At 42.5% G+C, this 144,179-nt stretch overlaps 1 protein-coding gene and 1 long non-coding RNA gene across 3 annotated transcripts; one reads left to right on the top strand and one right to left on the bottom strand.

Moving 5' to 3' along the window:
- Nucleotides 1-56,004: 56,004 nt before the first annotated feature.
- MTAP (methylthioadenosine phosphorylase) lies at nt 56,005-141,110 on the bottom strand. Of its 2 annotated transcripts, none has more exons than XM_070052967.1 (8): nt 140,684-141,110; nt 92,911-92,997; nt 91,649-91,707; nt 88,165-88,332; nt 67,952-68,054; nt 62,720-62,959; nt 60,271-60,393; nt 56,005-56,917 (listed from the first exon to the last, which is right to left on the bottom strand). In XM_070052967.1, exons 1-8 carry the CDS (start codon nt 140,819-140,821, stop codon nt 56,879-56,881), a joined length of 957 nt encoding a protein of 318 aa, XP_069909068.1. In that variant the 5' UTR covers nt 140,822-141,110; the 3' UTR covers nt 56,005-56,878. The 2 variants fall into 2 exon arrangements, with proteins under 2 accessions (XP_069909068.1, XP_002708011.1); XM_002707965.5 differs by lacking the exon at nt 140,684-141,110 and adding an exon at nt 108,648-109,399.
- LOC127490943 (uncharacterized) lies at nt 62,955-121,755 on the top strand. Its single transcript, XR_007919306.2, has 3 exons — nt 62,955-63,307; nt 115,174-115,260; nt 120,323-121,755. It is a non-coding gene; the product is annotated as an uncharacterized lncRNA (long non-coding RNA).
- Nucleotides 141,111-144,179: the final 3,069 nt, after the last annotated feature.

Below are 144,179 nucleotides of genomic sequence, written 5' to 3'. Positions count from 1 at the left end.
ATCAATCGAGTACATTTTGAGAAGTTGCAGGAGGATATGTTTGAGGGACTTATTATCATTGTTTTAAAAGGCTTGTTCCCTCTTATGTTAAAAAACAAAAGTACACAATCCCTTTATACAAAGTAGAATCCTCTTGCCACCACTGCATCTCTAGTTACACGACTCTCCATTTATTTAAAAATATTTATTTATTTGAAAGGCAGAGTTACAGAGAGGTAGAGGCAGAGAGAGAGAAAGAGAGAGAGAGAGGTCTTCCATTTTCTGGTCCACTCCCCAAGTGGCTGCAATGGCTGGAGCTTGGCTGATCCGAAGCCAGGAGTCTGGAGCTTCTTCTGGGTCTCCCAAAAGGGTGCAGGACTTGGGCCATTTTCTCCTGCTTTCCCAGGCAATAGCAGAGAGCTGGATTGGAAGTGGAGCAGCCGGGACTTGAACTGGCACCCATATGGGATGCCGGCACTGCAGGTGGTGGCTTTACCTGCTACACCACAGCGTTGACCCCATTACATGATTTTTTATAAAGGAGGTCCTTCTTCCTGGTTATGCTTCTAAAGTTTGCTTCTCAATGGTCTTCATTCTGGCTTCTTCTCTCATCACAGCTAAATGGCCAATAAACCTCTTATTGTCAAACCCAGAGAAATTTTTATGACATTTTTCTGTCTTTCTGTGTGTGTATGCGTGTGTTTTTTTTACACGGTTAAGCACTGCCACTTTGAAAGCTTTTCTTTGCTTGCCTTCCGTGACACCATTGTTTCCTGATTCTCCAGTGGATGGATTTCTCTGTTTCTTTGGCAGACCCTTCTAATTTTCTCTCCATCTGTGTGTTAAATGTGGAATTCTGTAGGGTGACTTCTTTGGACCCCTTCACTTTTTTCAGTTAATAAACTTAGCTTTAGGGAAGTATTTTTAAATGTTTTCATCTGCGTGAAAGGCAGAGAGCTTCTTAACCTTCTGTGTCACATGTCTGCCCCTGGAATATTTTTTTTTTTTTGACAGGCAGAGTGGACAGTGAGAGAGAGAAAGAGACAGAGAGAAAGGTCTTCCTTTGCCGTTGGTTCACCCTCCAATGGCTGCCCCGGCTGGCACACCGCACTGATCCGAAGGCAGGAGCCAGGTGCTTCTCCTGGTCTCCCATGGGGTGCAGGGCCCAAGCACCTGGGCCATCCTCCACTGCACTCCCTGGCCACAGCAGAGAGCTGGCCTGGAAGAGGGGCAACCGGGACAGAATCCGGCGCCCCGACCGGGACTAGAATCCGGTGTGCCGGCGCCGCAAGGTGGAGGATTAGCCTATTGAGCCACGGCGTCGGCTCAGAATATTTTTTTTTTTTTTTTTGAAATTGATCAGGAAAAGTTTAAATTGACATAGTTATACAGATTTATGGGGTATAGTGTGATAATTAGATATATGCATACAATGTATAATGATCAAATCAAGGTAATTAGCATTTCAATCTCCTCAAACATTTATCATTTCTTTGTTTTGGAAGCCTTCAAACTCCTCTCTTGTTTTTTATAAAAGTAGATATCGTGCATTGTTGTAAACCACAGTCATTCTACTGTGTTTTATAAACTAGAATATATTCCCCTACTTTATTTAGGAGAGAGCAGTAACACTGAGAAGAGAGTACAGGGAGTTCCCACATACACCTTGTCCTTACACATGTGCAACCTACCCCACTGCCAACAACCTGCACAACACAATAGTAGTAAGGTACTTTTGTTCCTATTGATGAACCTACATTGACACATCATTATTACTCAAAATCAGTAGTATATTTTAGGGCTCATATTTGGTGTTATACATGCAGTTTATTTTGACAAACTTATAATGACATGTATTCACCATTATAGTACTACACAGAACAGCTTTATTGCCCTAAAAATCCTCTGTGCTCTCTTTACTCATCCCTCCCCCCAGCACCTGGAAAATATCTTCATAGTTTTTCCTTTTACAGAGCTGGCAGCATACAGTTTGCAACCTTTTAAAAATATTTGTTTATTTATTCTCATCTACTTGAAAAGCCAAGAGAGAGGGGAAGAGAGAGAGAGGAAGTTTTTCCATTGGCTGGTTCTTCCCTGAATGCCTGCAACAGCCCAGACTGGGCCAGCCAAAGCTAAGAGCCAGGAACTCCATCCAGATCTCCCCACATGAGTAGCAGTGGCCTAAGAACTTGAGCCATTATCTGCTGCCTCCCAGAGTGCACTAGCAGAGAGCTGGATAGGAAGCAGAGGACCTAGCTCTTTGATATGTGATGTTGGTGTTCCAAGCTGTAGCTTTACCCATGGTGCTACGCTACCCAATACAATTTGTGGCTTTTGTTTTTTAAAGATTTATTTCTTTATTAAAAAGGCAGAGTTACAGAGAGAGAAAGAGAGAGAGAGAGACAGAGACAGAGAGCGAGAGCAATCTTTCATCAGCTGGTTCACTCCCCCAATGACTGCAGTATCTAGGGTTGGGACAAAAGGAAGCCAAGAGTAAGGAGTTTCTTCCAGGTCTCCCACATGGGTGCAGGGGCCCAAGGACTTGGGCCATCTTATGCCGTTTTCTCAGGCTCATTAGCAGGGAGCTGGATTGGAAGCAGAGCAGCCAGACTGGAACCCGCACCCATATGGGACGCTGACATTGCAGGCCATGACTTTTACCCACTATACCACTATTTTATTTTATTTTATTATATTTTACCACAATTTATTATATTTTACCACTATACCACTATATACTATATAACTGGCCCCAGTTTCTGTGCTTTTTGAGGCTGATTTCTTTCACTTACTAATATTTATTTAAGGTTCCTCCATATCTTTTCTTTTCTTTTTTTTTTTTAAGATTTTATTTATTTTATTTGAGAGTTAGAGCTACAGACAGTGAGAGGGAGAGACAGAGAGGAAGGTCTTCCTTCCGCAGGTTCACTCCCAGATGGCCGCAACTGCTGGAGCTGCGCGGATCTGAAGCCAGGAGCCTGGCACTTTTTCCTAGTCTCCCATATGGGTGCAGGGGCCCAAGGACTTGGGCCATCCTCCACTGCTTTCCCAGGCCACAGGAGAAAGATGGGCTGGAAGTGGAGCAGCCGAGACTAGAACCGGCGCCCATATGTGATGCCAGCACCGCAGGCAGGGGATTAACCCACTACGCCACAGCGCTGGCCCCTCCTCCATATTTTTTCATAAGTTCACAATTCATTCCTTTTTAGCACTTAATATCTTGTTGTCTGAATGTACCATACTTTATTCACCTACTAGATAAAATCTTGGTTACTTCCAAGTTTTGATAATTATTAATAAAGCTGCTAAAAATGTCCATGTGCAGGTTTTTGTGTGTTCAGTTGAATAAATACTAAAGAATATGGTTTCTTGATTGTATGATAACAGTATGTTTACTTTTGTAAGAAACTGCCACACTGTCCAGCCTTTTGCATTCGAGCAATGAGTAAGGGTTCCTGGCGCTCCACATCCTAACTATCATTTGTATTGTAATAGTTCGGGATTTTTCCTAATCTACTTGGTATATAAAGTTGTCCCATTGTTTTAATTTGCAGTTCCCTAACTACATAGGATATTGAATGTCTTTTTCACATACTTCCTTGTCACGTGTTAACGTTCTTTGTGAGGTGTCTGTTTAAGTCTTTTGACGTGTCTTCTGTACAGCGGTAGTTTTTCATTTTAATGCAGCCCAGTTATTTCTTTCATGGATTATGCTTTTGGCGTTTTATCTAAAAAGTCATTTTATTTTATTATTTTTTAAAGATTTATTTATTTATTTGAAAGGCAGAGTTACAGAGAGGCAGAGGCAGAGAGAGAGAGAAATGTCTTCCATCTGCTAGTTCACTCCCCAGGTGGCTGCAATGGCTAGAGCGGTGCTGATCTGAAGCCAGGAGCTTCTTCCAAGTCTCCCACATGGGTATGGGGGCCCAGGGATCTGGGCCATCTTCTACTGGTTCCTCAGGCCATAGCAGAAATCTGGATAGGAAGTGGGGCAGCTGGGACTTGAACTGGTGCCCATATGGGATGCTGGCGCTGCAGGCAGCGGCTTTACCCACTATGCCACAGTGCCAGCCCCCTAAAGAGTCATTTTAGATATAACTATGCTTCTTATATGTTACCTTTCAGAAGTTTTACAATTTTGTGTTTTACATTTGGGTTCATTTGTATGAAAGTTATAAGGTCAGTGTCTATGTTGTTTCTCACACATAGATGTCTAGTTGTTCCACTAGTTTTTCTTAAGAAAATTATCTTTACTCCATTTTATTGCCTTCACCTTTTCGATCAAAGATCATATTTGGTGACTGTAGTTGTTTTTTCTTGGCTCCCTGTTATAGTCCATTGATTGACTTGTCTATTCTTTTTTCAGTACCACACTATCTTGATCAATGTGGCTTGTAATAATTCTTGGAGTTGCGTATTGTCAGTCCTCTGCCTTTGTTCTTTTCAGACTGGGTATTCAGGGTCTTTTGCCCTCCTGTACAAGCTTTAGAATCAGTTTGCACTATTAAGAAAATCTCACTGAGATTTTGGTTGGGATTGCACTGAATCTGTAGACCAACTTATGGAGAACTGACACTTTGACGGTATTGAGTATCCTTTCTATGCATATGTAAAATCTCTCCATCATATTAGTTCTTTGAAAGCTTTCATCAGAGTTTAGCATTTCCCTTTATATATTGTATATATATTCTGTTAGACTTATGCCTTAGCATTTTATTTTTGAGAAGTCCTAGTGTAAATGGTAGTATATTTTAATTTTGGGTTTCACTTTTTAATTGCTGGTATACAAAAAAGTGATTTTTAAAAATAATAATCTTGTATCCTACAACCTTGCTGTGTCATGTATTAGCTCTAAGAATTGGTTTTGTGACCCTTTTTTCTAAATAGATGATCCTGTTATTTGTGAACACCTTCTTATCTATTGCATTATTTAGGACTTTCAGTATGATGTTGCAAAGGACATGTGAGAGGTGACATCCCTGCCTTGATTCTGAGACCCCTTCAGCTTTCACTGTAAATTTTCTCTTGAATGTTGTGTACTCTTGGATTAATTTATTAATCATACAATAAGCAGACAAATAATAAATACATATTTTCATTTATTCTCTAGGCTGATTCCCCAATTTAAGTGTAAGTATGTATAAATATATGTGAATCTCTAGTTCAGGACTGAATTATAGTGGATCATGGGACCAGCATTGTAGAATTGCAAGTTAAACTGCCATTTGCAATGCCAGCACCCCATATTAGAGTGCCAGTTTGAGTCCTGGCTACTTCACTTCACATCCTGCTCCCTGCTAATGCAACTAGAACAGCAGAAAAACATGGCTCCAATGCTTGGACCACTGCCACCCATTAGGAGACTTGGGCGGAGTTCTGGGCTCCTGGCCCAGCCCTGACTTGTCCTTTGGGGTAGTGAAACAGCAAATGAAAGATATCTTTCTTCCTTTCTCCCCCTTAATATGCTCTGCCTTTCAACAAATAAATGTTTTAAAAAATAAATTATTCTGGGTCACGTCTGTTCACAAGTTACCTAAGACAGCCTTTGTTTCTCATTCCCAGAATAATTCCAAATAATAACATTTCTAGAACCAAGCATGGTACAAAAATCATTGGGATCATTTTTCTGTCAGTTTTTTGCCAAGAGTCATTTGGAACCAAAAATAATCTGCACCAACATTCATCTTGCAAGAATAATTTCTGGTAACAAATAACATTATGACAGCATTATGCACATCATTTCTCACTTCAGTTATTCCAATTCTGAATTCAACTCAACCATCTCTATTATGCAACATAATAAATTACCACAAATAGAGTAGCTTAAACAACCATCTACATTTATTATCTCAGTTTCTGTGAGTCAGGAGTCCTGATGCAGCTTTGCTGTGTCATTTGCTCAGTTTCACAGACTAAAATTGAGGTTTTGGCTGGACTATGTTTTCAACCCAATGAAATTATTAGATCAAAGGGTATATGCATTTAAATTTTGATAAGCACTGTCAGTTGTCTTCCAGAAAATTACTCCTTTTAACTCCTATTACATTCTCCCAACAGTGGATATCATCAATCCTGTAAATATGCTAACTTTTGCATTCAGAGAAAAGTGTTTACTTTCTTTTGGCATATACCTATACTGACAGCCTGGCAGTTAAAATAGACCAAGGTTCTGGCTTTTTGGCAGGGAGGCACAGTCTTTCATGAACATCCTAAGGAAGTTCATCCTTTATCTCACATCCATGTGCTGACTTCCTGCTTCTGTGAGCTTTGCCAAGGGAACTTGGCACAGACTTGGTGGAGTGCTGGAAGAATTTGGCATAATTTGACTAATTCTTGCAAGAGTCAAAAAAGGTTGACCAGGTAATTAAACCTGAAGTCAGGAGGGAGGTGAGGGGGAGAGACATATCAGAAGGTGAAAGAGGAATATAAATGTGGTAATGAGAAAATATGAGAGAAAACTTTCTTTCAGTAACTTTGTTCAGAATTGATACAGAGAAATGTGGTTATATTATCAGTTTACCTTCTACTTTTCCAAGCAAAGTAGACACAGTTCACAAGCAGTACAGACTGAGTTGGTAATCATGTTAAGTATCAATACAAGTTCCTGGGTTCTGGAAGACATCATCATTTTAAAAAGCACAGCAAATATAGAAACAGTATTTAGCATCTCAAATGAGTCACAGTTGAGAGTGAAAACAGATTTTGTTTGGGGAAAGAACCTGGACATTGACACAGTGCAGTTTTCTACTCCAAGTTCAGTGAACAGAAGTGGATTTATGATATCACTTACAACCTGAAGCTTTAGACCCTCCACTTGCTCAAAGCTCCTGATAGCTATCATCTGTCTATGTATGCTGAGAGGAAATACATAATATCAGCGAACAGGCCATTTATTATTCACCCAGCATTACAGTGCTCGATCCCCTCCCCCAGTTTCCCATGTGATGATGCAATGAAGACCAGATGGCTACTTGTGTTTGCAGACCGTTGCACCACAGGAGAGGAACATTGCAGTCATGAGATTCATGGCTTATATTGAGCTGTTGGCACATCTGTGCTTTGCCTCTTCTAGACCTTTTCTCTAGAATGTAAACAAATCTTCATGGGTGAGAAGAGGAGATGGGAAGATTTCTAGGTTCACCATTCTGAATATAAACAAGTGGTTACAGGGGCCTCTAAATGTTTCTGGAGTGATACACAATATTTAGTTTCCAAGGTATCTTTATTAGTCAATAATCTTTTGAAAATTTTTTATTATTTATTTTATTTTTTAAAGATTTATTTTATGATTTGCTTGAAAGAGAGAGAGAGAGAGAGAGAGAGAGAGAGTGAGAGAGTTTCTATTTGCTGGTTCATTCTCCAAATGACAGCAACAGCTGGAGATGGGCCAATCTAAAGCCAGGAGCCAGGCTCCTCTTCCAGGTCTCCCGCATGGGTTCAGGGGCCTAAACACTTGGGTCATCTTCTGCTGCTTTCCCAGGCATATTAGTAGGGAGCTGGATTGGAAGTGGACCAGCTGGGACTTAAGCTAGCGCCCATATGGGATGCCAGTGCTGCAGATGGTAGCTTAACCTGCTATGCCACTGCACTGACTCCACTCAATAATCTTTTTTTTTTTTAAAGATTTATTTATTTTATTTGAAAGTCAGAGTTACACAGAGAGAGGAGAGGCAGAGAGAGAGAGAGAGAACGAAAAGGGGGGGGGGGGTCTTCCATCCGATGGTTCACTTCCCAGATGGCCGCAATGGCTGGAGCTGCATCAATCTGAAGCCAGGAGCCAGGAGCTTCTTCCCGGTCTCCCACATGGGTGCAGGGACCCAAGGACTTGGGCCATCTTCTACTGCTTTCCCAGGCCATAGCAAATGGCTGTACAGGAAGCGGAGCAGCAAGGTCTAGAACCGGTGCCCATATGAGATGCTGGTGCTTCAGACCAGGGCTTTAACCCACTGTGCCACAGCGCCAGCCCCTACTCAATAATCTTTTAATTAAGCTTGACAGTGCTCTTGGCTTGGAAACCCTGGACCATGTTGAAAAGTAGATATCTATAGAGAATTGTTTCCCAACAGCCCCTTTCAAACCTTAAAGGTCTGTGGATAATGGGTTGTCATGATCTTATTTTTTTTTTTTTACACAATTTAGAAGAATCATATTTTTATATTGTTTCTTTAAATAAAGTCCTTCAAAGTAAGTTTCAGGTCCCTTGAGACTTGGATTTGCGCATGCTTACAAGTGGTTCTCTAGTTATTGTAGAAAGAAAAAACATGGCAGTACAAAAGCACCACATGAAGTCAAGAACACTGTCTGTTTTTTTGCTCTAAAGGCATTTTAGCTCCCCCTCCTGCTTTATCTTGCAGCTCTCTCAAGTGGTGGCTTCCCTCCCTCCCCCATATTCCCGCAGCTCTCCCTAGACGTGGGTTAGTGGCTTGTTGCACCTCATTGCTATGTTCATGGTATTCTCTGTCCTTTCTAAAATCCACTAGTTGCCCTCATCTGTAATTTACCCTCATTTCTCAGTGATTTCAGTTCCTGAGCTCAGTCTGAACATACTCCTGTCCAATCCCTCAATGTACAAGTGAACATGCTCCAACTTCTCACTTCTTTGATTAACTTGTCTTCTACTCTACCTCAGCCACCAGGTTATTCTCTAGATCTTGTCACCATCATGAAATGCAGTTGCAAATGCTCCATAATCTTAACTTCATTCATTATACTATCTGACCTAAACACCTTCTGTTGGCTCACTCCCTGCATGTCCTCTAATCCATGATTCTACCACCTTGTCACTGTCATTCACCCACTTGATGTGATCACTCTCCTCCTTACCAAACTTAAATGCTTAAAGGTCACATAGACAATCATTTTAAACACTCTTTTGCATGCACTTTGAGTCTCATAATCTTTTATACTTGGCAAATCCACAATCCTCCTGGTTAAATCCAAGTCTCTTGCTAATCCACACCTGAACCCAAGCAGCTGAATATGCTTTGCAAGAATTTTCTCTGTATCCCACTTCAATTCCAAGTTACCATGTTTGCTTCTTTTACAAGAAACAAAACTCCCAACAGCCTAAAGAAGGAAACCTCAATTTTTATGAATGAATGAAATTAAATGTTGTCTCAGAGTTGCTTTAAAATAATAAAATAGGATAAGTACAGAATGAGTGGGCTTGGGCTGGTGTTGTGATGCAGTGGGTTAAGCCACTGTTGGTGACAGCATACTGTATTGAAGTGCAGGTTCAAATCCCTGCAGATGTCCTTCTGATCCAGCTTCCTACTAATACTCTTAGGAAGGCAGTGGAAGGTCTAAGTGCTAAGGCCTCTGCCATCCATATGGAAGACTCAGAGTTCTTGGCCCTTGGGTTTGTCTTGGCACAGTGCTAATTGTTGCAGCTGTTTGGGGCGTGAGCCACTGGGCAGAGGATCTCTTTCTCTCTCTGTTTCCCTCTCTCTCTTGTGCTCACTCTTGCTCTCTCTCTTTCTCTCTGTCTCTCTCTGTTTTCCTCCATCTCTGACACTTCTCTTTCAAATAAATAAATCTATTAAAAAGAATGAGTGGAAAAATAGATTAATAAGATTCACTGTTGATAGAAAATGATTTAATCTTGGAGATGAGTACATATGGTTTCATTTTGATTAACATGTCCATCTTTGTATACTTGAAATCTTTCCTAATAAAAATGCTTATTTTTAAAAAATTTGCTATATCTTTCTCCAATTCCTCTTCTCCTTTTAGCTCTAAACCCATTCTGCTTAGACTTTTGCCTTTAGAACTCTGCTGGAACTGCTGTTTACCATAGTCACAATGATCTCATTGCAAAATTCAATCATCAATTCTTAGTCTTTAACTTTTCTGTTCAGCAGTGTTTCTTTTTATTTTTTTAAAGTTGGCACAATTTTACTCCTTTCTTTTGTGTACTACAACCACTGTCACTGAAATCCTTTTGCATATTGTAAAAAAGTCTAAATTTTGATTACTTTTTAATTTATTTGCATGTATCTTGTAAATACAACATTTAGAACAGAGTAATTCTTCCCACTGTACCCACCCTCCCACACACTCTCCCACCCCTTTTTCTCTTCCCACTCCTGTTTAGTCCAAGAAAGAAAAACAAAAAGAAAGAAGAAAAAAGAGATGAAAAAAAAGTAAGATGAAAAGCTAAGAAAATTGTTCTTCAACAGTCCAGACAAGGGCTGTTCAAAGTTATTGCTTCTTGAAGGTGATTTTGCTTTTTTCCCCCTTCCTCCTTTCCTTTCCTTCCTCCCCCTTCTTCCCTTTTAGAAACTTAATTATCTTTAAAGAAGAACTCAAGAATGATACATCTTTTGTGAGCTGTTAGACGAAACTATAACTTATGAGACATAATAATATCTTCCACTTAATATACTAAAAGGAAGTGATTCCTGAGAACAGGTTTTAGTAATGAGCTTTATGATTCAACTCTTTGGGGACAGAGGTCCTTCATGGGAAGCTAGTGCACAGTAACTCTTGTTGTTGATTTAGCAATTAACACTCTTATGTATGATGTCAGTGATCACCCAAGGCTCTTGACATGAGCTGCCTTGGCTATGGAAGCCTTTTGGATTCAATAGCTTTACAAGGCCATAAGGAAATTGGAAGTTTTCTCCTCCCTTCAGAGAAAAGTACATCCTCCTTTGGTGCCGCTTCTTTCCCCTGGGGTCTCACCTTGAGAGGTACTTTATGTAGAACATTTTTTTTTTTTTTTTTTTTGCCAGATTGTCTTGGTTTTCCATGCCTGAAATGCTCTCATGGGCTTTTCAGCCAGATCAGAATGCCTTAAGGGCGATTCTGAGGTTGGAGTGGTACTTAAAGCGATTGTCATTCTATGAATCTTCAGCAGTGTTTCTAAGATCTTCATTCCTATGTCACACCTTGGTGATCACTCTTTCCTTTTCTTCAAGTAGATTCTAAGGCAGTCACTGCAATCTCTTGGTCTTCCTTTTCCCCTCATCAGTCACTGACTCCTTCCTAGTCATGTTTGCTGGTTTTTCTTCTACTTGATTTAGTAATTTTTGCTGATCGGGGTAAGCCATGCTCTTTTCTCTACAGTGCTTTCTCTCGTGACCTTTTTCAGTCTTATGCCATATTATGGCTGGAAATAACTTTTGTATGTGACTACTTACAAATTTATATCTCTAGGCCAGACCTCTGTCCAGAATTCAAGACTTTCATATCCAACTGCTTACTTGACACCTCCACGTGGACATTAAGCAGGCACGTAAAGCTTAACATAACTTGATTCCGGGTCTTTTCCCTGAAATCTGCTGTACCCAAACCTTTCCTCATTCAGTTGATGACAGCTTCATCTTTCTACTAGTTTAAATTGAAAGTCTTATGTCATTCTTGATTCTCCCCCCTTTCCTTCATTCCTTAAACAGACAATCTCTTAGTAAATTCTATAGTTCTACTTTCAAAATATTTCCATATTCTGTGACCTCTTCTCATCACTGTAATTTCTATCAACCAACTCTGGGCTAACTATCATTCAGGCCAACCTGAATGACTGCAGTAGCTTCTCTATTTGTTTCCTGGGGTTGCCATAACAAAGTTCTATGAACTGGGTGGCTTGAAACTACATATTTTTTCTCTCTCACATTTCTGAAGTCTACAAGTCCAGAAGTAAGGTATTGGCAAGGCCATGCTATCTCTAAAGTATTTAGAAAAGATATAGATTCTCCTTTACTACACTCGTGTTTCTAGCTTTCAGCACTACTGGAGATTTCTTGACTTATAGATGTATCATTCTAATCTCTGTATCTGTTTTCACATGGCCTTTTATTCCATCTGTGTACAAATTTGTCACTTCTTATAATGAAACCAATCATTGGATCAGGGTACACCTTAATCCAGTATGATCTTACCTTAATTTTATTATATCTTTAAAGACTGTTTCCGAATAAGGTCACGTTCATGGGTTCTAAGTAGACATGAAGTTTGGAGGGATGATATTCTACCAAGTACAAATTTCTAACTAGGTTCTCTGCCTCCTGAATTGCCTTATTACATTATATTCTCAACACATAGCTTGTGTGATCTTCTTAAACGTAAGATTATTTCAGTCCTCCAAATCTCCATTTTAAACAGAATAAAATATAAAAATTTAAATGTGAGTTATCATATGAATCACTAACTCCATTCCCAAGAGAATTAAAAAAAATATATCCATCTAAAAACTCAAGAATATTCAAGAGAATTAAAAAGTACATCCATATAAAAACTTATACATGAATTTCCCTGACAGCATTATTTATAATAGCCAAAGAGTAGAGGCAATTTAAATTACAAAGTGTGGTATAGTCATAACATGGAATAACATTCAGCCCATTAAAGAAATGAAATGTTGCTATAAGAACATCAAGAGCTTTAGGGTACAACTTTGTCATATATATGACAAAGGAGCAATGTCTAAAATAGGCAAAGAAGTCTCAAAACTCACCAATAAGCAAAACAGAAGCTCAGTCACAACATGAACAAAAAATATAGACATTTCACCAGAGAAGATATACAAATGATTAGCTATCTCATGAAAAAGGTGTTCAACATCACTAACTATTAGGGATATAAAGCAATTTCACAAATTCAATGATGATGAGATATTACTACCCATCTGTCAGAATGGATAAAATTTTTTAAAAATGACAATACCAAAATCTGGTAAGTATGTGGAGAAACTATACTACTTATATATTGCTGGTGGGAGTATAAATGGTACAACTACTCTGGAAAACAGTTGGACAGTTTCTTAAAAATGAAACATGCAGCTACTATATGACCCAGTATTTACACTATTGATCATTTTTTTCTCATACAAGTGAATATTTGTATCACATAAAAAGGTGCACATAAACATTTTTAGCAGCTTTAAACAATCAGAAACCACTCAGATGTCCTCTAACAGGTGAACGGTTATAAAACCACAGTGTACCCAGATATCCTCTAACAGGTGAATGGTTATAAAACTACAGTGGATCCTTATGCAATATTACTCATCAATAAAAAGGAACAAAAGTATTGATGCAGGCAACAACCTGGAGGAATCTCCAGGGAATTATATGTTGAGTGAAAAAGTCAGTCCCCAAATATTAGATACTGTATGAATCCATTCCCAAAACATTATTGAAATGATGAAATTGAAGAAATGGGGAACCAAATAGTGGTTACCAGGATTAAGGAAGGGGTAGGAGCAGGAGACAAATGAGTATGACTATTAAAGACAAGGGGGATCCTTGAGAATGAAATGTTCTACACCTTCATTGTATTGCTGTTTATTACCTGGCTTGGGTACCGTGCAGTCATTTTTCAAGATGTCAGTATTGGGGAAAATAAGATAAAAAGTACCCAGGATTATTCTGTATTATTTCTTAGAGTTGCATGCAGGGGCCTGCACTGTGGCATAGTGGGTGGAGCCGCTGCCTGAAGTACTGGCATCCCATATAGGCACCGATTCAAGTCCCTGCTGCTCTGCTTCCAAGCCAGCTCTCTGCTAGTGTGCCTGGGAAAGCAGCAGAGGATGGCCCAACTCCTGTAGCCCCTGCACATACATGGGAGACCTGGAAGAAGCTCCTGGCTCTTGGTTTTGAATGGGCTCAGCTCCAGCTGTTGCAACCATTTTAGGGCTGAACCAGAGGATGCTAGATCTCTCTCTCTGTCTCTGCCCTGCCTCTCTGCAACTCTGCCTTTCAAATAAATAAGTAAATCTTTAAAAAAAAGAATTGCATGCAAATGTTTAAAAATGAATAATTGGAAACATATTAAGATAAACAACCTCTTAAAAGGCTAATGTCTATGTTTTCCTTGTGGTGAGAACAAACAAAACACATTTTTTTCTCATGCATATCTATAGTTTTCAATTTTTCAGTAACAAATGGGAATTACTCTTTTAAATTTTCATTGTATTTGAAGGAGAAAAGAGAGAGAGAGAGAGAGGGAGAGAGAAATGAGAGATCTTCCATATGCTGGTCCAGTCCTCAAATGCCCATTCAGGGCTGGATCAGGTTGAAGCAAGGAGCCTGGAATGCCATCTGGGTCTCCCATGTGGGTGAAAGAGCTCAAGTACTTGAGCCTCATTCACTGTTTCCCAGGATGCACATTATCCAGAAACTGGATAGGAAGCAGAGTAGTCAGAACTCAAACCAGGCATTCTGATATGGGATGCAGGTGTCTCAAATGGTGACTTAACTGCTGTACCAAACACTTGCTCTAGGAATTATATATGTATACACACACACACACACACATATGAAAGAATAGCCTTGAAATCTAAGCAAACCTTGTGAAATAATTGATGACTTTATTGTCTTTACAGGTTAGTGCATTGGAACCTAGTATAAAACACTGCTCACTTCCATTGTGTCTCCGTTGTCTGAATAGCCAAAATCTAGATTAATTGACTCCAAAATCTGACATAGCCATCACAGGTTGTTTCTTCAATAAGCATTTCAACTCCATACCCAACCACATTCCTTCTGAGAATTACATACCCTCCGTTAGTGGAAAATACCTCTTATTTATCATTAGTGTAAACTGCTGGGCTCATCTTTCAGTTTGACACTATTCTGCTGATTCACTGAATTACTGCCAAACATTCTTGAACAGGAAAAGAGATAATGCAACTTTTTCCCCCTCAAACTAAGTTTATTTTTAAAGTCAGGGGGCATAGTTCACTATATATTCTGGTAATTCTTTCCACTAATTTATGACCTTATTCCTGCTAATGACATAATGGCTATTTTACTAATGAGTGTTCCTTCACAGGTAGCCTTTAATCCTTTTATCTTTAGTTTCTTTTAGGAATTGTGCTCCATCTTTGGAATTCTGCTATTTCGTTGTCATATGTCTAGATGTGAATTTAAGTTTAGAAGTTATTTTTCATTCTAAGTATTTAAGTTTTTCTCTAATTTATGTAAATATTTCAGCCATTATACCTCCCTCAAACAGGTAATCCTCATCCTCTGTGTTCTTTGCATTTGGCACACATCTTTTAGATTTTATAACAGTCCTTCAGGTCTCTTAATACCTCTTACATATTCTTTCTCCTCTCTCTTCCCCCATTTTTAAAGAATTTAAGAATTTATTAATTTATTTATTTGAAAGGCAGGAGAGAGAGAGAGAATATGAATCATTCATTCTCTGCTTCATGCCTCAAACAACCAGGGCTGGGTCAGGCTAAAGCTGGAAGCCAGGGGCTTTATCTGGGTGCCCATGTGTGTGCCAGGGACCCAAATAGGGCCATCCACCACTGTTTTCCCACTTACAGAGAGAGAGAGAGAAAGAGAAAGAGAGAAATAATCCATTCTCTGCTTCACGCCTCAAACAGCCAGGGCTGGGTCAGGCTGAAGCTGGAAGCCAGGGGCTTTATCTGGGTGCTCATGTATGTGCTAGGGGCCCAAGTAGGGCCATCTCCCACTGCTTTCCCAGGCCATTAACAGGGAGCTGGATCATAAGTAGGGCAGCCAGGACACAAACCTGTGTCCATATGAGATGCCAACATCAAAGGCAGCAGCTTACCCACTCGACCACAATGTTGCCCCCCCCTTCTAATACTTATCCTAATCCTCCCTTTTCCTCTTTCCCTCCTTCTTTCCTTCCTTGCTCCCTTCCTCTCCTCCTCTTCCTCCTCCTCCTCTTCCTTTTCTCACTCTGTCTTGCAGATCTAGATAATTTCTTCAATTCTATTATCCAGTTAACTGAGCCTTTCTTTAGTTGTGTTCAATCTTGTGTTTAAACCTGTCCATGATGAGTTTTACTTTCAATGACTATATTTTTCTACTTTTTAATCCAAAGTAAATTGAAACATACTTTCATACTTTTCTGTAAAATAATCACATCTCTATTTCCTTCTTTGGCAGCATACACTTAACAATTTGAACTGATTTCCCTGTTTCTTCCTTTGCTGACATTTGCTTATAAAAGACTGTTACCTTTTGAATTTTGTGTTTTAGAAGATGAGTCCATTTTATGTGGGGTTTTACACATAAATATCCTGTGTAGCCTGGTTTTGAGACGAGTCCCTCAGGAACATTTTGCTTATGTGTTTCTGCCAGTCTTCGCAAGAATATTACCGATTTGTTGCCAGTTATTAAGTTAATTTCATGACTTAGAGGTACTTGCATCCTTTAACTAGAATAAATAGCAAAACCACTTACAGGCAGACTTTTTATTTCTCCACACCCAGAGCCACTTATGGCAATGTGAGTGTTGACATCTCACTTGCAATGTTTCTAGGATCTCCTGGCAATCAATTTATATCTTTTCAAGGGACCTGCTTCTGGATGGAGATTTAAATCCTGGTTCCTTGCTTTCTTACTTTCAAGTTCTTGTCTCCATCCATGAGCACTACTGTAACCCAAATCTTGATTCCTGATATTTCCCCCTTCTTAACCTCTTACTGCTTTGTTTTTTAGTTTCCTCTTGTTTTGGTGCCCTTCGAAATTCCTTAACTTTATTGAAATTTTACCTGTGCACTTAGAGAATATTTGCTACATTTTGTCCACCATTTCTTTCTGTACCAAAATTATATTTTCTCACCTTCTAGATTCCTGAAAAAGGGAGTTATTTGGGAGTTTTTGTTTTAATTTGGTGTGGTGGGTTCATCACCAATCTCGAATTGTTTTTTCAAGTTTTGTTAGCTTTCATTCATTGCTTCATATTTAAAATGCAGCCTATTATCTAAGGAATACTGGATAGGTGAAAATATTGTGATACTAGCTTTAAGCAATCTTACATTTTCCATCATAAGATGACAATCTCTAAACCAATAATGTTTGACCTTAATGATGTTCTAAGTGGGTCTAACAATTATATACTGAAAATATGGCTTTAAAAAATACTTCATAACAAACAGCAAGCACAACTAAAACAATCTCATGAATTAGATTACTCTTTTTATGCCTTAAATTTTTTTTTCTGGCTCATCTGGTTAATATGTGTTTTTCTTTTTAGTGAGCCAGGATAGTATGTTCATGCTTTTCAGTTACCAAGGCCAGCCTGCATTGGTGGCAGAAAGTGACTCACATGCAGTGTCCGGGTTCCAGGAGCAAAAGCAGCAGATAGGCAGTTGTTGGGAAGTCCCAAGTCCCCCAGGGCAGGCAGCAGCATTATGACCAGCTGGAAAGAATGTTCTTCTCCTGGTCTCTCTGCTCAGTCTTTTACATCTCTACTTCATTCAGAGGCATTTTCTCCTAATCCCACACGTTGTGTTCTCAGTAAAGGACATTTCAGATATTAGTTAAGAGTTGGGCCTGGAGATTTTTGTTGATAGTCTTGGCTCACATGCCTCAGGCTAACTTATCCATAAAAGCCAGGGATCATCATTCTGCAGCAAGCCAAGGCATGCCTGACCCATGCTCATTGGCAGCTGTACTCCAATTATACTACATATGTATCCACCCCCTAAAATAGCCTGCATCTGGAGTCATCAAACAAACCAGACTCTACCCAGTGCCACAGAGGTATTAGGCAATTGTCAAATCCTCCTTCCTCATTTGTAATAGTGCCCTTGGAGAGAAGATGAGAGTCCCCTTTTAGAGATATTTGTGTATCTAGTTGGGTTAGTCTTCTCCACAATAGCTTTTTTTTTTTTTTAGATTTATTTATTTATTTCAAAGGCAGAGTTAGAGGGAGAAAGAGAGAAGAGAGAGGAAAGAGAGAGAGAGAGAGAGAGACAGAGAGAGAGAGACAGAGAGAGAGAGGGAGGGAGAGAAAATCTTCCATCCACTAGTTCACTTCCCAAGTGGCTGCCAAGTGCTGGAGCTGTACCACTCTGAAGCCGGGAGTGAAGAGCTTCTTTGGGTTCTCCCATGTGGGTGCAGGGGACCAAGTACTTGGGCCATCTTCTGCTGCTTTCCCAGGTGCATTAGCAGGGTGCTGAATCAGAAATGGACTGTATGGGATGCTGTGGAAGAGGGGCTTTACCCACTATGCTACAGCACTGGCCCCACATAATAGCTTTTTGTAATTTTTTCAAGTCACCCTTTCAATTCATCTACATATCTTCTTCTGTTTGAAAATTTATGTATTTGTGCCCCTACCCTAGTCATTTTTTTATTTGAATGGTAAAATCAGGTTTATTAAGAGATCTTAAAGGCAATAAAAAGGATTTACTATTTTATCCATTCCTTCAGGCACCTTGGTTTCTCTGAATATTCTTGTGTCAAATTAAATCAATGCAAGAAAGTTACATGTTTGGATATGTTAAGATCCTGTACTAGAAGTAGTAAATAAGTACAGAACTATAAACACATTATTGAACTGAGAATAGTTAGATCAGAAAGTCAATATGGGCACGAATAGCAATTTGCAGTCTTAGTTTTTGCACCTCCCAGGACTGACTTCATGGATCATACAGCAAACTTGGAAGTGCATGGTGTATGGTTATTGGTATATGTTTTGGCTACCCAGCAGTATAACCATTTTTTTATGTTTGGGGAATTCCTAATCTTATAAATGTTCGGTTTGTATGGTAGGTTGGATGATACACTACAGCAGCTAAAAACGACAGATACTTACTTCCTCTTCCTCTTTTGCTGATAGGGCACAGACATGTGGCCTTGGCTGTACCAGTTAGAAACTGCCAGATAGGATTTGACTTTAAGCTGTATGAAATGAGAGTTTGAGAGCACACTAGCTCTGCAGGCAAGAATAGCAGTTTCTGTGGCACTGGAGGGAGGAGTTTCAACTACAGACCAATTCCAAAACATGCTTCAGTGCATTTTTCCTGGTGGCTTAGCTATGAGTCTGCTTTTCTATCCTACGAGGTAGATTCTGTGAACTATTCAAATATCTATTTAGCTAATTTTTAAATTTGGAGGGTGAACCAATGGCAAAGGAAGGCCTTTCTCTCTGTCTCCCTCTCTCACTGTCCACTCTGCCTGTCAAAATAAATAAATAAATAAATAAAATTAACTTGATAGAGATAGCCTCTGTTTTTGCATGCAAAAATTCATAGCTATTTTTTACACACTTTACCAATGGATTTAATGTGGATTACCCTATTGCCTGATTTCTAATAATGATTTCTAAAATATTTGTCAATTTTTTTTTCCAATTCTCTTGGAAGATAGAAAGCTCAGAATCAAATGTGGACTTTGTGCATAGCAGAGAGTAACTTCTAAAATTAGCGAAATCAGTTTACTTACCTCCGGGTATTTTTTCCTTGTTTTTAACTTATTTGATTTGTATGATGATGTCATCGGTTGTAGGCAGCCTATAAGAAAACTCCACAGGTCTTTTCAGATACCTGTGGGCTCCTCATATTCTCATTCTTTTCTGTGGCAAGCCCCTGGGACTCAGTCTTCTTCGCTTGCCCTAGTAATTACCATCAGCTTTATTTTTTTCCTCCACACATGTGACAAACTAGGGTGATGGATCCACCCCAGCTCTTCATTTTCTTTTTCTTGACTCCTAATAAAAGCTCATTTAAGGGTTTTATAATTAACAACAATTAGGAAAATGTTAGCAAAACACAAATAGCCAAGATTCTAAACTGTGTAATATCTTGGGCCTGATACCAATTTTTTTTCTGTGTCCCTTTTGATTTTCAAGCTTCAGTAAACTCCTTCCTATTCTTTTAGGCTTAAAATTGTCTTAGTTAGGAAATAGTACAGTTTTTAAAGAAGATCAGTTTAGCATATATTAAGTAAAGCTTTCAACAGTTTGCACCCACACAGAAACACAAAGTGTAAAATACTGTTTGAGTACTAGTTATAGCATTAAATCACAGTGTACAGCACATTAAGGTCAGAGATCCTACATGAGGAGTAAGTGCACAGTGACTCCTGTTGTTGACTTAACAAATTGACACTCTTGTTTATGGCATCAGTAATCACCCTAGGCTCTTGTCATGAGTTGCCAAGGCTATGGAAGCCTTTTGAGTTCACCGACTCTGATCTTATTTAGACAAGGTCATAGTCAAAGTGGAAATTCTCTCCTCCCTTCAGAGAAAGGTACCTCCTTCTTTGATGACCTGTTCTTTCCACTGGAATCTCACTCGCAAAGATCTTTCATAGAAATGCAATTTTTAAAAGTATGTTTCTAAATGTTCTTGATTGCATATAGGAATACAAGGGTACTTTTAAAATATTAATCTTGCATTCCATCAAACTTGTTGAACTTTCATAATAGCTCTAACAATTAGTTTTTAGAAATAGTTTAAGATTTTCTATTTTTATAGTTATTTTGTCTGTTAACAATGGCTTTGCTTCTTGTTTTGAATCCTTACAGTGTTGACTGGTTTATTGATTGTATTTGTTAAGCTCTCGAGGATAATGTTGCATAAAAGGGCTGTCATCAGCCATCATTATTTCATTCCTGACTTTCAGTTGTCTTCTGATGTGTATGATAGCGATGGTGTTTACTATTAATGCAAAACAACTTTTTTCAAACTAAGGAGTTTTCACTCATTTTTATTTATTATTAGTTTTTAAATTTTTGTTTCCACAAAAAAGGGAGAACATGCAGTATTTATCTGTGTCTGGCTTACAAATCACTGAACATGATATTCTTCCAGTGCCACCCTTTGGATGCAAATGGTAGAATTTCATTCTTTTTTTAATAGCTAAATAATATTCCAGCATGGCAAGTGCCACGGCTCACATAGGCTAATCCTCTTCCTGCGGCGCCGGCACACCAGGTTCTAGTCCTGGTCAGGGCGCCGGATTCTGTCCTGGTTGCTCCTCTTCCAGGCCAGCTCTCTGCTGTGGCCCGGTAAGGCAGTGGAGGATGGCCCAAGTGCTTGGGCCCTGCACCCACATGGGAGACCAGGAGAAGCACCTGGCTCCTGGTTTCAGATCAGCGCGGTGCGCCAGCCACAGTGGCCGTTGTGGGGTGAACCAATGGAAAAGGAAGACCTTTCTCTCTGTCTGTCTCTCTCACTGTCCACTCTGCCTGTCAAAAAAAAATAATAGTAATATTCCAGCATGTGTGTGTGTATGTGTGTTTGTGTATTACATTTTCTGTATACATTCATCTGATTATGGACACATTAGTTGATTCCATATTTTGGCTATTGTGAACTGTCACTCCCCGTCTTCGTGGGGGAACGACACAGGACCCTGCGCTGTTCTTTTGTCTGCTCGGCCCTCCCCGGGTTTGCTGCTGGTTCTTCCCGGGTTGGCTACCGTCCTTCCACCTCCGTGGAAGGGCGGTTCCCCCTGCCACATTCCCCACTTCCGCGGGGGAGCGGCACACCGCCGGCCGGCTCTCTCGGGGGCTGCACAGGTGTTCCTTCAGATAGATGTTCCCCCTTAGATGTACCTGGTGCATGTTGTCTCTCTCCTCCCTTATAGTCCTTTTCCACCAATCCCAACTTGGCTGCCCACACGCCGAGTATGCTGCTCTCCTCCAATCAGGAGCAGGATCAGCTCCTGGAGGTCATCACTCAAGTTGGCAAGAGGCAGCTGTGTAGAAGCTGTTTTCTCCTCTCCCAGCGCCATATTGTGGGAGAGCAGATGCATAGAATAAGTCTTAATTCCAGCAACTCAGTCCAGTCCGGGTTGCTCCCCACAGATCCCCCTTTCTTTTTATTTTTTTGGCATTGATACGCGCCTGTCTTCGGTGTCCCGCGGCACACACTCTGCTCTGCTTGCTAGAGTTGCCCACAGGTGCTTACAAGTCCTATCAATCAGGCAAACCGAATCCGAGTCCTCTCTTTGCCATGTTGTGAGGAGGTTTTTAGGCGTTGATGCGTGCCTGTGTTCGGTGCCCTGCAGCGCATGCTCTGCTCGAACTGCCTGCAGGTGCTTACAAGCTCTATCAGGCAAACCGAATCCAAGCCCTCTCATTGCCGTCTTGTGGGGAGACTTATTGGTGTTGGTTCGTGCCTATCTTCGGTGACCTGCAGCTCATACTCTGGTCGAGCCGCCTGCTGGTGCTTACCACCTTACTAATCAGGCAGACCGAATCCAAGCCTTCTCATTGCAGTATTGTGGGGAGACTTATTGATGTTAATTCGTGCCTGTCTTCGGTGACCTGCGGCGCATAAGCTGCTAGCCGCCCGCAGGTGCTCACCACCTCCCTAATCAGGCAGACCGAATCCAAGCTCTCTCATTGCCATGTTGTGGGGAGGCCTTATTTTTCTCTATTTCCCTATCTCCGGGCATTCCTATTTCTCCTATTTTACTTCTATCTACCAGCATTCCTATTTCTCTCATTTTACTTCTAAACTTCTGTTTCTCTTATCCCTGCGGCTTCCCGGCGCCCGCCCCGAGGCTGCTTCTCGGTGGCTTCCCGGCTCTGAGCCGCTTCAGCCCGCGCTTCTCCCATCTGCGCGGCTTCCCGGCTTTGTGTGGCTTGGCTTCGCGCGCTCCGCGGTCTCCACGCCCTTCGCGTCTGCACCACGGCCTCGCGCCGGCCCCGCGTTCCCTATCTATTCACGCCCCGTGCTCTCTCTGCACGCGGCGGCTTCCGCGAGTCACACAGCGTAGCTTATGTCTCTGCCACTAGCATTCAATCCAAGTTCCCCGGACTAACCTGGCGAATTCCAACCTGGCGGCCCACGTCTCTGCCTCTGGTTCCAGATCTTCGCCTCTTGCTCCCCGGGGTGACTTGAAGAATTCCAAGCTGGCTTACGTCTCCGCCTCGGCCTGCACTCGCGGCTTCATCCTCCCTAACATATTTTTCTACCCGGTATGTTTCCCTAAGTTTTCTTCCAACAATATTCCTCCCTCATTTCTCCTGGCCTCTCCCCACAGTCCGTATCCAAGTCTAAGTTTCTTATAGGTTTCACTTTCACTTTCAACCTGCAGTCCGTATCTGAGTCTAAGTTTCTTCTTGCTTTCACTTTAAATCCTAACTTCTTTCCCACAGTCCGTATCCGAGTCTATGCCTAGGCTTTCAATAGCTTCTTCCGGCACCTTTTCCGTCCGGCTTTCCCCTAGGCTCTTCTAGTCTCTCTCTACGGTATTTTCCCATTTCTTCCCGTTTCTTCCCTCCTAGGTTTCCTATCCGAGTCACGGCACCATTATGTCGCTCCCCGTCTTCGTGGGGGAACGACACAGGACCCTGCGCTGTTCTTTTGTCTGCTCGGCCCTCCCCGGGTTTGCTGCTGGTTCTTCCCGGGTTGGCTACCGTCCTTCCACCTCCGTGGAAGGGCGGTTCCCCCTGCCACATTCCCCACTTCCGCGGGGGAGCGGCACACCGCCGGCCGGCTCTCTCGGGGGCTGCACAGGTGTTCCTTCAGATAGATGTTCCCCCTTAGATGTACCTGGTGCATGTTGTCTCTCTCCTCCTTTATAGTCCTCTTCCACCAATCCCAACTCGGCTGCCCACACGCCGAGTATGCTGCTCTCCTCCAATCAGGAGCAGGATCAGCTCCTGGAGGTCATCACTCAAGTTGGCAAGAGGCAGCTGTGTAGAAGCTGTTTTCTCCTCTCCCAGCGCCATATTGTGGGAGAGCAGATGCATAGAATAAGTCTTAATTCCAGTAACCCAGTCCAGTCCGGGTTGCTCCCCACATGAACAGTGCTGCTCTAAGCTTGATGGTGCAGCTATGTCTTTAATACATTGTGTTTATGTCTTTGGGGTTTATGTTTAGCAGTGGGATTGCTAGATCATACAGCAAGCCTATATCTAGCTTTTAAAGAAACATATTGTTTTCCACAGTGACTGCACTAATTTACATTCCCACTAACATTGGTGTCACCCCTTTGTCTACGTCTTCACCAGCATCTGTTACTCTGTCTTTAGGATAATGGCCATTCTGACACGGGTAAAGTGATGTATCATTGTGGTTTTGATTCACATTTACTTGATGGCTAGTGATGTTGAGCATTTTTCCATATATTTGTTAACAGTTTGTATTACAATTTGTATTTTTTCTTTTGTGAATTGTCTGTTGAAGTTCTTTGCCCATTTTTTAACTGATTGATTTTTTTGTTGTTGAGTTTTTTGAGTTGCTGATATATTCTGGATATTAATACTTCATCATATAGGTAGCTTGAAAATATTTTTTGCCTATTCTATCAGCTGTCTCTTCACTTTATTGATTCTTTCCTTTGCTGTGCAAAAACTTCTGAATTTGATACAATCCCATTTGCCTAGTTTTGCTTCTGTTGCCTATGTTGTGGGGGTCCTATTTAAAAAGTCATAACCTATACCAATGTCTTGAAGTGATTCCTCCACATTTCTTCCAGCAGTTTCATTGTCTTGGGTCTTAAATTTCATTAAGTCTTTGATCTATCTTGTGTTGATTTTTGTATATGGTGAGAGGTAGGGATTTACTTTTTTTCTTCTATATAATGCATCCAGTTTTGCCAGCACCATTTATTAAAGATTATTCTTTCTCCAATGTATATTTTGGGCACTTTTGTCAAAAATCAGTTGACTTTATGTACGTGGGTTGATTTCTGGGCTCTGTTCTATTCCATTGATCTGTGTGTTTTTTTTTTATAACATTACTATGCTGTTTTAATTACTGTAGCTTTGTAGTACACTTTGATGTCAGGTATTGTGATGCCTCTAACTTGATTTCTTTTGCTCAGAATTGCTTTGGCTATTATGGCTCTTTTGTGATTTCTTGTGTACGTTAGGATTACTTTTTCTAATTCTGTAAAGAATTTAACTGGTGTTTTCATAGTGATTGTAGCAATATCTGTAGGTAGTTCAGACATTTTAATTTAATTAATTCTTCAATCCATGAACAATGAATATCTTTGCATTTTCTTGTGTGTTCTTGATGATTTCTTTCATCAATGTTTTACAATTTTAATTGTAGAGATCTTTCATTTCTTTGGTTAAGTTTATTTCTAAATATTTGACTCTTTTAAAAATGATTTATTTATATTTATTTATTTGAAAAGTAGAATTACAGAGAAAAAGGGAGAGACAGAGAGGGAGAGAGATTTTTCATTCACTGCTTCACTTTCCAAATGTCTGCAATGGCCAGGTTGAAACCAGGAGCCAGCTTTATCCATGTCTCCCATGTGGTGCAGAGGCTCAACTACTTGTGCCATCTTCCACTGATTTTCCAGGCACATTAGCAGGGCATTGGATTGTAAGTGAAGCATCTGGGACAAGAACTAATGGCTTAACCTACTATATCTCAATGCAAGTCCTAAATATGTGATTTTTTTTTTTTGGCTTTTGAGATTGGGATTTCTGTTTTGATTTCTCTTTTTGCAAGTTCATCATTAGCATATATAAAAGCTACTTTTTTAATGTTGACATTGCAACCTTCAACTTTAATGAATTGGTTTAGCGAGTTCTTACAGCTCTTTTTCCACGTACAATATCATATTATGTGCAAACATGAATATTTTGGCTTCTTCCTTTCTAGTTGTGATGCCTGATATTTCTTTCTCCTCCCTAATTGCTCTTGTTAATACTTACAATACAATATTGAATAAGAGTAATGAAAGTGGACATCTTTGCCTTGTTCCAGATCTGAGGGGAAAGTGCTTTCAGCTTTTCCCTGTGCAATGTGATATTGGCGGTTGATATGTCACCTATAGCCTTTATAGCTTTGAGATATGTTCCTTCTGTATCTAGTTTGTGGATGGTTTTTATCATGAAGTGGTGTTGAATCTTATCAAATGCTTTCTCTGCATCTACTGAGATGACTATATGGGTTTTGTTCATCATTCTGTTGATTTAATTTATGGCATTTATTGATTTGGAGATGTTGAATCATGCTTGCATCTCTGGGATAAATCCCACTTGGTTGAGATGTATGATCTTTTTGATACGGCATCAGATTCAGTTTCCTAGTATTTTATGGAGAGTATGTGCGCCGGTGTTTGTCAGGATCATCTGTAGTTTTCATGTTGTATTTTGTTCTGTTTTAGAATCAGGGTGATACTGGCCTCATAAAACATGTTTAGCAGAATTCAATCTTGTTCAATATTTTGGAAAAGTTTGAATAATATTGGAGTTAGTTCCTCTTTAAATGTTTTGTAGAATTCAGTTGTAAAGCCATCAGGTCCTGGATTTTTCCTTAATGGGAGACTTTTAATGACTGCTTCAATCTAGTTTCTTATTGTGAGTCTATTTAGATTTTCTGTATCTTCTTGATTTAATCTTTGTAAATTATATGTATCCAGGAATTTATCCATTTCTGCAAGGTTTCCCGATTTGATAGCATATAGTTATTCATAGTAGTTTTTTTTATTTTTGTATTTTTATCTTTGTATTTCAGTGTTGTCAGTTGTTATCTCAGAAGTTTTCCTTTTGTTACTATCTTATCAATAGTTTTTTTGTTTAATTTCCTCAAATATATCAATATTTTTCATATTTTTTGAGATTGCCATATGAACTTTCCACTTGATCCATTAAAGAAATCTCTTTCAATTTAATCCAGGATTGAGCTATTTTTGCATTCCTGTGGTAATGTCTGCTTGCAAAATTCACCTTCCCATAATATCCATGATTACTTTCTTTTTCCCCCAAGGCTATATCAGATGATTGGTTCTCAATGTATGATCCCTGGACAATAAGCATCAGAATCACCAGGAAATTTGTTAGAGGTGCAAATTATTGGGTCCCACCACAGACCTATTGAATTAGAAACTTTTAGAGAGGTGCTTAGGACCTCCAGTTGAGACTGATGTGTGCTCAACCTTGAGAACCATGTACAGGGTAACAATGATATAGAGAACTTTTTCTTGTATATTCTTTGGAATGAATTCATAAAATTGAGAATATGTCTTCCGTGAATGTATGGTACAGTTTGTTTATAAGCTTCCTGCCTGAATCATGGCAGAGTTTGTTTTGTTTTTGTCTTTTTTTTTTTGAAAGATTTGTTTATTTGTTTGAAAGTCAGAGCCACAGAAAGGTCTTCTGTCTGCTGGTTCACTCTCCAGATGGCCAAAGCAGCTGCAGCTAGGCCAGGCTGAAGTCAGGAGGAGTGAAGAACTTCTTCCTGGTCTCTCATGAAGGTGCCAGGGTCCCAAGAACTTGGGCCATCCTCCACTGCCTTTCCCAGGCCACCAGCAGGGAACTGGATCTGAAGTGGAGCAGCCAGGACTCGGACTGGTGCCCATATGGGATGCCATCTTCGCAGGCAGTGGTGTTATCCATTACATCACAATGCCAGCTCCTGTTTTTATCTTTTTAAAAGGTGTGAAATAAATAAACCGAAGAGAACATAAAATTTATATGTAAAGTATGAATTATAAATATTTATTTATTTATTTATTTTTAAAGATGTATTTTATTTATTTGAAGGGCAAAGTTGCAAAGAGAAGGAGAGACAGAGAGAGAGAGAGTGATCCTCCATCTGTTGGCTCACTCTTCAGACAAAATGACCAGGGCAGTGCCAGCTGAAGCCAAGAGGCTGCGACTCTATCTGGATCTCCCACGTGGGTACAGGTGCTCAAGAACTTGGGACATCCTTTGCTGCCTTCCCAAGAGCAACAGTAAGGAGCTGGATCTTAAACAGAGTAGCCAGGAATTCCACTGGTGCCCATTTGAGATGCCGGTATTGCAGGCTGCAGCTCAACCCACTGTGCCACAATAACAGCACCAGGAATAAATGTTTATAAAAGCAAACATCAGTCCAACCATCACTAGATTGAGAGAGAGAGAGAGGGAGGGAGGGAGGGGGAGAGAGAGAGAGAGAGAGAGAGAGAGAGAGAGAGAGAAAATAACTCTGGTACCCTTAAAAGTTCATAATGAATTTATTTTCTATCATAACCTCCTCTCTCCTAAATGTTGATGTAACCCTGAATTTTACATGGTAGTGGTCTTCTTGCTTCTTTATAGTTTCACTGTTTGTAGGTGCATCCCTGAATAATATATTTTAGTTTTGCCTGTTTGGGGACTTGATATAAAGAGATTCATAGAATGTTTGGGACTGTATGCTTGTGTTTCTTCAAGATTCATAACCCCAATGGGATGGTATTAGGAGGCTGGGATTTTGGGTGTGATTAGGTTTAGATAACATCACGAAGGTGGAGACCTGAGGAGGCAATTCTTGTCCCTATAAGAAGAGAAAGAGAGTAGAGGTCACTGTCTTGGGCATGTGAGGATACAATGAGAAGTCTATAAACCAATCAGCAGACACCAGCTCTGCAGCGGCCTTATCTTGGACTGCCCAGCATCCAGCATTGTGAGAAAGAAATGTTTACTGTTCAAGCCATCTATTCAATAATATTCTTGTGGTAGCCAGAAGTGACTAAGATATGCAATATGTGCCGTAGTCTCTTAGCATTGTTTGTAAGGTCCAGTGATATTACTGCATGTAGCTCTATTCTGTTCATTTTAATAGATGTTATTATTCTGTTATACAAATATAACCACAGTTTTTTACCCATTCTGAGCATTGTGTTGTGCCCCATTTGAAGTAATTGTAAACAAGGTTTCCATGCATATTCTTATGTATGTATCTGGTGTACTCATAGAGTAAGTATGCCAGTTATCAATTTATTGCTTCTTAGGTTTGAGTGCACCCTTCAACATAGGGTCTACAATGAACTATGAAATTCTTTTTTTAGAAAGCTTTTATTTAATAAATATAAATTTCATAGGTATAGCTGTAGGAATATAGTGGTTCTTCCTCCCATACCCACCCTCCCAACCCCACCCCCGTCCCACCTCCTACTTCCTCTCCCATCCCATTCTTCATTAAGATTCATTTTTAATTATCTTTATATACAGAAGACCAACTCTATACTAAGTAAAGATTTCAACAATTTGCACTCACACAGACACAAGAAGTATAAAGTACTATTTGAAGATAAGTTTTACTGTTAGTTCTCCTAGTACAACTCATTAAGGACAGAGATCCTACATGGGGACCAAGTGTACAGTGACTCCTGTTGTTGATTTAACAATTGACACTCTTACTTATGACATCAGTGATCATCTGAGGCTCTTGTCATGAGCTGCCATGGCTATGGAAGCCTTTTGAATCCACAAACTCCGTCATTATTTAGACAGGGCCATGAGCAAAGTGGATGTTCTCTCCACCCTTCAGAGAAAGGTACCTCCTTCTTTGATGGCCCCTTCTTTCCACTGGTGTCTCACTCACAGAGATCCTTCATGTAGGTCATTTTTTTGCCACGGTGTCATGGCTTTCCATGCCTGAAATGCTCTCATGGGCTTTTCAGCCAGATCCAAATGCCTTAAGGGCTGATTCTGAGGCCAAAGTGTTGTTTAGGGCATTTGTCATTCTATGAGTTTGCTGTGTAGCCTGCTTCCCATGTTGGATCATTCTCTTGTTTTTAATTCTATCTGTTGTTATTAGCAGACACTTGATCTTATTTATGTGATTCCCTTTGACACTTATTCCTATATATATGATCAGTTACACACTTAAAATGATCACTTTAACTAGTAAAATGGCATTAGAACCACCCAGCTTAATGGGATTTGGAGTCCTATGGCAAGTTTTTAGCTTATCCTTAGGGGTAAGTCTGTGGGAACATGTACCAAACTGTACACCTCCTCCCTCTCTTATTCCCACTTTTATTTTTTACTGGGATCAATTTCCAATTGGATTTAAATACCTACTAATAATTCTGTGTTAAGTAAAGAACTCAACCAATGGTATTAAGTAGAAAAAGAAAATAAAAAAATAGAATAATAAGTTGTTCCTTGACAGTCAGGAGAAGGACTGATTATGGTCATTGCTTCTCATAGTGTCAGTTTAACTTCTACAAGTTTCCTTTTAGGTGCTCGGTTGTCACGGATCAGGAAGAACATATGATATTTGTCCCTTTGGGACTGGATTATTTCACTAAGTATAATCTACCAGATTCCTCCATTTTGTTGCAAATGACTGGATTTCATTTTTTTTACTGCTGTATAGTATTCCATAGGGTACATAGCCCATAATTTCTTTATCCAGTCTTCTGTTGATGGGCATTTAGGTTGATTCCATGTCTTAGCTATTGTGAATTGAGCTGCAATAAACATGGAGGTGCAGACAGCTCTTTTATATGTGATTTAATTTCCCTTGGGTAAATTCCGAGGAATGGGATGGCAGGATCATATGGTAGGACTATATTCAAATTTCTTAGGCCGGCGCCGCGGCTCAACAGGCTAATCCTCCACCTTGGGGCGCCGGCACATGGGTTCGAGTCCCGGTCAGAGCGCCGGATTCTGTCCCGGTTGTTCCTTTTCCAGGCCAGCTCTCTGCTATGGCCCAGGAGTGCAGTGGAAGATGGCCCAAGTGCTTGGGCCCTGCACCCCATGGGAGACCAGGAGAAGCACCTGGCTCCTGGCTTCGTATCAGCGTGGTGCGCCGGCCGCAGGGCGCCGGCCGTGGCAGCCATTGGAGGGTGAACCAACGGCAAAAAGGAAGACCATTCTCTCTGTCTCTCTCTCTCACTGTCCACTCTGCCTGTCAAAAAAAAAAAAAAAAAAAAAAAAAAAGAATAATTAAAAAAAAAATTCTTAGGAATCACCAAACTGTCTTCCATAGTGACTTCACCAGTTTGCATTCCCATCAACAGTGGATTAGGGTATCTTTTTTCCCATGTCCTCACCAGCATTTGTTGTTTGTTGATTTCTGTATGAAAGCCATTCTAACTGGGGTGAGGTGAAACCTCATTGTGGTTTTGATTTGCATTTCCCTAAGGCTAGTGATCCTGAACATCTTTTCATGTGTCTGTTGGCCATTGGATTTCTTCTTTTGAAAAATGTCTGTTAAGTCCTTGGCCCTGGTACATAGGCTCTCAGCTGCTGGAGTCTCGAGCTGTGGGTGCCCACGTCCTCCACGTAGGTCCACCATGTCCCTCTAATTTCCTTTGAGTTTCCTCTGCAGTTTTCTCCCTAACTCTTCCTTGAGACTACACTTTCTCCACTTTTTTTAAACTCTCTTCTTCTGGGCTACAGCAGTAAGCTCCCTCTCTACTCTGCCACCTTGGAACCCACCCACCCTAAAGAAATTCTTTGAAATGATTCACCTTTAAAGTGATCACTATGTTAACTTTTCTCCAGTACAGGATGTTAGAGGGGCAGGATGAAACTTCCTACAGTTTCTTCAGAGGTGTGGCTATAAGAACACCCAAGTAGGGCCTTCTCCAGCCTGGATTACTCTGCAATATCACAGACTCAGCTTGGTGATAATCTTTCCACAACTCTCTGGAGCACAGAAACCAAAGCTCCTGTTTGGCCTACACAGAGCCACCCGTGTGGGTGGCTCCTTCTGCAGGTCTCAGTGTGTGGGTGTGCTCTGGTTTTCTGCCCTGCCTCCAGATTGGCCTTGTACATCCACACCACTGATTGCTGTTGGCTGTTTCCCCGCCTACACTCTGGAGAGTATTCTATTGTTTGCCTAGCAACTCCAGATCATCTCTGGCCTGGCTAAGTCAGCAAATTTTTCTTCTTTCCAGTGACTAAACCAACATTTTCTCTAATGAGGTCTAATCTCTTTCAAGTTTGTCTTTAGTTGGATATTCTTTTCTTATATTTTATACTTACTCTTGTATCATAGATAGGAGGTTTCTATTTCCTGGTTGGGTCTAGACTGCTACGGTAAACATGTCTTCAACTCAGCTGGGTAATGCCATGTTCTAACATTTTGTGCTCTCACTGGCACTGTATGAGAATTCCTAAGGCTCTACATGGTTGTTAAAGCTTGGAGTTGTCAGCTTTTTAATTTTTTGATCCTCTGATGGGATGTAGAGGCATCTCATGGTGGTTTTTGAAATTTTCATTTTATTCATATAGAAACTGCCCCTTTCAGATTTCCTTTTTCATTGAAATGACTAAGATGTTTGCTCCTTTTTTATTTGGTTGCCTGATTTTATGTCATTGATTTGTAAAGTTTCTTTGTATATTCTGAATACTAGTCCAGCCTCAGTTATAAGTGTTGCATGTAACTTTTGCTGTCCTATGACTTTTTTTTTTTTACCATATTTTCCTTGTCTTCTATTTTGCTAATTTTAATGATATAATGAAAAACTATAATTACATGTGCTTATGGGGTAGAAAGTGGTGTTATTTTTAAATACAACATGGAAAGGTTATACCCTTCATTAATTTAATTAATTTTAAAATCAATTCTTGAGATACTAGTTTCATTTTTTCTAACAAACACGTTTTAAAATTAAATGCTATAAATGTACCTCTAAATATACTTGCTTGCATCTCACAAATAGTAATCACATTTTCCAATTTCATATTATTTTTCACACATTTTCAAAGAAGTATATTTTAAAATTTCGCTTTGGCCAGCGCCGCGGCTCTCTGCCTGTGGCACTGGCACCCCAGGTTCTAGTCCCGGTTGGGGCACCAGATTCTGTCCCGTTTGCTCCCTTTCCAGTCCAGCTCTCTGCTGTGGCCTGGGAAGGCAGTGGAGGATGGCCCAGGTCTTCGGGCCCTGCACCTGCATGGGAGACCAGGAGGAGGTGCCTGGCTCCTGGCTTCAGATCACTAAGGCACAGCGCACTGGCTGCAGCACACTGGCCTTAGCGGCCATTTTGGGGGGGGGGTGAACCAACAGAAAAAGGAAGACCTTTCTCTCTGTCTCTCTATCTTTCTCTCACTGTCTAATTCTGCCTGTCAAAAAAAAAAAATTTCACTGTAAGATTTTTTTTTGTGATTTTTAAGGTTAAATTTTACTTTTCATTATGGTTAAAGGATAAAGTCTCTGATACTTTAACATTTGTTGTGGGGTAGGCATTTGACATAGCAGTTACAATGTTTGCGATGTCTACATTCATATTGGAAAGCGTGCGTTAAAGTTTTGGCTTCACTTCTGATTCCAGTTTTCTTCTCTGATATGCACACTGAAATGTAGTAGGTGATGGAACAAGTAATTCACTCCTTGCCTCCCATGTTGGCAAACCTGGATTGAGTTTTACCCTCTTGAGTTTGACCTGGCCCAGCCCTGACTGTTGAGGGCATTTTAAGAAGTAACATAAGCAAACACGATCACTTTTTGTAAATGTACCATGCATTTTTGAAAAGGATGTATATTTTCTAGGTGCTTCATAAAGAATGTGTTTATTTAATCAAATTTGATAATTTTGTTGTTCAAATCTATATCTAAATGTGTTTGCCATATTAGTTACTAGAAAATTGAAAAGCTTATTCTGATTGTGGTACTGAATCTGTAGACCAATTTGAGGAGTATTGCCATCTTCACAAGATCAAGTCTTTCGATCCACAATCATGAGATGGTTTCCCACTTACTTAGATCTCCTGTAACCCCTTTCAACAATTTACTGTAGTTTTGGCTTTACAGATTTTTAAAAGTTGTTACAAAAAGCATATGATATAAAAGTTATTATCTTAACCATTTTGAGTATGCAGTTTAGGGGTGTTAAGTATATTCACATTGTTGTGCTACAGGTTTACAGAGCATCATACAGAATTAAACCTTCATGCTCATTACCATTTCCTCTGCCCCAACCCCGGCAACCAATATTATACTATCTGTTTACATGCGTTTTATTTCTTTAGATATTTTGCATAGGTGTAATCATATAGTATTTTTCTTTTTGTGCCTTTCTTCACTTGGTACATTGTCTTTAAATTTCACGCATGTTGTAGCATGTGAAAGTCTTTCCTTTTTAAGGTTAAATAATATTTCATTGTATGTGTGTCCTACATTTGTGGTACAGTGGGTTAAACTGCCACCTGCAATGCCAGCATCCCATATGAGCATCAGGTCAAGTCCTGGACACTCTGCTTTCTGATCTACCTCCATGCTAACATGCCTGGAAAAGCAGCTGAAGCTGACCCAAGTGCTTGGGACCCTGCCATGCACATGAAAGATCCAGAAGAAGTTTCAGGCTCCTGGCTTTGGCCTGACCCAGTGCCAGCCCCAGCCATTGCAATTATTTGAGGAGTGAACCAGCAGGTGGAAGACCTCTCTCTCTGTGTATATGTATGTATGTGTGTGTGTCTTCTCTCTGAAAATCTGCCTTTCAAATAAATAAATAAATCTTTAACAGAATTTTGGATTGTTCATTGCAAATGTATACAAATATCATTGATTTTTATATTGTTATTGTATCCTACAACCTTGTTGAACTTGTTTTATTTGTTCTTACTGATATTTTGTGGATTCTATAGGGTTTCCTGTATATACGGTTATGTTGTTTGGCAATAGAAATAGTTTTGTTTATTTTTTTCCTGACCTAATTGCCATATCTGAAACATTCAATGTAATGTTGAGGAAAAGTGGTAAGAGTGGATATCTTTGCTTTTTCTGTGATTGTAGAGGGAAAGCACCCAGTCTTTCACTATTAAATATGATGCTAGCCATGGGTTTCTAACAGTTACCATTTATCAGATTGAGGAATTTCCCTGTTTCTAGTTTGTTGAGTTGCTTTACCATGAAAGTGCTTGGTTTTATCAAATGCTTTTTCTTTGTCTGCTGACAAATTCACATAATTTTTGGGTCTCTTTTTATTCTGCTTATTGTTTTTGTTGTTGGTATTTTTATTTTTTCTGATACTTTATTTTTTCATGTTAATGTCAAATTAATACAAAGAGAACAGATTCAATGTCATTCATAGATGCAATTAATATTCCCTTCCATCCTTTCTCCCCCTCCCACTTCCTCCCTCCATCCCTCCCTCCTTTCCTTCCTTCCTTTTTTAATTTTTGAGATAACATGTTTATAATTAATATTACAGCCAAGTGCTTAATGTTCCATAAGTGCTTTATGTTCCATAAAGAGACCAAGAAATAACAAGAAGACCCTAGATCAGCAGTAATAGAGGCAAGGGCTATACACAATAATCAAATGGAAAGATGACCACTTCACCCTTATACAGTAAATTTTAGAGTAATAAGATAATTAAAACTATAGTAATGTAACATTCTTAACCATTAGTTTGACAAGATATAAAACATAGTAGGCTAATCTTCCACCTTGTGGCGCCGGCACACGGGTTCTAGTCCCGGTCGGGGCATCGGATTCTGTCCCGGTTGCCCCTCTTCCAGGCCAGCTCTCTGCTGTGGCCAGGGAGTGCAGTGGAGGATGGCCCAAGTCCTTGGGCCCTGCACCCCATGGGAGACCAGGAGAAGCACCTGGCTCCTGCCATCGGATCAGCGTGGTGCGCGGGTTGCAGCGCGCCAGCCATTGGAGGGTGAACCAACGGCAAAGGAAGACCTTTCTCTCTGTCTCTCTCTCACACTGTCCACTCTGCCTGTCAAAAAAAAAATATATATATATACATATTTGCAGCAATACTGATACAGTCCTATCTTTTTTTTTGTTGTTTCCTGATTTTTTTTTTTAGGGAGAACATACAGTACTTGTCATTTTATGTCCAGCTTATTTCACTCAATATGATGTCTTCTAGTTGCATCCATTTTGCTGCAAATGGTAGATTCACTTTTTTATAGCTGAATAGTATTTCATTGTATACATATACCACATTTCCTTTATCCATTCATCCAACGATGGACACCTTGATTGATTCAGTATTTCAGCTGTTGTGAAGAGTGCTGCTGTAAACATAGTGGTGCAGGTATCTTTGCTAAAACATTTTCATGTCTTGTGGTTATATACCCAGTAGTGGGATTGCTGGATCTTATGGCAAGTCTATTTCCAGTTTTTTAGAAGATATATTTATTTATTTGAAAGGCAGAGTTACACAGAGAGGGATAGAGAGAGAGAGAGAGAGATCTTCCATCCACTGGTTCACTCCACAAATGGCCACAACACTGGAGCTGTGCCAGGCTGAAACCAGGAGCCAGAAATTCTTCTGGGTCTCCCATGTGGGTGGCAGGGGTCCAAGTACTTGGACCATCTTCACTGTTTTCCCAGGTGCATTAGCAGGGAGCTGTATTGGAAATTGAGCAGTTGGGACCTGAATTGGCACACACATGGAATGCCAACATTGCAGGCAATGGCTTAACCCAGTATGATACAATGCAGACCCCTATTTTTAGTTTTTTTTGTTTGTTTGTTTGTTTGTTTTTGGACAGGCAGAGTTAGACAGAGAGAGACAGAGAGAAAGGTATTCCTTTTCCGTTGGTTCACCCCCCAAATGGCTGCTACGGCCGGCGCACTGTGGCCGGTGTGCTGTGCCAATCCAAGGCCAGGAGCCAGGTGCCTCCTCCTGGTCTCCCATGCGGGTGCTGGGCCCAAGGACCTGGGCTGTTCTCCACCGCACTCCCAGGCCACAGCAGAGAGCTGGACTGGGACAGAATACGGTGCCCCATCCGGGACTAGAACCCGGAGTGCCGGCGCCGCAGGCAGAGGATTAGCCAAGTGAGCCGTGGCGCCGGCCTATTTTTAGTTTTTTAAGAAATCTCCATACTGTCTTCCATAGTGGCTGCACTAATTTATGTTCCCATGAATAGTGTGTAAGAGTTTCCCTTTCTCCACATCCTTGCCAGCATTGTTAGCTTTCTGACTTTCGGATAATAGCCATTTTAACAGGGGTGAGGTGATACCTCATTGTGGTTTTGATTTCTATTTCCCTGATAGCTAGTGATATTCAGCATTTTTTTTTTAGTATATTTGTTGACCATTTGTGTTTTCTTCTTTTGAGAACACTCTGTTGAGGACATTTGCTCATTTTTTTTAAACTGGAATTTTTGTTGTTGAGTTTTTTGAGTTGCTGATATATTCTGGTTATTATCCTTTGTTGGATAGATATTTGCAAATATTTTTCCCGTTTGGTTGGATGTCATCATTCTATCAGTCATTTACTTTGTTATGCAGAAGCTTCTGACTTTGATATAATTTCATTTATTTAGTTTTGCTTTTACTGCCTGTGCTTTGGGGGTTTTATCCAAGAAGTCATCCCCTATACCAACGTCTTGGAGTGTTTCCCCTGCTTTATCTTCCAGCAATTTGATAGTCTCAGGCCTTAAATTTGGGTGTTTGACCAATCCTGAGTTGATTTTTGTATATGATTAGAGAGGTAGGGAATCTGTTTTCATTCTTCTACATATATACATCCAGTTTTGCCAGCACCATTTATTGAAGAGATTATCCTCACTCCAGTGTACAGTCTGGGCACTTTTGTAAAAAATTAGCTGGTATGTGTATGTGGATTAATTTCTGGGCTCTGTATTCTGTTCCATTGATCCATGTATAGGTTTCTATGTCAATATCATGCTTTTTTTTTTCTTTCTTGACAGGCAGAGTGGACAGTGAGAGAGAGACAGAGAGAAAGGTCTTCCTTTTGCCGTTGGTTCACCCTCCAATGACCGCCGCGGCCGGCGTGCTGCGGCCAGCGCACCACGCTGATCCGATGGCAGGAGCCAGGTGCTTCTCCTGGTCTCCCATGGGGTGCAGGGCCCAAGGACTTGGGCCATCCTCCACTGCACTCCCTGGCCACAGCAGAGAGCTGGCCTGGAAGAGGGGCAACCGGGACAGAATCTGATGCCCCGACCAGGACTAGAACCCTGTGTGCGTTGCCGCAAGGTGGAGGATTAGCCTAGTGAGCCCGGCGCCAGCCTATCATGCTGTTTTAATTAGTGCAACTTTGTAGTGTGCTTTGAAGTCAGGTATTGTGATTCCTCCAGCTTGATTTTTTCCCCCTCAGCTATTCATGGTCTTTTGTGATTCTGTGTGAATTCATGGTCTTTTGTGATTCTGTATGAATTTTAGGATTGTTTTTCCTAAGTCTATAATGAACATCATTGATATTTTGATAGGAATTGCATTGAATTTGAGATTTGCTCTAAGTAGTATAGACCTTTTTTAAAATTTTTACAATGATATACTCTGTTTATTTTATAATCATAAACTTAAACCTACACTAAGTAAAATTCAATAAAGAGTAAGAAGAAAAAACTCACTGTTCCTCAACAGTAGAGGCAAGGGCTGCAAATTTTGATCAGATCTCCAATTGTCAATTTTACTCATATATATTAGATTTTTTTGTACTCTAGTATAGACGTTTTAATGATGTTGATGCTTTGCATCCATAAGCAAAGAATGTCTTTCCATTTTATTTGTGTCCTTGATTGCTTTCATCAATGTTTTATAATTTTCATTGTAGAGATCTTTCACTTCTTTATTTAAACTTATTTCTAAGTGTTTGGTTATATTTGTGGCTATTGTAAATGGGATTTCTTATTTTCATCATTAGTATACTAAAAGCTACTTTTTAATGTTTATTTTGTAAACAGCAACTTTACTCAGTTGGTTTACCAGTTATAACAGCTTTTTGCAGTGAATTTAGGTTTTTCCAAGTACAACATCATGTCTTCTGCAAACGTAGCTATTTTGACTTACTTTTTTTTTTTTCCAATTTTGGTGCTCTTTATTTTTTTCTCTTCCCTAATTGCTGTTGCTAATACTTCCAATAGCATATGGAATAAGAATGATTAAAGTAGATATCCTTGTCTTGCTTCAGATCTGAGGTGAAACAGTTTCAGCTTTTCCCCATTCAGTATGATATTGGCTTTTGGTTTGTCATATATTGCCTTTCAATTTTGATGAATGTTCCTTCTAACTCTAATTTATGGAGAGTTTTTTTTTATCATAAAGTGGGTTGAATCTTATCAAAATCCTTCCTTTGCATCTCTTGAGATGACCATATGTTTTTGTTCTTCATTCTGTTGATGTTACCTATGACATTTATTAATTTGTGAATGTTGAACCACCCTTGTATCCCTGGGGTAAATCCCACTTATCATGATGTATGATCTTTTTGATATGGTTTTGTTATCAGTTTGCTAGTATTTTATTGGTAATCCTTGTATGCATGTATGTTCATCAAAGGTATAGGTCCATAGTTTTGTGTGTGTGTGTGTGTGTGTGTGTGTTGTGTCTTTATTTGTTTAAGCATCAGAGTGATACTGATCTCATAAAGAGTTTTGTTGTAGAGTTCTATTCTATTCAATATTTTGGAATACTTTGGGAAATATTGGAGTTAGTTACGTTTTAATTGTTTTATAGAATTCTGTAGTAAAATCATCAGGACTTTTCCTTGATGAAATATTTTTATTACTGCTTCAATCCCATTGTTGTTTTGGGTCTATTTAGATTGCATATATCCTCTTGATTTATTCTTGATAGATTGTATTTATCCAGTAATTCATCCTTCTCTTCAAGGTTTTTCCAGCCTATTAGTTTATTGTTTCTCATATTAGTTTCTTTTTTTTTTTTTTTTGACAGGCAGAGTGGACAGTGAGAGAGAGAGACAGAGAGAAAGGTCTTCCTTTGCTGTTGGTTCACCCTCCAATGGCCACCGCGGCTGGCGCGCTGTGGCCGGCGCACTGCGCTGATCCGGTGGCAGGAGCCAGGAGCCAGGTGCTTTTCCTGGTCTCCCATGGGGTGCAGGGTCCAAGGACTTGGGCCATCCTCCACTGCACTCCCTGGCCACAGCAGAGAGCTGGCCTGGAAGAGGGGCAACCGGGACAGAATCCGGCGCCCCAACCGGGACTAGAACCCGGTGTGCCGGCGCCGCTAGGCGGAGGATTAGCCTAGTGAGCCGCGGCGCCGGCCTCTCATATTAGTTTCTTATGATACTTTGTATTTCAGTGGTGTTTGTTGTTATGTGTCTTTTTTCATCTCTATTTTTATTATTTGAGTTTTTTCTTTTTAGTCTGGCTAAAGGTTTCTCTGTTTTGTTTATCATCTCCAAAAAAAAAAAAAAACCCACCAACTTTTTGTTTTGTTTATCTCTTGTACTGTTTTCTTAGTTTCAATTTCATTTATTTCAACTCTGATCTTCAATTCTTCTTTCCTCCTGCTGATTTGGAGTTTGATTTGTTCTTGTTTTTCTGTCTTTGAGATGTGCCATTAGATCATTTATTTGAAACATTTCCCCTTTTTAATGTGAGTACTTAATACTATAAATTCCTCTCAATACTGCTTTTGCCATATTCCACAGGTTTTCATTTTCAATTTATTTCAAGAAAGTTGTTGATTTCCTTTTTAATTTCATTGGAAATTAAAAATTTCAAGGAAATTCATTAATTTTCTTTTTAACCCATTGATCATTCAGTATCATGTTGTTTAATTGCATGTATTTATGAGTGTCCTTTAGTTCTTATTGTTGACTTGTAGTTTATTCTTTTGTGGTCTGATACATGGTAGGATTTCAATCTTTTTAAATGTACTAAGACTTGATTTGTGGCCTACTATGTGGTCTATCCTAGAAAATGTTCCATGTGCTGATGAGAAGAATATGTGTTCCATAGCCTTTAGGTGAAATATCCTGTAAATGACTATTAGTTCCATTTGGGCAATAGTATGCTTCAACTCTGATGTATCTTTATTGATTTTCTGTCAGATTTGACCATTGATGAGATGGGTGTATTGAAGTCACCTACTATTATTATATTAGAGTCTATCTCTCCCTTTAGATTTAATAATATTTATTGTATGTATCAGGGAATTCCTGTGTCAGGTACATATATATTTATGATTGTTACATCTTCTTGATGAATTGAATCTTTTATTAAAATATAATGTACTTTTCCTCTTTTTACAGTTTTTGAGTTAAAGTCTGTTTTACTTCCTGTTTTATCTACTTCTTATTGTTTTTGGTTTCCCTTTGCTTGGTATATCTTTTTCCAGCCCTTCACTTTCAGTCTATCTTCATGAAGTGAGTTTCTTGTAGGCAGCACATAGTGGGGTGTTGGTTTTGTATCCATTCAGCCAACCCAAGTATTTTGGCTGCAGAATTTAATCCATTTACATTCAAGGTTAGTATTGACAGGTAAGAACTAATGCCTAATACTTGTCATTTTGTTGATTGGTTACAGATTTATACCTTCTCTGTTAGTGAATTTGGTGGTGTCTTGTGGTCTTGTGTTATTATGATGTTTACTTCTTTTCTTATTAAATATTTATTTTATTTATTTGAAAGACAGAGTTACAGAGAGAGAGGTCTTCCATCCGCTGGTTCACTCCCCAGATGGCTGCAACAGCCGGAGCTGAGTTGATCCAAAGCCAGGAGTCAGGAGCTTCTGTAGGAGTCCAAGGACTTTTGGCCATCTTGTACTGCCTTCCCAGGCCATAGCAGAGAGCTAGATTGAAGAGCAGCTAGGACTAGAACCAGCACCCATATGGGATGCCAGTGCTTCAGGCCAGGGCTTTAACTCACTGCGCCACAGTGCCAACCCTGATGTTTACTTCTAATGCAGGACTCCTTTCAGAATTTCTCGTAAGGCTGGTCTGATGGTGGTGAATTCTCTCAAATTTTGCTAATATGGAAAATACCCTACTTTGCCTTCACTTCTAAAGGATAGCTTCCCTGAATATAATATTCTTCATTGGAAATTCTTTTGTTTTAAGACCTTGAAAATACACCCCATTCTCTTCTGTCCTGTAGGGTGTCTGCTAAGAAGTCTGATGTTAGTCTAATTGGTTTTCCTTTATATGTAGCGGTGCTTTTCTCTTACTGTCTTTAGGATTTCTTCTTGTCCTTAACTTTTGACAATTTGACTACAATATGCCTTGGAGAAGATCTTTTTTGGTTGAGTCTTTTTGGTGTCCTTTGAGCTTCCTATATATGGATGTCTGTGTTTGTTTCAAGACCTGGTAAATTTTCAACTATGATTTCATTTAGCAGATTCTCAATGCCTTTTTTTTTCTTCTCTTCTCCTTCAGGAATAACTATAATACAAATATTTGATCATTTAATGATATCCCAAATTTCACATATATTTTCTTCATTATTTTTAATTCTTTTCTCTTTGTTTTTGTCTGATCAGGTTACTTTTTTAAAGATTTATTTACTTATATGGAAGTCAGAGTTGCACAGAGAGAGGAGAGGCAGAGAGTAAGAGAGGTCTTCCAATTACTGGTTTACTCCTCAGTTGGCTTCAGTAGCTGGAGCTGTGCTAATTCGAATCCAGGAGCCAGGAGCTTCTTCCCAGTCTCCCATGTGGGTGCAGGGGCCTAAGGACTTGATCCGTCTTCTACTGCTTTCCCAGGCCTCAGCAGGGAGCTGGATCAGAAGTGGAGCAGCTGGGATTCGAACCAGTGTCCATATGGGATGCCAGCATTACCTGTGGTGGCTTTAACCACAACACCACAGTGCTGGCCGCAGATCAGGTTATTTTTTTAAAAACCTGTCCTCAAGGTCAGAAATTCTTTACTCCACTTGGTGTTTTCTGCTGTTAAGACTCTCAATAGAAATTTTATTTCATTGATTGCAGGTTTCTTCTCCAAAATTTCTATTTGGTTCTTCTTAATGATTTCTATCTCCTTAGTAATATTTTCATTCATGTGATTCATTTATTTCCTCATTTCTTTAATCTGTTTTTATATATTCTCTTCCATCACAATGAGTTTCTCTACAAGCATTATTTTGAATTCCATTTCTGGCATTTCTTAAATTTCTTTCAAAAAAGATCTAATTCTGGAGAGTTATTCTGTTCTTTTGGAATTGTCATGCTATGTTGCTTCTTCATGTCTCCTTTGTCCCCATGTTGATGCCTTCACATGTGGTATAATATTCCCATCTTCTTTATGGAGTAGGTTTTATTGGGAAAGAGTTTATGGTTTAGTTGGGATGCAAGGTATTGCTTGGCTTGTTGCTTTGGTTTGATTCTAGGTGAGTCCAGAGTGTAGTCTCTGAGTGATTTGTTTTGTTTTAGTCAGTTTCAGCTGTGTCTATAAGTGACACAGTGGCCTAGTCTGCTGCAGTTCATGGGGTTAGAAGTGTGACTTTGAGATGAGTGGGTTTCCTAGGGTGTGTATCTTCAGTCCACAGAGAGTTTGATATCAGTCACACTGGGGATTGTAATAGTCTTGGTTTGGAGGGAGACAAAAGGGGCTGTCCCCTTGTCCAGCTGGCAAGCCTGTGTGATGCTGGGGCTTGTCTCACTAGTTACTGTGACTCTGGGACTGATATGGCTGGGTACTTACTCAGACCTTGCTAGGAGGGTGCAGCTGGTTCTGCAGCTTATAACATGAACAGCCCTAGTCCTAGGACTAGAAAATGTGAATTGAAACCTGCTCCAGTCTTGCAGGATGACAACAAGGTATACAAAAGATTTTGCTCTGGCAGGTATGAGTCCAGAGAGGTGGAATGTAGCTAGGATCCTCTCTAGGTCAGTTGGGATTCCAGTGGGATTGAGAAACTTAGAACTGATTGTTATAGTCCTAGTGTTGCATGGTACAGTGGGGTCATTTTCCAGATCTTCCACTGTGGGAGCAGGTTTTTTTATGGGCTGTGGCTAGTGCTAGTCACCAGAAGCTAAGGAGAGGCCTCCACCTCTACCCCCATACACATAGAGTGAGCATAGAACTGGGGCTAGTGCCTCGAAACTCCCAGAGTTGCAGGATGCAGGGATCTGTCCTCTGACTCACAATTGCCCTGACTCAGATTGCCTCTGGTAGCAGAGGTGCAGAGATGGATTGGTGACTTTTCACAGGAGAGCCAGCACTCTGTGGGGCTAGAGAAGGGGAGGAAGGCAATGTGCTTGCCTTCTCGGAGCTCAGCAATTGTGCAGATTCCAGCGAGCTCCCCAGGCTGAAGTTACAGTCAGTGGGGGACTGTGGGTTCTCCCTCAGGGCAGCTTCTTCCTACATTGACTTGGTGATATGGCGACTTCCAGCCAGCAGCTGGTGGTGCCACACAGCCACATCCACCATGTCTCTGTCTTCTTTCTTAACAGTCCCAGTGGTGTTTTTATTCTTTTGGATGAGTCTGCACTGAAAATTTCTGTCAGGCAGACCCTTGGAAATGTAGGGTCTTTCTTTGTTTTCTTTTTTAATCCTAGCACAGCTCCAGTCACTGTGACTTCACCTTATTCAGCCATTTTGGATCTGTACTGATATTTGTTACAAAAATTCATTGAAAAAATTTAAATCAACTGTACACCCCTGGAATTTTTAATCATGTGTATAATTTTCTTTATATGTTGTTGGATTCAGTTTGCTAGTTATTTTGGATTAGGGATTATGCATCCATATTTGTAAGAAGACTGGTCTGTACTTTTCTTTCCTTGTGATGCCTTTGTATGGTCCTGTTACCTGGCTAGTATTGGCCTTATGGCATGAGGCAGGATGTGTTCTTTTTTGGAAGAATTTGAGAAAAATTGGTATTAATTTGTTAATTTATTCTTTTTTTTATGGTGAAAAAAACATATATTTAGAATTAGCCAGCTGGACTCCGTTCAGATGATCCCAATTTTTGTTGGCAATGTCCAGAGCATCATAGTCAGGAGCCAGCCGCACACACGCCTTCCCTCTCTGTCAGGGCTGATCAGGGTGTTGACTTTGGCCACATCAATGTCATAGAGCTTGTTTGATCTGGTGCTTGTTGGCCTTGACATCCACAGTGAACACCAGTGTGTTGTTGTCTTCTATCTTCTTCATGGCCGACTCCGTGGTCAGGGGGAACTTGATGATGGCATAGTGGTCAAGCTTGTTTCTGCTGGGGGTGCTCTTCCGAGGGTATTTGGGCTGCCGTAGGAGGCGTAGTGTCTTGGGCCGCCTGAAGGTGGGGGACGTGCGGATCTTCTTCTTCTTGTGGCTGTGGACGCCTTTCAGCACTGCCTTCTTGGCCTTCAAGGACTTCGCTTTGGCTTCGACTTTAGGAGGGGCAGGAGCTTCCTTCTTTGCTTTCGGCACCATCTTGGTGAAAAGTGTTAATTTATTCTTAAATGCTTGTAGAATTCAGTAGTGAAACCCCCTGGGATTGAGCTTTTCTTCATGGGTTAGTGTTTTGTCATAGGTCTATTGTTATAATCTCTCCTTAAGTCAGTTTTAGTGGTTGTGTGTTTTTTGGAATTTTTCCATGTCATCTAGGCTATCTAATTTGCTGCCATACAGTTGGTGTTGTTTTTTTTTTTTTTTTTTTTTAGTATTCTTTTATAGTTCTCTTTATTTCTGTAAGATTGGTAGTAGTGTCCTGTTTTGTATCTAATTTTAGTAATTTGAGTCCTTTTTGTCTTGGAAAATCTAGCTACAATTTGTCACTTTTGTTGCTCTTTCCAGAGAACCAGCATACTCTTGTATTCTAAAGACTTTAAGTGGCTGTTTAGAAATATTTTCACTAGTTTTGCTGGAGAGCAAATCTGCAGAATTCTTCATACTGCCATTTTGGAAGGCAGAATCATATCCATTTATTTCCTCTTCTTGAGATGTGTCCTCTTTAATATTTATGTTGGAACTTTTGTCACACTTCATGGTTTGAATTCCTAGTCATATTTTCCATCTTTTTATTTTAAATTTATTTTTAAGATTGATTTTATTATTTATTTAAAAGGCAAAATGAGAGAGAGAGAGAGAGAGAGAGAGCAAGCGCATATCTATCTACTGGTTCACTCCCCAAATGGCAGCAACAACCATAGCTGGATCATGTTAAAGCCAGGAGCCTAGAACTCCATTTGGGTCTTCCATGTAGGTGAAAGGGACCCAAGCATTTGGGCCGTCAACTTCTGCTTTCTCAGAAGCATTAGCATGGATGTGAATGAGAAGTGGAGCAGCTGGTACTCCCACCGGTGCTCATATGGGATGCCCATATTGCAGGTGGTGGCTTAATATACTGGGCCAAAATGTCGGTCCCCTACATCATTTCTTTAGTTCATTATCTAGCTCACCAATTTTCTCTTCAGCTCTAATGTTCAGATTAACTTTCTTTTGAATTTCTCATTTTATTAGATTATACCTTAAAGTTTACTCAATCGTATTTATTTCTTTTAAAGTCTGGCTATTATTTAACTTATAGCTGTGTTTTCTTCCTATGGCTTTATTCCTAATCACATATCATATACATATTTCTTATAAATTCTAAGGAATTTCAATTATTTGTTTACTAAGCTTATTTGCCAGGAATGTCTGTTAAGTTTAATGGAATTCTCTTTGTATGTTGCTACTAATCCTAATTAAAACATAGAGGCTGCCATGTCACTTTTCATGTTTAAACAGAGGTAACTTTGCCTAAGGGTATGGGGTGTTTTGCAATTAACAGTTCGTGGATGATAATACCAAAGAGAGGTATGTTATTTGCCTCTTCAGGGAAGATACATCACATCCTCTGAAGTAGCCTTGAAAAAATGAATTTCCCGGACGGCGCCGTGGCTCAATAGGCTAATCCTCTGCCTTGTGGCGCCGGCACACTGGGTTCTAGTCCCAGTGGGGCGTCGGATTCTGTCCCAGTTGCCCCTCTTCCAGGCCAGCTCTCTGCTATGGCCCGGGGAAGGCAGTGGAGGATGGCCCAAGTGCTTGGGCCCTGCACCCCATGGGAGACCAGGAGAAGCACCTGGCTCCTGGCTTTGGATCAGCGCGATGCACTGGCCGCAGCGCGCCGGCTGCAGCGGCCATTGGAGGGTGAACCAACGGCAAAAGGAAGACCTTTCTCTCTGTCTCTCTCTCACTGTCCACTCTGCCTATCAAAAATAAAAAAAAAAAAAAGAATTTCCCTACATTCAGTTTATTAACTTAGAAGAAATACAGAGAAGTATCTTAAAGTATACTTGGAAATGCAGTGGAAAGAATCTGGGCTGTATGAAACTCTCCAGAACAACTGGATTTCTTAAATAAACTTCATGGAAAGAGATGATAGAGATGGCAGAGGTAGGGGTAGGGGTAGGGATAGGGGTAGAGGTAGAGGTAGAGGTAGAGGTAGAGGTAGAGGTAGAGGTAGGTAGAAGTATCCGTAGAGATGGAGAGAATCAGGGAGTGGGGAGGGAAGGCAGGAGACAGGAACACTAGATTAGAGGGAACAGGAGGGGCAGTGTATTGGTGCAGTGATTTAGCTGTTGCTTGTGATGACAGCATTCCATAAGAGTGCTGGCTTGAGTCCCAGCTGCTCTGCTTCCAATCCAGCTTCCTCTTAATGTGCCTGGGAAAAGTATCTCAGTCCTTGTGGGAGATAGAAATGGAATCACTGGCTTTGGCCTGGGCAAGCCCTGGCTGTTGCTGGCATTTGGGGAGTAAACTAGCTAATGTAAAACTGTCTTTCTCTGTCACTTTGCCTTACAAATAAGTAAATCTTTAAAAAAAGAAAGAAAGAAAGAAACAAAGAAAGCAAGCAAGCAAGCAAGCAAGAAAGAAAGAAACGGGGCTGGCGCTGTGGCGTAGCAGGTAAAGCCAACACCTGCAATACTGGCATCCCATATGGGCGCTGGTTCGAGTGCTGGCTGCTCCACTTCTGATCCAGCTCTCTGCTATGGCCTGGGAAAACAGTTGAAAATGGTCCAAGTCCTTAGGCCCCTGCACCCACGTGGGAGACCCGGAAAAAGCTCCTGGCTCCTGGCTTCTGATAGGTGCAGCTCCAACCATTGTGGTTATCTGGGGAGTGAACCAGTGGATGGAAGACCTCTCTCACATACATACTCTCTCTCTTCCTGCCTCTCTGTAACTCTGCCTTTCAAATAAATAAATCTTTAAAATAAATAAACATGAAATACATGTTGGTTCAAATAAAAATGCATAAAAATGGCATTTGTGAAACATTTGAACTTTGGATATTCACTAAAATATTTGCTGACATTAATAAGGCATGAAATTTTGATCCTTATAGGGCGGGAATTTGTAAACTAAAGTGAGGCCAAAAAGACAGAAGCTAATATACACGTCATCACATTCCGATGCATAGACGTTTTAAGACTGAATCATCCGGCCGGCGCCGCGGCTCACTAGGCTAATCCTCCACCTAGCGGCGCCGGCACACCGGGTTCTAGTCCCGGTCGGGGCACCGGATTCTGTCCCGGTTGCCCCTCTTCCAGGCCAGCCCTCTGCTGTGGTCAGGGAGTGCAGTGGAGGATGGCCCAGGTGCTTGGGCCCTGCACCCCATGGGAGACCAGGAAAAGCACCTGGCTCCTGGCTCCTGCCATCGGATCAGCGCGGTGCGCCGGCCGCAGCGCGCCGACCGCGGCGGCCATTGGAGGGTGAACCAACGGCAAAGGAAGACCTTTCTCTCTGTCTCCCTCTCTCTCACTGTCCACTCTGCCTGTCAAAAAAAAAAAAAAAAAAAAAAAAAAAAGACTGAATCATCCGTAAAATTGAGGGCATAGTTTGAAAACACCAACAATTTCCTGTTAATCTTCCCTAATAAAATAATCAATTGTTTTTATTTTTTATCTCCCCCATACAAATGCTGCGCAGCAAAGTACTTATGAAATCAGGCATGTGTCCCTTCTCCAGTTACATGCGGATTTCTGAAATGCTTAAACATTTTGATGTTTGTACTTAAAAAATCATTTCCTTAAGGTGTTGTATGAGTAGTTTTCAATTTCCATGGCTGTTCAGTTTACACTGATTGGAGTAAAATGAACAACTCTTCATTGGCTGCTCAGTCCCTTTTGGGCTGTTACAGCATCTCAGCTTGGGTTACTTAAAAACAAATGAAATTTGTACTCATGGTTCTGGAGGCTGGAAAGTCCAAGATCCAGGCACCAGCAGGTTCGGTGTCTGGTGAGAACACACTCCCTGCTTCCCAGGTGGCATCTTCTATTTGTGCTTGTAAATAGTGGAAGGGAAAAGCAATTTCTGTGGGCCTCTTTTATGAGTGCTAACCTCATTCACGAAGCAGGCACCCTCGAAACTAAATACCTCCCACAGGCCACACCTCTTGATACTATTGCTTGGGGATTAGATTTCTATAAATGAATTTTGGGAAGATACACTCAGGCCATAGCAGCTGCTCATTAGATGCAGGGCATGTGTCAGGATCTTGGGAGTGGCTTCTTAATCCCTCTGCAATTTACAGAAATCTACAGTCTCTTTGAGAGGACAAATTACATGACAAAATGAACAGAAAGTTGTAAACAACTGTCACTAAAATACATTTTATGGGATTTTTTTTGGGGGGGGCAACTCAAATTCAATACCCAGAATCCCTGTTTCCTCCCACCTTAGGTACTTTTTCAAATGTATCACACCCTGACTAATCTCCACCTCTGCTCAGGTAACAAGGGGGCACGGAGAGGGAAAACAGGGAAGAACAGGAAGAGGGCTCTAGTAACATTAAGGTACCAGCACAGTATTTGTAAACATATTTTTTTGTTGGAAAACCTGGACTCTTGGTTTCTGCCAAGACACCACCACCTTTATCATGAATTGAATTACAGAGATCTGGACTCCAGCCTCACATCCACTCATGTGGGTATTATTAGAACTATGGTTGGGGCGGCATTGTGTTACAGTGGGTAAAGCTGCTGCCTGAGACACCACATCCCATATGGGCACCAGTTTGCATCATGGCTGCTGCACTGCTGATCTAGCTCCCTGCTAATGGCCTGGGAAAAGCAGTGGAAGATGGCCCAAGTATGCTACCCATGCGGGAGACCCTGATGAAGCTTCTGGCTCCTGGTTTCAGCCTAGCCCAAGTCCAGCCATTACAGCCATCTAGGGAGTGAATCAGTGGATGAAAGATCTTTCTCTCCTCTCCTCTCTCCTTGTAACTCTGACCTTCAAGTAAATAAACTGAAAAAAGAAAGAAAGAAAGAAAGAGAGAGAGAGAGAGAGAGAGAGAGAGAGAGAGAAAGGAAGGAAGGAAGGAAGGAAGGAAGGAAGGAAGGAAGGAAGGAAGGAAGGAAGGAAAACGAACGAAGTATGGTCATAAATGCAAGGAGGCAAAGCTCTTCTCTATTTGTAATACCTTTTCCCACTCAATTTTTCCTCCAACCCGGAGGGAGAAAAAAATTGTTAATTTTGCTGTAAACTACATAGATCTTGGAAACAGTTTTATAATTAAGCTATTTACCACTTTGACTATTCAAGGATGCTCTTTACAAAAGGGGAAAATATACCATACTCTTAATTATCCAGGATGTAGTGCATCAGTGATAAGTAAGGTTGTATATAACAATTTTTTGAGGTTTATATTTATTTTGAAAGGAAGAGTTAGAGAGGCAGAGGGAAGCAGGAATCAAACTGTTGCCTATATGGGATGATGGTGTGGGTTTACTCTACACCACAATGCCAACCCTTTTGATTTACTTTTAAGATGTTGCTCCTAGGAAATTAAAAATTATGTATTGGCCCAGAGGCATGGGGATGAAAAGAGAGGCTGGAGTAAGCCAAAGCATGAATGACTTTCCAAGCTTTGTGTATTGGAAAGCTGCCCATCCAAAATAGTACTGGCCAGAAGCCTGAGTATTCAGCTGGATTCTGGTCATTTGAGACATGCATCAGGGAAAACAATTCCTGCACTCATACCATTTACCTTTTAGCATGGGAGGCAAGACAACAAACAATAAGCACAAATACTAGAGTAGGTTGAGAGGTATTAACAGCTGTGAGGATTTAAAAAAATATTGAGCCAGGTAAGAATTATGTGGAGCCTTAGGCGTGGCACAGGGTATTCCCACCATTAACATAAGATGGTTAGGATTGACTCATAAAGGTGATTTTCAAGCAAAGATTTGAAGGAGGTGATGGAATGAGGTGGGGGTACTTAGGGAAAGAAAACCAAGTATAAATCAAATATTGTAGTGTTAAAGGAGGAGAGGGATTGACATGTTCTAGGGAAAACAAGGTCATTGGGGCTGGAGCAGTTGAGGGAGAAGGTGATGAGAGAAGTCAGAGGAATGTAGGGCAAGTGCAGAACACATAGGGATTCATAGGCTATTTGAGCAGAGGATTGACTTAAGTTTCAAAAGAACCATTCTGGCTCCTGAGTTGCTGTAAGGAGCGAGTAAGGGCAGGAAGACCTGTTAGAAGATTCACATGGCCGGTGCCGTGGCTCAATGGGCTAATCCTCCACCTGCGGCACCGGCACTCCGGGTTCTAGTCCCAGTCGGGGCGCCGGAGTCTGTCCTGGTTGCTCCTCTTCCAGTCCAGCTCTGCTGTGGCCCGGGAGTGCAGTGGAGGATGGCCCAAGTCTGTGGGCCCTGCACCCGCATGGGAGACCAGGAGAAGCATCTGGCTCCTGGCTTTGGATCAGTGCAGTGTGCTGGCCGCAGAGCGCCGGCCACAGTGGCCATTGTGGGGGCGAACCAACGGAAAAGGAAGACCTTTCTCTCTCTCTCACTGTCCACTCTGCCTGTCAAAATAATAATAATAATAATAATAAGATCCACATGAGAGATGCAGGTGGCTGACTATGGTGGAGGCAGTCAGCTAAGCTGACAAATAGTTTCTTGGTATGCTCTGACGGTAGAATGAATAAATTTCCTGGTTTCAATGTGAATTTTGAAGAGTCAAGGATGACGTCAAGTTTTGGTCTGAGGAACTGTAAGAATGCGACTGCCAGCAATTGATATGGCCATGTGGGGATAGCAGGTGTAGGGAAGAAGTGATCACCAAGAAGTGAGTTACACTGGAGATGTCCAACTATCAAGCTTCTGGGCAATGTTCAAGAAATAGGAAGGGGGCCAGTGCTGTGGTGTAGAGGGTAAAGCTACTGCCTGCAGTGCTGGCATCCCACATGGGCGCCGGTTCAAGTCCTGGCTGCTCCACTTCTGATCCAACTCAATGCTATGGCCTGGGAAAGCAGTATTAGATGGCCCAAGTCCTTGTGCCCCTGCAGCCACGTGGGAGACCCGGAAGAAGCTCTTGGCTCCTGATTGGCTCAGCTCTAGCCGTTGTAGCCATTTGGGGAGTGAACCAGCAGATGGAAGACCGCTCTCTCTCTTTCTCTGCCTCTCTGTAACTCTGCCTTTCAAATAAATAAATCTTTAAAAAAGAAGAAAAAAAAAAAAGAAAGAAAGAAAGAAAGAAGGCCAGGAACCAGCCAAAGGAAGAACCTTTGAGCCAGAAGGAAAATCAACAGTGTGGAGTCAAGCGAACAAAGTTCCTCCAGAAGGAGAGAAGGATCCAGTATGTCAAATGCTGCTGATTGCAAAAGAAGGTTCAAGTCTAGCAACTGACTACTGCAGTAGTACAGAGGTAGTGCTGGAGTTTCGGTGTTAACACCTGAATAGTGTCGCTCCCCCTCTTCGTGGAGGAGCAACACAGGACCCTGCGCTGTTCTTTCGTCTGCTCGGCCCTCCCCGGGTTTGCTGCTGGTTCTTCCCGGGTTGGCTACTATCCCTTCCACCTCTGTGGAAGGGCAGTTCCCCCTGCCACATTCCCCACTTCCGCAGGGGAGCAGCACACCGCCAGCCGGCTCTCTGGGGGGCTGCACAGGTGTTCCTTCAGCTAGATGTTCCCCTTAGATGTTCCCGGTGCATGCCGTCTCTCTCCTCCTTTATAGTCCTCCTCCGCCAATCCCAACTCGGCTGCCCACACGCCGAGTACGCTGCTCTCCTCCAATCAGGAGCAAGTCCTACAGTTTATTGGTTGAACTGGAGGCAGCTGTGTGGAAGCTGTTTACTTCTCTCCCAGCGCCATATTGTGGGAGAGCAGATGCATAGAATAAGTCTTAATTCCAGTAACTCAGTCCAGTCCGGGCTGCTCCCCACAGATCCCCCTTTCTTTTTATTTTTTGGCGTTGATACGCGCCTGTCTTCGGTGTCCCGCGGCACACACTCTGCTCTACTTGCTAGAGTTGCCACAGGTTTTTACAAGTCCTATCAATCAGGCAAACCGAATCCGGGTCCTCTCTTCGCCATGTTGTGAGGAGGTTTTTAGGCGCTGATGCGTGCCTGTGTTCGGTGACCTGCGGCTCACACTCTGGTCGAGCCGCTTGCTGGCGCTTACCGCCTTAATCAGGCAGACCGAATCCAAGCCTTCTAATTGCCATGTTGAGGGGAGGCCTTTCTATTTCTCTATTTCTCTATCTCCGGGCATTCCTACTTCTCCCATTTTACTTCCATCTTCCAGCATTCCTATTTCTCTCATCTTACTTCTAAACTTCTGTTTCTCTTATCCCCGCAGCTTCCCGCTGCCCGCCCCGAGGCTACTTCTCGGCGGCTTCCCGGCTGAGCCGCTTCAGCCCGCGCCTCTCTCATCTGCGCAGCTCGGCTTTGCGCGGCTTGGCTTCGCGCGCTCCGCGGTCTCCACGCCCTTCGCGTCTGCACCACGGCCTCGCGCCAGCCCCGCGTTCCCTATGTACTTGAGCCCCGCACACTCTTGTCTGCGCGCGGCAGCCTCCGCGAGTCACACAGCGTAGCTTACGTGTCCGCCACTAGCATTCAATCTAAGTTCCCCGGACTAGCCTGGCGAATTCAACCCAGCTCACGTTTCCGCCCCACGATCTGGCTTCCCGTCCTTTGCTCCCCGGGCTAATCAGACGGACCCCAATCTGGCTTACGTTTCAGCTTCTGGTTTCAACTTTTCGCCCCCTATTCCCGGGCTAACTTGAGAACCCCAAAGTGGCTTTCGTGTCCGCCTTGGCCTGCCCCCCGCGGCTTCAATTTCCCTAACATTTTTCTCTACCCGGTATGTTTCCCTAAGTTTTCTTCCAACAATATTCCTCCCTCATTTCTCCTGGCCTCTCCCCACAGTCCGCGTCCGAGTCTGTTTGTTCTAGCTTTCACTTTCGCTTTTGACCTTAGAGATTTCTCCCAGCTTCCCCCCGTAGTCCGTATCTGAGTCTATGCCTAGGCTTTCAATAGCTTCTTCCGGCACCTTTTTCGTCCGGCTTTTCCCTAGGCTGTTTGCTAGTCTCTCTCTCCGATATTTTCCCAGTTCTTCCCGTTTCTTCCCTCCTAAGTTTGCTATCCGACCTAGGTTTCCTAATCCGAGTCATTTCTTCCCTCCTAAGTTTCCTATCCGAGTCACGGCCCCATTATGTCGCTCCCCCTCTTCGTGGAGGAGCAACACAGGACCCTGCGCTGTTCTTTCGTCTGCTCGGCCCTCCCCGGGTTTGCTGCTGGTTCTTCCCGGGTTGGCTACTATCCCTTCCACCTCCGTGGAAGGTCGGTTCCCCCTGCCACATTCCCCACTTCCGCAGGGGAGCGGCACACCGCCAGCCGGCTCTCTGGGGGGCTGCACAGGTGTTCCTTCAGCTAGATGTTCCCCTTAGATGTTCCCTGGTGCATGCCGTCTCTCTCCTCCTTTATAGTCCTCCTCCGCCAATCCCAACTCGGCTGCCCACACGCCGAGTACGCTGCTCTCCTCCAATCAGTAGCAAGTCCTACAGTTTATTGGTTGAACTGGAGGCAGCTGTGTGGAAGCTGTTTACTTCTCTCCCAGCGCCATATTGTGGGAGAGCAGATGCATAGAATAAGTCTTAATTCCAGTAACTCAGTCCAGTCCGGGCTGCTCCCCACAGAATAGGAGTGGGCTGAAGAAAGAATGGGGAAAAGGAGTTGGAGACAGGGAAAACAGATAACTTCCCAAAGGGTTTAATTTCAGTGACTGGTAAATGAGACATCACACAGGATTTGGAGCAAGAATTTTAATGGGAAAAATAGAATATATTTGTGTGCTGAGAGAAATGATCCAGTAACTAGAGTAAAACTGATCATGAAAGGGCCACTAATCATTAGGCAACACTGGGCTACAGCTTTCCCATTAAGCCCATCAGCCATTGAGGAAACTTTTTTTCCAACTTTTATTTAATAAATATAAATTTCCAAAGTACAACTTTTGGATTATAGTGGCTTTTCCCCTCCATAAGCTCCCTCCCACCCACCACCATCCCATCTCCCACTCCCTCTCCCATCCCATTCTTCATCAAGATTCATTTTCAATTATCTTTATATACAGAAGATCAACTTAGTATATATTAAGTAAAGATTGCAACAGTTTGCACCCACACAGATACACAAAGTATAAAGTACTGTTTGAAGTAGTAGTTTTATCATTGATTCCTTTAACACTGACCTTGGTATTCACTTACTTCTGAAGAAAAAAATCTGTGTGGGGTCAGTGTTGTAGCCACTTGTGATGCAGGCATCACATACTGGAGTGCCAATTTGAGTCTCAGCTGATCCACTTCTGATCCCGTTTCCTGCTAATGCACCTCAGAAGGGTCCTGCCCTGGTTATTGTAGCCATTTGGGAAGGGAACTAGCAGATGAAGATCTCTCCTGTCACGTCACTACAACTTTCAAATAAAAAGAAACTGTACAGTGTAAGAGCAGTGAGAAAGAAGTGCTCCTGGGAGTGTTGAACAATGTCCTCAAGCATGATATATGAGAGAAATTATATTGGCTTTGTACATGGAATGAATGGGGTCAAAGAAAACAGGAAGTTGCTACAAAGAGCTACTGGATCTGGGGCTGGCTCTGTGGTGTAAGGCTAAGCTTCCGCCTGTGGTGTTGGCATCCCATATGTGCACAGGTTTGTGTCCTGGCTGTTCCACTATCAATTCAGCCCTGGGAACGTAGTAGAAGATGGCCCAAGTGCTTGGGCCCCTGCACCTCTGTGGGAGACCCGGAAGAAGCTCCAGGTTCCTGGCTTCAGATTGGCCTAGCCCCAGCCGTTGCAGCCATTTGGAGAATGAACCAGCAGATGGAAGACCTTCTTCTCTGTTACTTCCTCTGTCTGTGACTCTACCTCTCAAATAAATAATTTTTTTTTTTTAAAAAAGCTATGGGATCAAGAAAAGTGCATTCGCAAGTTGGAGAGAACTGTTTCCTGAAGGCAGCAATAAAAATGTCCACATGTTTTTGCCCTGACATTCTCTGACACCTACTAAGAATGAGGGAAAGTAAGGTATGTCTACATTATAGTGTAGTGAGAATAATCATGGGTGAGTTAGAGAACTGTTGGTTTTAGATCCATTAACTTCTCCATGGATCCCTAATGTGTAACAAGAGTTGAAACTACAGGATCAGGGATTCCAAGAGTCACAGTCACATGTAACTCAAATGGCTCAATATTAATGATGGAGATTAACTGATTTTATTGTTTATAATCAGTAGCTTAGTACCCCAAAGTGAATGTCACAAATACCTTGACTTCACAGAGTCTTTAAAACAAAGATCCTCTAACCTGATCCTAAAGTAGGTTGTAACAGACCATAGCAAAAAGAATTCTGAGGTGAAAGATTTCATGATAGGAAACTTACAAAAAAACAAGAAGCATTCCTATACAATTAACAATGAAAAAAATAAGAGGCAAGCTTCCACTTTTTTATTAAGAAACAAAAATTGCCAACTCATGTAAAATAATGCATCAACACATAAAAAGGAGTAGAAACAGAATCAAATAATTTAAAAAATATCTGATACACTAGGTGTATATTTAATCTTTTAAATACTTTTACCTTATAGACCTCAGTAGTAAACACACAGCTTTCTCAGGAAGCTGTTGCAAGCCCCAGTATTGTTCTTACTGTAGAGTCATCAGTGATCCTCTTTTTTGAAAAGAATAGATGTAACTTCCTGAAACAACGCTCCTCTTAATGTTACCATCTTAAATTTCACTTTATTATCATCAACAATGTTTTTAAGAATTGGACTAAGTGCATTTTTATTTTTTACAACTTTATTATTTGATTATACTCATTGTAGGAAACCGTGAGGATACAGAAAGATTCAAAGAAAATAAAAATTACCCAGTATCTCCTCCCCCAAATACAATAAAAGATTTTGTATACTTCTAGTCTTTCTGTACATTAACATGGCATTTTAAAACAAGTACTGTAAAATGCTTACATAGTTTTTCACTTTATATTATAGAATGGTCATTTCTTTTAGATATCAAATATTATGTGAAAACATGATTTTCAGTTGACTGCTTCACAGTTAAACCACAACTTATCTCCAACTGCTGGATATTCATATTGTTTTGAAAATCTGCTATCACTAATCCTATTAAAATTCTTTTTTATATATGTATATGATAATTTCTCAAAGAGAAATTCCTAAGAGAATGCACAAAATAAAATGCTTATATATTTTTGAGCCTGTTGATACATTTTACCAAACTGCCCTCCAAAGATTGCACCAATTTACAGTCACATCAATAAGTAGCCAGAGTCCCATTTCTTCTTCACCGTCTTTGGCAACATAGGAAACCAGTTATTACTTCCCGGCCTTTACTGCGGCAAATTTAATAGGCGGAGGGAAGAATAATATCTTGTTTAATTCTAAAATGTACGATTTTTACCCACATGTGGACGGGGCACTTGCTTTTGCTCCCATGTTTTGCAGTAGTCCAGGTCTTCTAGGAGGAGTCTTGAGCATCTGCAGTGTACTCTTTCCTACACGTGTTTTTCTCTCCCAGGCAAGTGCATGAAAGCTGCATGTCTTTCTCAGGAATTTTTTTTTCCCAAGTGAAGCAGCAATTTCCACGACGACAGGAACTAGAAAGTCACCTTTTTTCTAGGCAGCGTGCTATTTTAATGTCTTGGTAATAAAACAGAAAACTGGGCCATATTCTGAAAAGAAAAAAGGAGGTACAGATGACAAGTACTGTAGGCTAATTACCTGGAGATCCTGTTTAAGACCAGATTAAAAACAAAAACAAAACAGAATTTTGTTTTATGGATTCACTGGACACACACCTACTTTCTTTTTTTTTTTATTTAAAGATTTTAGTTATTTATTTGAGAGGCAGAGTTACAGACAGAGGTCTTCCATCTGCTGGCTCACTACTCAAATGGCTGCAATGGTCGAAGCTGAGCCAATCTGAAGCCTGGAGCCTGGTGCTTCTTCCAGGTCTCCCATGCAGGTACAAGAGCCCAGGCACTTGGGCCATCTTCTACTGCTTTTCCAGGCCACAGCAAAGAGCTGGATTGGAAAAAGAGCAGCTGGGACACAAACTGGCACCCAAATGGAATGCCAGTACTGCAGGTGGAGGTTAGCTTACTATGCCACAGCATTGGCCCTTGGCTACACACTTTCAAGAAATCCTCCAGATAGTTCTCAAATTCACCAACATTCATAAATCACTGTGTGGATGTAGGGCTTTAGGTACAACTCTTCACTCTTGGTTCCTCACTGCCCTCTCCTGTGAAATGAAGAATGCTGATCACGGGGCTGGCATTCTGGTGTAGTGGATAAAGCCGTCGCCTGTGACAGCATCCCATACAGGCACCAGCCCAGTTCCTGTCCTGACTGCTCCACTTCTAACCCAGCTCCTGCTAATTGCCTGTGAAAAGCAGCAGAAGATGGCCCAAGTGTTTGGGCCTCTGTCATCTACATGGGAGACCTATGTGAAGCTCCTGGCTTCAGCCTGGCACAACCCGGGCTGTTGCAGCTATCTGGGGAGACATAGGAAGATTTCTGTTTCTCCCTCTCTCTCTGTAACTCTGCCTTTCAAATAATGATTCTTTTTTTTTTTTTTTTTAAATAAAAGGAGTGCTGATCTGCTGATCACAGAGACTTGTTCTGAGAATCACTACTTTCACCCATAAGCAACACTTTATATGCTGACCCCCAGCCTGGATTATTGTTTATACAACCTCCATCTCTTATCCTTCTTGCATTATAGAAAACACTGGAATTTTAAAATGTCTGCAGCTCCAAACAAAATAGGATCTTCTTCATCACAAGCAGTCTTTATGTACCTTTATAAAACCACAGCTTGACACACACTAGGCGCTCACTAAATGTTTCTGCACTAATTAATTAGTGCATGAGTGAATGCCATACACTTCCGTATTTAGAAGACGGAAAATGCTTAGTGCAGAGTAAGAGGTTCTCAGGACAGTGATCCCTAATGCTATACAACAGTGAACACAATTCTCAAGTGTGTCAAGTGCAGCAATTCTTCATTTTCTCCCTTAGATCTTCTATCCCCCTTTGAAAATCCTATACATATTAACCTCTTTAAAACTCCAAACATGCAAAGCCACACACTTTCATACACAATTTCAGAGACTTCAGGAAAGAAAAGGAGAACACTGGAGTCTACCATCCATGCTATTTTACTTAAAATGAAGCCATCTATGCTTTTATTTGAAATGAAGCTGAAATTGCTTGAGAGATTCACGTTCAAGAGACTACGGTCAGTTGGGAGACATAAAACAACAACAACAAAAAACCTCTATCACTTCTTGGAGGTAACACTAGCTCAGCAGCAGCAAAAGTGAGTCACATTTCCTGCAAACCCACATGTGACTTAATGCTAAAGCCGTGCTGCTTACTGCTTTGTACTCATTATCAGCAGCTCAAAGTAACTGCTTTTACAATGGAACAAAACAGCCACCTGTTTCTAATTTAAACTGATATTCCCTAATTCTCAGAGTTCATTTCTCTTTTCTTCCTAGTTATATTACTATTAAACAGGGCTTCCTGTACTTTGTCACTCCTAAAGGCTGAGACATCCTAGTTGGAGTTGTGTGCTAGAATCTGCTTATACCAGCTTGCAAGAGCCATTTGTAAGTCACTTCCCGACTTACAAGTGGCTTCCTGCTGGTGGCGTTTATGCCATGTTAATCAGCAAACATTAAGTCATGACTCTGCCACACTAGTGGTATCAATCACTTATCATCACTTGTCCTCATCACACTAAAATTCCAGCGCTCCTAGGTGGTAATTCAGGTAGGGAATGCTTTAAATCAATCTAAGTCCTAATTCAACTACTGCCATGAGACTTAAGTGTACAGGTTGTATTCTGGACACATCAAGATACGCTCCTGGGGCATGGCAAGTAAAGCCACTGCCTGCAGTGCCGGCATCCTATATGGGCGCCGGTTTGAGTCCTAGTGCTCCACTTCCGATCCAGCTCTCTGCTATGACCTGGGAAAGCAGTAGAAGATGGCCCAAGTCCTTGGGCCCCTGAACCCACGTGGGTGACCTGGAAGAAGTCCTGGCTTCGGATCGGCGCAGCTCCAGCCGTTTCGGCCAATTGGGGAGTGAACCAGCAGATGGAAAACCTCTCTTTGCCTCTCCCTCTCTCTCTGTTTAACTTATTTTCAAATAAATAAATGAATCTTTTTTCAAAAAAGATATGTTCCTCTCTGGATACTAGGAGAATGTAAAATCTGTTCAATTTGAGGTAACTCTTTATCTAATGTGGTTAATCAAGGTGTCACAAAATGTAAAGCCCCCCCCCGAAAAAAAAAAAACAAAAACATGCCTCTCTCTGAGCTCAGCAGCCAATTTCAGTTACCCTAGCCTAGGTTATTGTCCACACAACCTCACCCATTATGCTTATCTTACTGCAGAGCAAGACTATGTGAAGAACCTGGTTCACTGGATAATAAAAGTCTCCCCACTGCAACTTCTACTGCTCTTGCATTACCAGCTGCAAAATATGATGACTCAATTTCACAAGTAGGATAGTGAATGGTAGGCCAGCGCCGCGGCTCAGTAGGCTAATCCTCCACCTTGCAGCACCAGCACACCGGGTTCTAGTCCCGGTCAGGGTACCGGATTCTGTCCCGGTTGCCCCTCTTCCAGGCCAGCTCTCTGCTGTGGCCAGGGAGTGCAGTGGAGGATGGCCCAGGTGCTTGGGCCCTGCACCTCATGGGAGACCAGGAAAAGCACCTGGCTCCTGGCTCCTGCCATCGGATCAGCGCGGTGCGCCGGCCACAGCGGCCATTGGAGGGTGAACCAACGGCAAAGGAAGACCTTTCTCTCTCTCTCTCACTGTCCACTCTGCCTGTCAAAAAAAAAAAAAAAAAAAAAAAACTACAAAGAAGGATAGTGAATGGCATGGAAACTTGCTGAAAGCATCCAGGCTAGCATAAAATACCTAAGCAGATGGGCCAAGGCTGCAATGCAAGTAAGAGAGACAACTGAGGGGGTAGGGAAGTGTTTGCTTGAGAGGACTGGGGGCACTCACCTTCAGGTTATGGAGGGTTTCGGACCATTCTGTGGACCCTATCTGAGGTATGGTGGTGAGGAGCAAACTTTTGGCTTTATTGGCATTTTCTTTCAGGGTCTTTAAGACTCGGTCCACTGAAACCTAGAGAAATAACAGTACAGGATGTTATTGCAATTTACAGTTTTGCTGCTTTTCAGATAATTTTTCTGAGTTCCAACCTAGCCATGGTCTGAATATTTGTGTCTTCCTTTCATCCCAATTCAGATCAGTGTTTAACACCAATCCCCAAGGGGAGGGTACATGGAGAAGGAACATTTTGGAGGTGATCAGATCTTGAAGACAGAGCACCTCATCATGAATGGGATTAGGGCCCTCAGAAGAGGGGTTCTAGAGAGAACCCCACCCCTTCCCTGTCTGAGGCTCCAGTGAGAAGACAGCTTTGAGAAAGTGGGCCCTCACTTGACAGTCAATGGACAAGCACCTTGATCTTGGACTTCCCAGCCAACCTCCAGAACTATGCAGTCAACTTGTATTGCCTCAAAGCTACCACATCTGTGGATATTCTGTTAATGCAGATTCAGAGATAATTAAACTTTTTTTCCTACTCCCCTAGGAAGTCCAAATCCGTCCCACAAACACTGAGATGTATCTGGGAAAAACAATGAGCGCCACAGGAGAGGGAAGTTCTCCACTGCTGTGGGAACACAACGCTGTGAGCAGCTGACTCTCAGCCAGGGCCATGTAAAGGCAGGTTGAACGCTGAGTCACTCAGTGCAGAGGGATGAGACAGCCGAGACAGTTACCTTACATTTATTTACTCATTTCCTTACAGTTTTCCTGGGATGATAAATCTATGTAGACTCTGACCTTTTCTCCCCGACCTCTCTTTTCCTTGTCCCTACTGTTGATCTCAAACCACAATATCTTTCTCTGTGTTCAAGGTCCACTTCAAATCACACAAGATATATCTTCTTTGCAAACTCTTCCCTAATACTGCTCTCCTCCAACTCCATCGTAGCACCCTGGGATGACCACCCTCACAGGAGCCAGCACTGTGAGTGTCCTAATCCCATCATTTGGTTAAATTCTCCCAGTAATCTTGCAAGGTCAGAATCACAATTAAACAACCCAAGCCCCTCCTCTAATCCATGGTTTCATCTTACAGAAGAGTCAACAGGCCTACAATCACAAGTAAATGGAGCAACTCAAATGTGAAGGTGGGTTTAGGCGATTCTAAAACCCTGCCACGCCAGGCTGCATGTCTGGTTTAAAGCACAAAGACACACGTAGTTGACTGAGATGCTGCCCTCTTTATCTGTGCCTTCCTTATGACATTTAACATTACTTGTCTTTATGTCTTAACATAGCTGCTCTGCTTAATAAACTAGCTCTGATTGCTTTCCAAATCTCATTTGGACCAGGAAAATGAGCAGTTCTGCAGAGCAGGAGACATGTTTCTAGACTGAGCAGAAAGCCACCAGCAGGAAGCAAACAACTTTCAGGGAGTGGCGGGGCTGGAGTTTCCCATTAATTGGAAGCAGACTGTCAACATCATGAGGCTGAGCTGCTCTTCAGGTTCGAGAAGCTGCTGAGCCAGGTATTATGTTGTGACAAAGGCGGGATTTGCAAATCTCAGAGAAAAGGTGTCTTACTATCCAGCAACAGTTTATTAAAACTGAGAAGTTAGGATAAGATCTCATGGAAAAAAAAAAGAACTGTATTCGTTCATGACCCAAATCACGATACACATGGACAGACAGCAAGAATATCTAACAAGTTTTACATGAAATTGGATGGTGAAACAAACAATTCTCAGGCATGGTAGTAAGGGCTTCTTTGGCGATGCTGCCTACCCTAAATTCTTCCTTGCTTTAAAATTCTGTAACTGGGGTTCTGTCCCTTTCACTATTTTAAAATCAGATGAATGGCACAACAGATGATCTGGTTTCTTCAAGTAGAACATAAGGAATGAAAGGGGAGAGAGGGGAATGTCAGACTGCTTAATCTTTACCTCCTCAAACAGAATGTAGGCCCCATAAGGCCTTGTCTGTCTGTTAACATTCCTATGTCAAGCACAGTATCCCAAGATGGTTAAATGAATGGATATAAATAGTCTTTACTTACCAGGAAGAGAGCTTTTTGCCTTGAAAACAAAATATAATAAATAGTACCATAGCACAAGGCAGTTACAATTAAAATATATATGAAATAAGGCCCAGGTCTCAATAGGAATCCCAACATCTACATGTCTACAGTTGATCCTTAGATGATAGTACTTTTTTCTTTCCTATGAAGATCTCTGTTCTTACATTCCAAAGGGAACTATGGAAAATATCTGATAAACCTAACTTTAAAACCTTATAGAAAGGTACTTTCTGAAACTAACAGAACAGTGAAGACATTCTCTTAATGGTTCATGGCACCCAGAAACCCCCACTCTACATGCTGAAAACAGAATTCCACCTACTGCTTCCTCGTGCTCCTTCCAGCAATCATAATCTGTTGCCATGGCAATACTTGCATAGCAAATTCCAGCCTCTTTGGCAAGAACCACCTCTGGAACAGTGGTCATATTGATAACATCCGCTCCCCAGGTGCGGAACATGAAGCTTTCTGCCCGGGAGCTAAATCGCGGTCCTTCAATTGTGACCATTGTCCCCTTTGAGTGGCACCGGAGTCCTAGCTTCTTAGCAGTCTCTATGAGGACCTGGAAAAGAAAGAACCATAAACTCAAAACACAAACATATGTACAACTTAATATTTTATTCATTCCTGATGTGGAACAATTCTTGAGAGTTTTCATTATTAAGTGACTTGTCCCTCAGTGAGGACCTACAGAAGAGCATTTCCTAGCCCCTTACCCATTTGTGATTCTGCTCTCCCAGCCCTTGCACCTTTACCTCACAGCTACAAGAGCAAACGCGGAGCTTTCCCCACGCACCAGGCATCGGACTCTCATTTACTTCTTGCCCACTGCAGGAGACTAAGCTCATGTGCCTCCCATCACTCAGATCATCAGAGGTGTGCTGAGTTCTGTTACCAAGGTCCTGTGAAGGTAATGAGTACTGGTTTTTTTCATCTCTAAAATCTAAAAGCTTGTTTTGTTTAGAAAGTGATTTCTCCTCTGTCTGTTGCTTTTTCACGGACATGTGATGAAAACGATTGGGGCTGTGCTGATTTTCTCTGTCCAGTAATAAACATCTAGGAAATCCTTTAGTGGAAAGCCCATGTCTTTTAGAAACATTATTTAAAAGTCTGATCAGTTTACCCAGTGTTTTAATTAATACTACACATCTAATCTCCAAGTTATTACCTTTCTTTTTTCTAAGCCTACGCTTCAATATCCCTTTTAATTAAAAATAGTATTTTCAACTTAACTGTTAACTTATTGAGGTACTGTTGCAAAGTCTGTTTCCTCTGTATGCCTTATTTTCTCATTTTTAAAAAAGATTTGTTTATTTTATTTGAAAGGCAGAGTTACACAGAGAGGCAGAGAAAAAGAGAGAGAGAGACCTCTCATGTGCTGGTTTACTCCCTAAATGGCCTCAATAGCCAGTGCTGGCCAGGCCTTAAACAGGAGCCTGGACCTCCATCTGGATGTCCAACATGAGTGGCAGGGACTCAGTTACATAGGCCACCTTCTGCTGCTTTCCCAGGTGCATTAGCAGGAAGCTGGAGTGGAAGTGGATACCCCATCTTGCCAGTCCCAAGTTTTCTTATCTTTAAAATGGTAATAACAACACTGGATAACACAGATATTTGTGAGGATTAAATAAGCCAAGTATATTCAAGCACAGAATTATATCAGGGACTATAAGCACTATATAAATGCTAAATTGGTCTTCCAAAGATTATTAATACTGGTGGCTTTTACATATATCTGCAGAGTAATTGGCAAAGGTTCCTGGGATACTATATTTAAAATGAGTGGCTCAAATCAAGAAAAGGCCCCAATCTAGGCCAAGTTTTATCTGCACATGTATTAACCACATAAATAAGCAAATTAAAATATTTCCTTAAAAATAGTTATACTATGCCAAGGCAAATGGGAAGAACTTTTTTAAAGGTTTATTTATTTTATTTGAAAGGCAGAGTTCCAGAGAGGCAGAGAGAGAGAAAGAGATGTTCTTCATCTGTTGGTTCACTACTGAAAAGGCCACAATGGCTGGAGCTGGGCCAATCCGAAGCCAGGAGCCAGGAGTCTCCTCTGGGTCCCCCAGTTGAGTGCAGGGGCCTGCTTTCCCAGGCACATCAGCAGGGAGCTGGCTTGGAACTGGAGCAGCCAGGGCTCGAACTGGTGCCCACATGGGATGCAAAGTTAGAACCATGACAAGCTATGGATAATGAACAGTTGATGCATGTCATTTTTACCTTATAAGTGATAGCAATAAGATCAAACTTAATCAACACTGTTTCCTAAAGAGTACAGGTTTATACAGTCCAAATCTCCATTTCTCTGTCCTCTCACCCCTGCTGCTCCCCACAGTTAAGACATAATCAGCCTAGTCATGCTGCTTCATTAAATGTCTTCCGAGTTACTGAATAACCAGGCTGCCTGCCTTGGCTGCAGTTCAGTGGTGCTTCTAGAGATGTGTGAAGGAAGATCAGCACTGGGTGCCAGCAGGGGTGACAATGTGAAGTCCTCCCCTGGGAGGTCAGTGCTGTGATGCTGAGGAGGACTGAGGGTGTGTGTGACTGCTAGTAACAGGCCTTGGGGGCCTTCCCACCTGAACCAGCACTTAGCACTCCCATGAGAACGGATAACACCACCTTAAGGTGGCTGAAAATACAAACTGCAGGGTCAAGCACCAGCTTAGAGGCTAAGATGATTTCATTTCCTTATCTTGAGTAATCACAATGGAACTACTGAACCGACCACAATTTTCACAAAGGGAGTAGCAACATTAGATCACCAGGTTAAATATATGCAATGTGTCAGGACTTTCATGAGTTTAACATTACCTCTTAAAATGACTAGATGTGACACCATTTTTATGTCACACCACTGTTAAAACAACTAATATCCATACATGACACAGAACCAAAATAGTGCAAAGGGGTATTATTCTGGAGAAGAATTTCTGCCCCCTTTGTTGCTAAGAACTCATTTTGGGGCCAGCACTGTAGCACTGCAGGTTAAGCCAGACTACAATGCCAGCATCCCATATGGGCACCAGTTTGGGTCCCAGATGCTCCACTTTCAATCCAGCGCCCTGCAAATGTGCCTGGGAAAGTAGCAGAAGATGGCCCAAATCCCTGGGCCCCTGCACCCACACGAGGGACCTGGAAGAAGTTCCTGGCATTGGCCTGGGAAAGCCCTGGCAGTTGCAGCCATCTGGGGGGTGCATCAGCAGATGGAAAAATCTCTGTCTCACCTTCTCTCTCTCTGTAACTCTACCTTTCAAATAAATAAGTCTTAAAAAAAAAAGATACAGCACTTACCTTACTGCTCAGTTATTTGTTGGGGGAAAAAAAAAAAAAAAGCTCAGTTCATCTCCCTCAGGGAAATCACTACTACCAGTTTTTTGGTTACTTTCTAGGATACTCTATTTGCATATAAACATTTACATACTCTTCACTTTATATCCAGGCAGACTTTAACCCAAGTGGTAGGATATGGTACAACTGCTGGGTGTTGCTCGCCCCCTGACAAGCTTTCCTCATCAGCACATTTGAAAGACCATGTGGATGCTGAAAGTGCAAGAACAAAGTAATATTCTGAAGGCTTATTGTGTCCATTTGCTTCCAACTTCCTTTCCCAGCATTTTCTATCTTGATGTGGGGTTGTTTGGCTAATGCTAATTTGGTTTCAAGGAAGACTAAATTATATTATTGGAAACACCCCAGGGCCACACTACCATGTGTTCTGTATAGATACTGCACTTCCTCACTCACCTCTGCTTCTAGTCCCCTAAGTCTCTGTACTCCACCCAGCACCAGATCTCAATTACATGCTGATGTGTATATTCTCTCCTTAGTCTATTTCTTTCCAAGCTGACCCCATTTTAGAACAGAGAAGAATTTTATCCACATTTCATTTTGCCCTGGATAGCATGTTTATCACCTGGACAGATATGTGTTTCAGAGGCAAAACTTAGTATCCTGATACATTCTATCCATAAGTATATGGGAATATTCACTATATATATTCACATACAAACTTAACTTGCTATCGTTTTGAGGAGTGAAATGTGTACTCTCACGAAATCAGAATCAATGTGCAGTGGTGAAGAGAGCCTGAAATGGCTCTCTACAAACTGCAGTTCTGGAGTCTAGATTTTTGTCTGAGATGACTATGAGGTTAAAGTGTTAGCTTGAGGACACTGATTTCCCCTGATTACATAGGACTATATGTAAAGGTTAAAAGAAATCATCTACTTTCTACATGTAGATGTTAAAATTATCTGAATGACCAACAAGTTTAGGTATTTATGCGTATTCTGACATCTCAAACCTGTTATTATGAGGAAAACTCCACAGCATGTATGGACCAACCAATGGACCTTTGATTTCCAGTGGCCATTTTTACTCCTTGGGAGCTAAGATTGGGACTTAATACCTCTTAGCCCCGTCAGACCTTGTGGGCCCGCTCCCCATAATTCTGAGATTTAACCATAATATAGGAGAAGAGGCTGGACAGTAATGGCCAAACTCAGCTCAAAGGCAAAAGAAGCCAATCTGAACATTTTGAGGTTGTCAAATAATAATTTAATTCATTAAAGCAGTGACCAGTCATTGGATGTTCCATATCAGACATGGTTCAAACCACTTTAAGTATTAACTCTTTTATCCCTCATACAGTGTCGCTCCCCCTCTTCGTGGAGGAACGACACAGGACCCCGCGCTGTTCTTTTGTCTGCTCGGCCCTTCCCGGGTTTGCTGCTGGTTCTTCCCGGGTTGGCTACTGTCCCTTCCACCTCCGTGGAAGGGCGGTTCCCCCTGCCACATTCCCCACTTCCGCAGGGGAGCGGCACACCGCCGGCCGGCTCTCTCGGGGGCTGCACAGGTGTTCCCTTAGGTGTTCCCTTAGATGTTCCCCTTAGATGTTCCCGGTGCATGCCGTCTCTCTCCTCCTTTATAGTCCTCCTCTGCCAATCCCAACTCGGCTGCCCACACGCCGAGTACGCTGCTCTCCTCCAATCAGGAGCAAGTCCTACAGTTTATTGGCTGAACTGGAGGCAGCTGTGTAGAAGCTGTTTTCTTCTCTCCCAGCGCCATATTGTGGGAGAGCAGATGCATAGAATAAGTCTTAATTCCAGTAACTTAGTCTAGTCCGAGTTGCTCCCCACAATACAGTTCTTTAAGGTACACATTATCATCATCTTCTTTATTCAAAAGGCATCACTGAAGTACAGAGATGTTAAACAATTTGTCCAATAATATACAGCCATGAAGCTACAGAGCAGGGATCTGATCCTAAGTAATCTAGCTCCCTCCAGCTTGTAGACTGGACTAATACTCCATTATACACTGAATTATAAGCATCCTGACAGCAAAATTAAAGCAGGTTGCAACTTTGAAGCTTCTGCTTAGATGAATGAGAGTGGCAAAAGCATGACTAGCAAGGGGAAATGATTCTTCAGAAAACCGTGAACTTGGGGTGATGAGGGACAACTAGCTCAGCCAACGAATCTAACCTTCAAACTGCCACAAACCCCTTGTGATTTTTTCTAGCACACCTTCCAGAAAGACTACAAACCTCTCTTGTTTTGGGGCAAAATGGCTCAGCCATTGGAATATGGCATACTCCTCTGGCACAGGAATGACTTCCATCATAGAAGGTCTGAGGCCTTGTCATGGTCCTGCAAAATAAAGTGAAAAGGTTGTTTGCTTTTAAAAATATATTTATTTTCACTTTATATGAAAGGCAGACACACACACACACAGAGGGAAAGAGATCTTCCATCTGCTGGTTTACTTGCCAACAGTCAGGGCCAGGCCAGGCAGAAGTCAGAAGCCGACTTCTCAATCTGGTCTACCACACGCGTGGCAGGAACACAAGTGCTTGAGCCATCTCCTGGGGTGCACATTATCAGGAAGCTGATAGAAAGTGGAGCAGCTCCAACTCAAACCAGGTATTCCAATCTAGGATGTGGGCATCTTAACTGCTGTGCCAAACATCTGCCCCAAGGTCATCTTCTTGTTTGCTTCTTTAGGCCACCTTTCTGTTCTCTGAGGACTGGGGAACCAACTTATCTAGAGCAACAACTCCAGGACAGCTGAAGGCAACTGTTTATAAAAAGCAGTTTCAGGATGGCATTAGGCTTTTCTGGCTTTGGGCTGGTGGCATCATGCTACTCAACAGGATTAAAGTGTCTGTGGTCTGGCAGCTGTGGCAGGTTAACCAGTTGGGATTGTAGTAGAACTCAACTGTGGGCTCAGGGAGGCCAGGTAAAACACTTAAGTCAATGTGGAAATTTTTCTGTAGATCCAGAAGATCATAGCAGGGTACTGTAAAAAGCTCACGGAATAACCAAATTAAAGAATAAATTTATGTAGTGCAAAAAACTCTGAAATCCATGCATAGTTTTTTCATTATATGCATTTTCTGTGAATACATATATACAATTTTAAAAAATTTTTACCAAGTTACACCAAGTAAACATATTGAATTCCATCTTCCTCAGACTTTTTTTTTTTTTTTGGACAGGCAGAGTTAGACAGTGAGAGAGACAGAGAAAAAGGTCTTCCTTCTGTTGGTTTACCCCCAAAATGGTCGCTACAGCCACCGTACTGCGCCAATCTGAAGCCAGGAGCCAGGTGCCTCCTCCTGGTCTCCCATGTGGGTGCAGTGCCCAAACACTTGGGCTATCCTCCACTGCCTTCCCGGGCTACAGCAGAGAGTTGGACTGGAAGAGGAGCAACCGGGACAGAATCCAGCGCCTCAACTGGGACTAGAACTCGGGGTGCCGGCGCCGCAGGGGGAGGATTAGCCTAGTGAGCCGCGGCGCCGGCCTCAGACTTTTTGAAGAATCCTTGTATAGTGAACTTCCTCTGCCCATCACCTTGATTCAACAATTTCCACAATTTTGCCAGACTTGTCACTGGTTAGCTTTTCTATGGTTACAGATCCCAAGCTTTGACTTGGAATTTGTAAATTCCCCTGATGCCTAAAATGATATATTTATAAAACAGCTGCTTTATTAGTTTCAGGGTCCAAATAAGGATGCTTGCATTTGACTGCCATGTTTCTAAATTAAGAATAACTCCTGCCTTCAGCCTCATACCCTGTACTACTGAAGAAAGCACCCATCTGTTTTGGGAATCTGTCTCTGCCACCTTGTCTTACTTGCTCCTTTTTGGGCTGTGATTAGCTCTAAAGTATCTTAGTTCAAGTTTTTGGTAAAACATTTTTTACAGTACACACACGCACTCACACACACACAAAGCTAAAAAGATCAATCCAGTGCCAAGTCACCCAGGAATTTTCTTGCTGGAAGTTTTTAGAACAAATCACTTCCATGTGCATAACAGAGTTCTATACGTGAATTCATGAATTCATGAGTGACCCAGGAAACCCCTTGGGGATGTAGGTGCAACTCCACTGAGGGCTCAGGAGGCTGGGTGAAACACGTCAGAAGTCAACAGGGAAATGTTTCAGCAGCACTTTTTCTACAGAATGGAGAAGGGGAAGGAACAGGGAAAAACCAGTGGGGGAAAGGAAATAACCTGATTTTCTCTTCCAGAGGTGGGAGAGTGGGGACAGCACTGGGAAAATTTTACTGGTCCCACTTACACAGCTGCATGCCTACCACCAAAACCAGCCTGCTACTTCTACTCCATCACATACTAAACAGTGACACCAGCTGGCACAGAAGCCAGTAGCTCAGAAATGAGGCCTCAGCACTCAAGGAAGGAAAACCCTGGCCACATTCTTCCAAAAGGCTGTTAACCCCAAAGCAGTTCCAGCTGGGTTGAAAAACAGGTCAAATGACTGTTAGGGTTGGTATAAACAGAGGCTTTTCTCTTTTTGAAAGACTGACCAATAAAATGGTGCCACGTGCTTAACCCCAGCGCTGACTTGGTTTCAGCTTTCCATGACTCAAGTATTAGCAACAGCCCGGTTACAATTGTGATTACAAAAGTAAGGCCACAAAAAAATCTCCAGCGGTTATACCACAACAAAAATCCAGGCAGTAACACCTCCAATTATCTGTCTTTGTCCCTCTCTCCTCCATCTCCATCCCTTTGCCTTGGTACTCCTTCCTTTGTTTTTGAATTTTTTTTACTTTAAAACATAGAAAACATTATATTAAGCTTTATGTTACATTATATACACAAGGTATTTATTGACTAAAATTTTTGAAATTTATTCAAGATGCACAGAGAAAGGGACAGTATATTGTGGGGAGCAGGGTCCGTCTCCCGCAACATGTCGGGGCGCCCGGGAGACAGGTACTGAGACTGTGGACTGAAACTAACTCTATGCATCTGATCTCCCACAACATGGCGCTGAGAGAGAGTAAACAAATCTTACAAAGCTGCTTCATTAATTAGCTGATTCCTGACCCAACCCCTATTTGGAGGAAAGTGTCGTGCTCAGCACACGGGCAGCAGAGCGTGGATTGGTGGGAGAGGACTATAAAAGGGGGAGAGAGCCGGTTGGAGAGCTCCCCGGTGCCGCTCCTCCGCGGAGGCGGGGGAGCGGCAGCAAATCCAGGAAGGACTGGGGAAAGAAAACAGCGTCCGGTGTCGTTCCTCCGCGAGTGGGGGAGCGACAGTATGTGAGCACTCACATCCACTAGTTCATGTCCAAAATGTTCACAACAGCCTCCTCCTGGCTCCAAAGCCAGGAACCAGGACTTAATCCAGGTCTCCTAAATGGGTGGCAGGGACCCAGCTACTAAGCCATCAATGCTGCCTCCCGGGGTCTAAGCGGGCAAGGAACGGGAATCAGGAGCTGGAGCCAGGAATCAAATCCAGGTACCTTAACCACTAGGCCAAATGCCCATTGCTGACTACAGGCATACTTCCCCCTCTTAAGTGGAACGTCTTAAAACAAAGCTCCCTAATCTCTGGCTCTATGACTTATAGCAAATTGCATATCTTTCTGATTCTCCATTTTCTAATCATCAAATACAGTGTTTGCCTGACCATGTATGAAGATACAGAAGAGGATTAAAGATACAGAAGAGGATTAAGTCACCCAGGTATTCTAGATAACCTACAGCAGCTCAGAAGTGGGGTCTAGACTAAGACAGAACTGGTAATAGGCACCAGGCTAGGACCTCAGAGCATTCAACCTTGTATGAGGGAAGTGAAGAGGGTGGCCCTAGGAAGGCAGTGACAGCTTCAAAATCCTCAAAATACTGGGCCAGCGTATCCTGTGAAGATACCAGAAAGGTGCAGGTATGAAGTGCCTCTCTGGGCTGGCACTGTGGCACAATGCGTTAAGCTGCTACTTGTGAAGCTGTATCTTGTGTCAGAATGTTAAAGTCCCAGATACTCTGCTTCTGATCCAGCTCTCTGCTAATGTGCCTGGGAAAGCAGCAGAACATGGTCCAAGTACTTGGACCCCTGCAGCCACGTGGGAAACCAGAATGGAGTTCCTGCCTCCTGGCTTTGACCTGGTCCAGCCAAAACCATCATGGCTATTTGGGGAGTGAACCAATGGATGGAAGATCTCTTTGTCTCTGCCTCTGTCATTCTGCCTTTCAAATAAATTAAAATAAATCTTAAAAAAATAATGAAATAAAATAAATGCTTCTTCAAGGCCTGCCTACCTGCCAGGATACTTCAAAAGGTTCATGAAAGATATATATTTATTTCAAAAAAATTATGCGTGGATTTCATGAGCATAGTCTTCATGATTGGGATTGCTGCCCCAAGAGGTCCACATGTTAACCTCTAGAACCTGCAAATATGTTGCCTTACTTGTCTACCATAAAATAGAAAGATTATTCTGGATTAACTGGGTAGGAGAAATGCCATCTGAAGAGTCCTTTCATGTGGTGGAGGAAGGTAGAAGTGTCAGTGTCACAGTGATGAAATGTAATTCAGACTCATTCCACTATTGCTGGCTCTGAAGGTTGATGAGGGCCAGGAGCCAAGAATGTTGGTGGCCAAGGGCAAAGTCGAAGCCTGCGAATGGAATGCAGCTGCTCAGACTCTTTTTTTAAACCCCACTGAGACCCATGTTAGACTCCTAATCTACACAACTGTAAGATAATAAATTTGTGTTAAGTATTGCATCAGCAATACACATAACACACATGCTTTGGTGGTTTGAGATGTGGCTAACTCGGCTATGGTTTCTACAGTAATAAAGAACTTATGCTGAAGGTCCATCCCTTACTTTTGGGGGGGGGACACTTTTTTATTTCAAAGAGATCCTTATGGTCAAAATTCAGTATCAAAACAGTTATACTACGACAGTACACTGTAAGTGAATACATTGCAGGATGTACACTTCACAGATCTCATGGAGACCTCACCAAAAGTGGGGAGTGGGTAGGCGAAGAAACTTGGAAAGACCAGCGCACCACCAGCCCAGACTGCACAGAGCTCTCACAGCCAGATGAGCCTGCCTCCTAGTTTTGCTTCAATCAGTAAACCCTCCTCGCTGGGCAAGGACACCAATTTTACCTCCCTTTAGCTTTGGATCTTACTGGGACACAGAGACTTCAGGGGACTGACTGATCTGGCTGGTTTTACACTCACCAGCTGTGGGCCTCTGGGAAAGTCCCTCTGCCCTCTCTGCCGCTCCCTATCAGCTTCCTCATATTTGAAATGGGAATAATACAGTGCATGTGGGGACTGAAATGAGAGAATGAAGCACATGCTTGGCCAGAGTATTATGCAAGCTGTTGCTGTGCCTCACACGATGCACCCTGATGGGCCTCAAGTCAAGGGCCCCTGAAAAGTGGCCAAGGTTGCCAAGCAGGGAATATGCTGAGAATAGTGCATAAAAGAACAAGAGACTCCCAGGGAGGAGTGAAGGAGACAAAGGTATGTTGTGCAACGGCAAGATGTGTAACAGAAAAAGAAAAGCCCAGAGGAAGTCTGCCTGGTTGGTTGTTTCTTGAAACCAGACTCTTGAATCGGCTTGAAGACAGCCATTTATTAATATTTTTCCCTTTCAAACAAACTGAGGGAAAACACCTGTCCTCCAGAGGAAACAACACAGCCACACACCTCTGCAGTGGTTTCAAAACATGGTCCATGGCCACAACAAGCCCCAACTTGCAGGAATGCTAAATCAACTGCTTTACTGGCAGCGCTTAAATGGCCAAAACAAAGGAGAGTGGTTTTGGGGGAAGTGATTCTACCAATGCCATTTACAAGATTCTCAGTCTAGCAAGGATGTACATGAATGGAGATGAGAGAGAGGGGAAATTCTGACATGCACAGCAATGGAGAAGGAGTGGGGATGAATCTGTCCATCAACCAGAAGGAAGGAAGAAGCTGAAAATCTTGACGCACTTCATTCCTACCCTCCCACTGCTCTGGTCTCACAAATGTCCGTCACTGCTATGGCAGCATATGAAAGGGGGAAATACCAGTGGATGCTTAAATCCCAGTAAGGTGAGACTGCTCGATAAACACGATTACACAGCTTCCCCATTCTCTTTTCTATTGATTTTCATGAAGTCTTGTTAAACAGCAGTGCAAGAACAACAACAAAAAATCCTAGCTATGATACAGGTGTTGATGAGAATCCCTTTGGGCTTCAATTTTCTCTTCTGTGAAAGGAGATAAAAAGGCATGTAGAGGATGCTTCCTATTGCTGGCATAATTAGCAATGTCAAAAGCAAAGTAAGGGCTATAAAAAGTAGTTTTACTAAGCATCTTCATAAGTATTGTGGGCATGTCTCCAGATCAACGGATCTAGCTTCATCAAATCGATTCACAATTTCATGACATTTCACAGGATGGCTGTTCAAATGACTGCCTTAGGCTGCTCATGTGGGAAACAATATGCACACATCTTAGTAGACACATCTCCAAAAATGCACCATTTGTTGCTTTTATTTTTGGGTTTGCAAAATGCAACAGGCTGGTTGGAGAGGCATGCATATTTATGCTTGAATAATGCATCAGACTGACTTAGAAAAGGGTCCTGGGGCCGGCGCTGTGCCATACGTAGCAGGTAAAGCCACCGCCTGCAGTGCCAGCATCCCATATGGACACTGGTTCAAGTCCCAGTTGCTCTATTTCCGATCCAGTTCTCTGCTACGGCCTGGGAAAGCAGTAGAAGATGGCCCAAGTCCTTGGGCCCCTGTACCCGCGTGGGAGACCCAGAAGAAGCTCCTGGCTCCTGGCTTCAGATCAGCCCAGCTCTAGCTGCTTTGGCCATTTGGGGAGTGAAACAGTGGATTGAATACTTCACTCTCTTCTCTGCCTCTACCTCTCTGTCACTCTGCCTTTCAAATAAAATAAATCTTAAAAAAGAGTCCAAACATCTCCTCTAACAGTGGTTATATGAGTTGTTACCAGGGCCTAAAAACATTTCAGGAGGTTTCAGAACATAGTTCATGTCCACAACAAGCCCCAACAGCCAGGAACGTGAGTCAATTAATTCACTGGCAGAATGGAACGGCCACACACAAAGGAGGATGGTTTTGGGGAAGTGATTCTACTAGCGTCATTTGAAAGACATTCAGGGTGTCCAGCAATAAAGTACATGGGCAGAAATGAGACAGAGGAAATTTTAACATGGAAAGAAAAGGAGCAGCAAGTAGGACAAGTCTGTCCCATTAATCAGAAGGAGCTAAGAGCTCAATATTTTTACTTTGGAATTGTCTAGAGATGATGTGATTTTACTTTCAAAAGACCACAATGGCCAGATAGTAAACATTAATATTTTATTGGAAAGGGAGAAATGAACAATCAACTGGGGTTAAGTACAAAAGCCCTAGAAGAAATTACCACTAAGGTGACAAGACATTTTAAAACATATGTTAAACACCTTTAACATCAGAGATGAAAGAAGCTAGGAAAAACTCACATCCAACTACAGGAAGAGTTGAGTCTTCTATATAGCAACTTGTTAGGGCATCACTTCTTCCTGGGCAAGGCTGGATATGAACTGGTGCTGATGGCTGCTCAGTCTCAACTCTGAGGATCAAGTCAGATTCTAGGGCAAGCCCCTCAAAGGGTAGCAGGTGCTTGGTTTCCAGCACTTTTGTGACGGTCTCTTGCTTTATATTTTCACCAGGAGGAGCATGGAAACCAGCTCTGAGGTCAAGTTGGAGAGAAGGATGAATGGGATGGGAAGAACTGATACCAATAAGAATAGTGCAGACCGTAGAGACAGGGTGGGTTCATAACCTGCACATGTGACAAAATGGCACAGTTTAGACTGACTAGATGACAGATCTGTGCAATAACCACTGAGTGGAAGGCCATGCCACAGTGTTACCAACTTACCAAGGACAGAGGTGGCATTCACAGAAGTGGGAGTGGGAGGCACTGACAATCATGGGAGATACTTCAAAATTTTTTTATAGAAGGATTTTAATAAATATAAATTTCATAGGTACAACTTTTGGATTATAGCAGTTTCAAATTTTGTCATTCAAGATTTAGTCATCTCTGAGACCTCACCCTGTATCTGACAGCCAGTACTATCAGAGGGAGAATAGGAGCTGGAGTGATATAGATGAAGGTAGTTGAGGTAGCTGGCTTGGGAAACTAACCTGAGTTCAGTTCCCACAGGTCCCACTGACAGGCATTTCTGGGCTGAACTGTCCTCACCTATAGACTGCAGAGATGATCACTGTATACAGCCAATGGGACTGTGGGCAGCACTTAGTAGGAACTCAAACACTGGTAGCTTGGCATTTTTTATAACAGGATGCATAATAAGGAGGTAATAACACAGCTAGGCTATGGAGTAGAACGTGAGAATGAACCTCGTACAGGCAGGTGGGTGGCCCCACTTCCAGGACAGCTGTAGCAGGAAGCTGACAAAGAAGAAAGGGATGCAAGTAACTAGAGGGAGGGAGACTGAGAGTGTATGCCTGATGGCTTGGCTTTCCTCTATCAGGTTGGAGGTGACGTTCTCAGTTAAAAGGGAGGGAGATGGTCAGGAAGCTTTGAGAATGTGAGGGTCACTGACAGCTGCTGACAGGATGGCAGGAAGAGTAAAGCCCAGGCCCTCTGTGGAATTCTCCACCAGGAGCCATTTCTGGTCATCAGAACTGCTCCCTGTCCTGTCCCCCCTCAACAGGTAGTTAGTGCAGTAGTTAAGTTGCTGCTTGGGATGCCTGCATCTCATCTCAGGGTAGCTGGGTTCCAGTCTCAGATCTGTTTCAATGCCAGCTTCTTGCGCATGTGCACCGTGGGAGGCAGTGGATGGTGCTCAAGTACTTGGGTTCTTGCCATTCACATGAGAGACCTGGACTGAGTTCTGGGCTCCTGGTTTCAGCCTGGCTCAGCCCTGACTGTTGAGAGCATTTAAGGAGTGAATCAAAGATAAAAGATCTGTCTCTCTCTTTTCCTTTGTTGTTCAAGTAAATAAAAAGCAAAGAACCCACTCCCTGGCGGAAGAGATGGAGAGACTGGGGAGGGACTCGATATCAGAGCACACTCCCGCCATGGGGCCAGTGCTTTACAGGATGACGTCATGGGGGAAGCCCAAGACAGGGCTGTCTCTTTGGGAGGGGGAAATAAACGGACATAACTGATCCCTCAGCACTGTGTTTACAGCGGGACTTTCCTGATGAGTAAGACTGCATCACAAAAATGCACCAAGACCTCTCCCAATTCTTCTAGCAAGAAAATAGTTACAGAAAAATAATCTGAAGAGGGAGGACACCAGAATCCTCAGGAGTCAATCCAACTCCCTCATTTAGCAAATGAGGACACCAAGGGACAAAGGAATTTGGGGGCAGAGCCAGGCAAGAATTCTGGATGTCCTCACTTCCAGGCTGGGGCTTCCTGCACTGCATTCTTTAAGCAGAACCTAACCAGTGGCCGCCCGCGCAAAGAGGCCAACGTGCTAATAACCGCATTTTACAGAAACCGCCTGCGCTAGGATTCGTACCCTGATCGCAACAATCTTCATTCTTTGGTTGTATTTTTCCCATTGGAGAAAAAAAAAAAAAGGTCCTACCTGCAAAATATTCCTCATAAAGCCCACTTTTTAAAATAGAAAGCTTTTATTTAATAAATATAAATTCCATAAGTACGACTTTTGGATTATAGCTGTTCTTCCCCCCCATACCTGTCCTCCCACCCCCACTCCGCCCACCACCTCCTACTCACTCTCCCATCCCATTCTTCATTAAGATTCATTTTTAATTATCTTTATATACAAAAGATCAACTCTATACTAAGTAAAGATTTCAACAGTTTACACCCACAAAAATACACAAAGTATAAAGTACTGTTTGAAGACTAGTTTTACTATTAATTCTGATAGTACAACACATTAAGGACAGAGGTCCTACAAGGGGAGCAAGTGCACAGTGATTCCTGTTGTTGATTTAACAATTGACACTCTTATTTATGTCAGTGATCACCCGTGGATAAAGCCACTATTTAAAAGAAATTTCATCTGGGGCTGGCATTGTGGCATAGCAGGTAAAGCTGCCGCCTGCAGCACCAGCATCCTATATGGGTACCTGTTTGAATCCCAGCTGCTCCCGTTTCTATCCAGCTCCAGCTAATGGCCAGGGAAAAGCAGTGGAAGATGGCCCAGGTACTTGAGCCCCTGCCACCCATGTGGGAGACCTGGAGGAAGCTCCTGGTCCCTGGCTTCAGATAGGCCCAATGTTGGCTGTTGAGGCCATCTGAGAAGTGAACCAGTGGATGGAAGATCTCTCTACTTCTGTCACTCCTTCTGTGTAACTTGGACTTTCAAATAAATAAATAAATAATAATTTTTTTTAAAGAAATCTCATCTTTTTCCTTACTGGTATGTTCAGTTTCACCTTGAGATACTTCTGAGAGTGACACAAGCATTGTAGTAGATACTAACGGTTTATTTATTTATTTATTTATTTGAAAGGCAAAATTATACAGAGAGGGAAATATCTTCTCTCAGCTGGTCCACTCCCCAAACCTGCAACAGCTGGTACTGGGCTAGGCCAAAGCCAGGATCCTGAAACTCCATCTGGGTCTCCAACATGGGTGGTGGGGACTCAAGACTGCCTTCCTAGGTGCAAAGTGGAGCAGCCAGGACTCAAACCGGCACGTTGATATGAAATGCTGTGTCACAAGTGGTGAGTTAGCCCACTGCACCAAGACATCTGCCCCAGGTCTTTCTTGTTTTAGACTTAATATAACATCATGTGGGCATCTTTCAAACCGTTTACAGATATAGGCATTCCTGTTTATACTTGTATCATAACTATGGTGAACTGAATCCCTATAATAATGAGGACAGATGGCAAAGAGGAATTCTTCTATAAAAACTGCTGTTATTGCCTACCTATGTGCCCTGCACAGCATGGAGAGTTAGTACTTTGGGGTGAAAGAAAGGCCACATCATCAGTTCTCCCATCCAAATAAGTGTGTAGAAATATCTGGTAAAAACCAGGTTAGGAAATAGAGGGCCCATGTACACAAGGAAAACAGGAAGAGACAACAAAATGCTTCATGCTGTGAAGAAAACAAGTAGTGGGGGAAATGGTCTTGCTTTCCTCCAGTGGCAAAAATTCTTATTAGAAATCATCCCTAAGCATCACTTTCTAATGTATCATTCACGTCAAACTTTAAAAGGTAGGTGAGTGTGGGGATTAGAAAGGGGTCAGGCCTTGAGCTGCAAGGCTGACAGGAAAAACCAGAACAAAGGCCAGGCAAATACACAGCCATCCTTCTGAATTCATCTAAGTTTTACCTTAGGATTTGGTTAGGATTCCTCACGGCTCTTGCTAAGCCACAGACAGGAGAAAGTATGACAAATACTGAGCTGCTTAAAATACCCATTACAGATCCTGCTAGGCCTAAAGGACATTGCAGCTTGAGAGCCTTTTGTAGAAATGAGGGTCACCATTGAGAGAGGAGGTAAGCATAGAACCAATCAACAAGTAATTTGAAAGGTGGTTCCCCTAGCTGCTCCCTGGACACTAGCAAATAGACACAGAAGGCCCAGAGATGTCAGGGTGAAAACACACTGTTACAGTTTGGGTACCTGTCTCCCTTATGTTCACCGTGCTATGAGAGTATTCAGAGGTGAGGCCTTCGGAAAGTGATTAGATTGGGTTAGGTTGTTAGGGAGGAGCCCCCGGGATTGAATCCTGGTGGTTTTGGGACAGATGGATCACAGGCATGCATGCTCCCTGGTGCCTGCTCTGTGATGTTCTGTTACACAGAGGCACTGTCAGCAAGGCCATCACCAGATGGGGCCCAAGACCTTGCCCCTCCAAGAACGGTGAGCCAAAATGAACCTCCTGTCTTTACAAAGTCAGTCAGCCTTAGATATGTGAATACAGTAATAAAAAGCTGACTAATACAGACATGTGAAGCTTAATGGAAAAACTATTTAAAAACCTTACCTGGAACCATGAGAGTAGCTGAGCTTTCAGAATGCTGTCCCTGTTACACAGGGCAAAGCCAGATTCTGAGAAAGGCCATCTACTTTGACTTCTTTATGAGTCCATTTCTTCTCCCCTCACTTACAAAACATCTCAGTTTAATTCACTAAAGGGAACATAGTAAGCCAGGTGTGCCCTGTGCATACAAGGGTGGAGACCACAGAAAAGAAACCCCAAAATTATGAATCTTGTATAAATAGCATGGGAACTTTCATAGCACAGTTAACAGGTCAAATTCTGTTACCTGTTTAAGGGGATTATTTATTTTATTTATTTTTTATTTTTTTAATTAATTAATTAATTAATTTTTTTGACAGGCAGAGTGGACAGTGAGAGAGAGAGAGAGACAGAGAAAGATCTTCCTTTGCCGTTGGTTCACCCTCCAATGGCCGCCGCGGCCGGCGCACTGCGTTGATCCGAAGGCAGGAGCCAGGTGCTTCTCCTGGTCTCCCATGTGGGTGCAGGGCCCAAGCACTTGGGCCATCCTCCATTACACTCCCGGGCCACAGCAGAGAGCTGGCCTGGAAGAGGGGCAACCAGGACAGAATCCGGCGCCCTGACCGGGACTAGAACCCGGTGTGCTGGCGCCGCTAGGCGGAGGATTAGCCTAGTGAGCCATGGCACCGGCCTAAGGGGATTATTTAATCACTGCCACAAAGTAGAACAAATTCTACTCCCAATCATGTTCTATCCTCAGAGGTCAAATGCATTATGGCTCTGACAATGGGGACCTTATTTTACATATATGTCTTTATTTTAAGGCTTTATTTATTTAAAGTCACAGTTACAGAGAGAGCAGAGACAGAGAGATCTTCCTTCCACCCACTGGTATACTCCCCAGATGGCTGCAACGGCCAGAAGTGGGCCTCTCCCACAGGCATGGCAGGTGTCCAGTGCGTGGGCCATCTTCTGCTGCTGTTCCTAGGCCATTAGCAGGGAGCTGAATTGGAGTGGAGCAGCTGGGATACAAACCAGCACCCATACTGGATGCTGGCATCACAAATGGTGGCTTTACCCACTACGCCAGCCCCAACAATGGAGACCTTCTGGAAGGGCAATGATGGATTTTCCAAATCCAACAGAGCAGGAGGCATAAGGTACTAACGACACCTACTGTGGATAAGCTCCCCGTGAGTTCTTGGTATGAATTCCTATTTTCCTACCTTTAGTGCTTGGTTTGTAAACAACCTCACACAAAGAGCTCAAGAGTTGGGAAACCTGCTACAAAAATGGGAGAATGTGGCATTTCAGTTCTAGATCAAGAAATATTTTGCTTTCCATAGCAGCCTTAGCCACAAATGAAAAAAGATTATCTTTACTTCAAATGTCTAGTATGTTTTCTTGCATGTTTGAGAGATAGACACAAGGACTGACCACAAACACCAAACATTCTTGGAACTCCTGCTCCAGCCACTTGGTGTGCTGCCCTGCTTTCTCTAGGACAGATGCACTCATGACTCCCCTTTTCTCATTCCTAGACTTTTCAGTCTTGCAAGTAGGAATGCAGTGTGAAAGAGCAAAAAAAAAAAAAAAAGTTTTTAGAAAAGAATGACCCTATTTTATTTCTTTTAAAAAATAGTTAATTAAATTTTTTCCATTCATTTTGAGACAGAGAAAGCTCCACTCCCCAAATGCCCACAAAAGTCCGGGCTTGAGCCAAGTATTCTAATGTGGGATATGAACGTTCCAAGTGCCCCTTAACCCATGAGCCAAATGCCCACCTCTAACTTTATTTATTTATTTTTTAAAGATTTGAAAGGCAGATTGAGTGAGTGAAAGAGAGAAAGAGATAGAGAAGGAGAGAGAGAATGACTGAGTTACCACCTGCTGGTTCACTCTCCAGATGGCACAGGGCTTGGGTTAGTCCAGGCAGAAGCCAGAGCCTGGAAATCCAACTGAGTCTCCCATGTGGGTGGAAGAGACCCAAGTATTCTGCTGCCTTCCCAGGCATATTGACAGGGAGCTGGAGTTGGATCTGAAGTGGAATATCCAGGACTTGAACTGGCGGTCCAATATAGGATGCTGGTGTCACAAGTGACAGTTTAACCTGCGGCACCACAATGCTGGCCCCAACTCTATTTTCTTAAAAGAACTTCCAGGGCCGGCGCCGTGGCTCACTTGGTTAATCCTCCGCTTGTGGCGCCTGCATCCTATATAGGCGCTGGATTCTGTCCTGGTTGTTCCTCTTCCAGTCCAGTTCTCTGCTGTGGCCCTGGAGTGCAGTGGAGGATGGCCCAGGTCCTTGGGCCCCTGCACCCGCGTGGGAGACCAGGAGAAGTACCTGGCTCCTGGCTTCTGATCAGTGCAGCACCGGTCGTGGCGGCCATTTGAGCAGTGAACCAACAGAAGGAAGACCTTTCTCTCCGTCTCTCTCACTGTCTATAACTCTACCTGTCAAATAAAAAAAAATTAAAAAAAAAAAAAAAAAAAAAAAAACAACTTCCAGCCTTCTTAGATTCCTTCTAGAGTATATTTAATTGAGTAGAAATTTAATGTTTCTATAAAGAACCCCAGAGAGCAGAGCCACCTTTCATTCCTAAGCCTTAATGATCTCTCAGGTATGCAGAGCATGGCTGACACTACAGGCTGGGCCCCCAACCCACCCACGCTGGGCACAGTGAGAACCGAAAGCAGTGTGCTTTCCTTCCGCCATATTATTCTGTTCCAATTCTGCCAAACTTCTCACATACAGATTCAAAGAATCCCTGTAAGCCTTACAAGACCTCTTTAGGATGAGATCTTTTTTTCTGGGACAATGTGCTGGCAAAATTATAGGTACAGGCCAATGTGTTTCTAGGTCAGCCCTGCAGAAGGCACACAGGCAGTGCAGGGAAAAGGGGCCTGAGAGATGGTGCAGTTCATTCAACCCTCATTCTCAAGCAGGGACTGAGAGCCAGGTAGGTGGAGGCATCTGCCCAAGACCAGAGCCAGGACAAGACCTCCTCAGTGACTGCCTCTGCCTGTGCCCTGAAGCTCTCAAGTCCACTGGGCTGCATCAGACAACTTGAGGATGTGGGTATGGCTCTGGCAACTTCCGGTTGCACACAGCACAGCTTCTAGTCCACCACTCATGCCTTATGACAGCACCAAATGGAAGTATCAGGCAACTGCCTCAACACATGCCAAGATTCATGTTATTAGGAAATGTGGGGGCCGGCATTGCAGCACAGTGGGTAAAGCTGCCGCTTGCAATGTTGGCATCCCATATGTGCCCCCGTTAGTGTCCTGGTTGATCCACTTACAATCCAGTTACATGGATTTCCCAGTGGCCTAGGAAAAGCAGAAGAGGATAGCCCAAGTCCAACACCACAATGAAGTTCCTGGCTCCTGGCTTCAGCCTGGACAAGTCCTAGCCCTGCCCCAGCTATTGTGGCCATCTGGGGAGCAAACCAGCAGACGGGAGATCTCTCTCACTCTTTCAAATAAATAAATACATTAATCATAAAAGAAAGTAATGTGCTGTCAGCACCACACGTACAGGGCATTACCCACGAGGTGAAAAAGTTCTGATTCTCTTCCTACGAGATGTTCAAACACACCTTTGTGAATCTTACACATGCCCAGCCTCGTTAACATAAAGCCATGGAGCTCAGTCAAGGGAAAGATAACCTGGAAGATGCTATTCAGGGGGCCAGCACACCGTGGTGTAGCAGGTAAAGCCGCCGCCGGCAGTGTCAGCATTCCATATGGGCGCTGGTTTGAGTCCTGGCTGTTCCACTTCTTCTTCTTCTTTTTTTTTTTTTGACAGGCAGAGTGGATAGTGAGAGAGAGACAGAGAGAAAGGTCTTCCTTTGCCGTTGGTTCACCCTCCAATGGCTGCCCCGGCTGGCGCGCTGATCCGAAGGCAGGAGCCAGGTGCTTCTCCTGGTCTCCCATGGAGTGCAGGGCCCAAGCACTTGGGCCATTCTCCACTACCTTCCCGGGCCACAGCAGAGAGCTGGCTTGGAAGAGGGGCAACTGGGAAAGAATCCGGCGCCCTGACCGGGACTAGAACCCATTGTGCCAGCGCCGCTAGGTGGAGGATTAGCCTATTGAGCTGTGTCGCCGGCCTATTCCACTTCTGATCTAGCTCTCTGCTATGGCCTGGGAAAGCAGTAGAATATGGCCCAATTCCTTGGGCTCCTGCATCCAAGTGGGAGACCCGGAGGAAACTCCTGGCTTCGGATAGACACAGCTTCAGCTGTTGCAGCCATCTGTGGTGTGAAACAGCAGATAGAAGACTTCTTTCTCTCTCTTTCTCTGCCTCTCCTATCTGTGTGTAACTCTGACTTTCAAATAAATAAATAAATCTTAAAAAAAAAAAAAAAAAGATCCCGTCTAAGAGCAAAATGACAGGAGCCACGTACATCATTTTAGAATTCCTAGTGGCCACATTAAAAAGATAGAAGAGCAACAGGTAAAATGATCTTTAGAATCTTATGTAGCCGGCGCCGCGGCTCACTAGGCTAATCCTCCGCCTAGCGGCGCCGGCACACCGGGTTCTAGTCCCGGTCGGGGCGCCGGATTCTGTCCCGGTTGCCCCTCTTCCAGGCCAGCCCTCTGCTGTGGCCAGGGAGTGCAGTGGAGGATGGCCCAGGTGCTTGGGCCCTGCACCCCATGGGAGACCAGGAAAAGCACCTGGCTCCTGGCTCCTGCCATCGGATCAGCGCGGTGCGCCGGCCGCAGCGCGCCGGCCGCGGCGGCCATTGGAGGGTGAACCAACGGCAAAGGAAGACCTTTCTCTCTGTCTCTCTCTCTCACTGTCCACTCTGCCTGTCAAAAAAAAAAAAAAAAAAAAAAAAAAAAAGAATCTTATGTAACCTAATGTTTCTACAGTGTTATCACTGCAATATGCAATTCATATAAAAATTGAGATTTCACCCTGAATTCCATTCCAGGAGGGATCTTCCTTTCAGTAGATCTTTGCTTGCACAGCCACTGTGCTCATACTCTTGGTAGCGGTACCTAGCTATTGAGCAGGTAACATGCTGGATCTAAGAAAAGGTTTTCATGAGGAGGCAGATTATCCACACATGGCTCACAGAAAGAAAACAGGCACCAGAGGATCTTAAAGCTACATGGCTAAGAGGTGCCAAGTCAGAATGAAACTAGATCTGATGGCAGCACCAGTTCTCTTTTGAGTTTCTGTATTTCTGGGCCTAACTGTGTTCTTAAAAGCGGCAGTGTATGAAACATCTGTATTTACCACCAGAGAAAAGTTTTAGGAAAGGCAACAGTGTACAGTTCTACCACGTAAGCAACAAATTAATCCCAGACCCTGTACCCAAGATGGACTTTTCTTTCCAGTATCATCCTAGTGTCTTATAAATCTGGGCCACTCTGAATGTGGAGTCTTATATTCTGCTTTTTAAAGCCATCAGATACAATCATTTTCTTAAGTCATTACCTCCAAACACATGGACTTGGACAGCCAGAGAGATTTCAATCAAAACATTTCCTAACCACAAACTCCTGCCTGTCCCTCTCTTCAAACGACTATGTTCAATGGTTCAAAAACCACTGTTGTGGGTGTTGGGGAGAAACTGCAAATACACCCTCACACAGCTTCTATTCTAGAGGAAAAGACAGATACCAAATAGATAAAAGGTAGAGTGAGAGGTATGTGATGACTTCAATCTCTTTATTTATCAGGAGGAATCACATGAAAATACCAGTACTCAACCATGACTGACCTACAGAATGGGCAATTTCATATAGTTTGACCTAACAGTTTCATTCAGTCAGCAGTCAGGAATGCTTCTGGGGGGCCAGCGCTGTGGCGTAGGTGAAGTCTCTGCCTGCAGCACTGGCATCCCATGTGGGTGCCAGTTAAAGTCTCGGCTGTTCCACTTCTGATCCAGTTCCCTGCTAATGCGCCTAGGAAAGCAGAAGATGTTGGGCCCCTGCACCCACATAGGAGACCCGGAAGAAGCTCCTGGCTTTGAATCGGCTCAGCTCCAGCCATTGTGGCCATTTTGGGAGTAAAGCAGCAGATGGAAGACCTCTCCCTCTCTTTGGAAGGCAGAACACGCAGAATTGGACTGAACATAGAACTAGACTGCATAATTCCCTCTCCTACAGCAGCAGAGGCAGGACAGCCTCTTGGGTGGGAGGAGCAGGATGGACCGAGGTGACAGGGTAACAGGATGGGGGTTGTGGTAGGAGGCAAATGGCTCGCTTGTGCTACTCCTCCCTTCTGGTCCAAGAGGCTCTGTCTCCACCAACAGCACCCCGAGAAGTGGTTTTTTCTACCAGGAATGGGTGGTCCTAATATTTCCTTTGTGATTTCTTAAACTACTTCTAAGTGAAAAAAAAAAAAAAAAAAAAAAAAAAAAAAAAAAAAAAGCCCAGGAACCTGGCTGTCCATTATTATTCGATTATTTGGGGAGAATAAATTCTTTGTATAACAAAACACTCCTAGCACCTGAAACACCCACTTAAAGTTGTGAAGAAACAACTGGATATGAAGTATTTCCTGATATAATGAAGAAAGAAGAATTCTCGCTAAGAATTCAAACCCGATTCTCATCAGGCCCCCAGAGCTAACTGCCAGTCTAAAGCAAGCATGAGGGACAGGGTAAGACACTGGGACAGTTAAGGATATAACCAGTAAAATCCAGAATGTAGGGAGAAGCTACAGGAAAAAAAGAAAACAAAGGAAAGAGGGTGGAAACCTTTGGACTCTCAGGGTTATTAAGTATGCATGTTAACAAATTTGCAACTAGTTGCACTTTCCTTGCACCTTTGAACAGTCAACTATAATAAAACAAAGTCTGCAAGACAATAGGGAAAATGAGAGTACTACCTAGATATTCACATCTAATACTAAGGAGATATTAATTTTTTTTAAAAAAAGATTTCTTTAAAGTTATAAACTGCAATGAACTGATAAATACTGAAGCTGGGAATCTGGCATATGACAGTTCTTGATTATTTTTCCACTGTGTATATATTTAAAAACTTCCACAATATGAAAAGACAACCTACAGACTGGGAGAAAATATTTACAAACTGTATATCTGTTAAGGGGTTAATATCCAAAATATATAAGGAATTCAAACAACTCAGCGGCAAGGAAAAAAAATAACCCAATTAAAAATCGGGCAGCTGGCACCGCGGCTCACTAGGCTAATCCTCCGCCTTGCGGCACCGGCACACCGGGTTCTAGTCCCAGTTGGGGTGCCAGATGTCCCGGTTGCCTCTCTTCCAGGCCAGCTCTCTGCTGTGGCCAGGGAGTGCAGTGGAGGATGGCCCAAGTGCTTGGGCCCTGCACCCCATGGGAGACCAGGATAAGTACCTGGCTCCTGCCATCGGATCAGCGCGGTGCACTGGCCGCAGCACGCTGGCCACGGCAGCTATTGGAGGGTGAACCAACGGCAAAGGAAGACCTTTCTCTCTGTCTCTCTCTCTCACTGTCCACTCTGCCTGTCAAAAAAATAAAAAATAAAAAAAAATTAAAAAAAAAAATTGGGCAAAGAACCTGTATAGACACTTCTCAAAAGATGACCTACAAATGGCCAATAAATATGTAGAACAAAAATGCTCAACATAATGAATTACCAGAGAAATGTTAAGTTTATTAAAAAGATGAGAACAAGGATGTAGAAACAGTTTATACTGTTAGTTGGAATGTACAGTCATTTTTGGAAAACAGAATGCAGGTTCACAAAAACAGATTTATCTTGTGATCTGTCAATCATACTATGAAGTGCATATCCAGTGGAACTGAAATAAGTACGCTGAAGAGATGTGCATTCTCAGGTTCATTGCCATACTTGTCACAATAGTCCAGATATGGAATCAAACTAAGTGTCCATCAAGGGATGAATGGATAAACAAAATGTGGTAATATCCACCATGGGATACCATTCATCCACAAAAAAGAAGAAAAGTCTTTCACTGGTGACAGCACAGATGAAATCAGAGGACATGATGCTAAATGCAATAAAGCAGATACACAGAGATAAGCAGTGCAGGACCTCATTGACCTGCGTGCTATATAAAAGATCAGCTTACAGAAGTAGAGAGTTAAACAGCAGTTATCTGAGGCTGGGGGACGGGGACATCAGGGATGTTTGTCAAAGGAGACAAAATTTCAGTAAGGCAAGAGGAGTAAGTTTCTTAGTAATACTCTGTACAGCATGGTGTTTATAGTGAATAGGAAAGCAGAAATCAAAAATGTTCTCACCACCAAAAATGATAATAATATGCAGTGATATGTTCACTAGTGATTTATCATTATTCAATGTGTACATATACCAAATATCACTTTACCCCCAGAAATATGTAAAATTACTATTTGTCAATTATAAAGAAATAGAAACTCCCACAAGAAAAAATTTTAAGCCAGTCTGTGGCCCTGCCCACCTTTTCTTCTTCCAGTTCCCACATATCATCCATTTGAGCTGGGAATGAGCAACAGGAGCCTGAAGTGTTTCACAAGGTTGCTCACCTGTCGATGAACTGATCGATAATGACGATATCGCCGGGCTGAATCTCCTCCCTCAAGGAGCCACAAGCTGTGGTCACTATGACATGTGTACAACCCTCCTCCTTCAAAGCCCAGATGTTTGCCTGGTAGTTGACTTTGGAAGGCATGATGGTGTGCTGCCTCCCATGCCTAAGAGAGAAAAGGGAAAAGGACAGACAAGGGCATTTGAACAGTTAGGAAAGGAAATTCATTTACAGCAGTGTTTTCCAGCTCTTTCCACCAAAGTGCTTTTACTGGCAGAGGGCGAGTGAGAAACCACTGGGTAACACTCAGACAACTGTAAGCCCCAACTATTTGGTCATAAAATGCAGACCATCTTTACATTCTTTATATTTATTTTTCTAAGTGTGGGTAATAACTTAAAATTCATGCTTTAGGAAGGTATATCCCCCGTCTATCCTGTGGGATACAAACAACCCAGAGTGAGCATCTGGTCTCACATGTACCATTTCATGGAAAACAGGGGCACCAGTGAAGACAACAACACAACAGAAACAAAGTTTAAGTTCCCAGTTGCATCTCTCCATTCCCTTTTCTCTTATCATCCAAGTAAGTTAATGAAAACATTTAAAATATTTTAATTTTCACTTGTTTAGCATGACATTGCCAGGTTTTGTGCAAGAAAGGATCACCTCACTCTTGGCTCCTGTTATGTGCTGAACTGGGTCCCACCAAAATTCTGACATGGAAGGGCTAACCCCTCCATTCCTCAGAATGTGACTATATTCAAAATGAAGGACTTTAAAGAGACAACCAGGTAAAATGAGGTCATCAGGGTGGGCCTCTTCCAATGTGAGGGTGTCGTAAGAAGAAATCTGGACCCAATCATGCACAGAGGGAAGAGGACATGAAGACACAGGGAGAAGACAGCCGCCCACAAGCCAAGGAGGGGCCTGGAAGAGAGCCTTCCCTCCCAGTTCTCAGAAGAAACCAATCACTCCAGCACCCTGATCTCAGACTTCTAGCCCCAGAACTCTGAGGAAATAAACTTGTGTTATCTAAGCCACCCACCTGCTTCGCTGTTATGGCAGCCTGAGCAGACTCATACACCCACCCATCCATGACTTACTTCCTACTTCAAATAAAACCCAAACACAATTCCCTGAACCCAGCCTACTAAGGCAACCCAAGCTCTACCTTCACCCATCTCCTCACTTAGCTTGGGCTCACTGCTAAGTGAGCTTTCAGCTGCTCATCCGTACTCACTCCTGCTCAGACCTCTGCTCCACAGTGATCTCCTCGGGGAGGAACTTCCTAGGATCACTGCCTCTGGCTCACTTCCCTGTCCCCTAAACTGAGTTTCCTTCTAGCACCCTTCGGCATCTCCAGCACTGCACTGTCCTGCAGTGCTCATGGTTCTCACTACAATCAGCCTCAAGGGTGATGCCCCTGTCTGTCTTCCTTCTTGGCCCCTAGACCAGGATCTGCCGTGTGAGCAGTTTAATCTGTCAGATGAAAGAATGTGTTTGGGCATTGGGAACATGTAAGCACGCACGCACGCACACACACACACCCCTAAAGGAACGCTGGTAAACAGCCAGGAAAGGGAACCCAATTTCTAAAATTATTTTTAAAAAATTTACATGCGTAACATGACATCTGCGTAGGCAGTCTTTCTTAGAGACCTAAAATTACTCAGGGTTCCTTGAAAAACTACAATAACCATGTAAGATTCTACGACAAAAAGACAACTGTTCACAGTCAAATCTTTTATATGTGGTAATGCAGAAAAATACAAAATCATATTTTGTATCATGATGATTAAGAGCTTGTTTTTTAATTCCTCATACACCTGTTTTTCATGTGGTAAGAACACAAAAACTGCAATTTTCAGTCTAAGTATGTGAGGCTAAAAAAAGCAATGTGAACTGGGTGTTTTGCCATTTGCTTAAAAAAATGTGAATGTGTTTTGTGCATTTAAAAAACTTTACTTCCTAATTCTGACAACAGTGAAAATTGTATACAGCATAATTATAGTAATAAACATACACGTGTATTTACATATGCACACGTGTTTAATATCAACACTTCCGACATACATTTAGGAAAAAAAGACTGGAGCCCAGTTTTCTTTAATCTGTAAAACGAACAGTTCAGTAATGTTCTACAAGGGGGTGTTATTAAATATCTCTAGCTATCATCCTATGTTTATATTTTAAAGGAAACTTTAATGTCTCTTCTGATGACCGAAACATAATTGCTAGAAACATCTTAACTGCAGATAAACAGAGCCTATCAGGGTTCCCACCCAAGTTTATGGATGGGGGCAGTGAGCACCAGAAAGTGTGTTTCTCTGAGGCTCCTCTCTAAAAGGCTAATTACATTTGCAAAAGAAATCTGCAGGTCAGAGCTGTTAGGGCCAAACACATTTCAGTTCCAAAGTCAAAAACCCTTGCCACAGGGCCACACCAAACATCTCTTCCTAAAGCCTGGAAAGTTGAGTGATTCTCCAGGAATGACCCAAGACCAACAAAGGAGGCTGCCTGCAATCCTCCCAGGTAGCTGCCTGAAACTACACTTTCGTTTCTCTGGATTCTGCGCGGATACTTCCATTTTGCAAATGTAGAGTGGCAGACAGACTACAGTGCATTCCCTGTTTCATGTCCTGTACAATCGCCTCCCCAGCCGTGGTGGACCTGTGACTTGCTTCTAACCATCAGAACACAGCAGAGGGGATGGAAGTCATTGGCACGACTGGGCTGTACCTTGCTAACAGGCACTCAGAGGGGGCCACGGGACACAGAGTGTGGACTGTCTCAGGAGCCGAAGTCCTCAATCCTACTGCTGTGAGGAAGTGAATTCTGCCAACAAGCACGGGAGCCTGCACACAACCTCAAGCTCCAGAACACAGCCCTGAACACACCTTGTGTGACTGCTGCAGAGCACCCAGCTAACCTGTGCCAGTCTCCCGACTCACAGAAGTTGAGATAACATGTGCTCTTTGAAGCTGTTAAGTTGTGGCACGGAAGACTAACACTTACAGTTTGATTTTTAACTGTGTGATCAAAAAGATCTGTCTCCTCTACAGCATGGGACAACACTAGCCTTGTAAAGAAAGCGAGGATGTGGACACCACGAGTGACCCACTTCAGGGGCCTAAACCCACTCCCCAGAGGGACAACCTCTGCTACCTAAGGGGTCACGAGTGGAGTATTCACTGCTTATCTTCATAACTAAAAGGAAAAGAAACAGCTAGAAATGAAATCAGAGTTCTAATTTTAGTCAAAAGATCCACTGTCCAAGACTTAATGGGGTGACATGTGTGAGATGAGTAATCCCAAAATGAGCGTAACTGACTCCCAGACCAAATGCGGTAAATGAGGGTGACTATGATGCTCTGACTCCACTAATACCTGGCAATGCACACCTGCTTCGTTACTCCTTCCAGATTTTAAGTTCACACTGTCGTTTAGTAGTGACACTCAAACAGCTTAAAATATCTTACCTGGCAAGGAGGACGCAATCAACATTTTTTATTTTCCCCAAAATTAAGGCATCGGATGGCTGCATGAAAGGACAACGTTAGAAGTCAGTGAGTGTAAAATGCATTGAAACAATTAAAAATACTACTGTTTGAACTGTTCAATCACAGTGGGACTTACAGAAACCTGCAGCTTGATTCTATAGCTTAAAAAAGTCTAGTGTTGATTGATCACATCTTTCACTGTTTCCTGAGCCCTCTACAAGGCATAGAGATTCACAGGACTCTGCACAGAGTCTAGGGTGTCTGTGCAGTGCCATTTAGTAAAATCTATGTGTAGCATGTGTCCCAGGGGACTCTGATGGGAGCGTGGTCAAATTCTGATGTGGCAGGTGCACCAACAGGTGTGAGTGAAAGGCAGAAAGGAGAGAGGCCACTGTCCTGGCATATAAGAAATCACTGGAGCTTTCTGCTCGTGTTGACCAAGCCTGAGATGGCCAGGGAATGGCCGGAGGTAATAAAGGGAAAGGCCCTTAGGATCTAAGGGGTTAAGAAAACACAAAGCTAAGCAGTGGACCAAGATGATGGCAAGACATGGAAGATGCGAGGCCAATCTAAGAGCTTAGCTAAAGAGGGTTTGGTTGGGACGCTCAGATGTGGAGGTGGTCGCAGGAGGATGAGAGAGACTACAGCGTTTGGAAGCAGTCCCATGGAATCAGGAGAAGATAGACGCCCTCACCCCCACCTTGGCTGGGGACACACTGGCTCGGAGAACAAGCAGCCTCTCCAGAAAAGGACGGGTGTTTTACTCCCAGTGCAGTCGAGCATTCAACTGTCAGCGGTTTCTGGATCCCCAAGGCAATCCTCCTTTGGGACAGGGCTCGCTCACAGATGCTGCTGAGACCTCATCCTATTAGTCATCAGCTTGTCCCCTAAATCAGTGTGGTGTGACCTACCGGCCCCAAATGAGAGGCTGATTTGAATGCACAGATTTGAAAAGCACAGTTGCTATGTCTGAAGTGAGTGCCTGCCTTCAAGCAACACAAATTGAGCAACACACTGAAAAGCCACGCTCTCAGAACAGCGAAGTCTGAGCATCCTGACGGACACCATCTGAGCTGGCGCAACCCAAGTTCATGGCTCCTGGCTCCCCCTCTGGGCTTTCTGCCTACAGCAGCCAGCCCTGGGCTTCTAGGACAAAAGGATTTTTTTTTTTTTTTTTGACAGAAAAATGAAGCCAGTAAGAAGTGGAAAAGCTAACATGGCTCCACTAAGTGGGTACTGACCTTGCCAAATGGAGTATCCACATATTTTTCAGTTCTTCCTTCTAAAATTTCTGGATCATCCAGGCCTGTTCCACCAATTATTCCAATCTAAGGGAGAAAAAGAGGGAAAGAAAAAAAAGGATTATCATATTTGGTCACTTTTCATTAGAAAGAAAATCATTATTTTTTTAAAAAAATATTTATTTATTTGAAAATCAGAGTTGCATTGAGAGAGAGAGAAGAGGCAGAGGGAGAGAGATCTTCCATCCGCTGGTTCACTCCCCAGTTGCCCACAATGGCCAGAGCTGTGCCAATTCAAAGCCAGGAGCCAGGAGCTTCTTCCAGGTCTCCCATGGGGGTGCAGGGGCCCAAGAACCTGGGCCATCTTCTACTGCTTTCTCAGACCACAGCAGAGAGCTGGATTGAAGTGGAGCGGCCAGGACTTGAAGCAGCACCCATATGGGATGCTGGCATTGCACACGGTGGCTTAACCCACTATAACACAGCACTGGCTCCAGAAAAATCATTATTTTAAGCAAATATTTACTTACATTTACTAATATTTTCTTAAAATAATTAGTAAAAATATTTACTAATATCTTGTGTATCCTCCATTCCTGCTAAGCCCTAGGTGGTTTAAAAATCTGAAAAATAGTGGGGAAAATAAAATCCAACAACCATTTAAAAGTCATCAGTATTATAGAAATAAAATACAGGTCATGTTTTTTAAGACAACAGTGCATTTATTTACGTTTAAATTACAAATAGTCACAGAAAGGTACTTGAACTAGCTTAAGTTAGAAAATCAAACCTAAAAGTCAGCAAACATGGTTGTAGGAAAGCATTTTCTGATTTTAAAATGGACTACGGAAGAGAGACTGTTCATAGGACCCGTGGCATATAAAATACTAGGTACATCCATATAGTTATGGTTTCTTCTCATTTCTCCATCTAATAAAAATGCAAGAGATTCCCTTTCATGTGCCACAAGAACCAGAGAACATGGAACTGGAAGAGTATGCAGGCAGAAGACACTGGAAGTTAGCTTCATGTACACTTACCAAGTTAAGCCATCATTCATATATGTACATAACTTCATATTTATGTACAGTAAATATATAGAGCAAACAGAAAATTCATTTATTTATATTATGTAAACGTAAGGAATTCAAAAGTAGTTCTAAATTTATTTCAAGTTCAAGCATAGATTGCATTTTTTAGAGGTCATCTTCAAAGTCCTGTCCTCAGACAAGGTAAGAATTCCAGTACTACCCTCTAAGGGTTAATCTAATTGGATGACTAGGGAACACAAACGAGCAATTACAAAGATAAATACTAGCTCAACTGTGAAAACTAAAAATTAAGTAGCTGAAGTCACTATGAAAATCTCCCTAGGCTGCTACTACCTAAAGGAGGAAAGTGTTGGAACAGTCAGCTGCCAGCTGAAGATACTATATTGTACTGAAAATCCAACAAAAAGTGACCACTGCACCTTTTTTCATCGCAATGACTGCCAATCTATTGTCACTTGAGTAAAATTTCTAGAAAGTATATGTGGAGGGGCTGGCACTGTGCATAGCGGGAAAAGCTGCTGCCTGCAGTGCCCGCATACCATAGAGTGCCAGTTCGAGTCCTGGCTGCTCCATTTCCAACCCAGCTCTCTGCTATGGCCTGGGAAAGCAGCGAAGGATGGCCCAGGTCCTTGGGCCCCTGCAAGGCTCCTGGCTCCAGATTAGCCTAGTTCCAGCTCTTGAGGCCATTTAGGGAGTGAACGGTGGATGGAAGATTTCTCTCTCTGCCTCGGCCTCTCTGTAACTCTGCCTTTCAATTTTTTTTTAAAAGAAAAAATATGTGGCTTATTGAGGAAAAAATGTCAGAGGTTAAATAATGTACCAAACAACGTATTTGCTATAAATACACATTGGTTTGTATCAGCATGTTAAAAATGGTTACCTCCCTGGCCATCAGTTTTCTGATTAAAGAAAAAATCAACAACATAAGAAAATAAGGGCACCTTGGTGAGGTTTTATTGAAGAAATCTGCTAGTTTCCCTCAGCATTGTCTTTTTTTTTAACTTTTATTTAATGAATATAAATTTCCAAAGTACAGCTTATGGAGTACAATGGCTTCCCCCCATAACTTCCCTCCCACCCGCAACCCTCCCCTTTCCTGCTCCCTCTCCCCTTCCACTGACATCAAGATTCATTTTCAATTCTCTTTATATACAGAAGATCAGTTTAGCATACATTAAGTAAAGATTTCAACAGTTTCAGCATTGTCTTGTGACAAATGCAATTTTTGTCATTAGTGCCACCTTGTGGTACATTATTGAAACCACAACAAACTACATATTTTATGTCTACTTAACTTTACAGGTAAAGACTAACCAATATTTGTTTCCAAATCAACAGTTCACTCACATCAATATGTTTAAATCATGCTAGTTTGACACAAATTTCCAAAAATTTCACACTATTTTTATACAGTGCAAACCCTTCCTCTACCCTGATTTATCAATTTTTTTTTCTTTCCTTTTATGTATGTCGTAGGCATCCGAGATCATGGCCCATGTCCTGACCCTGGGCCAAAGAAATGAACTGAGGCTTCTGAAATGGCTCTCAGCCTATCCTCTGGGGGATTCAGCTATTCATAAAAACTTTGGTTTCTGGATTATTACCACAGTGACCTGGCTGTGTCTGGATATTCTCCAGGGCAAATTCTAGACCTCAGGGTCAAACAAGAGCACTTCAAAAGCTCATGGAAAAACAGAATTAAAAGACAAGTTTATTCTGGTGCAAAAGAAAATGAAATCCATACATAATTTTTTGACAATGGGTGTCTTCCATGAACTCTTTGAAGATCCTTTGTTTATAGACTGCAGATTTTTTTTACATTAAAGTAAACTTTAAAAAAAAACTTAAATTTCATTTATTTGAAAAGTAGAATGACAGAAAGAGAGGCAGAGAGAGAGTCTTCCTTCTGCTGCTTCACTCCCCAAATGCCCACAACAGCCAGGGCAGATCCAGACAGCAAGCAGGGTCTCCATCTAGGTCTCTGTGTGGGCGGTAGGGACCCAAGTACTTGAGCCATCAGTTTTGCCTCCCAGGGGACATAGTCACAGGAGCCGGATCAGAAGCAGAGGCAGGATTTGAATGCAAGCCCTCTGATAAGGGATTCCGGTAACCCAAGTGGCAGCTTAATCACTGTGCTATAATAGCTGCCCCATACAAGCTTTTTTTTTTTTTTTTTTTTAAGGGAAAGGGCTTATTGGGAAAAATCCAGCAGACTGGAAGGAAGGGGTGAGGAAGGAGAAAGAGAGAGAGAAGGAGAGAGTAAGAGAGACAGAGAAGAGAGAGCAGAGAAGAGAGAACAAGCAGGAGATAGAAGAGAAGGGAGCAGAGACAAGAGAGGAGAGAGGGGAGACCAGAGGAGGAGGCTAGAGAGAGCCATGTGTTCAGGAACAAGACCTTTTAACACTTTGCTGGAGGGCAGGCAGGGAAGCAGAAGCAGCAAATCCCATTAGTATGACGGTGGAACTTGACACTGGCATACACCTATCCGTTAAATCCACTTTCCACATGTTTTATTTAAGTACTCTCATATATACAAGTAAATCTTTGTTTTGCAACTCCCACTCCCTTACATTAACTAGTGCAGCATGGCAGCAGTACTTAATTAATCCTAACCAGGGTCCTGCTGAAATTCCATCCCTGGGTTCACCTGCAGAATCCCTAAGCTTCAGTTCACATCAGGCTGGGTGCATGACGACTCTACAGTAGGTAGCTGACATCTCGGCACTCAGAAAAAAAAAAAAAAGTGTAGTACCAGGCAGGCCAGGATCCGTTTCTGGCACAGGAATGATCTGCAGGCAAGTCCATCCAGTCACCCAGCTGTGTCTAGTTTTTTATGGAAACTCACATCTTGCAAGGGACACAAACAAAGCAATTAAGCACTGCCATACTAGGGACCTCTAAGATGGAGGCCAGTAGTGCCAAGATATGGCCAATGTCTCCACCTGCTGGCCCTACAGCAAAGTACAACTGGAATGGAGCACCCAAACTTAAAGTCTGAATTACAGGTTCTGTGCTCAGTGCTTTGGTAGCAGTACCTCATTTGAACATCACAACCACCCTATAAGACAAGCCTGTGGTATTATACCCACTTTACAAATGAAGAGAACAAACATTAAGAAACTTATCCAAGATCAAATCACAAGGAGCAGGGCTGGGATAGGCTCTCAGGCTTAACGACCATGATGTGCTTTATCCTGATGTCCCCTAGAGTCCTTCGTGACATCCTATCTTATTAGAAAAGCCTTATTCCCTCCATGTTATGAGGAAATTGATGTTCAGAGGTCAAGTTCTTGACCAAAGGGACCGAGAAAGTCTAGAAACAGGGTCTCTGAGTATCTGAGTGACCCATCCCAGAGCGGAGGGAGACTCTAAACTGACAACCTCATTCAGGAAACAATGACAAGACCTTGTCAGCAACAGTCCTAGGCCACATCAGGCCCTGACTGCCTAGGAAGTGTGCTCAAGGCCCAGGGGGGAATTACCGCTCAGCTAGGACTTCTTCATTACATAGGAGAAAATTCTTTTTTTTTAAAGATGTATTTTCTTATGTGAAAGGCAGAGTGACAGGGGCCGGCACCGTGGCACAGTAAGTTAATCCACTGCCTGTGGTACCAGCATCCCAAATGGGCGCTGCGCTGGTTTTAGTCCCGGTTGCTCCTCTTCCAATCCAGCTCTCTGCTGTGGTCTTGGAAAGCAGTAAAGATGGCTCAAATGCTTGGGCCCCTGCACCCATGTGGGAGACCTGGAAGAAGCTCCTGGCTCCTGGCTTCAGATCAGTGCAGCTCCAGTCATTGTGGCCAACTGGGGAGTGAACCAGCGGACGGAAGACCTTTCTCTCTGTCTCTCCCTCTCACTGTCTGTAACTCTACCTCTCAAATAAATAAATAAAATCTTTAAAAAAAAAAAAAAAAGGAAGGCAGAGTGACAGGGAGGGAGAGAAGAGACACAGAAGGAGAGATCTTCCTCCCATTGGTTCATTCCCAAATGCTTGCAATGGCCAGGGCTGGGCCAGGCTGATTCCAGGAGCCAACAACTCCATCCAGGTCTCCCAAGCACTTAAGCCATCTTCTGCTGTGTTCCCAGGGCATTAGTAGAGAGCTGAATTGGAAGTGATGCAGCCAGGACTTGAACTAGTGCTCCAATGTGAGATGTAGGCATTGAAGTTGGTGTCTTGCTGCACCCCAATGCCTGCCCCAAGAAACTTCTGAAATTGTGACCTCCATGTCCATCAAGGCCATTGCAACATCTTAAAAGCTAGTGGTTCATCCCACGTTCTTCCATGATCAGACCACTAAGCTCACTTCCTTAATAAGATCAGAGGGTTTGATTTCCTCTCTGGGACAGTGATTTTATCCAAAGGTTGGCTTACCTGGCCAGAGTAGTTTCTTCTTATGAGGCTGAAATGGCATCCACTAACCCTACCCCACATCACTTTGTCCTGGTACCTGGCTCCAAGAGACTTCGTCAACCCTATTTAGTCTCAGGAACTATTCAGCATCACTTTAAGGCACATGCTGCCTTCAGGAACCCAGCACTCCCAACACTGTAAGCCCGAGCAGCTAAGGACAGCTCACAAAAAGAGAAGAGCTGCCTTTTATCGTTTCCAGCTTAGAACTAGGTCAGAGGCAGAAACGGAGCAGTCACCGTCCCTGATCTGAGAAAGGCTGTCCTTCAGCTTTGGCTGCCCCTAGCAAGTCTGGCGAGAGCAGCAGATGCAACCCGTCTTTTGGGAGCAACGGGGCTCTGAGGTTTCCCGGGGCCTTGCCAAATCCCAGAAGCCCAGCTACATGGGAAGAGAGTGGCCACATGTCTCAGCCTGGGAGGCCTGTCTGACACCTGCCGTGGGATCCACAAGGACAGCTGGTGGCTCTTCTCTGACAAGACACCCCTCTCTGTAAGTCACCCTATTAAGTCAAGGTCATGGGCTAGACTGTGTTCCCCCTGAATTCCTAGCACAGGCTTAATCCAATGTACCTGGTGTTCTCAAGAGATGGGGCGCAGAAGGAAGACCGTGGGAAGATGCATGGGGAACACAGCTGTGGATGAACCACGGAGCGAGAGCTCAGAAGAAACCAACCCTGATGGAATCTCAGCCCTGGGCTGCTTGAGGTAGCCGCTGTCAACTCACCCTCGATGCTCTATGTCCTCAGACAGGCCTGCAGGACTGGGGGCTTGTTTGACTATTTAGTCTAATGCAGGGGTGGGGAACGTCTGGCCTTGCCAAGGCAACCACAGGCCGGACTGGAAATGCAATAATCTATAGCAGGCTCATTTTCAAGTTGGTAATTTTGTAGGCCCATAAGTGATGTTATAAATATCCAAATAGCTTTTGGCAGAAAAAAAGGTTCCCCACCCTTGGATGGGTAGATATTCCCTTTAAGATACATTTCACCTGCTCAAATGGCCAATGATTTTGGGGAGCGTTTTCTTCAGAGCGTACAGCAGGACCTGCCGCTGAGATCCTCCTCAGTCAGCTGACGTTCCTGAGAAGTTCCTGATCCCAAAGCCAGGTCTCACTCTGCAGAGGTTCTGATGAACTGGGCAAGGCCCAGCTTGTTCACAAAGCTCTTCAGGGGGTTCTCTGAGCAGCCAGAATCTAGCACTCTGCTCTTGGGCCCAAGCCACAGATTTCAAAATGTGCACCAGCTGAGTGTGGCTGATGGAATCCTACTCCCAAGATTCATCTACGTCCTAGTTCCCAGACCTGTGAACATTATCTTCATGTGCTCAAGGCTCCTGAGGTGGGGAGATTACTCTGGATTATCTTGAGTGGGCACTAAATGTCATAACAGGTCCTTATAAAAGGGAGGCAAAAAGGTCAATGAGGAAGGGGATATGCCTGCCGAGGGAGGTGGAGGGAAGAGGCGGATATGATTTGGGGCTGGGAGCCCAGGAATGCTGGTGCCTTCAGAGGCTGAAACAGGGAAGCAGATGGATCCTTCAGATGCTCCAAGAGGAATCAAGTCCAGGGACACCATGGTTTTGGCCTCTAAGACTCACTTTGGAGTCTTAACTATGGAAAAACATATCTGTGGGGCTGGCACGGTACAGTGTGGTTAAGCACCACCTGAGATGCCGGCATCTCATATCAGATGCCAGTTGGGAGTCCCAGCAGCTCCACTTCTGATCCAGTTCCCTGTAGTAAAACGTGGCCCAAGCACTTGGGCCCTTGCCACCCACATGGGAGACCCAGATGGAGTTCCAGGCTCCTGGTTTCTGCCTAGCCCAGCTCTAGCCTTTTGGGGAGTGAACCAGCCGATGGAAGGTCTTTCTCTCTCCATCTATCCTCTTCTCTGTCACTGTGTCTTTCAAGTAAATGAAATACATCAATGAATCTTAAAAAAAAAAAATAAACACATCTGTGTACAGTCACTCAGTATGTGCCAATAGGAAACTAACACAGAGCGTGTTAAACGCCCATTCCCCAATGAAATCAGCAAATAAAAGGGTTATCTACACCATCCTGTTTATTATAGCTCATTCACAACAGCTAAGACATGTAATCAACCTAAATGTCTGTCAACTGAAGACTTGATAAAGATATTATGGGATATGTACTCTATGGAATACTACACAGTGGCCAAAAAAAAAAAAAGGATGAAGCTGGAGAACATCATACTTAGTGAAATAAGCCAGTCCCAAAGGGACAACCTGAACAGCTGTTCAACAAGCAGACCCCCCCCCCCCCCCCTTCAGAAGCTCCCAGGCCACTGGCTGTCAGATATTCAGTGGGCATCTGAGGAGCCTCAGGCTTATGAGAGCCCAAATTCCTGGGCCCCATGCCCAGTTTCTGATCTCCAAAATGTGCATTTCTGACAAATTACCAGGCGATGCCCACTGGAGGACCCCTGCTGTGGATGACGCAGACACAGAACACCGTGACTAGTTACAGTAAGGACCCAGGGTCCACTGCATACATTTCCCTTCCCTGTTTCCTCATCCTCCCTACCTGTGAGGGTAGGGCTTTTGTTTAGTCCACTGAATTCTCATGAGAACGAGGTCAGTTCCTGTTTAGGTATACCCTACCAGCCCCAACAAAACAAGCTTTTCCAAAGCAGCAAAAAAAGCCCTTATTTCCTTGTTTTCCTTTGCTGGTGAGGACACAGGCCTGCATGCGCCTCTCTCTCTTCCTCACACGGTGTCCCTCTCAGGGACCAGCCCTCCTGGGGTGTCTGGAACAGGAGTGCTTTCTGGCTGTCACTGCACTGTATTAGGGCATCCATGGGGAGGGGCTGCACATGCATTCTTTCTGCCACAACGAGCAGCATAGTCCTTGAGCACTGTCCAAAATGCCATTGTGTACCTAGGTAAAAAATGAAGGCTTAGGTCTAGCACTATGGTGTAGCGGGTCAAGCCACTGCCTGTGATGCCAGCATCCCATTGGGGCACCTGTTTGTGTCCCTGATGCTCCACTTCAGATCCAGCTCCCTGCTAATGGCCTGGGAAAAGCAGCAGAGAATGGCTGAGGTGCCTGGGCCCATGCTATCCTTGTGGGAGACCCAGAGGAAGCTCTTGGCTCTGGCCTGGCCCAGCCCTGACTATTGCAATCAACTGGGGAGTTAGTCAGCAGATGGAAGCTTTCTCTTTCTGTCTCTACCTCTCTGTAACTCTTTCAAATGAATAAATAAACCTTTAAAAAAGAATGCAGGCTTGTAGTTCAGTTGATTCTCAACTGAGGCCTGTGGGTAGTGCCCCAGTTTCAGAGGACCAGAGAAGGACTTCAGTCTGAACGCCTTTGCTGGCCACTCTCACAACAACCAAAAAGGAGTGTTAAAGGCCCATTCCCCAACAAAATCAGCAAATAAAAGTTATCTGCACCGCCATGTTTATTACAGCTCAATTCGCAATAGCTAAGACGTGTAATCAACCTAAATGTCCATCATTTGAAGAGTTGATAAAGAAATTATAGGATATGTACTCAATGTAATAATACACAGTGGCAAAAAACAGAAATCCGGTCATTTGCACAAAATGGATGAAGCTGGAGAACATCATACTTAGTGAAGTAAGCCAGTCCCAAAGGGACAAATACCATATGTTCTCCCTGATCTGTGATAACTAACAGAGCACCTAAAAGGAACCCTGCAGAAGTGAAATTGACACTCAGAAGCAATGACTTGAGAAGCAATGACTTGAACAGCTCTGGTCTTGACTATCGAAGAACAGTATTTTCCCCCCTTCTTAATACCATCGACTGAACTCTTTAGTTAACATAGAATTAATCATATGTGGGCCGGCGCCGCGGCTCACTAGGCTAATCCTCCGCCTAGCGGCGCCGGCACACCGGGTTCTAGTCCCAGTCGGGGCGCCGGATTCTGTCCCGGTTGCCCCTCTTCCAGGCCAGCCCTCTGCTGTGGCCAGGGAGTGCAGTGGAGGATGGCCCAGGTGCTTGGGCCCTGCACCCCATGGGAGACCAGGAAAAGCACCTGGCTCCTGGCTCCTGCCATCGGATCAGCGCGGTGCGCCGGCCGCAGCGCGCCAGCCGCGGCGGCCATTGGAGGGTGAACCAATGGCAAAAGGAAGACCTTTCTCTCTGTCTCTCTATCTCACTGTCCACTCTGCCTGTCACAAAAAAAAAAAAAAAAAAAAAAAAGAATTAATCATATGTGTATAAAGTCAATTGAAAATAGATCCGAGTAAAAAATAAGAGTGGGAATAAGAGGGAGGAGCTGTATAGTTCTGCATACATTCCTACGGACTTACTTCTAACAATACAGCTAAAAACTTGCCACCAAATCCCATTAAGCCGGGTGGTAAAAATGCCATCTTAAGTGTTAAAATGACAATATTAAGTGTTAGAGTGAACATATAGATAGGGTTAAGTGTTAAAGTGGTCATATAAATAGGATCAAGTGTCTGGTAATAATAATAGAATTAAAAAGGAGACAATGTTCCAACATGGGAAGCAGTCTACAAAGATGACTCAGAATGACAATTGCTCTAAATAGCACTCTGACCTCAGAATCAGCCCTTAAGGCATTCTGATCTGCCTGAAAAGCCCAAGAGAGCATTCCAGGCATGGAAATCTAAGACTCTGTGGGAAAAAATGTCCTACATGAAGGATCTCTGTGAGAGACCTCCCAGTGGAATGAAAGGGCCATCAAAGGATGTACTTTTCTCTGAAGGGAGGAGAGAACATCCACTTTGCTTATGGCTGTGTCTAAATACTGATGGAGACTGTGGACTCAAAAGGCTTCCTTAGCCTTGGCAACTTATGTCAAGAGCCTCGGATGATCACTAACATCATATGTAAAAGTGTTAATTGTTAAATTAACAACAAGAGTCACTGTGCACTTACTCCCCATGCAGGAATTCTGTCCTCAATGACTTGTACTATGAGAGTTAACTGTAAAACTTGTTCTCAAAGTTTTTTATATTTTTGTGTGTGCAAATTGTTGAAATCTTTACTTACTATAGAGTTGGTCTTCTGGGTATAAAGTTAATTGAAAATGAATCTTAATGGAGAATGGGACTAGGAATGGGATAGAGAGAAGGAAGGGGAGTAGGAGTGGGGGTGGGAAGAATCACTACATTCCTAAAGTTGTACTTACGCTTATTCCCCACAATGCAGACTATTTAACCTGCCCTCTACCCTTAGTGCTACTGTTTATAACCTGCTACCCACACCACAATGAGACCCTCTCCCCTCCTTGTCACAGCTACCTTGATTAACAAGAGCTATTATTAAAAAACATTTCCCTGGGGCCAGTGCTATGGCATAGCAGTTGAGGCCATTGCCTGTAGTGCCAGCATCCCATATGGGCAACAGTTCGAGACCTGGCCACTCCACTTCCGATCTGGCTCTCTGCTATGGTCTGGGAAAGCAGCGGAAGATGGCCCAAGTCCTTGGGCCCCTGCATCCATGTGGGAGACCAGAAGAAGTTCCTGGCTTTGGATGAGCTCAGCTCCAGCTGTTGAGGCCATCTGAAGAGTGAATCAGCGGATGGAAGACCTCTCTCTGTGTGTCTCTACCTCTCCCTATAACTCTTTCAAATAAATAAAAATAAATCTCTTTAAAAAAATTTTTTTGACGGGCAGAGTGGACAGTGAGAGAGAGAAAGGTCTTCCTTTTCTGTAGGTTCACCCCCCAGTGGCTGCTGCGGCCAGCACACCGCACTGATCCGAAGCCAGGAGCCAGGTGCTTCTCCTGGTCTCCCATGCGGGTGAAGGGCCCAAGGACTTGGGCCATCCTCCACTGCCCTCCAGGGCCACAGCAGAGAGCTGGACTGGAAGAGGGATAGAATCCGGCGCTCCGATCGGAGCTAGAACCTGGTGTGCCGGTGCCACAGGTGGAGGATTAGCCTATTGGGCTGTGGTGCTGACCAAAATAAATCTTTTTTTAAAAGATTATTTTCTTTTTTTAAAAAAAGATTTATTTGAAAATCAGATTTTACACAGAGAGAAGAGAGGCAAAGGGGGGGGTATTCCATCCAAGGGTTCACTCCCCAATTGGCCGCAATGCCTGGACTGCACTGATCCGAAGCCAGGAGCCAGGAGCTTCCTCTGGGTCTCCCACGCGGGTGCAGGGGCCCAATGAGTTGGGCCATCTTCTACTGCTATCCCAGGCCATAGCAAAGAGCTGGATCAAAAGAGGAGCAGCTGGGACTAGAACTGGTGTCCATATGGGATGCTGGCATTTCAGGCCAGGGTGTTAACCCACTGAGCCACAGCGCTGGCCCCCTAAAAATAAATCTTAAAAAAAAAAATCCCCCAGAGCGAAAGGTGGGTAGCTTTCTGGGGGAGCCACCATCCATTGAGAAGCTCTCCAGAATGCCCTCCATATGGATGCCAAGACCTATTTGATTTTCCATGTGGCTGAGTACATCACATGCCCATGGCTGAGGCTGGTGGACGGCTGAGGTCCTCCCACGCAATGGCAGGTGTTAACCCCACAGCCTCCAGCTCCCTCTATGGTTGCCCCACATGTGGTATCCTCATCCCCTGCCTGCACCACCTCTCACTGCAGGGAACCATAAAGACTGCTTCAATTACTCTTCCAAGAATTCAACCTGGGTCTCCCATGTGAGTGGCAGAGATCCAACTACTTGAGCCAGCACCTGCTGTCTCCCAGGAATGCACATTAGCAGGATGCTGGAATTGGGAGCAGGGCCAGGTACTCAAACTCAAGACATTCTGATATAGGATGTGCCCTAAGTGGTGCCTTAGCCACTGTGCCACATGTCAGCTCCTCAATTACTCTTACCTGAGGTAGTTTCTTCCCTCCCCCAACCTGCCACACTGCATTGTGCCAGTAAGAGGTCTCTCCATCTCATGCCCCTGGCCTCCTAACCAGAGATATCTTAGAGGAATGAATCCTACAGTTAACCCTCCTTAGCTCCTCCTTGGTCCCTCAGCTCCTAGTTTGAAATGATTCACCAGCAGCACAACCAGCTTCTGGCCTCTCCAGTTAGAACCAGAAATAGCCCCTTGGGGCCAGTGCTGTGGCACAGCAGTGCCATCATCCATATGAGCGCCAGTGTGAGTCCCAGCTGCTCCACTTCTGATCCAGCTCTCTGCTATGGCCTAAGAAAGCAGTGGAAGATGGCTCAAGTCCTTGGACTCCGGCATCTGTGTGGGAAACCTGGAAGAAACGGCTGGCTCCAGATCAGTGGAGCTCTAGCCATTGCGGCCATCTGGGGAGTGAACCAGCAGATGGAAGACCTCTCTGCCTCTCTATAGCTCTGCCTTTCAAATAAATAAATCTTAAAAAAAAAAAAAGAAAGAAAGAGGCCCCTTCCTCTTCCTGAACTCCCCACATCTCACCCAGCTCTCTGCTCTACCTGCAAGTTCTCACTACTTCCATGGCTACCATCTTAGATTTGGGCACTGGTACCATGGCTTCTGGCCAGATGTAGCTCTTCCCCTACACAGGCTATTTTATAAACAGCAGCCAAGGAATCATTTAAAAAACGTTACGTAGATGCCACTTCTCTGCTCAGAACTCTTGGATGGCTTCCAAAACATTTAGAACAGAACACACATTCTTTACCATGGTCTACAAGGAAGGTCTTATGGGTCACACTCCCCTAATTCTCAGGGGGTACCAGCACCGAGACTTCTATTCCTATGACACAGAGCTCATGTTCTAGCTGTCCTGACCCCTTTTGCTTCCCTTAGATTTTCCTGTGTCTCATTACCTCATTTCAGCTACCTGCTTTTCTTTGGCCTGCTAAAACAAATACCACAGATTGGGTGGCCTTTAAGCCACAGAAATTTATTTCTCAGTCTGTAGGCTGGGAAGTCCAACATCAAGGCAAATCCAGCACCTGGTTTTGATTCACAGTTGCTGCCATCTCACATGGTGGAGGGTCAGGGAGGTCACCAATCCCATTCAGGAGGACTCCATCCTCATGACCTAGCCCCCTGCAAAGGCCCCACTTCCTAATAGCACGTGGTGACTGGCTTCCAGCTTGGGGGAAGAGACCATTGCACAGCTTAAAGTCACCTGCCCCAAGGTCTTTTCTGACCCCCACCCCTCACAGGCTCTCTCACTGCTTCACTTTCACGTTGGCTGGTCATCTACCCTCACTCAAATATACGCTGGAAGAGAAGAGTGAGCTTGTCTTGCTCCAAGCTGCATCCTCAGTGTCTGGCACATATTCAATAAATACTTTTGGATAAGATTCTGCCAGCAGAGTGCCAGATGTGAATGATGTTCCAAACATTACTCTGCCAACCTCAAACCCGATGGTGTTTTTCACCTGAATTCTCAGGTGAGAAAAAAAGGGAGAATGAATTCAAGCTCTAAGCCCTGGTAATAACAGAATTTTAAAAATGGAGGTACTGGGGCTGACATTAACAGAGTGCCTGGCACTAGGCTGAGTGTGTTACACGGTACCGCATTAAAGCCAAGCTCTGCGAGCAGGTGTGATGAGTGCCCAGCTCACAACAGAACACGGTAACCCCCAGGCACCAGCTGCTGCTCAGGACGAGGTGTGCTGGGAGAGCGGGAGAGCAGGCTGGCTCCACAGCTCTTCCCTCCCTTCACCTCTTTCAGTGGAGCAGCAGCAGGCGGTCCTAGCGCCATTTGTGCCTCTTAATTTTATAGGCAGCAGCTTGCCAAGACCAAAAACATGCATCATTCAATATTTACATCAGGGCTGTTAGTCACATTGCCCACTCTCCACTTAAATGCACTGCATTAATTTTACAGGGAACTGTGCGGCAGGGAGAACACTGACCAGACCAAAGTGAGCTTGTTTAAAATACCACCCCTCTCCCTTTCTAATTCAAATGTAACAGAAAAGGAAAAGGCTGTGACTTAACCTAATTTAGTTGTTGGAGAAAGGAGCATTTAAAATGCATTTTAGATCCCACTTCGAAGCACTATCATTTAATACCATTTAACTACGTGGCAACATACACCACATCTAACTCTAACCCTACCAGCAAATTCTGCAGTGAAATTCCCTCAGCATAAATAGGAATCTAAGCAAACACACATACTTTGCTCATGAGTTTCATGAAAACCTTTCGCCTTGCTCTCCCCAACTGGCATGGGAGACGCTTTCTATAAATACTGGAGGCCTTCTAAAATTTTTGCTGAAGTCAAGATTCTTTTCAAAATGGCAAAATTTCCTAGCTAGGTTTGACTGCAACATCCCTCCACTCCTCTCCCAAGTGGCTTAGCAACAGCTGCCCGGTTCTAGCGCTCCTCACTGTGGCTGATTCCACACGACGGCAGAGGCTGCCTAATTCCTGGGGAAGCGCACTCAAACTTAGGGACTCCAGAGATGCTGGGAGAAGCCTGTGGACCTTTCTATCCCAGGGCCCCAAATCCCTGCAAGTCAAGAACACGTTAACTGGGTCCTTGGCCAATTATAAACAGCCTAGAAAAACTAAAATTTTATCATCAAATCTTCCTTATTGCTTTCTAATTCTACTCTCCAACAACCAAGAAAGCAGTGTTTTGTTTTGCTTTTCTTTTGTTTTACTTTTTTTTTTTTTTTTTTTTAAGGCTTTAGGGCTCTGAGGGCCCAGGGCACAGGGAAACTGAGCTGTTAACTTTCCAGGTGGCGAACAAACGCACTTTCAAGGCAGAGGCCCCCAGACAGGCTGCAGCCCTAAGGGAAGGGCGCCTGCATTCCTTTAGGTGCTCAAAACCGCTCAGAACCCCCAGAGCACTGCGCTACAGGGGAAAACTTCAGGGCAAGGACAAGGCCTAAGTTTGGAGAAAAAAAGCAGCCGGAAGCTTGCCAAAGAGCGAGTACGCAGTTCTCCCACGTGGGCCGCAGTTAGCGGAGACAGGGCGGAAGCATGAGTCCCGGAGGGCGCGAGTCTATGATCTAGCTGATCTAGCTGCTCCCGGCGCCCTGCCACCCCGGCCACCTGCTAGCTGCAGCCAGCGCGCCTCCGGGAAGGGACGAGGAGCTCGGGCAGGTTGTCCGCGTGGGCGCAGTACCTGTGCACCCGCCGACCCCCAACCAAAGGACTTGCCCACTCCGGGCGGGGTGCAGAGATGCGGGTGCAGAAGACTCCACAGATTCGGGGGTTGGTTGGCCGGGATACCCTTTCCTCCCCCCCCCCCCGGGGGGCCCCTAGGTCGCGGCGCCGCGCCCAGCCTTTCCCCACCCACCGCAGCGGAGGCACAGAGCCAGGGCGCACGGCCCAGGGCGCGCTCCCCCGGGCAGCGGCGAGAGGGCACCGGGCAGGGCGGGCCGCAGCCGCCGGGACCGCTATCCTCACCTTCACGGCGGCGGTGGTGGCGGCACCTGAGGCCATGTCTGCGCGGGGCAGGAGGCTGCTGCGAGCAGGCTGCAGCGCGCGGCGCGGAGTCCCGGGGCCGCCTGGCTCCGCCTCTTCCTCCCCGCCACCGCTGGATTGGCTGCCGGCTCCCTCGGGCCACCCCTCCTCAATTCCACTTTCCCGCGACCAGACCCGGGGGCTGACCTTCGCGGTTCTCCGAAGTTTCAGGCTTTTCGCCCCCGGTTATAACAAACGGGCTCATGATAACGGTGACGGTGGAGTCGTTCAGCGAGCGATAGTACTGCTCCACATCCTTGGTGCGCACTTTAATGAGCTCACTTAACTTTCACAAAACCCCGACCTTGATCAGCGGTGTTCCCCGCCCCGCCCGGCGTGAGCCGCGGTCCAGGAGGCCGACTGCATTCCAGAGGTTCTCGCGGGAGGGCGACTTCTCGCCCGGAGGCGGGGGCGGGGCCCCGAAGGGGCGGGGCCGGGTGGGCCCTCGGAGGGGCGGGGCTTGCCCTTCCCACAACCGCAAACCAACCAGGGCTTTGCTCATTTCCCTTAACTGCTGCAGGGCGGAGCCTGGGTGAAGTTGCCCCCAGACTCTGGGGTGGCAAAGGAGAAATTAACCGGGTAACCTCTCTGATTTGCTGGCCTCCTATTTGAAGGGTGGTTTTTAAGGGTATAGAACTCAACTCCCAGCCTGGCTCTACCAGGCCAAGACCATCTTTAACCCTTCCTACGCTAGAGAAGCATCCAACAATACACCTGGATTCAAAAATCCAGATTCGTGTCTGCATCATTCGGCACGGGCAGGATCCCAACTCCACACACACACACACACACACACACACACACCACCTGCCCTCCACTCGGGTAATTCCTCATCTCAAAGCTCCTATCCTACCTTCCTGGGGTAATTCAAATTACCCTTCCTTAGTGGATGCTTTGAGGGAGGAGAAACAAGGGTGGGAGTATGGGTGGGAGGGAGGTGGGGGGAGAGAATCCTCATGTTCCTAAAATCTGTGTATGTTGAATTCCTTAAACAAAATGAAATAATTAAAAATAAAACACTGGGTGGCAGCAGTCTTAACGTGACCCCTGAGATATGGATATACTACAAATTACCCTGGGGTGGGAAGAGTGCTGAGGATGGAGAGCAGTAAAATGTGGAGAAAAAGCATGATCACAATTTCATTAAAAGAAAAAAAAACCACTGGCTTTCTTTAGCCTCCATGCTGCTCATTTAACCTGTTTAACGAAACAGTGTAGACGTTCCCTTTCTCGTTATTGCTTGCCTTAGGACTAAACTTTCTTTTTTTTTTTTTTTAACTTTTATTTAATGAATATAAATTTCTAAAGTACGGCTTATGGATTACAATGGCTTCCCCCCCATATCGTCTCTCCCACCCGCATCCCTCCCCTTTCCCACTCCCTCTCCCCTTCCATTCACATGAGGATTCATTTTCGATTCTCTTTATATACAAAAGATCAGTTTAGCATACATTAAGTAAAGATTTCAACAGTTTGCTCCCACACAAACATAAAGTGAAAAATAATAGATGATTTTTTAAATGATGATGAAGTCAGATCAGACCTATTGTCATGTTTAATCCCAGTGAGAGTCAAGTTGGGAATTGATAATTTCTTCTCTCTCTCTTTTTTTTTTTTTTTTACAGAGGATCAGTTTAGTATACATTAAGTAAAGATTTCAACAGTTTGCACCCCCATAGAAACACAAAGTGAAATATACTGTTTGAGTACTCATCATAGCATTAAGTCTCAATGTACAGCACATTAAGGACAGAGATCCTACATGAGGAGTAAGTGCACAGTGACTCCTGTTGTTGACTTTACAAATTGACACTCCTGTTTATGGCATCAGTAATCTCCCTATGCACCAGTCATGAGTTTCTTAGGACTAAACTTTCTCAAAATATAGTTGTTGTTGTTGTTTTTTCTTTCTGCCACCGTTATGTTTCTTTTAAGTCGTAGAATGAAGTGGAAGAGGGGGAATAACAGGTCAGGGTGCTACTTTGAAAGGGCAGGGGCTTCTAGTCTCCGAGTCTTTCTACTGATTGTTGTACCAGAGAGCAGGAAGCCCAGCGCCCCCAGGGGGCTGGTACTCAGGTGCCTGGGGTTCTGTAGCTGCCACATAAGTAGGGGATCTTGGCCAACATCTGTGCTTTGACATGTCCAGCAAGTCCAGCTTGTACTCAGTACTGCCTCTCTGCCAAAAGTTAGACACCATAAGCAAGTTAGATTTTGTAAGCATAAAAGACCTTTGGGCAGCATGAGCTTGAAACTTGAAGGGGCTACATTGGACTTCTGGACTTTTCCACTGTATCTTGCTGATCAAGGCTCAAGCATTTGATCTTGAACATATGATGTCTGTAAAGAGAAAATTGTCCCTCATTTGGTCTGGTTTTCAGAGTGATGTAATTCACAAGCCATTTCTGGGAAGAAATTAGCATTTCTAGATCAAATTTAAGCAATTTTCTAGCCTCTTCTAAGAAACCAGGCCCCTACCAATCAGCTGATTGTTAGACGCTGTTTTGTTCTTGAGTATGGGAACACGTAGTTCAAGAAAGATTAGTCTACCTCACAAGGGGACTCCAGCAATTTTAATGCATTTTGAGGAAAAAAAATCATACATGCTTAGAAACATGGGAACTATCAATTATAGGTGATTTGAAATTATAGTGGTCATTGCAAGATTCTTCTAACAAAGTAATCTACTTTAGAATATGTATGTTAAAATAAATTTTTCAAAAAGTTAAGAGCATAACATTCAAACACATGTATAGTCAGTCTGTGTCAGAGATGCATTTAATCCAGTGGTAAAGGAATCAGCTGGATGAAAAAGCTTTCAAAGGAAGATATAATAAGCTACATCAGTAAACAGAAAGGGGCATGCTAGAATAAGACTGAAAAGCCAGGTTCAAGATTGACATATTTTATAAGGCAACAAAACTGTGGCTTATTTTATATGAATGGATACTATTTGCACCTCTAAGGGAAACATTTGTAGTTTATCTTGCACAATACCTGACATAAGAATCTGAATGCTGGGGCAGGGTGCTGTGGTGCAGTGGGTTAACGCCCTGGCCTGAAGTGCTGGCATCCCATATGGCGCTGGTTCTAGTCCCAGCTGCTCCTCCTCAATCCAGCTCTCTGCTATGGCCTGGGAAGACAGTGGAAGACGGCCTAAAGTCCTTGGGCTCCTGCACCTGTGTGGGAGACCCGGAAGAAGCTCCTGGCTTCGGATCAGCGCAGCTCTGGCCTTTGCAGCCAATTGGGGAGTGAACCAGCGGATGGAAGACCTCTCTCTCTGTGCCTCTCCTCTCTCTGTGTAAAATCATTTTTTTAAAAAAGAGTCTGAGTGCTAAAGGTGGCGCGGCTCCGGGGGCATCTGCGTGCGTTCCGGCTTCTGGGGCCGGCCTGGGGAGGCGCAGCGGCTGGCGGGCAGGTGCACTGATGCTGAAAGACTATGAACTTGCAGAACTTCTGGAGAGACTACAAAGTTCTGGTGGTTATGGTACCTCTAGTTGGGCTCATCCATTTGGGGTGGCACAGAATCAAAAGTAGCCCCATTTTCCAAGTACCTAACAAGGACAACATTCCTGAGCCAGACAGTCTGGCCCTTGCAAGTCTGCCAAAGGGCCCACCCCAAGGGAAATAGCAAACTTGCCATCTTCAGAAGGTAGCAGCTTTGAATCTGAGCTTGATATTGAAAGAAGAGATGAGAAACACCAGCTGGATTAGAAAGAACTGGCTTCTTGTAACCAGCGTGTCCTTCGTAGGCGTCCATCTTGGAACGTACTTTATTCAGAGGGCTGCAAAACAGTCTGTAAAGTCTCAATCTGGAAGCAAACAGAAGAGCACTGAAGAATGACGTAAAATAAATATGTGGAATCACCAAAAAAAAAAAAAAAGAGTCTGAGTGCTTATAATTGAGAAACAATAAAATAAAATCTCATCCCTTAGGAAAAGGATTTGCAAACCTTTACAACAAAGAGGCAAACGTTGAGAAGTGTATAGAGTTCAAAAGCTCAGACAATACTAATGGAATGAACATGGCTGTATTCCAACAAAACTTTGTTTATGAACAACAAAATCTGGATTTCATGCAAATACTCACATAGGACAAAATATTCTCATTGATTTCCAGCCACTTAAGATTGTAAAAATTATTCTTAGCTTGTGCCAGACAAAAACAGGGGAGAAACTGGTCTGGCTGAGGTTTTGGGTCATTGTCTGCCACTCAGCGGAGTACTTGAATCAGATAAACCTGCCTGGGTGACCCTTGGGCAGGCTTGTTGGGCAGTGCCTTAGTGCAGCTTCATCTTTGAAAAAGATAGGCCATAATATTTGCCATGTTTTGGATCTTTCTTTCTTAACAAGCTTAGCATAAAAGGAGAATAAAACTAGTCAGTGGTCTCCTGTTTTGATTGATAAGGTGAATCCTTAACAAGACAAGGGGGGATTCTTAAGGGTCTGTCAATGAAAGTAGAATTTTGCCCCATCCTCTGTTCTTATTCTATAAATTCCCCTTTGTCAACCTGTATCTTTGTTTTCCCAAGGGTTATTTTTAAGAAGAACCAAGGCTACCTTAGGACAATTCTGACTGTGAAACTCTACAAATATTTCAAGGACTTTACCCTTTTTGGGTAATCCTTGCTAGATGCTTCCCCTACTTTCAGCTTCAGCCAGTAATGGACTAAAATGATGTCAGCAGTAGCTGTCTGTATCAAGCCTTGGTCAATAGGCCCTCAATATCCCACAATTCCCTTATAGGGAAGAATCTACAATAACTTATAAATCTTTAAGCATGACTAAATTGTTGTTTTTGAAGACTTCTCCAAACCATTCCAGGACCATCAAATATTCAAGAAGAAGTATTTACACAAAGGCAGGAGCTGTACCACTTCAGCCAACTGTATCAGGTTTCTCACTGAGCCCTTACATCTCGGCCCTGGACCAGTGTGTCCATGCTGGGTGGCTACCACATAAAGAGTGCAAGCTGGCTGCTATTTCCCTCATCTGGAGCCATGAAAGCTGGCAAGTTGTCATGGCTAAAGCAACTCTCCTAACTTGCCACCTCCTCATAGGTATCTGAGTGACTTGACTCTTTACAGTACTCCTGTGCCACAGATACAAAGGATAGGAACATTTTGGCCACCATTTTTGTTGGTGGATTAGGATCTGGCATTGGAAGCTTTAGTGAAAAAAGGTAATGTTCTGTTAGAAAGTAGCCACTGTAGAGATAGCAGAACATAGTCAAAATATTTTAAGGAGACAATAAAAAAAACCTGAACAGTAATAACAACAATTATAAATTTTAAAGTGGCTGCATATACAAATTTCCCACCAGGCAAGCCCATGCCAGCATAAAGACTGCAACGATGTCTGGACTGGTGTAAATTCAAGTTCAAAAATCCTAATGTCATTATTACATGAAATGTAGTATTGGGAAAAAAAGTCAATCTGGAAGACAGACTACAACCTTCATAAAATTGTACCCCAAGAAAATTTTTCACAGGCAATTCTCAAAATGGTGTCTCCTCTGCTTGGGAAGGTGAGGGGTGGGGTGGGTGGGTAAATGTACTTAAAAGGAAATAGTGGGGCTGGCGTTGTGGCATAGCATGTTAAAGTTGCTGCCTGCAGTGCCGGCATCCCATATGGGTGTTGGTTCAAGGCCCAGCTGCTCCACTTCCAAACCAGCTCTCTGCTATGCTTTGGAAAAGCAGTGGAAGACAGCCCAAGTCCTTGGGCCCTGCACCCATGTGGGAGACCTGGAAGAAGCTCCTGGCTCCTGGCTTTGTATTGGCACAGCTCTGGCCGTTTTAGCCAACTGGGGAGTGAACCAGCAGATGGAAGAACTCTCTCTCACTCTCTCTCTCCCCCTCCCTCCCTCCCTTTCTCTCTCCGTGCTTCTCCTTCTCTCTCTCTGTGTAACTCTGATTTTCAAATAAATAAACAAATCTTAAAAAAAAAAAAAAAAGGAAATAGTGGCTGCAAAAGATAGGTAAATATATACCAAACCATCCTTAAGGTAACATTCTGTTAAGAAGTGACATACTAACTTCCTGAAAAATATGTATAGCACACTTAAAGTGGCAATTCCTTATAATGACTTTCAATAAAAAATTCAGTGTTCCATAACAAAATATTCCTTGGCTTCTTTACTTTGTTTGAAGGAAGAACCGCATGCTTTGACATGCAATAATCATGGTCCATTTAGACAGCCTACTATAAAGAGGGTGTGCTCCAGATAGTTGAATTTTTTCCTATTTAATTGTTTTGCTTAACTTCAAACAATTCCACTCCTTTAACTCATCTTCTTCCCTTCCTTCTGTTCTAAGTTCATTTGACCCTAGAAATAGCTTCCATTCCAAATCACCTTGACTCTTCCTCCAAGCTCACTTCAAAGGGTATCTATCCTGTTTTTTCTATTACAGATGACTTAAATTATATATAATTTGGATTTATTAAAGTTGTGCCATTTTTCCACTTTTCCTAGAGTAATGCTACACATTAAGAACATATTCTGGACAGAATGGCCATCTGTTTTGATATCCATCCTGGGATCCCAGAATCCTTGCATCCTGTAAGTAGGTTTTATTGTTTCTGTTATAAGCAAAGTGCAAGCCCTAAGCAAAGTGCAAGCCCTAAACCTGACACCTCCCTTGGTGATGGAGAGAGTATATTAAGTCAGGCTCTGAAGAGACATGATTCTCACTTCCTGTGCTCTGTTTCAAAAAGGATTGAGAAGTTGTAGTTTCTGAGATAGATTTTGATGTCTGACTGCAACAAAATCTGCCCTCCAAGCTGTCAGGATTGGAGCTAAGGGGACAGACCCAGATGATGAGTCCTAGAGTGGCTCCTGCTCTTCGTTTGTCTTTGAGAATTTAAGGCACACCGCGTGTAATGAAGAAAAGTGAAAACATAGGAAGTAACTCTAAGAGCATTACTTTCTTTCAACACCAAATCCATGTGCTGTCCAGAAACCAAAAATCCAAAAATAAATAAATAAAATAAATTAAGAAAGAAGCCATGTGTATTTTCTGAGCATTTGCAAGAGCAGTAACAATGGCTGGTAGTTATTGAGAGCTGTGAATTTTTCATTTAGTCTTCACATGTATTGATGCAGATGCTGTGATAATCCCTGGTTTATAGTCTCTTCTGCTGATTTGCTTCTTTCAAAGCTTCCTTTTCTGTTTGGGTCCTGCAGGTCTTCTCTCTCCTCCTTCATTCTTGTTTAGTTTTAAATGTCCAAAAGTGGTTTAATGTGTTACCTTACCCAGGGATCTGTGAATTTTACAGGATTTAAGCCCTAAACAAAGATAACAAAATTCTAGGTAGAATGTGATGTTGTAGAAAGCACAAGGGTAGTATTACCACTATCATCATATGAGGAACGTGAGCCTCAGAGCATTTAAGATGCCTTCTCAAGTTTGTTTAACTAGGGTAATTGAGGTTCAGACCTAAATCTGTCTTAACTGCAAAATCTAAACTCTTAATTACTATAATATTCTTCCCACCATGTGCTGTGGCTTAAACTAAGTGCTGCAGAGAGAACGATGTGTGATCTATAAACCGTCAGTACCTAAGAAACTACTGATTTGGGGAGAAGAGTCAGAAATAAAAGTCATATATTATAAAACAAAGTGGTAAAAGTGAAGTTAGAGACAGAAAGCGCAGAGCAGGGCACTGTTTCAGGTCTTCCTAGAGAAAGTGACTCCTGAGTTGAGCCGAGGTGTGTGTGTGTGTGTGTGTGTGTGTGTGAAAGAGAGAGGGAGGGAGGGAGGGAGGGAAGTGGGGGAAGGGATGGAGAGGGAATGACTATGAAAGGAACTGAACGGAATTGAGATGCTGGCGATAGTCATTCAAGTAATTAACCATTTGGTTCACTAGGATTAGCAATGAAAATAATTACTGATAAAATTTGATCATTAGGAGGTTGTTGATGATCTTTATCATTCACGCAAAAACTTGTTTCAAAGACAGAAAAAAAAGTATAAAGGAAATGCCACAGCCAATGAGAAAGTATTAAAATGAATTCAGAGTTGTGGCCACTTAGAAACATTAAAAGGAACTCATGATGTAGTAGTGATCGATAACTATCCAAATCAGGCAGCATAATGGAGTAAGAAAGAACTATCAAAGAGTATACCTTGAAATTGTGAGATATATTATAACATGGCTATGAAATACACAACCTCTAAGTTTCTGCTGGACACAACAGTTATAAAAAGATCTCAGTGGTCCACAGGGGACAAAAGGAATCGTTCAGGAGCAATTAATTCTCCAGGCCTATATCCTGCTCTAGATCTCTAACCAATATAGCTATATTATGATCATGAATACTCGAAACAGGGTGTTCTGCTCACTCAAATTGTAAATGGATCCCTGTACTTGCTCAGGTCTGGAGTGACTATCAGTCTGCTTTGACTGGGACAGCCCTGGTTTATCCCTGAAAAGTACCAGTTAACATGGGAATGCAGACATATCTCTCATGATTGCCTTTCCTTTTGATTCTCCTCTAGGATTGGGAATCCTGGACCATAGAGTGATTTTATATATATATATATATATATATTTGAAGAATCTCTGTATTATTTTTCTAAATAGCTGTACATTACCACCAACAATGTACAGGATTTCCTTCTATTCATTTTTTTGCCAACGTTTGTTCTTTCATCTTTTTTATATCTATTTTTCTAATAGGTATAAGATGATATTTTATTGTGATTTTAATTTGCATTTCCCAGATAATTGGTGATACTGAACATTTTTTCATATGTTGCTTGACCATTTGTATGTCGTATTTTGAGAAATGTCTATTCAGATTCTTTGACTGCTTTTTAAATTGTTTTTTTTTTTTTCTTGCTTTTGAGTTGTTTCAGCTTCTTTTATATTTTGGGTATAAATCCCTTATGAGATCCAAGGCTTGTTGGCATATTCTCCCAACTGGTGGGTTGTCTCTTCATTCTGTTAATTGTTTCCCTTTGTGTGTGAAACCTTTTTAGTTTGATGTAACCCCATTTGGTCATTTTTTATTTTGTTGTCTGTGCTTTTGGGGTCATACCAAAGAAATCATTTTCTGGATCAATGCTTGAAGCTTTTCCTCTGTGTTTTCTTCTAGTAGTTTTGCAGTTAGTCTTAATGTTATTCTTTAGTCCATTTTGGGTCAATATTTGTATATGGTGTGAGGTGAGGGTATAATTTCATTCTTCTGTATGTGGATATCTAGTTTTCCCCAACATTTATTAAGGAGATCATCTTTTTTGCCATTGTGTATTCTTGGCAACTTTGTCAAAAATCTATTTACTACAAATGCATGAGTTTAATCTGGGTTTTCTATCCTGTCCCATTAATCTATGTTTCTATTTTTATGTGAATACTATGATGTTTTTATTACTATAACTTTGTTGTATATTTTGAAGTCAGGTAGTGTGATACCTCCACTTTTATTCGTTTTCTTCAAGACTTTTTTGGCTATTCAGTATCTTTTATGGTTTCATATAAATTTTAGGATTTTAAAAATCTGTTTCCATGAAGAATGCTACAGAATTTTTATGGAGATTGCATTGGATTTGTAAATTACTTTGAGTAGTGTGGTTATTTTAGTGATATTAATCCTTCTAATCTATGAACACAGGATATTTTCTATTTATGTGGGTCATCTTAAATTTACTTAATCAAATTTGATAACTTTCAATATATAAATTTTTCATCTCCTTGGTAATATTTATGCTTAAAGGTTTTTCTGGTGCTATTAGAAATAGGAAATTGTTTTCTCAATTTCTTTTCCAAATAGTTTGCTGTCAGTGTATAGAAATGCTCCTTATTGATTTTTGTATTAATTTTGTATCCTGCAACATTACAGAATTTGATTGTTAGTTCTAATGGTTTTTTGGTGGAAACTTCAGTGTTTTTATGTATAAAATTATGTACCCAGAAAACATCAACAACTTTGCTTCTTCCTTTTATGTTTGAGTGCTTTCTATATCTTTATTCTTGTCCAATTGCTCTAGTTAGAACTTCCAGTACTACGTTGAATAGAAGTAGTGAGGGTCAGCATCCTTGTCTTAATCTTGATCTTAAAAGAAAGACTTTCAAATTTGTACTGTTGTGGTCATATTAACTATGAGCTTCTTATATGTGGTCTTTATTGTATTGAAAAAATTCCTTCTGTATGAAATTTAATAGGTTTTTATCATTTAAAAGATTTATTTATTTAAAAAGATTTTTTAATCAAGATTTATTTATTTATTTATTTAAAAAGGGTTATTTAAAAGATTTCTAAAACCTTTTCTACACCTTTGAGATGATGATATGGGTTTTGTCTTCCATTCTGTGAATATGATATCTCACATACTAGCAAACAGAATTCAATATCACATTAAAAAGATCACTGTGATCAAATGAGATTTATTTCTGGGATGCAAGGATGGTTCAACATGTACAAATAAACAACTGTGTTTAGCCAAATAATCAGAAGAGGGAATCTCAATCAATCAGTATTTTGGGGAGAACCAAGGAAAACTTCTCTCAGGAAGTAATATATGTTTGGGATCCTGAAGACCAGTTCTTGTAAAGTGGGCATGGAGAAGAGCAGAAGAGGTAAGTGGCAAATTTAAAGCCAATGAATGTATTTCATGGGGATACAATGCTTCTGTAGTATTGCCAGTTGTTTCAAATGGCTGGATTTTTTTAGTAGCTATGGAGTATCCATGAGTACTGGCGAAGCTGTGACCCAACTGTGAAAATAGCTCTTGCAGGCCAAATAGGGCAGAGGTGAGAGAAGGGAAACATGGCATCTCTCAGGGATTCAGGAGCCTCCCCAGGGACCTTGTACCAGATGAAACATTTTGTTACAAACCATCTGGTAATAGTTGCCCCAAATTAAGTGAAAATATTAGACACAAATTTTGCTCCTAAAGAACATACTCCTATTAACCTTGTCCAGCTCTTTATTTAAAGACCTTATGCTTATAATGTATGTAAAGAGGAAACAACAAGCTGTCCTCTCTGTGCTGTAGTGACTGGATTACATCATGTGTACTGTGCCAACCCAGCTTCTTCTTCTCTTGCCTCTCCTTGTCTGTCCTCACCCCATATCTTTCCCTTCCCCTTTATCCTCTCTCTCTCTCTCTCCGGTGGGCCATTATTAAGGCATCACAGTTTTGATACAGCCAAACTAACGTACTCTAGCAACAGATTAAAACAGATTTTCTGAATCTTAATGAAGAATGGGATGGGAGAGGGAGTAGGAGGTGGGATGGTTTGGGGGTGGGAGGGCGAGTATAGGAGGAAGAACTGCTATAATCCAAAAGTTGTACTTATGAAATTTATATTTATTAAATAAAAGCTTTCTATAAAAAGCAGATTTTCATATGATTTTGTCTGGAAATTCATTTTTACTTTCGTGTCACATTGATCACAATATTGTAACCTAGTCAACTTGACTAGACCACGGACCATAGGTGCGTAGTATGGTATATGTCCATTCATTGAATGAATAACTGAGTGAATGACCAGAGGAATGAAGAACAGACACACTAATTAATCTGGTTTTTAGCAAGAGAAAGTGAAAACACACAAAAAAGCTAAGGAACTTAAACAGCAGGGGGCAGTAAAAGTTTGCTTTTTTTTCAAACTTGCAGGCCAACAATGTCTAATGCTTGAATCCTATTGGCTTCAGATGAGAAAGAGAGAGAGAAGTGCAAAGAAATTATCATTCAAAGGTCAATTCTAAAGTGGTAAGTAAGTTCCTATAGAGTTCGCTTCAATTGCTCCTAGAACATTGCACATGACTTCATGACCCTTTTCTGAAGAAGCCACCACTGTTCTTGCAGCATTGCATACCAACGTCCACCAGATGGTAGTACTTCTCATGAGTCAGGAATACAGAACAATATTTTGGGAGAAAAATAAAGCACACATAGAGGATAAATATCTTAATTTAAAAACTACAGAAGTAAAATCAATATTAAGTAGAGGATTAAACCTGCTATGTCTCAAGTATCTTAATGAAAGAAAGGTAGAATTTTAACCATGGGCACACTGGTCGGTCTGAAGCAAGGTAATAACTAAAGTGTTTTTAAGTGTCAACTGTAAGACTTAGAAAAGGTGAGGTGTAATTGATGGAAACCATTTGGATTTCACTGTGTACTTTCAGAATGTTCCTTTATCAGATTTTTCAATGATCGATTATTTCACACATGTTAGCCAAGGGAAAGACAATCATTCACAAACACAATGCTTTTAGATTACTGATTAATAGCATTAAATTATTTCCCCAGTTGTCCTTGGCTACATTATTTAAGTGTCAACAAAGGACCTCAAAGTTTCTTCTGTATTATCAGCTCTTCACCTTTTCCAAACACTTAGCTACTTTTGTGGGATATTTATAATCAGATAACAACAGGAACAATGTCTGTAGTTAGAGTACTTGTAGTGTAAAGGAAAATGCAGACTCACTGGTTTTCGAGAGTGACAGCACTTGACCCGAAACTTCAAACACGCCTGTGAAACTTCCATCTGGGTGAAGGAGCAGAAGCCAGTCTAGTACTCAGTTTCCTTTTAGCTCTTTCATTCCTTAGTCATGCAGATAAGTAATGACTGCTTGAACGGGAATAAAAAGCATTCTGCTGTATTTCTATGTATAACAAAAGTTCCCCTGTCTTGGCTTTTTGATTTCCCACATGAAGTACAACTTGGATTTTACTACAATAACAAAGAGCACCAGAAAAAAAAAAAGGGCATATTTGTTTAAATTGCTTTTTGCACCAAAAGAAACTGCTTAATGGGGTTATCACTGGGTCAGACTGCACTCTGTTTTTTTTTACTAAGGCTGAAACAAGGGAAGATGAATTCAGGAGAGCTAGGTGACGTGAGAGTCTTTGAACACCATTATTTTCAGAAAATTCTTGGGAAAACTATCTCTGAGCCTTTCTATCTGATAGCAACTGAAAGATATATAAGAAAGGGATTGAAAATATTGAGAAGTGGTAAGCTACTAAGAATTGTCCCTAAGATTTAATGTTATTTTCAAAGAACAACATTACTCCTCATACTAGAAAATAAGGTTTAGAGGCCGGCGCCACCACTCACTAGGCTAATCCTCTGCCTGTGGCGCCGGCACTCTGGGTTCTAGTCTCTGTTTGGGCGCCAGTTCTGTCCCAGTTGCTCCTCTTCCAGTCAAGCTCTCTGCTGTGGCCCGGGAGTGCAGTGGAGGATGGCCCAAGTGCTTGGGCCCTGCACCTGCATGGGAGACCAGGAGGAGGCACCTGGCTCCTGGCTTTGGATCGGCGCAGTGTGCTGGCCGTAGCAACCATTTGAGGGGTAAACCAACGGAAGGAAGACCTTTCTCTCTGTTTCTCTCTCACTGCTTAACTCTGCCTGTCAAAAAAGAAAGAAAGAAAGAAAGAAAGAAAGAAAGAAAGAAAGAAAGAAAGAAAGAAAGAAAGAAAGAAAGAAAGAAAGAAAGAAAGGAAAGAAGGAAAGAAAGAAGGAAAGAAAGAAAGGAAAGAAGGAAAGAAAGAAGGAAAGAAAGAAAGAAGGAAAGAAAGAAGGAAAGAAAGAAGGAAAGAAAAAGAAAGAAAGAAAGAGAAAGAAAGAAAGAAAGAAAGAAAGAAAGAAAGAAAGAAAGAAAGAAAGAAAGAAAGAAAGAAAGAAAGAAAGAAAGAAAAATACAGTTTAGAAACATGTATCTGACTCTGGACTATTCGGTGTTGAATCTTGTTATTCTCTGTGCTTCAGTTTCTTCATCTCTAAATTAGAATGATTATGAAGGGTTGGTGTAAGAGTTCAAGTTAATACTTGTAAAACACTTGAATCATGAGAAGTACAATATGTGATGATGATGATGATGATGATGATGATGATGACAACAGAGTACTGGGTACTGCATTAAGTGCTGAGAATAAAGAGATTGATAAGATACCGTCTCTGCCTCTGGGGAGCTTAAAGTCTCTTAGGAGGAATCAGGTGAATAAACAGAGCAAACTATCAGAGATACAATAGGAAGGTTTTATAGAGTTTGGGGGTTGGGGGGGGTCCAGGTGAGTTTGGTCTGGGTATGTGTGAAGAATGTCTTGAAGATGAGGTGTTGTGCTGATTCATGTTATATGACCATGTGTTAGAAAATAAGAAAAGGGGCAGCTAGGGGCCTTCAAACCTGTGGCTGAAGGTCAGACAGGGGACCACAAGACTAAAGGCACGAAAGTGAGAATCACTGTGGTAAATGTATTGAGCTGCCATTATTGGAGTATGATCAGACTGTGGGGCTTGTCTTTAAGGAGGCAGAGTGAGATGAAGAACTACAGTTGGAGGTCAGAGTCCAGCGTCGCAAAGAGAGATCCATGAACTAAATTGGAAATTAGATAGGCTTCTTTAGGCTCATTCAGCATATTTTAAGAAAATTAAACATTTAAAATTTAAGATATTTTTCTTGGAAAACCGTGGATTCCCAAGATTCCTAGAAAATGTGGAGTGTCTGGCAAAAAAATGGTTCTCTAATTCCAGCACAGTATCAGTGGATGACATCTGCACTGCTGGGCCTGTCCCATACCTCTTCCCTTCCTATTCAATCCTTACCTTCCCTCTCAACACAGTAGTGAACATTGGAGTTGCTGATCTTTATCATTCTGAAGAATTCTTACTTTATTCCAGCATGGAAGTGCTTTAAGCAAGAGATTCTACTATGATCTAATTACATTTTTGTGTAGAGGATAGATGTAAGAAAAGGATGATAAATCATTTTCTACTTTTAAGGAAAGCAATGACTGGTCACATTCAACGGCAATTGAGTGTCATTGAATTTTCCTCTTAGAATTTATTACAAAACAGAATTTAACATTGTAAGCTTTAATATAACAAAATAATGTTATAAAGAAGTGATTGGTCTTGCAGTCAACATTTTGTTATTTTTAAAAGTATGCAAAAAGTCTAAAGTTTTAGAGGAAAACTCACCCTAATTTAAAGCAACTCCTTTACATTTCACAGCCCCCTTAGAATCGATAATGAAGAAATAATGGGAGACAGGGCTGTTTCAAAACAACAGTTACCAAGAGGTGGCCAAATATTTTAAGTAGAGTGCATTTTGCTATCTAAAACTAGTTCTTACTAGTGGAGACAACCTCTCATCTCTAGATAACATGATTTTCTGGAGAAATGGCATATAACTTAAGTTGAAGTGATAGCTAAAAATAAACCCAGGGCTTTTTTGGCATGTAGTTCAGACTTCTGGAGGTTAGTGGAGGAAGAGCAGGAGCAGCTGTGCTCAGACAAGAATGAAGAATGATACAGATGTTCATGAAGCATCTCATAAGCACTTCCTTTTGGTCTAGGGAGTGGGGGTCAGGTAAGGTAACCATGAAAACAGAGATGAACTAATCATATAGTTATGCTCTGGCTTTTTATTTAAAACAAATGGATTGGTTCCTAGCTGGAGATTTATGCCAGATGTATTAGTCAGGATTCTCTAGAAAAACAGAACCAATAGAGAGAGAGAGAGAGAGAGAGAGAGTGTGTGTGTGTGTATAGACACATATACATACATACATGTACAGGCACACACACACACACACACACATATATATATATTTAACCATAGAGTTGCAGGGAGATTTGTCTGAAATTTGTGGGGCAAGTCGGAAGTCTGGGGAAGAACTGATTGTGCAATGTTGAGTCTAAAGGCGGTATGAAGCAGAATTCTTTTGAGAAGCAGATGGAGAGACAGAGAGATCTACTTCCCACATGGCTGCAACGGTCAGAGCTGAGCACATCTGAAGCCAGGAGCCAGGAGCGTCTTCCAGGTCTTCCATGTGGATGTAAGGGCCTAAGCATTTGGGCCATCTTCCACTACTTTCCCAGGCTATAGCAAAGATCTGGATTGGAAGTGGAGCAGTGGGTACACAAGCTGGCACCCATACAGGATGCTGGCACTGCAGGCAGAAGCTTAGCCTACTACATCACAGCACCAGCCCCAGAATTCCTTTTTCTTAAGGGACTTCAGTCTTCTCTCTCTCTCTTTTTTTTTTTTTGGACGGGCAGAGTGGACAGTGAGAGAGAGACAGAGACAGAGAGAAAGGTCTTCCTTTTCCGTAGGTTCACCCCCCAGTGGCCGCTGCGGTCAGCGCACTGCGGCCAGTGCACGGCGCTGATCTGAAGCCAGGAGCCAGGTGCTTCTCCTGTTCTCCCATGCAGGTGCAGGGCCCAAGGACCTCAGGCCATCCACTGCACTCCCGGGCCACAGCAGAGAGCTGAACAGGAAGAGGAGCAACCGAGACAGAATCCGGTGCCCCGACCCGGACTAGAACCCGGTGTGCTGGCTGGCGCCGTAGGTGGAGGATTAGCCTATTGAGCCGCGGCGCCGGCCTTCAGTCTTCTCTTAAGCCTTAAACTGATTTTATATTCATCCACATTATGGAGGTGATCTGCACTATTCAAATACTACAGATTTAAATGTTAATCACATCTCTAAAATAGACATTTGTAATAATCTATATTAGTGTTTGACCAAATTACTGGACACCATATCCTAGCCAACATAAAATATGAAATTAAGCATCACATAAGGTCACAGGCTTGTCGGCATGATATAGATTGGAGAGGAGAGGAAGTTACTGCCTCTGAGCTATCCTCATCTCTGAGAAACCAAATTTCAACTTGTGTGTTCTAATATTCATTTAACAAACGGAGAGTACCAGCTTTGTGCAAAGTTCTTAGCCAATTTTCTGCTTTTAGGGGTCTATTGCTATTGTAAGTCCTTGGAGGAGGTGCACAGATGCAGAAAGAATCCCTGGGAGGCAGCTGAGTATGGTGGAAAGGGCACTGGGTGTGGAGCAAAGAGCACTGGTTTGAGATGTGTGGCCTTAGGCAAGGCTTCACCCTTCAAGACATTCATACATCATGTTGAGTCTATTTTACCAAAAATCACAAACTCTCTGAGCCTTATTACATTTATCTATAATATGAGCATGATAATAATAACTGACCAGCATATAATGATAAAAATCATGTAACATTCTCTGATATAAGTTATGAATAACTGTTCTTTTTCTTCTTTTACCCACTCATACTGCTGGGTAAGTGAACTATGAGAAACTGAATTAGAGGCAGAAAGAGACATAGGGCACCTGGCATGAGCACTTGGTACAGTCCACTGGCAGCATGACAAACTGGTCGTAGAAGCCAGATCTGTGAAGCAGATGAGGCTTCATATTTATCTATGGGTTGGTGATAATGAGGAGCTGTGCCTGAAATCTAGAATCATTATAGAATGCTATAAAAGGATTGACTGATTCTCATGTGTTTTAGTTTCTTAGGTTATGCTTACCATTTACTGTTTTAAGCCTTGAATTTTAAGCAGTATACTTAAATTGCAAAATTCTACTCAGAACCCATTATTCTGTGTTTCACAGCAAAATAGCCACTGGGTTCTAATATTAGACAAGTTAAAATATATGCACTTCAATATATACTTTATGTAACTTCTCTGAATTTTGTTATTTGAGAACAGAAAACTCAAAGTTGCTTGTATTCCTATTATGGTCTCCTAGCTCACTTGCTGAAAATGACAGGCTATCATTTGCCAATAGGTTCTCATAGCAATTTGTGGATTGGGTTGATATATTACTTTTCTCACACTGCATTCACTAACATGTGTGTATTCTAAAGAATACCTTTGTTAGACCTACAAATGTCCAGTGGAAATAAAAAGAAAAGTTGAGTTTTCAAGTCTTATTAACATTAAATATGAACACAACAGGTTTTGTGGTCTCTGGAAGGGGAGAACAATGGAAAGGAGATTGAATAAGTTATCTGACTTCTTGAGAGGTGAATTTTTGTCCACCCAATGAGTTCATTGAGATAAGTCATGATTTTCTTAACTTGACAGTAAGTTGCTGGTGAGTGGTATCACACACATTGTCACTAAAAATTATTGATAGGTGAGAAAAACAGAAAATTGGATACTGGAGTAGTTAAGCAAAACAAAGCTCTAGCCCCAAGCAAATCTTCACTTATCCTCAGAGAAACCAAAATGATGAGACTGAAGGTCATGATTAAAGAACAATTATGAAGACATCACATCTTGAATATAGGGTTAGTTCAGCTGGCTGCTCATAACTATGGGTGCATATCATCCCCACAAATGCATGGCTCATTAAACCAGCATCTTACTCTCACCAGAGCTGTGCCAATCTGGAGGACATTTCCAAACACAGCCATAGGAATTCAACTCAAGGAAATCAAGATTGTGTAAATATCACTTTAGCAAACATGAGAAATAGAGACTTCAAAATGAATTACTGAGGATAGGCACTGGAAAAAACTAGAAAGAGACAAAGACAGAGATACAGTAACGAGTAAAGTTTTTTTTTTAAAAAAAGGTTTCTTGGCACATGTGTCTCTTGAGCATACAAGAAGGTCTTCTATAAATTCTTACCAAATGAGTGAGATGAAACCTATCTGCCCACCATCAAAATAAAACAAAACAGAAAGACAAAGTCCACAAAATCTAAAAGCAATTCCTAAGGAAAATAGACAAAAAGACAAGTTATAGAAGTTAAGGTGGGAGGGGAAATAAGATTTGAAAGAAAAGGAAAAAATTGGAAGAAAAGCAAGAGATTTGATTCAATTGCTGTACACAATATGATGCATAGTTAATCACATCTTACAAATTCATGCAATTCTCAAAGTGGTGTGAGATGGGTACTCATTTTGTGTCCCTTGTACAGATGAAGAAACTGTGGGTTAGAGGGAATAAGCAGCATGCACAAGGTCAAATAGGTGGCTGCTGCCAGACTCAAGTTTGAATCCAGTCTGTCTGAGGCTAAGGTTATACTCGTACCTAAACTATGCCTTCTACTGAGCACAGCCCAAGTTGCTTGGTCCAATCAATATTTATACATGTTATTCGGGGATATTTATTAAACCACAGTTTTTGCTTTCAAAATTGTCAAAGGCTGGACAGTAAATCATTTATCACTCTAGCTATGGGTATACTTGAATGACAAAAAAAAAAAAAAGATTTTTGGCCTTCAAGGAGTTTACAGTCTAATAGAGGAAATTAACTCATGAACAAATCATTGTAGTACTAAGTGGAATGACATGGAATATACTTAGAGGGTAGGGTGGGGAGCTTATAGCCTAAAGAAGGGATTAATTCTGGACTGTAGGTGATTTCAAACAACCAGTCTTTGGAATGATGGAAATGAAAGTTTAATTTTCTCCCAAATTTTCTGTGAAAATACCTTAGAAATAATTCCTGAATTATAATTCCCGAATCTTAAGGCTGGACAGGACCAACCAGAGGTAAATATTCTAACCTTCCATCTTATATAGAAATTAAATTCTAGCAAAACTTCCATCACTTTAAAGAACTGATTTCCAATTTCCATGCCAGCCAGCAGAAGCTTCCCAATCATTTCCTTTCATGATCACTTTAAATCAAACCAAAAACACTGCCTGGAAAAAAATGCATGTATTTTAAACTTTTAAAACTGAGGACTACAACGTTTTTCCTAAACATTTGTTCAAATGAAGTGTTATCAATTTTATGAGGAATCATTTTATTTATAAAATACCTCATGTCTCAGTGGAATCTTTCTTTATAGCCTTTCCAAGAAGGAAAAAATAAATTTAAGACTATTTGAGTTTTTTTTAAGAAAATTTCAACTCTCAGCGACACAATTTATCTATATTATTAAATAACATATAACATCATGCATACATAAAATTTCTTGCTCAAATATATATATTATATTTATCCTATGGTAAATTAAATATATTGACATATGTATATATATATATATGATTGCCTTTAAAATAGCATTAAAGCTAGCTCATCGAATTTGGTGTTTTGCATTTTGTGGAAAAAATATCCCATTAGGAGAATTCAAAATATTTTATAAGTATGTCATAAAGTGGAGTAGGTTTTATTTTTAATTTTATTATTATTTTTAAAGATTTATTTATTTGTTTTGAAAGTTGGAGTTATAGAGAGAGAAAGAGAGAGGGAGAGACAGAAACAGGTCTCCCATCCTCTGGTTCACTCCCCAGATGGTTGCAATGGCTGGGGTTGGACCATGCTGAAGCCAGGAGCCAGGAGATTCATCTGGGTCTCCCACATGGGTGGCAAGGTCCCAAATACTTGGACCATCTTCTGATGTTTTTCCCAGGCCATTAGCTGAGAACTGGATTGAAAGTAGAGCAGACAGGACATGAACTGATGCCCAGATGGGATGTCAGTGTTGCCAGTCCCTGCATTAGATTTTTTTATTTTTATTTTTTAAAGATTTTATTTATTTATTTGAGAGGTAGAGTTTCAGACTGTGAGAGGGAGAGACAGAGAGAAAGGTCTTCCTTCCATTGGTTCACTCTCCAAATGGCCGCAATGGCTGGAGCTGTGCTGATCCGAAGCCAGGAGTCTGGTGCTTCCTCCTGGTCTCCCATGCGGATGCAGGGACCCAAGCACTTGCGCCATCCTCCACTGCCCTCCCAGGCCACAGCAGAGAGCTGGATTGGAAGAGGAGCGACTGGGACTAGAACTGGCACCCATATGGGATGCCGACACCGCAGGCGAAGGATTAACCTACTGCGCCAGGGTGCCAGCCCCCTGCAGTAGATTTTAATCATTGCCCTTCCTCTCATCTGATCACTAACAGAAAGTAAGACTGAGGGTTAACTTATGAAAAGTTAAGAAGCAGTAGTGAAGTTTAGTTCTGCCTTTGGTTGCTGACATCTCATTTGACTCTAGAAGCATCCTTGTCTTTGCTGGTCAGGCATGAAGAAGCCATTTCTAGGGTAGTTGGTACGGAGGATGAAATCATGACTTCCTCCTACCTACTGAACAACTTTCCTGACCATTTTGTACATGATGCAAGTACTGTTGTAAAATCTAGGGGAAGAAATTAGCAAAGTCCAAACAGTTGTTACTACTCCCAGAGAACAAAAGCAGTTTCTAATCAAAAGGTAAATCAGGGGACTTATCTTAGCTGGAAATGAGTCCTGTGTTTGTTGTTTCCTTCTTCTATCTCAGGTCTCATTCATGATTGTTGAAGGCTTGTAGGAAAAGTTCCTGAAATATTTAAATCAACATATTGATTTTTAAAAATGAATATTGATTTTTAGGAATGAAATAAAGAAGAGAGCTAATTTTGAGTGATGGATTGACACTTGTAGTTCATTGAAAATGCCACCACAGTCTGGTGTTCTCACACTATTCAAGAGAAACCAGTGGATTTTTTTCTTTAAAAGGAATCTAAACTGAGTATAGGTGTAGGAGGACACTCAGGTTTACCTTTGTTCCTGAACGTAGGTTAAAGGGATTGGTATGTTATCTGGTAAGGATTCTCAAGGATGAATTTCTTGAAGGCTAATATTTATGAAAGGAATAGGGGCCGGCACTGTGGCACTTGGTTGGTCTTCCACCTGTGGCGACAGCATCCCATATGGACACCGGGTTCTAGTCCCAGTTGCTCCTCTTCCAGTCCAGCTCTCTGCTGTGGCCTGGGAGTGCAGTGGAGGTTGGCCCAAGTGCTTGGGCCCCTGCACCTGCATGGGAGACCAGGAGAAGCACCTGGCTCCTGGCTTCAGATCGATGCAGCGCTGGCCGTGGCAGCCATTTGGGGGGGGGGGTGAACTGGCGGAAGGAGGACATGTCCCTCTGTATCTCTCTCTCACTGTCTGTGACTCTACCTGTCAAATAAAAAAAAGAAAGGGATGAAAAACACAATTGTTGTAGCACTTTTTTTTTTTTCCTGAATCTGCTCCTTTACAATCAAGGAAAACCATATTTTCTATGACTTGCTTGTAGTTCTTTCTCCAGTGTGGGATGTTCTCCTGTGGTAGATTGTAGTGTGTTTATCAGATACATGAACCACAGGACTATGATCTTTATCCCAGAAAGAAGATAGAGCGGATTGTTCCTGAGAGCTGCTGAGGTAACTGTCAATCAAGAGAGAATGATACCAGTAGTGGAGTGTTAATCTTTGTTTCCAAAGCAGTTTTTTTAAATTAAAAAATATTTGAAGTTACAGAAAGCACTACAGAGTTGTACTTTCCACATTTAGCTTTTTCTGAGTGGAGAATATTACAGAACATTCCTTCTTTTTAATTTAATTTAAGTGACATCTTGGCCAGAATAAGAGATGATTTGAAAAAAGAAGAGTAATCCAAGTTCTAACATAATGAAGCTAAATGGATTTGAATTTTACATGTGCTTCCTCATAGCTGATTGACCTTGAAAAAACTTTTCAAGCCACTTTGGGCTAATTTTCTCCCTTATAAGGAGATACTAATAAAATGAGTATCTAATAAGGTTGAAGACTATATTAGATTAAATATGCAAAGCACATATGACAAGGATTGACTCCTAGTAAGCACTGAGTATATATGGTTCTTGAGGCTGGCGTTGTGGCATAGCAGGTTAAGCCTCCACCTGAACCTACCCCATATGGGTACCAGTTCAAGAACCCACTGCTCCACTTCTGATCCAGCTCTCTGCTAGTGTACGAGGGAAAGCAATGAAGGATGGCCCAAGTGCTTGGGCCCCTGCACCTACATGGAAGACCTGGAAGAAGCTCTGAGCTTTTGGCTTTGGCCTGGCTCCCAGCCCTGGCCATTGTGGACATTTGGGGAATAAACCAGCAAATGGAAGATATTTCTCTCTCTCTCTCTCTCCCTCTCCCTCTCCCTCTCCCTCTCCTTCTCTCTCCTCCTCTTCCTCTACCTCCTCCTCCTCCTCTTCCTCTTCTCTCTATAACTCTACCTTTGAAATAAAGAAATAAAATCTTTAAAAAATGTAGTTTTTTTTTCCAAAAGATGTATTTCTTTATTTGAAAGGCAGAGTTACAGAGAGGCAGAGGCATAGAGAGAGATAAAGGCCTTCTGTCTTCTGATTCATTCCCCAAGTGGCCACAACAGCCGGAGCTGGGCTGATCTGAAGCCAGGAGCCAGGAGATTCTTCCAGGTCTCCCACACAGGTGCACGGACCCAAGGACTTGGGCCATCTTCTTCTATTACTTTCCTGGGCTATAGCAGAGAGCTGGATTGGAAGTGGAACAGCCAGTTCTCAAACCGGCACTCATGTGGGATTCAGGCACCCCAGGCAGCAACTTTACCCATTATGCCACAGCAACGGCCCCAAAATGTAGTTCTTTTTAAGCTCAGCCCAGATTCATATATTTTTATTGGTATAATATCCGTGTAATACAATTTAAACTTTTTTCATTTATGTGCATAAATACCTTTTTATGTGGCTATATAGATTCTATATTTTTGGTTTATTTTTTATTTTTGACAGGCAGAGCTAGACAGTGAAAGAGACAGAAACAGAGAGAAAGGTCTTCCTTCCGTTGGTTCACCCCGCAAATGGCTGCTATGGCCGGCGCGCTGCATCGATCTGAAGCCAGGAGCCAGGTGCTTCCTCCAGGTTTCCCATGTGGGTGGCAGGGCCCAAACACTTGGCCCATCCTCCATGGCACTCCTGGGCCACAACAGAGAGTTGGACTGTAAGAGGAGCTACTGGAGCAACAGCCAGAGCTGGACCAGGCTGAATTCAGGAATTTGAACTCATTTCAGTCTTCATGTGAATGGAAGGGACCCAAGTACTTGAGCCATATTCCTTTGCTTCCCAGGGTATGCACTGGCAGGAAACTAGATTGGAAATGGAGGAGCGGCTCTCTAGGGACTCCAACGTGGGATGTTGGCATCCCAAGAATTTTTTTAACTACTTTGCCAAATGCCCACCCCAAATGTTACTTTTAATAGCTACATGAAGTTGTTCCATTGTTATTTACTATACTAGTCCAAAATGCCATACCTTTCAAAGTAGTGTAACTATCCCTTTGCTGTAATTTATATAGTTGTACCTATTATTATTTTACAAGTATAAAAAACCCACAGTGAACATTCTAGAAATTTTTGGATTCATGTTTTCAATTTTTTGTTTAGGAAATAGAATTTCTAAAGATAAAATGTGAACTTTAAAATAAAGACATTTCAATATAATTTTTCAAGAGTTACAATATCACAAGTATTGTGTGACTATTGTGCAGCACATTCTTATCAGCATTTTTATTGTTGTGTTAGATATAAGCTTGTGCTTGCTTTCCTGTCATCTTTTTATTTACAATTTGGATCTCTTCTTGTTTGAAGTATTTGTTCATATTATTTAATCATTTACCTAATTGGAATTATTTTCTTATACACTTAAATACAGATATTAACTCTTTATCACATTTGATAAAATTAGTTTTTCCTATCTGTAATAGTTTTGTGATTTATATATTTGTAATTTTGTAAGTTTTTGTGCATTTGAATATTTTGCTTTGAGACTAAAAAAATACATCTGGGCTGCATTCTAGGTAAGATTATCTTGTTTTTCCATTTTTCTTATGAATAAATTCTTTTTTTTATTTTTTTTAAATTTTTTGACAGGCAGAGTGGACAGTGAGAGAGAGAAACAGAGAGAAAGGTCTTCCTTTGCCGTTGGTTCACCCTCCAATGGCCGCCGCGGCCGGCACACTGCGGCTGGCGCACCTCGCTGATCCGATGGCAGGAGCCAGGTGCTTATCCTGGTCTCCCATGGGGTGCAGGGCCCAAGCACTTGGGCCATCCTCCACTGCACTCCCTGGCCACAGCAGAGAGCTGGCCTGGAAGAGGGGCAACCGGGACAGAATCCGGTGCTCCGACCGGGACTAGAACCCAGTAGGCTGGCGCCGCAAGGCAGAGGATTAGCCTAGTGAGCTGCGGCGCCGGCCATGAATAAATTCTTAACAGAGGGTTTATTTTCTAAATAATATGATTGTGGGGCCGGCGCTGTGGCGCAGCAGGTTAATGCCCTAGCCTGAAGCGCAGCATCCCATATGGGTGCTGGTTCGAGACCCGGCTGCTCCACTTCCAATACAGCTCTCTGCTATGGCCTGGGAAAGCAGTAGAAGATGGCCCAAGTCCTTGGGCCCCTGCACCCATGTGGGAGACCCGGAAGAAGCTCCTGGCTCCTGGCTTTGGATCGGTGCAGCTCTGGGTGTTGAGACCAATTGGAGAGTGAACCAGCGGATTGAAGACCTCTCTTTCTTTCTGCCTCTCCTCTCACTGTGTAACAAGACTTTCAAATAAATAAGTAAATCTTTTAAAAAATAATAATATGATTGTAGGGCTGGTGTTTTGACTTAACAGGTAAAGCCACTTCCTGAGATGCCAGTATCCCATACAGGCACTGGTTCATGTCTCTACTGCTCCACTTCCAATACAGCTCCCAGTTAATGGCCTGGGAAGGGCAGCAGAAGATGGTCAAAGTGCTTGGGGCCTTGTCACCTTGACATGGGAGACCCAGATGAAGCTCCTGGCTCAGCCCTCACCATTGTGGCCACTTGAGGAGTGAATCAGTGGATAGAAGATCTCTTTCTCTCTCTCTTCCTCTCTCATTCTCTCTCTCTCTTCCTCTCTCCTCCTCCTCTCTCTGTAACTCTGGATGTCAAATAAATAAATAAGATCTTCAAAAAAATGATTGTAAGCCATCATCATAAACATCTGTTGTTTGGTGTTTTGAGATAAAAATTATAAGTAAAGGAGAAATACAATCCTGCACAATTAAGTGCACATTTCTACTTAAAATAAAAATAAGAAACTGCAAGAAGATGGCAAATTCTTTGAGGAAAGAGTCTATTTTCCACTTTGCATTACATTGCCTTTTGATTCCAAACAACAAACTCCAAGGAAAGGAAAATCTTGTGCCCAAATAAAGCAGAAAGTTGACAACTAAAGACAATGCTGAAGTCTCATTGTCTCCTTGGGTTAGCAAATATAATTTATCTTTTCTTTTCATGAAATTAATCTTTGGCATATACACTGTTTGTGCCTAATGTGCTTAGAGAGAGCTAGGAATATTGATTTCTTAATGTAACACTTAAACACATATATTATTCCATCAATTCCTGGCAGAAACTATTTTGATTTAATTCTTTCAGCCAGTAAAATTCAAAGTGCTGCATGTGGTCAGAAATGTGAGTATACTTAACTATTGTTCCACGCTAGTAAGATTATAACCCAGAAATATTCATAGGCTGGTGCTGTGGTTCACTTGGTTAATCCTCCACCTGCAGTGCCGGTATCCCATATGGGCACCGGATTCTGTCTCGGTTGCTCCTCTTCCAGTCTAGCTCTCTGCTGTGGCCCAGGAAGTCAGTGGAGGATGGCCTAAGTGCTTGGGCCCCTACACCCGCATGGGAGACCTGGAGGAAGCACCTGGCTCCTGGCTTCAGATTGGCGCAGCGCCGGCCATAGCGGCCATTTGGGGAGTGAACCAATGGAAGGAAGACCTTTCTCTCTGTCTCTCTTTCTCACTGTCTATAACTCTACCTGTCAAATAAAAAAAAAAGAAATATTCATAAAATTTTTTGTCTCATTGGGTTATTTCATTCTAGAACAACAAAACCTTGTCATTGGCTTTTTAACCAGATGATTTCAATGCATCCCATACTTACTAACCACCTACAGAATACTACACATTGTATTAGGTGCTGGTAGTAAAAAGATAAATAAGAAAGGTTTTTGGTAGGGGCTACTGAAAGCCTGGCTGCAGGCAGACATGGGGACAGATGACTGCAACATAACTGGGTGAGTCCTGAGGTTCAGACCTCTTGACTGTGTCAAAGGTTTTAAAAGAGGCTCAGAGTTTAGTTAATTGTAGCAGGACTGTTACTCCACGTTATGCCTTTGACGCTGCCCTCAGCCCAGCTAAAAGAGCTTCAGACCTCCACAGACCTCCATCCCACCACCCCAGCCACCCAATTCTTCCACTGCTTCATCCCCACATGCTGCCCCAGCACCCCATCCCAGGAAGGAAGTAGCATTTAGAATTGATTTTTCCACCTGTGCCTGGGAGCTGTAGGACTAATCATGATGTCTCATTTTCTCATTGGCCTGTTAGGCTTGAACAGGAAAACTCTTTTGCTGTCAGCCTCGTGTCTGAATGGTACCTTTACCTCTTTGCTCCATGCCCTGGCTCTCACCACTAGCCCAGCCCACACCCCATTCTCCTTTGGTCCTTTCAAATGGTGGCTGTTTCTGCTTCCATGCCCCACATGTCCAGGTCCTGGGTGTGGGAATACAAATTCTCCTTGTTTGTCATCACCGTTTCTCTCTCAGAAATCCCAGGGCCCCTGGGATTATTTCAGACAGCTTTCATATCTTAACCTCCCTATTACTCCATATCAGAATGGACGATTTCAGCAGCTATCTCACGCCACTGTTCCTGTCATCATTTCTGGTGACTTCAGCATCATTGATTCTCAAATGTGACTGTGCGTTAGAATCTCCTAAGGACTTTAAAAAATTTACCTGTGTTCAACCAGTCTCTCAAGCCCCAGGAGTGTGTGTGTGTGGGGGTAGGGGGTGGGAGTGGGAGTAATGATTTAATTAGCCAAGGCTAAAAACTACTAGGATTTGAATGTGCAGGCAGGATTCAGAATCGCTGATTAGAACCTCAGTTTCAAAGTGAGCATCTCAATTCCTTGGCCATCCTTTTCCCAGATCTTTTCCACCTCTTCCTACCTGGAAACTTCACTTTCGCCTACACCCACAGTCACAGCCCAGATCTTGACATCATCAGTAACCCCCAGTGTCTTGCTTCCTGGAGTCATCTCATTTTCTTTATCCACAGCATCTCTTCCTGCTTCCTCACTGAAGCACACCATGCCAGTATCCATAGACCCACCCTGTAATCCTTTCCCTGACCATTTCTTCCTTCTGGTCTTTACTTACTCAGCTCAGATCCTACGGTTTGTTACCACAGCTTCCTAGCTACACCACTAACTACGCTCTCTTCTCTCATTGTGTTTCCCTGGCAAACCCAGATTCTGCCTAATCACTATCTGCATTCCAGCAGCTGCACAGGGTGGGAGGAAAATGCATTCGCTTTTCACTACAGCCACAGATCTCCAATAGGTCCTGAACATGGTAGGATTATGTTGCTAGAATTCTCTGCGATGACGGTTTTACATGGTCCCTTTTTTTTTTTACCTTTTATTTAATGAATATAAATTTCCAAAGTACGACTTATGGATTACAATGGCTTCCCCCCCATACCGTCCCTCCCACCCACAAGCCTCCCCTTTCCCACTCCCTCTCCCCTTCCATTCACATCAAGATTCATTTTCGATTATCTTAATATACAGAAGATCAGCTTAGTATACATTAAGTATGGATTTCAACAGTTTGCTCCCACACAGAAACATAAAGTGAAAAATAATAGATGATTTTTTTTAAATGATGATGAAATCAGATCAGACCTATTGTCATGTTTAATCCCAGTGAGAGTCAAGTTGGGAACTGATAATTTCTTTTTTTTTTTTTTTTACAGAAGATCAGTTTAGTATGCATTCAGTAAAGATTTCAGCAGTTTGCACCCCCATAGAAACACAAAGTGAAATATATTGTTTGAGTACTCGTTATAGCATTAAATCTCAATGCACAGCACATTAAGGACAGAGATCCTACATGAGGAGTAAGTGCACAGTGACTCCTGTTGTTGACTTTACCAATTGACACTCCTGTCTATGGCATCAGTAGTCTCCCTATGCTCCAGTCATGAGTTTCCAAGGCTATGGAAGCCCTATGAGTTCTCCGACTCTTATCTTGTTTAGACAAGGTCATAGTCAAAGTGGAGGTTCTCTCCTCCCTTCAGAGAAAGGTACCTCCTTCTTTGAAGACCTGTTCTTTCCACTGGGATCTCACTCACAGAGATCTTTTGCCAGAGTGTCTTGGCTTTCCATGCCTGAAATACTCTCATGGGCTTTTCAGCCAGATCCGAATGCCTTTAGGGCTGATTCTGAGGCCAGAGTGCTATTTAGGACATCTGCCATTCTATGAGTCTGCTGAGTATCTCACTTCCCATGTTGGATCACTCTCCCCTTTATTTATTCTATCGGTTAGTGTTAGCAGGTACTAGACTTGTTTATGTGCTCCCTTTGACTCTTAGTCCTTTCATTATGATCAATTGTGAACTGAAATTGATCACTTGGACTAGTGATATGGCATTGGTACATGCCACCTTGATGGGATTGAATTGGAATCCCCTGGTATGTTTCTAACTCTACCATTTGGGGCAAGTCAGCTTGAGCATGTCCCAAATTGTACATCTCTTCCCTCTCTTATTCCCACTCTTATGTTTAACAGGGATCACATTTCAGTTAATTTTCAACACTTAAGAATAACTGTGTATTAATTACAGAATTAAAGCAGTCATATTAAGTAGAACAGACAAAAAAACTACTAAGAGGGATAATGTATTAAGTTGTTCCTTAACAGGGCTATGCTGATCAAGTCACCGTTTCCCATAGTGTCCATTTCACTTCAACAGGTTTCCTTTTTGGTGTTCAGTCAGTTGTCACCGATCAGGGAGAACATATGGTATTTGTCCCTTTGGGACTGGCTTATTTCACTCAGCATGATGTGTTCCAGATTCCTCCATTTTGTGGCAAATGACTGGATTTCGTTGTTTCTTACTGCGGTATAGTATTCTAAAGAGTACATATCCCATAATTTCTTTATCCAGTATACCGTTGATGGGCATTTAGGTTGGTTCCAGGTCTTAGCTATTGTGAATTGAGCTGCAATAAACATTAGGGTGCAGACCACTTTTTTGTTTGCCAATTTAAATTCCTTTGGGTAAATTCCAAGGAGTGGGATGGCTGGGTCGAATGGTAGGGTTATCTTCAGGTTTCTGAGGAATCTCCAGACTGACTTCCATAGTGGCTTGACCAGTTTGCATTCCCACCAACAGTGGGTTAGTGTCCCTTTTTCCCCACATCCTCGCCAGCATCTGTTGTTGGTAGATTTCTGCATGTGAGCCATTCTAACCGGGGTGAGTTTTGATTTGCATTTCCCTGATTGCTAGTGACCTTGAACATTTTTTCATGTGCCTGTTGGCCATTTGGATTTCCTCTTTTGAAAAATGTCTATTGAGGTCCTTGGCCCATCTCTTAAGTGGGTTGTTTGTTTTGTTTTTGTGGAGTTTCTTGATCTCTTTGTAGATTCTGGTTATTAACCCTTTATCTGTTGCATAGTTTGCAAATATTTTTTCCCATTCTGTCAGTTGTCTCTTCACTCTCCTGACTGTTTCTTTTGCAGTACAGAAACTTCTCAATTTGATGCAATCCCAATAGTTGATTTTGGCTTTGACTGCCTGTACCTCCCGGGTCTTTTCCAGAAATTCTTTGCCTGTGCCAATATCTTGAAGGGTTTCTCCAATTTCTCTAGTAACTTGATGGTGTCAGGTCGTAGATTTAGGTCTTTAATCCATGTTGAGTGGATTTTTGTGTAAGGTGTAAGGTAGGGGTCTTGCTTCATGATTCTGCACGTGGAAATCCAATTTTCCCAGCACCATTTATTGAATAGACTGTCCTTGCTCCAGGAATTAGTTTTAGATCCTTGATCAAATATAAGTTGGCTGTAGATGTTTGGGTTGATTTCTGGTGTTTCAATTCTGTTCCATTGGTCTATCCATCTGTTTCTGTACCAGTACCATGCTGTTTTGATTACAACTGCCCTGTAGTATGTCCTGAAGTCTGGTATTGTGATGCCTCCGGCTTTGTTTTTGTTGTACAAGATTACTTTAGCTATTCGAGGTCTTTTGTGCCTCCATATAAATTTCAGCACCATTTTTTCCAGATCTGAGAAGAAGGTCTTCGGTATCTTGATTGGTATTGCATTGAATCTATAAATTGCTTTTGGGAGAATGGACATTTTGATGATATTGATTCTTCCAATCCACGAGCATGGAAGATTTTTCCATTTCTTGGTATCCTCTTCTATTTCTTTCTTTAAGGTTTTGTAATTTTCATCGTAGAGATCTTTAACGTCCTTGGTTAAGTTTATTCCAAGGTATTTGATTGTTTTTGTAGCTATTGTGAATGGGATAGATCTTAGAAATTCTTCCTCAGCCATGGCATTGTCTGTGTATACAAAGGCTGTTGATTTTTGTGCATTGATTTTATACCCTGCTACTTTGCCAAACTCTTCTATGAGTTCCAATAGTCTCTTAGTAGAGTTCTTTGGGTCCCCTAAATAAAGAATCATGTCATCTGCAAAGAGGGATAGTTTGAGTTCTTCCTTCCCAATTTGTATCCCTTTAATTTCTTTTTCTTGCCTAATAGCTCTGGCTAGAACCTCCAGAACTATATTGAATAGCAGTGGTGAGAGTGGACATCCCTGTCTGGTACCAGATCTCAGTGGAAATGCTTCCAACTTTTCCCCATTCAATAGGATGTTGGTTGTGGGTTTTTCATAGATTGCTTTGATTGTATTGAGGAATGTTCCTTCCAAACCCAGTTTGCTTAGAGTTTTCATCATGAAAGGGTGTTGTATTTTATCAAATGCTTTCTCAGCATCTATTGAGATAATCATATGGTTTTTCTTCTGCAGTCTGTTAATGTTGTGTATCACATTGATTGTCTTGCGCACATTAAACCATCCCTGCATACCAGGGATAAATCCCACTTGGTCTTGGCATTGTCCCTCTTTTGAACCCTCCCACATTCTCTTCCAGTTCTTTCTCTCAGCCAATGGGCTTGGTTTTTATTGCCATTAAGAAAATAGAAGCAAATGTAAGAGAACTGCTTTTTTCCCCTTTATCAAATCTGCCATCCTCCTTGCTGCATCCCCACAGTCACAAAGGATGAGCAATTCCTGGTCCTTCTGGAGGACAGTCCCTCCTCTCTGGGCTCCACTTCTATTTTCTGCTTCCTCACCCAGCCTCTTTATTCTTACTGTAGATCATTCCTGGCAGCATATGAATAAGTCGCCTATCTCAATGAAACAAATATGAAACTTCCCCAGAGTTCCTATCATACTCTACCTTCAGCTGCATTTCCTGACTCCTCTTTAGAGCAAGATATCTTGAGAGTTTATTGTACTCACGATTACAGTGTTTTCTCTTCTGTCAAAATCACCAGCAGTTTCCAGTATTGCTAAAAGCAGCAGTCAATTTTCAGTCTTTATTTTATGCAACCTACCAGCAAATTTGACACAATCATCACCATTCCTGAAGTACTTTCTTTGTGAGCCAGGAGGATGCCACACTCTCCGGGTGGCCGTTCCACCTTGCTGTTGCTGCTTCCTGGTTTCCTCTGCATGCTCTGCTGTCTCTCCATAGCTCTCAGTGTTGGAGTGCTCCAACTTGAAGCTGTTGGATCAGCTCTCCGTGGTTTCTAGACTCAGGTCCTAATTGATCTCATGGCTTCAAATAGCATCTTCATGCTGATAATAGTCCTTTTTCATCTTCTCTAATTTCCAGGTTTGGTGATCCAACCTCCTGCTAAATAGTTTCATTTATTTTTCTGGACAACATAGCATCCTGTTGAGGTGGATTTGTTCTGAGAGAAGGAGCATGATGGGGGCAAGAGGCGTGGAGTAACCACACAGACCCTGGGAGGCGGGTGAAAGCAGGCCAGAGGTGAGCAGCCTGCAGACTTGTTTATTTCAGTTGGTACAGTGGCTTAAATAGCCAAGGCAGCCAATCCGGTCAAGGGGCGGTTTATGCCCTAACCAATCACAGCCTGTTGCCAGGCAGTATCCGAAGCCATCCAATCACCCTGTTGCCAGGCAGTTTCTGTTGCCAGTGGCCATCTTGGCATGGCCTTCTCATTCCACCACAGCATCCTAAAACCAAAATTTTGTATTTTTTTTTTTGTGTCAAATATGCTCTTGGTACAGATTCCTTCTTTCAGTATATGCTATTGCTGTTCTCTGACTTACACAGACAAATATCTAGATACTATCACTTTTCTTTTGTTTTCCTAAACCTAGTATCTTGTGTCAGTCCTGCTTGAAAAACACCTCAAATTTGACAATTCTCACCGCATCTACCTCTACCTCTATAATTTTGGTCCAGCCTATTATTTTACCTGACTGTGCCATTGATTTCCTAAAGTCTTCCTATTTCTGTTCTGTTATCCTCTCAGTAAATTCCCTACACAGCATCAGATTATATTTTCAAAATATGAATTTGTTCAGTCAACCAGGCTTACCCCACGCCCATGGCTTGTTATTGTGCTGGGAACAAGGTAAGTCGTATTAAAGCTTACAAGCCCCTCTGAGTTGGCTTCTGAATCACCTTTCTGAACTGAACTTTAGCAACCTTCCCTTGCTCAGTCTACCCAAGTCAAACCAGCTGGTTTGGCTCCCTGGGATGCATCAAGCTTGGGCCTTCTTTTAGCTCAGTGTGCATCCTGCCAAGAATGCCACAACTTAGGTAAGTTGTAAATTTATAAGAATAACTTATTAAATTGAAATATTAGGGCCTTTGAATTATAATTATAGGAAATTACAGCTTAAATATGATATCTATGATTAATAATTCATTTGAGGTAATAATTAAAGATATTGGGCTAAGTTTGTATTTAAGTAGGGAGTGCTACAATTAGTTTAAAATTCATGTTTAGTCATAATTCTCTTATTCATTTATTCAATGAATATTTATAAAGTATCTGCTATGCCAAATACTAAGAATACAATGATGAAAAAAGAGAAAATGCTACCTTCTAAAAACAATCTGTTAGTAAAATAATTACATAATTTATCAGTAAATTAAAATTATATACAGGGAAGTTGAAGTGGGATTGACATCAAATCAGAGGTTAGGTATAGATAGAGATATTTTATCCTTCTATCTTAAGGAATATTTAAGGTTCCAGACACCATTGATTTAAAACACCCTGCTAGGCGTGGCATCTCTTTGTAGCATTGCTGGAAAATGATTACACAGACAGACATGCTTGAAATCCCAGGCTTAAATTTCCCCCAACTATACCATGGAGCATTGAGTTGCAGAAAAGGAATGAGAGCAAAGCTAAAGACCTGCCAGCCTCTGAAAAGTTCTCCAGCTGATGTGCTCTTAACACTTCTCAACATCAAGGCCCAAAATTATCCATGATGTCCACTGACCATTGTGAATGAACAAATAAAAATTTTTCTGTGTGCAATGGTAAATGAAATGACATGAAAGGGGAGAGAGACTGAGTTCTAATTATAGAAATGAGTTCTCATATTTTTACCTATATTATGTGCCAGAAGTATTGTGTTACGTCCAATGTGTTATCACTAATCTTTCTAAGAACACTGCAGCCGATATTATCATAGTTTAAAGATGAGGAAACAAGCCAAGAAACACTGGAGGACTTAATCAAGGTTGCTTACAAGTGCATGACAGATCTTTGATTAAAATCCAGGTCTTTCAAACTCTAAACTTAGCATAATTTTTGTGTACCTCAGTGCTAGTAGCAAAGTATCTACATAGGTGGAGAATGATTAGAGTAACTATGAAGAATAATCCATGAATATATTATGAGTATACTAAAAATGCAAAATTTAAGGGTGCTAGCAAATAAAACCATCTAATGTCAACTAAATTTGGAGCTTCCTCATTTGATTTAGTCCTGGGAACTTCAACATTCCAAAGCAATTTTGTTTTCTTTGCTTTCTTCCACTCTGCTCCCTCTAGGAATTGGCTCACATGGAAGCTCAACGTATCCTGTGGATATGGGCCATTATGGTACATTGAATTTTTGGTCGCAAGTTTTCTTGATCCCATGATAGATTTCTACATTTCTATCACTTCTACTCTGGCCTTGCTCTTAAATGAATGAATTACATTTTTGTTACTCTTTGTGCTTGGACATGTAACTTGCTTTGGCCATTGGGAAGTTGGTGATACAAACAGAAAACAGAAATGTGCTTGAATGTTTCTTTTGTCTTATTGTGCTCAGGATCTCAGCATGAGAAGAACACAACCAATCGCTGTTTTCCCCTCAGCTTAGGCCCACACCAGAAACACTGGAATGGACATAAAGTGAATCTATAGCCAGGAGCCATGGCCAGCCAACTTATAGCCTGAAAGAGTCTAGGTTAGCAAACCAACTCGCCTACACATCCTCAAGTGAGAGAGGTTTTCAAAAACGTAGTGGAAAATGCATCTTATGAAAACACCATGCATGGATTTCAATTTTTTTGGCACAAAGCCAAACATCTTTTAACTTGATTTCCCGTGAACTTTTTGAAGCCTCCTTGTATAAGAATAAATGTTTATTACAGAAAAACACTTTTGGAGATTGCTTGTTATATAGCATAATTGTGCCTCTGTCACTGATACAGCCACAATGTGCACAGAAAGCATTGGAGTTACATAGGAAGGAAAATATTGTCCCTGACCTTTATTCTTTCTGAGTTATTAAGACAAGAAATCAGGAATGAAAGCCCGTGAAAAAAGAACTTGAATACCTAGCCTAAATGTATTGCTAGACAAGGTGAGCTTAAGGTGCTTAAGTTTAGGGTTCTACCAGTGTGAGAGCTGTTCCCAACCCAGTCTCCTAAGCTTAGTCCAAGGAGCCAACTGAATGCTGCCTGCCAGTGAAATGAGATAAAGAACAAAGGATTAAGGCAATGGTTGCCTTGGCTCTCTGCTCTGCAGCCTTTCAGATGAAATTAATAACCTGCTAAACATAGTTTTTATGT

This window comes from Oryctolagus cuniculus, chromosome 1 (genome assembly GCF_964237555.1).
Source record: "Oryctolagus cuniculus chromosome 1, mOryCun1.1, whole genome shotgun sequence".
Lineage (NCBI taxonomy): Eukaryota > Metazoa > Chordata > Mammalia > Lagomorpha > Leporidae > Oryctolagus > Oryctolagus cuniculus.
The sequence above is the reverse complement of the archived record's forward strand: the minus strand, read 5'-3'. Positions and strand labels throughout refer to the sequence as shown.

Excerpts from the sequence above, each read along its gene's own strand:
- MTAP (XM_070052967.1), bottom strand. The coding sequence starts at position 140,821 with ATGGAGAGACAGCAGAGCATGCAGAGGAAACCAGGAAGCAGCAACAGC. Across the intron at positions 88,333-91,648 it reads GATTGCGTCCTCCTTGCCAG|GCATGGGAGGCAGCACACCA; the intron begins GTAAGATATTTT and ends TTTCTCTCTTAG. Across the intron at positions 62,960-67,951 it reads TTTGCCCCAAAACAAGAGAG|GTCCTCATAGAGACTGCTAA; the intron begins GTTTGTAGTCTT and ends TTTCTTTTCCAG.